Source organism: Thermobia domestica, chromosome 9, assembly GCF_964235325.1.
Source record: "Thermobia domestica chromosome 9, izTheDome1.hap1.1, whole genome shotgun sequence".
NCBI lineage: Eukaryota > Metazoa > Arthropoda > Insecta > Zygentoma > Lepismatidae > Thermobia > Thermobia domestica.
Window position 1 is genome coordinate 139,053,152 of NC_137462.1, and position 144,179 is coordinate 139,197,330.

Here is a 144,179-nt window from a genome sequence, read left to right on the forward strand (position 1 = left end):
CTTAGATGTGTTTTTTAGAAAATTACGTATTATAGTGTGTGTTCAGCAAGTTGAAAGGATTAATCAAATATCTGGATTAATTGCAGAAATAATTAGGGCACCATACCGACATGCGAGAATCATCAATTGTACAGCATGTGGTTTAAAAACATGTGGTGTAAAGCGTAAGGTATCAGGTGCTTAGCTCGTGGTAAAAATAATCATTACTCCCGATGCTCATTACAACAAAAAAACTTTCTCTAGTTCACCGAATTAATTGAAGACCCTGAACCCAATCTTTGGAGAATTTGCTTCATTAATCATTTTCAGAATCAACGATGCATATTGCTGGTTGCCCTCAGGAAGTTAAAGGATGACGCGAAGTGTAAGTAACAAAATAAGATACTGCTGAGATGGAATTTTAATAATTTGGAAAGATCTGGCTCAAAGCTGCGATAGATAAATGATACAGTCACATGGTTTAGGAGATAGATGATTAGAATTTTGATATCTGATAAGTACGGAAAAAATAACGTAGTGTTGAATGTGCTTTGAGTTTATTCTAGTTACTCCAGCGATTACCTACCCAAAGAGAGAAAAATTGATTTTCGTATCATAAGGGTACAGTCATGTTATTTTCATTAGTGATTTGCCTACCGTTTAAGGGCCTAAAGATGGCATTAGGATCAAGTCATCGTCAGGAGGGTGATGAAAGACAAACACTACGAGAATAAGAGTGTTCAACTCAATAAATAATCTCACAAAAAAGCAGAGTGTGAATATTGTAGAATTGGATTGTATAGGCACGTTTTCCGGTACCAAGTAATTTTGTAGTATAGAGAAAGATGAAAGTTTGTGGTTGGGGAGATATGGTGGTCTGTTTGTAGAGAAACCACGCATTGGTAGCAAAATGAATAATAGTATAATTGACGTGGTTCAAATATAGATAACTGTCGGAAGGACAACAATTAAATATCGTAAGGTGCAAGAATGTTATCAAGACATAATTGGTGAGTTATATTAAGGAATACATGTGTAATAGAGAATTAGTCAACGGTATCGTAATTGGAAGCACACCTAATCATTTTCAATATATATCATTATGTTTTTATTGAACCAACAATAACTTTTCTTTATTATTTTGATTTGAAGGGTCATCCCCTATAGTTTGTTGGTGTTTATTGGCATTAACATCTATATCGCACTAAATATCATAAAGGTATCCAAGCATACGTGATAAGGAATGCCCTCACACTTAGGAGTTGTATGGCGAGGTATAATTATGAATTATTGCAATCTTACTGGAATAACAATATTCAGCAGTCAGATAGTAGAACATGAACAAGAGAACAAGAAATATGTGGTAAGCAATACTATACCTCGTCTATGACAAACGGAGCAACATGCACCTGCATTTGAAAAAGACTGCATGATTAGTTTTTAGAATGGCTGGTTCTCCCACTGGAAAATTGGTGCGCGAACAAGACATGCTGCCATACATTATGTTTGTAGAGACAATGTATATACAAAAGAGAACTGCGTAGCAAAGATTGAGTAGTGACCTGCATAACGTGATTACATCAAGGGACAACAGTCATCTCGTCCGTACTGCCATAATGCACCGTATAACTTCGTTCTTAGTGTTAGCTCGACACTAAAGCATGGTATCAGGTGCGAACTTATCTGCGTTGATGGCTGATGGCGTCTTGAAACGCAAACTTCGCATTAGACGCTATCACGCTGAGTACAATCTACCAATGCGATTGTCGATCGTCACATCAGATGAACTACAAACGTGACGAAGTGAAACAGCCACTGGGACAAATCTCAATCTCGGATATTACGCAATAAGAACAACCTCATTATACAAGTCTGGCTTTCGATTATACAAGCTGAGAATTGGGCCTACAGAGATGTTATAATGTTATACACTTATCAAAACCTTGCTGTATGAAAGATTGTGATTCCTGTTTTACATATAATAACATAGAGCAATGGAATTTTGATGGTTAAAAAATAAATGTAAACCATGGAAAGAAATTTTCAAAAGATCGGATGTCACGCTACCGAGAATCAATTGACGACTTTTGAAGAAATGACAACTTTTAAAATGACCTCGGTAGTGCATTAGTTGACCTTATCCGGTTCAAGATTGGTATATGATTTATTTCTCGTTATACCTTTGTTCCAATATGACTCAAATTTCATCTCATCGTAAAATGGGCCAGAGTACAGCGCTGATCACGTAATCTCTTACATACTGAAGTCGAGTAAGCGAGGAATCTGACCTTCAGCCTGTCCGTAGACTTTGCTTGTCTATTTCAAATGACCTGTGTATCTTTACTTCTTAGGTATCACTTTAATGTCACTAGTGTACTCTATATACATAAATAAAGAAACTTTTATGCTATATAATGTAGATACTTACATTTCCACCGGGAAGATGTAATTATCCCAGCATATTTCTGCAATGAAATAAAGAAGATTCTTACCTGAAAATAGACAAAGAAAAATATAATTAATATATTTTCAATAATATAAATAACATTACTCTTTACAGTGCATCAGACTACAAAAATTAAAGCTTATGGACGGGTATTAGAAGACAGACAATTGCAACTAAAATCAGAGAAAAATTAAATTCCGGGGCTCTAGGTGCTGAGTTGTCGAGTGCCCACCTCTAGTGCGAGGACCCCTGATTCGATCCCAGCTCTCATCAACTGGACCTCGTGGTGAAAGAACACCGTCAGTGAGGGTTTTCAGAGGTCTCTCGTTTACTCCCACTTTTCCATTCCATCACTTCGTTCTTTATCATCATCTTACTCCCACTTATCCATTTCATCACTTCGTTCTTTATCACCATCATCTTCTTCTTCCTCCTCCTCAGCCTCAAGGGCAAGCGTGTAACTTTAAACCAAAAATAGACCAAAATGACTTTTTGCTTTATTTTTATAATGTATATAGGCTATTATTTCATGCAATTATATAAAGGTAGCCAAGCAAGTTCTGTCGCTTTTTCACCCACCACTTTCTAACATCGATAGATATGTCACCCAAGACGTACCATCAATACGTCACCCAAGACGTGAAGGATCAATAATAGTCCCCATTAACATCTAAGAGCTTCTGCCAACGTTCTGGAACGCCACGGACTCCATCGCAGTAGAACTTAGTGGTCCGTGAAGCGAACAAGGTATCAAGTGCATTTTGCACCCCTATTAGGGATTTGGACTGGCGTCCTATAAGGCGATTGTCCAAGGAATGGAAAAGGTAATAATCGGACAGTGCAATGTCCTAGGAGTATGGCGGATGCAATAGTGTTTCCCATCCCAGGCGTAGAATGGTGTCCCGGGTCATCCTAGCCACGTGGGACTTAGCGTTGTCCTGTAACAGGAGGATCCGTTTGCGATTCAGAAGTGCTGGCTCCAGAGTTTTGAGTTTTTCTTGAACACGACTCAACTGCTGACAGTATACAGTTACATTGATACTCTGACCAGCTGTTAGCAGTTCCCGCTGCACGCTGCCACGAGCAGTCCACCGACACACATGATGACTTTCTTCTGGTGCAGTGCTGGTTTCGGCTGTTCTGGAACCGGTTCATGAGGCGCCACCCAATGATGACGACGGCATGGAGCTTCGTACAGAACACACGTCTCATCACATGTCAGCACCCTGTCCAGAAGTGCCTCCTTCCTCAGGCGAGACAGCAAAGAAACACAAGTGTCTGCTCGCGTTGCCTTTTGGCCCGGAGTCAAATCGTGTGAGACCCCACGGCCAAACTTGTAGTATTTCCCAAGTTGATGAAGGTGCTGCCGAGTGGTTTCTCCACTCACACTGAATTGTAGATCCAGTTCCTCACATGTCTAGCCACTTTTCGCCTCAATTGGTGCCTGAAAATCATTTTGTACACTTGTTGGTTTTAGGCACGTAATCCGTCTTCGTGTGCTTCGTCACCGTCCTTAAACTTGTTAAAACAACGCTGCTCTGTCCACGTAGTCACGACGCCCTCACCAAAGGTCTGGCGCTGCAGCGGTGTGTGACCCTCGTTTGAAATCGTACAGCATACACACCCTTATGACGCTCTGCGGAGGTTCCATGTTTACTCTGTCTTTACGCAAGTTCATGGTGTAACTGAACCGTCACAACCAGATAGTACGTTAGATATACCCACACCAAGAACTAACCTTCGCCTTATCTCCATTCTCATTGAACTCACGGTGTGAGGGCCAATGAAATACAGATCTCCAGGAAAAGCGACAGAACTTTTTTTGTTACCTTTATACTACTTCATTTGATAGTTTATTGCTTCCACACATATCACTTAAACTCACTTACATGAGATTTTATTCGAATTAAACTATTACCCGAACATTTGTTTAAGAATTGTTATGTATGTTAGGAAATCACTGGATATATATCCATCAACACTCGATACTCTTCGTATACATAATACAACGCTTTCTCTCTCATGAGCATTTCGAGTATACAATCAAATCTGGATAAATGGAACATGAGTAAGCGAGAAACATGTATTAGTGGAAATCTTATACTTCAACATCACCTCTTAAGTGGGATATGGGATATTTTAACCTGCTAAATAAGCATCTTAATATGTGAAACATCTCTGTAAGTGTGATTAAGTTGGCGGTTCCTTGCAATTCCATTTATCCAAGTTTGACATTATTTTAAAAATTCGAATAATATTTTCTAAATATCCATATCAAATCAGCTTTGAACTGATTAACTCCTTCGTAGCTGTACGAATAACCCAGGCGCGTCCGGAACAGGAGACACGTGTTCGATTCTAGGTGCAATATGATGTGGTTCGAATCCAATGTTAAGCTCGAAGTCTCCTATAACCCAGTTGACGTAGGAAAACTAAACGTAAAATGAACAACTAACGACCTAAGGTAAAGTAAATTAGTCAATACACTCATCTATCATTTTTACGGACCTCGATGTAATGGGTTTAGAAAACAACTGACCAAATCTAGAGCAGATTATTCAGTTTTAAGAGCCACATTCCTCTGTGGACGTAAATATTTGTCATTGCAGGCTTAGTGTCGGGAATGATGGACAATCTTCAACATCCGATCGATATCACCCCTTTTGTCCATCAAAACGAAAGTAGAGTGGATTTATTGTTTTATTACTAATGTTTCAGATAAGGGAAAGAGTTATTTTACACTGATATACTAATAATAGAAGACAACCAAGAATTTCGGAACGGAAAAACATTGACCTGTTTGGACTGAAGAAAACTCTGGGAGAAAATTCAATCAGGATGGTTATTTGCAGGGTTGGGATTGCCTGATACAAGATAAAGAAATCTGACTGTTCATTCTCAACGTAATACACTCTGGTTATTACTAACACTCTAATCAATAAATGTTAAAGGTGCTTCTTCTTGACCAAGTGATTAATGCATTTAAGCTTCTGCTTGTGTGTTGCCAAATTTGATCCTAGTTTGGAGTGTATAGAAACTCAAGTATTTCACCAAGTTCTTAGGAAGAAACAAGTTCTTTCTTGTATGACGTTTGTGCTGAAAATAAAACAAAAAATTCATTGCTTAAGTTTAATGTCAGTCGAGAACGATGGACTGAAATTAATACAATATTGAATTTATATGTGTATTCTTTGGAGCTTTTCCGTAATCACTGCGTGGGGTTAAAGTCAGTGAACAATAAGGGAAAAATGTATCCAAATAAACGAAAAATATACAGGCTCTTTCAAAACAACAAAGAACAACGTTTGGAAGGTGATTCCTGACAGCAATTTAAGACGAAAAGCATAGACTAATCTGGGTGCACAAATGCTTCCTTTTGGAGTTATAGACTGCCGAAAATATGAAAAGAAATGAAGTTTAAAGATCCATAGCTCCAAAACTATGGGACATATTGTAGGCGGGTCAAGACTTCACTTAGGAACTAACATGTGCGCTATCCAAAAATTCATGTTTCAGAATTCTAAGGTACTCGCGCAACAATTTTAATAGATGGAGTTTGACTACGGGTATGTAATCTGAAATAGTGATATTGCTGAAGTACCACAGGATTCTGAAACACAGATATTTGGATAGGGGCATATTAGTTCCTGAGTGAAGTCTTGACCCGACTACGGTAGGTACCATAGTTTTGAAGCTATGGACCTTTAAAGTTAATTTTTGCATGCTTTCGGCTGCCTTTAACTTCGAAAGGAAGCATTTGTGCACCCAGGCTGGTTTATACTTTTTGTTTTATCTTGGTGTCAGGAATCACGTCCCAAAAGTTGTCGATGTTGTTTTGGAACATCCTGTATTAAAAGGATTTCCAACTTTACGAGACAAAATTAGTTGAGGACAAGGTGAAGAAAATCTCCAATAATAAATTTCTTCTCGCTCGCTACCTACTACACACGCGCGCTACTAAGTCATTACTATTATTAGAAAAAAATACAGAGGCGATGTGACGTATCATGAGTCCTTCAAAGGAATTGAAATACATTTTCAATAAATTCGTATATACCGTAGGAGTATTGTGAGTACTTTCTGTTTGAAAATACTACTATTGTGAATTACCCAGGCAAATAAACAAAAAGATTAAACTAAAAATAATTCAATATTTGTTACCTTCTACTTTATGTTCTTTCATACATCAAATATAACTTCTACAGACTTATCAAACTGTCCTCTTCCCCCTTTCAAAGTTTGTATTTATTTTAAAATATATTTAAAAGAAGCCATTATCAATTATACTACTCAGTGCAATTTTTTCTCTGTTAAAAAATTTTAAAAGAAAAAGACTACGTATTTCTCTGTCTATATCTTTCTCTACTTCTTTTTCTTTTAGGATGGCTTTTTCTATTTAAATTTAACCATGGGCAAAATACAAATCTCATTAAACGAAGAGTTTTCTTTCAGCAAAATAAGGACGAGGCAGAAAGAGGTCGATTTATAAAGGAGTAACAACAAGACAGAAATGTAAAGTTAAAAAAAAAAAAAATAGGGTGGAGTACAATATATAGGTTGGTTGTTATAAGGTTGAGTGGAAAGAAGGTGGAGAAGCTTTGGAAAAACTAATAACATCGATTCTACAGTAAACAGTCAGTCATTCTTAGCTGAAGTGGAAGGAGGAGATGAAAAGAAATACTGAAGAAGGAAATCAATGATAAACGTAAACAAGGAAAACATTGGGGGTACTTCTGGAAACCTGGTTACGGGATTGTTGGCAAACTAATTGAAAAAAATGTATATTTCCTTCAGTCGGTAATAGGCTATGTTTTTAATGGAACTCATTAAACTGTAACTTGTGGATGGCTCCGAAAAAAATACAGAGTAGGCTATCTATAAATGCATAGTGTACTTTCATCAATCAACAGTCAATAGTGCATAGTTTTGAACATGCGTAACTTTTTATCATTATCCCTGTTGAGAACCTGCACCATTTTGGTCTTCTACCTATAGAATTATATGATGCGCTATTATTTTCAATCGAAAGTGATTTGGAATTTTAGTCGTTTACTTACTGATCTCTTTCTTCAAACTTATTTAAGAGGGCATGGTAGTTCAGTAAAAGAGCGCACACGCTAACTTTTGGTGTGAGGATTTCGCAGTTTCATCCGGTACTGGTGCTCAAGAGGCGAGAACTTTTTTTTCTCTCTTCTCGATTCTCGTGAGTAGCACTATAGTTCACCCAAATCTTAAATCTCAAACATTGTTTTAGTATTATATGATTTACAGCATAAAAGCTATAAACTGATAAAGTGATTGTACGAACACAATGTACAGCATTTATCAATATGATTTAAATGTTGTTATATCATATTTTCTTCGTAGATTTCTCATATGCGGGAGAATACTAACAACTTCTAGATGGGAATAAGCTTTCAAAAATTAGGTCATGTACAGTAGATTTAAAAAAAACAAAAACAAATGAAGAACATTTTCAAGCGAGAAGAGTCCAGAAAGGTGTTGTGTAGTTTCATAGTCTAGACCCGAAAATAATCAGATACAAATGAATTTTTTATAAAGCTACGCGAAAACACACACTCTTTCAATCGTAAAGCAAATAATCAAAATGGAGTCAGTTATATCAAAGTAATGACTGACCATACACACAATTATGATACACACTAAGCATAAACACACTATCAACCGTCAAGGAAATCCATGTTCTAAGCTCCAAAGAATATTGTTAAATTCTCTTAAAACTTGCATCACACCATTGAGAAAATATATATTTTTTTAAATAAGAGCAGAATCCTTCAAACTGACGCATCTACGTCAAAGATATGACATATTCAAGTCAGTTAATTAAACTTTTCACACTGCATTTGTTGACATGTTTCATGCTCTAACCCTCAAGATTATCATTACATCATGATGAATTTTATATTGTATCTCCGGAGAAGTATAGTATCTTCGAACAGAAAAATAAATCAAAATCCGTGCTCACGTTAAGTATATATAAACAGGTCGAGTTGAGAACCTCCCCATTTTTTGGAAGTACGAAAGCGGATCATGTTAGACTGTGTCTACCTTTCACAGGGTAGCGCATCCAAATCACTTATGACGCATGTCGTAAAATTCGTCTATTGGCATTGTCCTTGAAAAGTTGAGTATCAGATTCAAAATTAATCAATGGTTCTTAGTTCCAATACCCATCACATGACCCTATAAATACTTTTTATTTTAATTTACCTCAGAATTTGTGTGCATTTTTAGAAAAATTTTAAAAGTTATTAACGGGTCTAAATTAAGTTAATTTATTAACTTAACTTATAACCTTTCCTTTCTTCATAACATTAACTTCAAACTTATAACTTAGTGTTCGTGAAAATTGAAACACCAGAAAATATAATATCAGCACAATGAACCTGATCCATATCACTGGCATTTTATATGGCTTTGCAACAATTAATATATCAGAACTGTACATATCTAAATGATGAAACAGTGTGGTGTGACGCATTCATTTACTGAAAATAAAATCTTTATTTAACATCATCAAAGCAAACATGTGTTGGGTATGTTCCTGAGGAATCGTCTCGCACCTCAACTCGTCAGTGTTTGCTGGAAAACCGTGACCAACAAGCAACTTGCCAACCATGCGCGACATACATGGCAATTGTGCAAAACACGGAAGCAGTGGTACCGGTAGTTTCTCGAACCCTTCTTGCTGGTTGCACGGAATACCGGGTTAGATTCCCGGTGGAAGAGCTTCAAAAATATATTATAGTGTAGAATGTAATATGGGTCTTTCGTAATTTGTCTTTAACTGAAGGTCCCCATCTCATATCTCGTAGTTTTGTTGCTGAAGGACATGCCGAAATTCAACCCAATCAACCGTCTCTTCTCGGAGTAGCCTTTCACGTTTCTGAATATATTGGGTCTATGCGTAAGTTCGTGCGGTTCTTACATATTATTTTTATTCTGTAGTTCTGTTAATTCAAATACAAACACAACAAAGACATAACATTAAAATATTATTTCGAGTGTAAAAATACATTGCACTCAGTGATATACTCACCTCCACTACCTATGGCCTTCTTCCAACATTCAGATAGCAGTTCAATGCCTCGCCTGTAGAACTGTTTTCGTCTTGATTGGAAGAAATCTGTTAGCTATTGATCAAGAGAAGCTTTTCCGTGTTGTTCTTTCAGAAATTGCTTCATTCCCGTACACTGCACTGCAATTGCTTCATTCCCGCAGATTGTTCTCGCAGCTTCTGCTGCACTAGATCCATGGTTGAACTCGAAGAGTAAAATGTGACGGAAATGATCTTTTCTCAACTTGAGATTCCATATTAGTTTGTCCGAAATATATACAATAATACGTTCACAACCAAGAAAACTTGTGTTTCACAACACACAAACTAAAAACTAACGTAAAACAACTGAATAACAATTGCTTCACTCCGCATTGTTGCCAGTCCAAACGAAAACAGCACGAACTTACGCATCGACCAAATAAATGGTCGGGTATTTTCTTGATGATACGTAGTATTTGGAGTTAAGCAAAAGAAAGGAGTGACTTCGGCCTTTGGGGCATCACTAGAACACTAGTCGCTGGCGAGGTTTTAATCAGCGCATAGCAGATGAAGTCGTGTTTTGTTTCCAGTGGCTACAAACATCTTCACACTTTCCATTCGGTTGCTATAACGTTGAAAAAGCACGTTACTTGACAGTTCTTACTAAAAAGCACATAGTGCATATGTGCTCAGTACTGAATAACAAGTTGGAATAGGACTCATCTCAAAAGTTTCTAGTTCTGGATTAATTGAAACCAACATAAATAATGCGTGACGCCGGTCAAATACGCAGCAGACACCGTCGAGTTATTAACGCAAGACAACAATTAAATATGGGCTTAAATAACATTATCTAAACAATATTTACTAATTATCTGAATTATTATTATTATCCATTATTGGAAGATTTATTTAAATTAAATTTAGTTAATACTAAAGTACTTATTCCAAATAAGGTTTCCTAATTATTAGGATAATTATTTCAATATTACTATTCACTATTCAAATAATATATTTACTTATTACTCAAATAGTTATTCAAATAATGCTTACTCATTACTAAAATTACTATTCAAATAATGCTTACTCATTACTCAAATAACTATTCAAATAATGTTTACTCATTACTCAAATAACTATTCAAAGAATATTTACTCACTACTCAAATAACAATTAAAGTAACATTTACCTATTAATAAAGTTACATTTAAATAATATTTAAACAATATTTGAATAATTAGTAAAACAATATTTGCCCATTACTCAAATAGGTATTCAACTAACATTACACAATATTCGAATAACTATATTCCAATAATATTTACTAGTTTCTCAACTAGTTACTCAAATAGTATTTATACAATATTCAAACAAGTACTTAAATAAAAGATAAAAAAGGAGTGAACAGAAAAGTAGAATGTTGCAACTTTAAATCTGGAATGCGCTGAGTTAAAAGAAAGAACATAAAATATAACTAATCCTATAATGGAATACAGATAAAATAGTTTTTACTAGTGATTTTCACTCCTCTGGATTCTATGTGTTTTTAAAGATTCTATATTTTGCCACTAGCATTGCATATAATAAACAAAATAAAAAGAATCGGCAATATGATTCAATACTTTTGTAACGTTCAGCGTAATGTAAACACACACGCGCACATCCTATGTTTGTGTATATTCTGAGTTTGCATAGGCCAAATAAATATTTGGATTATAAATTGATTCAATTTCGCGGACGAAATATCCCAACGTTATTTGGAAATATATCAAGCAGGGAATTTCAATCTCTGTTGTTTCTCAATTGGAATTTTGCTTTATAACCGATTATGAGATATGATTTGAAGGTTATAAATCTTATTCACCATTGACAGATACCTATTTGTTAATACCATAAGTCACAAATAAAGGAAATTCTTTGCATGAACAAATTACGTTTTATATATATCTATATCTATCTCTCTCTCTCTCTCTCTCTCTATATATATATATATATATATATATATATATATATATATATATATATATATATATTGTAATTTAATATCCACGAATAATATGTATGTTTACCTAGAATGTCACGTTTTGCTTTGAAGAGTAAGAGAACAAAAATAAGAAAATAACACAAGAATTTACAGAAATTACGTTGCAATAGAACTTATGTCTAAAATATTCTAACATAAATGTTCTAGATAAAACGTACATATTCAGATATCAACTTTGTTTGATCCTTTTGTTTGTTTTGTAAAGTATACGAGTGTGTATATATATGGGACATGGAACTACAGTTTTTAAGGTGGAATCCGAACGACATAATTATTCCAAATTTTTATGATCTCCCATAGGTTGTTGAACCCTGGACCTCTTGTATAAAAGACGCACAAACTAGCTAAAATGAAACAGCGGGAGAAACGATGAGATATCAGCTTTGACTCATATCAGAATTTGAAGAAACTTACTGTTTTTCGTACTCAACAAAAAATGCTTTAGGTCGTTTAAATAAAATTGAAATATAATTAATCAATTAGATTGAGTGATAATGTTTAACAAACCAAATCAACCTGCTGACATCCTTGCTGGTCTAGTGTTTAGGGTGCACCTTGGTCCTCGAAGTTCGAGGTTTGATTTCCAGTGGGAAGGAATTGAATGCTGAAGAAAAAGCCATATAAAACAAATGCTTAAAATAACGTTACACGTAAATTAAAATAACATGCTAATAAAATTTTATTTTTATTACAGTTTTAACGGAAAAAAGAAACATCTAACGAAGCTAAATATTCTTTGTAATGTATCAACAGAGTAATCGCAACTAACGTAAGTTAATAAAAACATAATGGTAACTGGTAGCATTTCCTTTCTTCTTAGTCATAAGTTAAAATTTAGAACTTTTCAGTTTTCTTTTGCTGTTATGATTAGGACATAATTTAGTAACTTCCCACATTAGGAATACCTTTTGAAACAGGAGACTCTCTATCAACAAAAGGTCAATACTCTTGTGTTCTGTGCAAAAACAGAAGTTGTGTTCCTAATGTTCGTGTGGTTCTTACCTTACATTAGCTTTTAGGTTCATTTTTCATATAGTCGATATGCTAATAATTAAGTCAATACAGTCATATAGTCTTCTTCAAACAACAAACTACTCAACTGCAAAGGTATTGCATTCGATTGATATTAGCATGAAAATGTAGTTGAGTTAGCTTCAAAGAACATACTTTTCAAACGAAATGTCGTTAAGGATTAACAAAAAAAAAACTACTGTAATAACTTTATTTTTAACAACTAATTCAAGACCTCGGGTGTAAAAGGTGATAACCCACATTTCATGAAAATTTTAGTTCTGTGAATGAACAAGGCGACAAACCACTTCTCCGTCTGTTCAAGGTGAGAGATCTTTGATTTTCGTATGTAGTTGGCAGGAAAAGGCACGGTGACATGCCACTTTGTCGAAGCTTACGCACGTAAAAGGTGACAACCCGTAGTGAAACATGGCGTCGTGCGCAAGGCAGCATGCTGTTCTATCAAATGAAATTGCCGATATGGCGGACATTTTAAGTGACATTAGTGGCGTGAATGATCCAGACGATGTGGATTATGTTCCTGAGATGGAAGCGGAATCATCAGCATCATCTGAAGCGAATTCAGAAAGTATTATTGCAAATCTTATAGAATGTGGATTATCACAGTTTACATGCACGAACTGTGTTGGTTATATCCTTGTACGTGCAGAATATGTAGCTAGCATACGCCTCAGTTATTGGCATATAAAGATCATTAAATTTTTGTTATTTTAAATCGAGTAACAAACATTAGCTATGAACGTACGTGTAGATACATAATGAAAATACTTTGTTGTATTCTATATTTTATAATTTCTTTGCAATGTAGAATTTCTCATAGTAGAATGTGCTGGGGTATGCCAAGGATTATACGTAGAATAAGGCAAGTGGTATGTTCAGTAACTACGCATATCTGACGTTATTTTGTTTTAGCTTTCAACTTTTGGTATGTTCCCCTTTGGTCCCTCTGTAATGTGTAGATCTCAAATCCAGCCTACGAAACGAAAAATATGAAGCAATGACGTCATTTAAACACCATAGGAGGAAGCCGTCTTGCGGTTGAAACTACGCGGGCTATTAAATCGACTTGCTGTTTACTTTTTAAAGAATCACGTCAGCTATTTGTAGGACTTGATTTGATTACTACATGACGAACGCGTTTTATTTCACACTTGCAATCAATGATTTTTGTTCTTGTGGGGGTAAGAGAGGAGAAAGTGAGACAGGGGAACAGAACAAAGGTAATAAGTGTCAGAATGATCTTAAGAAGCAACATGTGAGATGGATATGGTTGTCTGAAACTTTTCTTCCCCTCCAACTAGGTTATGCTTCTCTGTTGACAAGGAAATAGAATGAGAGAGGTAGAAAAGGGTCTCTTTCTGAGAGCTGAACATCCTTTTTGCGTGGGCAAAAAAAAATGCTTGCTTGCTTGTTTGTAGAAACGATTCAGTTTCAGTACAAGAATGATTATTGCAACGTGTAAAGTACATGCAGTTGTGTTTGGTACAATAGGATTACATTTATTGTACTGTTTCCGAGTTAGGAACTCTCATTGGGGTCACTCCAAAATGAAATTTGTAACTATTTCTATCTTACTTTCTCTACATTTTTACAAGATACGGGATATAGTATTCTTGATATCTGATAAGGTATGGTTATGAAAATACGGTATGATTCATTATTTTGTACGTTAATACTGTTTCAGCTTTGAATGTTATTTTATAAAATGGAAGTATTGTAAAAAAAAAAAAAAAAAAAAGTTGGAAAATAAAACTACGCCAATTTTTGCTAAATATATTTTTAACCCTTGCGGTGCGAGGTCGGTACGTTGAGCTCACAACCATTTGAATTGCGAGTTGTGCTTTTGTGCTTCAGCAACAAAAATACTAATGATAATAATAATATGTTTGTGAGAATGAATGTTAAGAACAGAATCCTACTTCAATTTTATCGAATGACTATTGGTTCACTGATGGTTTTCTAGGGTTTCCCTCAGTCTAGTCAGTCAAATGATGGGTTTATACACACAAAACTAGGCACTGACTGACTAACCTCCCCTCTCCTATCCCGGGCTGTGGCAGAGATGCTTAAACGCCTCAAATAGAATTCAAATTCAAATGAGAGATGTTAATCATAAACGTAATTGTTTATGATTGATTGCTTTTCTCAATAGCTGCAAAGTCCCTATCTGACGGCATAGTTTGTCCAACAACAGGGAAGTAATGTTGTATGGTATTAAACCTTCCGCTACTCAAAAGATGCAGTCAAAAGACACAAGTACCCAGTTTTTGTTTTCTCCACAGCAATTGTCCGAGAACACTGTTAGTGTTTCTCCACGTAAGTCAGTTTTTTCAAAGAAACGATGAAGACAACTTGCTATTTCTTCAGACCCTCGACCTGTAACAGATTCATCCCATAGGAAGCATTATCCTTGTTCTTTGCCGCAATCATGAATATTAAAATTGTACGTAAACATTTTTATAAAAAATTTCGAGTCTTCTTGACGCAATTCGAAAACCAACCAAATATGAAAGTGGAAGCCCTTACAAACTGAGTGAAGTCGCAAGAATGAAATATGAGAAGTATCATCCATATAATTTGGCAGTGTCAACTTCTCATGCACCAGATTCCAACGATTTTGTAAACATCAGTCTCGAAAAGCGAGATAGACATCAAATTGACTTGTCATCTATTTCACTTGTGAGAAAGTATACTTCGAAAATTCCACTCCATAAAATAAAATATGATGATGTCATGTCATGTCTGAAATGGATTCCTCCAGCGTACCATGACTTCTATCTACAACAAAGGTTTTCCCAGGAAGTACGTTCAGATGAACAGTCTGAGGACTCTACTGATGAATAGAACTGTCGGGACTACATACTTACGACAATTAATGTAATGGGTAGTGATAGTGGATTTCAGATAAAAGTACCTACGTAGATCTACAAGTAACTACAAGAAATTAGTGCGGGTTGCGTAGTGTAAAGGGAGTAAACTATTCCAGTTGCTACTGTTTTAATGTCTGATATATTGTTATAGTGATTTCATTTCGTTAAAGTGTTCGTAAGAAATTTTACAGAGTGAAATGCAGAGGTCTCAAACTCGTTTTTTCTCCCGATGATATATTTTATATTAATAGACTCGGGTGTATTAACGATTTTATTGACTATTGTAATCCATCAAGTGCTGGATTTGAAATATTGTGAGTTACACAGCCTAACTTGCTTCTTCATACTGCGATAGGTAGTTTTAGTAGGGGAGTTAGATGATTTGGTAGTGGGTAAACTTAAGCAGCATATAAAGTACCTCATGCCGCAGGTTTAAACTAAATATCCAGCTGAGCTCCTCCGTGGCTAAGCGGTTAGCGTACGCGCCTTTGGCGTGGGAGACCCGGGTTCGATTCCCGGCGGGAGCTCATGTGGTTCGGATTCCACGTTAATCAGTAGGTCCACGTCTCATATAGCCTCGCTGCTGAACGGGACGTTAAACCCAAAATCAACTCAACTCAAATATCCAGCTACAAGTACAAATGCAAATGTGCTTATAGTACTAATTTGAAGTGAAAATTTGTCAGATTTTGTATATCAGAGTAGTGTTATAATTGCGTATAGAATATGAAAGGTATCTCTGTGCCACTAGTTCTAGATTAAGGATTTCTAATTAGCATTTTGTTAAATGTAATTTTTCAGTCAAAAGCTAGCCATTGCTTTGCCATCAACGTATTTACGAAACAATGTAATAAGTGCTATTCTTAATACTATATTTTCGTTGGACACATCAAGTAAATGCCGAGATGGACCTTCAAATAGATCGAAGCTGATTCCTTCCTCCTCTCTATCCCGATCTGTGTCACAGGTACTTACAAGCGTTAAATAAAAATTCGAATTGAAACATCAATAGAAGTACTTTTCTTATAAAAGATAATAACTAACAATGCATATGCACGTAAATGGTGATAACCATCAATAAGTACAAACAAACTATTTTAATTTTATTTTTGTATAATCTGTAATTCGAATGCTAAATAGACAAAAATTTAGAATCAGCAGAAGAGATACATGTTCTTGAGGAAGCTGTAAACTGAAAACTTTCTTGCAGCAGATTAAATACATGCAATGCTCTTAAACATTCAATTCCATTTTTCCAAAAATAAGGAAACTGTGGGTTATCGCCTTATACAGCCGAGGTCTAGAATTATCAATCATTGTGATTTTATTCAAATCATTTACAGTTAGTTTTAGTTTATTTCCTTTCTTATTTAACTTATGTTGATCTCATTATTCACTTTTTAATTCAATTTGTGACCACCATTACATGCTGCGCTAGTGGTTCACAAAGGTAAATGCATATTCCCTAGCAAATAAACACAAGCATAACTAGATTTTTCATAATCCATTTAATGCGTGTTTTCCTCGAACATTTCCCATTTCGTTTTGTAATTTATATACAATATTTATGTCCGCATTTTCCCCATAATTCCATCTAGAGATCATCAGAATCCGTCCTATCATGAGATGTCCACGAACTGTGTGATAAAACAATATTAAACCGATATTTATTACTTGAGAACATTGTGTAATGGCTTACGTTGACAAACGTTCTTCATTGTGTTCGTATAACCACTTTATCTATTTATAGTTTTTATCGTATTAATCATGAAACACTAAACCAGTTTAAAAGATCTAAAACCTCGATCAACTAGTATTTATTAAGTGATTACTAAAACTGCTCGTTCTTCTCTCTATTCTCGTCTTGACTAAAATTGGAAAATGTACTTCTTGTGTTATTCTCGAGAAGGGACCAGAAATGGCTTGTGTCGTGGATAACATTAAGCCAAGTTTCCGATTCGCAGATTGCAATAATTCTCGCAAAACATTTTAAGTCTTTCTCTTAACTGTTTACTGAAGGGACCACTATATAGAGTTTTATTCTATCTAAATACTTCTTTCACGATTTATATCTGTACATTAAAAGATAAAGACAAAAGGTATATTCTTTAAAAAAGAAATAAAATATTGTCGTTTTTATTCTGATCTGCGAAGTTATCGTAATTTTAAATTTTACAGTCAGGAACACTTCCATCTTTGGTACGAATGGTCCTGTTTTGGTACCCAATGGAGACACTTGGTCGGTAAAAGCTTTACTCAAATACCATTTCAGCTATCTGAGTGAGGTTTTCCTGGGTTTTCCTCATTTACACTAAATAAATAGTATAGTTCCTAACATACAGGTCCGATCCCGGCCGCTTCCTTCCATCTCCAATTCTTTCCTCCTTCCGTTTGTTTGAGTACAAATCGACGGGGGACGTCATCCTTCATAGATGTGAAGAGTCCAGAAATCTAAATGTTAATCCCAGTCCTTTAAATTTTACATATACAATTTATGGAATTTCATTGTCGTAAGACATGATTTACACCTGTGTTATAATCACATCACAATGTAATGAAAGTTAATATAATACGGTAATTTAAGAAATATTCTCAATTTTATAAACATAACTTTACTACTGTAATAACAATTCCGTATAATGTAATACATTTCAATTGGGCTTTTCTTTACTTACATTTTAAGTCTTCAGATAAAATTCACGAATTTAATCTTTAAAAAAAACTCAATTATAGTGTTTTCTTAAAGTAAATAGTTTAATGGAGGGAAACACTAAAAAAATCAGAAATTATAGAGTAAACGATTTTCACTTAACGTAACAGTAAATTCTTGGGAAGGTACCTACAACAATTCTCGATGTCAATGAACTCGAAAATCGAACTACACTGCACACATAAGAGAAGTTAGAAGTTCAACTGCACTTAGCGATCCCGCATTGTTTCGAGGCACGGTATGTCGTATTTCTACTGTATATAATTTTCCTTATTGTATGTTGAAGTCAAGAAAAGATATAAATCTTATACGAAAAAAGGAGTAAGATAAATTGTCACATGCAGTAATGAAAGCAATGACAGAAACTAATTGAGATACTATAAAGATAAACTTTTGCCAGGTCAGTATTTCTTTATATATATATATATATATATATACATATAATGAGAGAGTTTTTCTTAGTATCATCAAATATACATTCTGTTGTTTTATTCATTCTGATATATTCCATATTTTTTCTTACGTGTCTATATATATATATATATATATATATATATATATATATATATATATATATATATATATATATATGTGTGTGTGTGTGTGTGTGTGTGTGTGTGAAGTCCATAAACTGCAGATGAAATCTAGATACAGCTCACTTGAGAGGTTTATTTAAAAAAAAAAAAAAATCTGGCATGGAGCAGAAATTCCGCTTCTCTCTTCGAGTTTGTTTCGGGAAAAGGGTAGAAGTAAAATACCCTTCAGTATATTATCTTTGATGGCGGTAGTAGTGGGGTGTGTTATTAGATTTCCAAGTGAAGAGAAACAGAGTGAGGGAAAGGCAGTGTCAAGGGAAGGAACCAACTGTTCAATAGAACATTGTGGTAAATGGTCTACTTTAGCTGGTTCGAAGGAAGCTTGACGGATAAAGCGATAGCACATTATCATAAAGCAAGCAGGCAAAGATTTATATAACTAAGCAAGCAGGATAAAAGCGGAAACAAACACTTTCAACATCTTCTGTTATTTAAATGAGAATATATATATATATATATATATATATATATATATATATATATATATATATATATATATATATATATATATATATATATATATATATATATATGTTCAGAAAAATAGTATATTCTGGAATTTTCGAGGTGAATATAAATACACACTGAATATACCAAGTCACCAAATTACACATAATGAAATACCACAATTTTTTGTACATGATCATAGTAAAGAATCGTTAATTTCGTAGTTTTGGGTCCATATTGCTTGTCTGTAGGCTAAAAGGAGATGGGTGATTCATGAAATTGAGTGATTATTATATAATTGGTAGAATGAGAATGTGGGAAAAGCGGAAAAACCCATAGAAGATGCGCGGACACGAAGTTATCCAACATAAACACACAAGGCTTGGATCGAACTACGGCCCCTCTCACACAGAGATGACCGCTTTACAATTGAATTACTGTACTCCTTTTATAACAAAGATATATTGGTTCTGATGATCAAATTTTCCTTGAAATACCAAACGGGATAGTTCACTAAAAGTTATATCGTAAATAATACAGTATATGCTGTGGATGAAAAGTATCCATTATTTGAGAAATAATGCGCGATCACCTTAAAGCTATTCTCAAAAGTCTTTTTAAATAATTTGACTTACGACTGATCAATTCACAAGGGTGTGACTCAATAGTGCTAAGTCATACAAGAATTCTAACACGAACTGGTTATGACATATTCGAATATTAGTGGGGTCGTAGGGGCTCAGTAGTAGAGTGTTCATCTGAAGGTTCCCTGGTTCGATCTCAGCTCGCTCCAAGTGAACTTTGTGGTGGACAAACGCCGTGTGCGTGGGTATTCTCGGAGTTTTCCCGTTCTTCTTCCTACTTTCTTCATTCCACCATTTGATTCATTTCTCATCATCACCGTCTCTTTTATCCAAGCCGGTATAATTATTGGACGTAAAACTGAAATATTTCATTTAATTTTTCGAATATTCGCTTGGCTTGATTGGAGATTAGTTAGAACAGAGAAGAAATCTATTCCAAAAGTTTACCGAATAGTTTATTCCAAAGTTAATATGGCACTTTGAAATAAAAAAAAGGTATAACTGATTCATTTCTAAAATTACACCACTTGTTCCTTTGTTTGTGGACGTTTATTGTTCCTTTTCAGCACCGAGGTTATGTGAGATGTGGATCTACAATTTAAGGTAGATTTTAGACCACTCTATTGTGTTCAATGACATCCTACCGTTAATCGAACCCGAGACCTCGTGCATCTATGGCACGCGCGACAGCCGCTAGACCACATGGGATGGTTTTTATTTCATTATTAATTATTGTCAGTTGAAATGGTTTCACAGTTATATCTGGAACTATCGTAATAAATGAGTTGCTTACTACTCCCTAATAGTAATGGATTTTGCTAAATTAACATGTTTTTCATGTAAAGAAATTTATTTTGCTAGTTGTCAATACTTGAAAAATCTCCTACATTTAAACATTAACAATATAAAATCAGCATTTCTTTCTTGAACCATTATAATTAGAAGAAAATCCACTAACTTGCCATCACTGAGCCCCACAGTGACAATAATTTCCTTGTTGTGGCTTCTGAGAATATTTTTTCCCAATATTTTTCTATTATGTCGATCAAGAGTGGTGTTTACTTTACCAGTAGTGTTAACAATACCAATCCACATTAAACTTAACATGAGGATGACATTGGTTTGCTTATTACGTATGTAAAAGCTATTCTTGTATAGGCCTTTCATTTCCGTTTTATTGATATTGGAAATTCAAGTTTAGACTTAGTCAAACTTCCTCAAATGACTTCACTAATATAATAGGCTATAATAAGTAAACGTTAATTTGAGTAAATTTCCCTGTTTTGTCACAAAACATTTTTTTATTAAAGTATAATTATTAAATTAGGTTTAACTTTTTTTAAATATATATTAATTTAATTAGAAACAACAAGAATTTTAATTTTCAAGAAGTTAGAGGTATTCAAATAGATCTGAAAATAATACCACGAATATTAAGTTATTAAAATTTTCCGTTTATTTCAAAGAAAAATAGAGTACTCTCCCATATAAATCAATAGACTGCAAAAACAGAGATGGTAGAAGTATTCTACACCCTTAAGTTTTTTAAGTACAATTCGAAAAAACAGACGAAGAAAGAAGGAAAAGAAAGTGAGTAGCACAGGGAGTAGTGATAAAAGAAAAGCTAAGAAACAATGAAAAATATGTCAAACGTCTCGAAAATGTTGAAGTAAAAAGGCGCTATACAGCCAGTCAGACAATAACAAACAGGTTCAGAATAATAATAATAAAAAAGACTGACCTGGCCTAGACCCTCCAGATGTTAGACAGTGCAGTCACGTTTTCCGGAAGAGGGAAGATTACACACATGATGACAGCTAAAATAGGGACAACGTAAGAGACATGAAAAACACCACTTTTACTCCTCGAGACATGTCCACGCAACGATTTTATCAAGGGTTATTTTAGGGATAGCCTCTCACTTTGCAGTGAAAGAAAAGAAGACTTTCAGTTTCTTTTACTTTTCAAACACTGGACAAGTGTCCACTCATATAATGTAGCGTTACTTTTTCCAATGCTTTTACTATGTTATGTTATTTCCCTGTTTGTTAGTTTCAAGTCTAGCAGCTAAACTTTCAGACACTTGCTTACTAACTAGAGTTCTAAAATTTTCTGCACATACTTTTCGTAAATCCGATGACAAAACCATTTTTGTTCTACCTTAGGATTTTTCAAGCTGGGGGTTAATATGGGAGATGTAAAAGATAAACGTAATTAGATCTAGTAGCGAAAAAATATTTTTTAAAGATCATTTTAAAATTATACTAATTTCCATGTTTATGTGCATTATTAAATATAGTAAAGAATATTAAACAAATAAAGAATGGATTTTAAAACAAACAACACTAGTTAACAAAGGTTTTGTTACATAAAAGAAAATACCTGTTCTAAAAGGAACTTTTTGCGCTGAATTCGAATATGCACTCGGTTTTTCTCCATCACGTACTATTTTCCCGTAACAGAGGGATTTTCGGGAAAATCCCTCAAAAATTTCCCTTTTCGTTTATTTTACACCCCAAGATCTTGTCCCCTTCGATATACTAACATAGAAATTATACCTAAATATACTTTGATTCATATTTAACAAACCCTCCAAGTTTCGTAATAATCGCTTTATTCTTTCTAGAGAAATAAGTATGTTTGTATGTATACTGTGTGTACTGTTTATTGCACCTTATAGTAAAGCTTTCAGATCTCTTAAGTTGAGGTAAAACGTTTTGCTTTATTACCACAAACACATATATAAAATATAATACAATATAATTTACAAATGTGACAATTTACAATAAACAATAATACAAATGTACCAAAAGGTCATGAAAAGACAATCAAAACTATCACAATATATGAAACTTCCATTGGGTTACAAAAACGTACACTACTTCCTTCTTTTGTAAGAAATGTTGCATTCTCTAACAAGACCCCAACAATAGTCCCCCATCATTGAAGGATCCCATCGTCCCTGGTACCTTTTCTCCATTGCCATTATATCTTGGTGGAATCTTTCCCCCTGTTCGTCGCTGAGAGCACCTAGGTTAGCAGGAAAGAAGCTGAGGTGGGAGTGCAAAAAGTGGATTTTTAAAGACATCCTACAACCCAACTCTTTGTATTTCTGTATCATGTCCTGTACGATTTCTGTGTAACTCTCAGCTTTGTTATTGCCCAGAAAGTTGCGCACAACACACTTAAATGCTGTCCAGGCAGCTAGCTCAGCACTGTTTAACTTGCTGTCAAAGCTATCATCAAGCATTAATTTCCTAATTTGGGGACCAATAAACACTCCCGCTGAAATCTTAGCATCACTCAGGTTAGGGAACTTATCTCGCAAATACTTGAAACCTTCACCAGATGTGTCCATGGCTTTGACAAAGTTTTTCATAAGTCCTAACTTGATATGAAGTGGCGGTAGTAATATCTTATTAGGATCTACCAAAGGAGCGTATTTGACGTTGCATTCTCCAGGTACGTAATTCACTCTAGGTTCCCATTCCTTTAATTCATAATGTTTGTCATCAGCTCGGCTATCCCATAAACATAAAAAACATTGGTACTTCGTGTAACCGCACTGCAGTCCTAATAAAATACCAACTACCTTGAGATCACAACATATTTGCCAACAATGGTCCTTGTAATTTATAAGATTTAGCAAAGTTGACATGGTGTCATAGGATTACTTAATCTTCACTGAGTGCGCAAGTGGTATAGAAGGTTTTTTATTTCCATTATGTAAAAGGACACCTTTAAGGCTGACCTTTGACGCGTCGATAAATAACCTCCATTCTTTTGGAATGTAAGGAATTCCTAGCTCCGCCATCAACCCATTTATATCCGTACATACGCACACATTATCTTGCATTGAGAAATAGCTTGAAAATTGAACATGCCTTTTCCTGTACACTGATATGTTCGTTTCTGCATCCAATAAGTTCCACTGCTGGAGCCTTGATCCCAGAAGTTCCGCCTCTTGTTTTGTCAGGTGCAAATCACGGACTAGGTCATTAAGTTCACATTGGCGGATGAAATGTGGCTCGCGAACACAGTCAGGGATGAACGTTGAATCCTTGGATGTACAAGTCGATGTCAATGGTTCATCAAGGTCATGATCATCATCAGAGTCTTTTGGCCATATCTCTTCCCAGTTGGTAGGGGGCTCGGGAAGTGGAAGTTCATCCCCGTGCGGAATAGGTCTAATTGCGGATTTAACGTTGGGATAACTTAGTGTGTATTTGCTTTTTTTAGAATGTCCCTTAACTACTGTGAGACAAAAATAACAATCATCCAGATGGTTGGTGGGTTCTCTCCACACCATTGGTACAGCAAATTTCATGAACCTCCATTTCCCTTTGGCCCATGCAAGTAAAGTGACGTAGCACGACGCACAAATTATGTTGGGTGCCCAAGTTTTGTCCTGATCTCCCACATGACATCCGAAATATATATAATATGCTAGTTTCACCGATGGCGTAATGGATCTACACTGTCCTTTGACTACAAACTGGCCACACACATAACAAAAACTATTTGGTGAGTTAACACACGAACGCCGTCCTCTTGACGCCATTGTACTGATCACAAACTAAACTTCTGGTCTTAGTTGGGTATAATGCCGTTAAGATCAAACATGAAAGCACTATTATCAGCAAAGACAACTTTGAAAGTGAAGTAGTGTTAAACCACACGTCAATATAAAAATGTACAAAACTCCCTCACCAGGTGTCAAGAACAGAAGAAAGAAAGAAATGCGCGGGGGGAGGGGGGAAACGATACCGTAGTGGAAAATTCAGACTGCATTAGTTCATTGTTGTCAACAATGAGTCTGTATTCCATTCTTTCTTTGTTTTGCATTCTGTTACATTTGATAACAAATATTGATAACCATTTCATGAACAAAACGAAAAAACTTGGAGAATTGTATATATATGAATTAAGATATACATATACTGTACGTTTAAAAAAAAATATACGTTGGAAGTACATTCTATTTTTATACACGTTTCTAATTTACAGAGAGCAATACAAGTGTGTTGTTGACTATTGTGAATATTCATTTTTATGTCTGTGTTTGTAGTAATAAAGCAAATCGTTTTTACCCCAACTCAGGAGATCTGAAAGCATTACTATCAGGTGCAATAAACAGTGCACACAGTATACATACAAATATATTTATTTCTCTAGAAAGAACAAAGCGATTTTTACGAAACTTTTAGGGTTTATTAAATATAAATCAAGGTATACTTAGGTATAATTTCTATGTTACTAAATGTAAGGGGACAGGAGCTAGGGGAATAAAATATCTGAAAAAGGGAAATTTTTGAGGGAATTTCCCGAAAATCCCTCTGTTACGGGAAAACTGTACGTGATGGAGAGAAACCGAGTGCATATTCGAATTCAGCGCAAAAAGTTCCTTTAAGATCAGGTGATTTTTCTCATGTAACAAACAAAAAGTTTAAATTTGTTAACTAGTGTAATTGGGAAAATGAAATATTTGAGTTTTACGTCCCACGCTTATGCCGGTTAGGCTAAAGGAGACGGTGATTATGAGAGATGAGTGAAATGGTGGAATGAAGAAAGTGGGAGGAAACGGTAGAACCCCGAGAAAACCCACGAGCACGGTGTTTGTCCACCACAAAGTTCACTTGGCGGGGGCTGGGATCGAACCCGGGACCCCAAGCACCAGAGGTGAACGCTCTACCACTGAGCCACCGCGCCCCTCTAGTGTAATTGGAGTAAAAGAGGAATAAAGTTATCGAAAAACTGCAATTGAAGTACAATTGAAAATGAATGGCTAATGTGAAACTTCAGCCTATTGTTTTCACCTCTGGTGCATAGGATTCTGGGTTCGATCCCAGCTCGCACAAAGTGAACTTTGTGGTGGACAAACACCGTGTGCGTGGGTTTTCTCGGGGTTCTCCCGTTTCCTCCTACTTTCTTCATTCTACCATTCCATTCATTTCCCATTATAACCGTCTTCTTTAGCCTAGTGGGCATAAGTGTGAGACGTAAAACTTAAATATTTCATTCGAATTCATTTCCGCCTAATGTTATTTCACTATGATTATCAAATGATAACCAGAATTAATCTAAGAGCTTAATATACCAGCCGAAAATTTTGTTGTGAGAGTCGCAGGCAAGAGAATGTGATAAAGAGAAATTGTAAAATTAACTTTACAAATACGAATATATGGTATTTGTGTCGAGTATTTGCGTAAGAAATTCAAATTATTAAGCATTAACTCAATACGTGACACAAGATCTCCGAGCTCTTTTCGGATCTCCATGTAGCTCCTTTAAAAATGAAGTTGGTAACTATCGCTTTCCAGAAATGTTCTTTTACTCTTTCGTATACAACGTTCTTGTGTACTGTGTCTGCAAATTATTAGCGTGGCTAAATATATTTTTATATAGTTGTATATTTATCCTTTTGCAAACAGTTTCAGTGAACATTGTAAGCATGCACGCACACAAGAACTTATTTCCGGGTTGTCCAAATTCAATATGAATATAAATTATATTCAATGTTTTAAAAATCACCTCACAACTTTGGATTAAATTTAGAGAAAAGTCGATATTCCCGGGAGGGCAGACCCCCAGAACCCCCTCCTGTGTACCTTCTGGCTTGAAGTATTGTAAACTGTTCATAGAAATATACATATTATCACGCACACAGAAATCATGTAATATTTTCAAGATAACGAAGCTAGAAGTACATAATTTGATTGCAGGGTATTAAATAAAGGCTAAAACCTAACTGACAATTGTACAAATCTTCTAAAAACATTTTTATAAAATACACTAACAAGAAAGAGTTTTTTTCAGTGCGGTTAAATGAAAGAAATTACATTAAAACTAAAAACATTGGGTGCGATTTAATATATAAATGACGCTTCTATTATTGACTATTATATGGTAGGTCTGTAGTTATGAACATATAATAAGCACATTGCAATAAGCATGGAATCCATTTGTTATAGATAGATTATAGCAACACATTTTCCTAATACACATAAAGACTTTTATCCTCAACTTTATGCAAGAGCGTTGAATGCTTTTAGTCTAGTTCCACTTATTTCATTTATCATATCAATACAATAATCATTTTAGTGCATTTTATAAAATAGTTGTTTATAAAACTTGTTTTCTCGGTGATTTACTTTAAACCTCGATCGAAAAAATATAGTTAACTTTTATAACCACAAGTAAACATAAATAATACTTTTTTTCACCCACCTTTTCCACAATGACGTGGGAAACAAAATTTGTTTGAATGTGGCATGCACAGATAAAAGTAAACATGTTGATTAAGTCCCTTCATTACACTCCCAGAGTCATAAACAATAAATGGTCTAAAAGATGCAGTGCATCGGGAAACCTTCCTTCGCAGACACCACACCCGTTTTTTTAAGCATTTATGACTTTCTGAATACTTAAAATTCTCTGTTAGTCATTTTGTGTGAGACATTTGTACTTTTTTTTTTTAAGTTTTATATTAGCAGCATGCTTGGTTTCATCTCCCTGCCTTATTATTGAAATGTTCAAAACGTAAACAGTACTTTACACTCTCGGCTTGTTAGGTAGAAAGAACACATTGCAAATTAGTTGTAAACTTAGGTAAAATCAATACTGTTACTAATTAGAACCCACACTTCTAAGTATGGCCCTGCATACAATCTTACATATAGTCGGTTTAGGCTGGGCTCTTGAATGCAGAAGCAACAGATTCACTTAAACGTCAGCGAAACCGAACAAATATATTATTATGCTAATTATCAAAATTTTGTGTTGAAATTAAAGATCTAGTAGGCTGACTTTATTTGATTTAATGGTGTTACCTGTTCATGGCTCTCTGAATGAGAACACCAGACATTGCTGCAGCAAGTGACCCTAAGAAGAATTGGGCCCACTTGTAGGATGAACTGGAGAACCATATATATAAATCAATTCAAGAAGAATTGTTGTTGTTTTGACTTCTGACAAGAAGATCAAAATGAAGATGGTTTTACCTTTTAAAAAAAACTTCATGATTAGGACACCTACCAATATCCATTTTGCATTGTAAGATTCAAGAAAAAGTAAATAAATTGCAAGGCAGTGAAAACTGCTAGAAAGTAAGAAAAGTAAGTTACCTAATAGGAAGCTATTGGATAAATGAACAGGTCGTTCAATATTATATCTTATAGCCTAGGAAGCTATATTTGTTTAATAAAGTCATAATTTCTATTTACTCATGAAACATATTCACCATTAATGAACGGTTTTACAACATATTTGTTCCCTCAATTCCATGTTATCAATATCAGGTTGTCTAAAAAGAATTGAGTTTTTGGGAGTCAAAATTGAGAATATATTTATTGTTATTATGATGAAACCAGAGATGTGCCATTTTACTCAATGACTTTCCGCCATTTCTCCGTCAACAATATAATTCGCTATAAAAATTCTATGGTTTCTGCTCAAAAAAGTACGACACAGGCATCTCTTAGAACTAATGTAGCACCATTCAAGGAGTTCTGCAGCAACCGAAATAAATGATAGTTTGAAGGCGCTTAAATCAAGGGTATACTGTAAATACATTAAGATCTCTTAACAAAGCTTTCTCAATCTTTGGAGGGTCGTTAAACATATGAGTGATCTGCCATTGTCGGCGTGGTATACGACACTTTCTGTTGACTAGTCCGGCCACTTCTTTTCAATTTCTACGTGCACTGACGCTAACTATCAACAATGCAGGTGCGAATAATCCATATGCTAGACCTTTGGTGAGGGTATCGTGACTAGGCGGACACTGCAGCCATGATTTAACAAGTTTAAGGACGGTGGCGAAACACTCGAAGAACGGAAGAACAACACATGTACTAAATGAAGATCTTCAGGCAGCAATTGAGACAAAAAGTGGCCAGACATGTGCGGAAATCGAACTTTAATTCAGTGTTATTGGAAAAACTATTTGGCATCACCTCCATCAACTTGGGACGTACTAAAAGTTAGGTTGATGGGTCTCACAGATGATTTGATTCCGAGCCAGAAGGCAACGCGAGCAGACACCTGTTCCTTTGCTGTCTCGTCTGAGGTAGGAGCCATTTCCAGACAGGGTGTTGACATGTGATGAGAAGTGGGTCCACATTCGTGTTCGATGCTCCACGGCGCCGTCATATTTGGTTTGCATCCCATAAACCGTTTCCAAAACAGCCGAAATCAGCACTGCACAGAAGAATGTCCTCCTGTGTGTTTGGTGGACTGCTCGAGACATTGTGCATTGGGAACCACTACCAGCTGTTCAGAGCATCAATGCAACTGTATACTGGCCGCAGCTAAGTCGTGTTAAAGAAAAACTCAAAATTCTCGAACCAGCACTTCTGAATCGCAAAAGAGTCCTCTTGTTACAGGACAACGCTAAGCCCCACGTGGCTAGGATGACCCGGGGCACCATTTTATGCCTTGGATGGGAAACACTATGTCATCCTCCATACTCCTCGGACATTTCACAGTCAGATTATGACCTGTTCCATTCCTTGGTCAATCGCCTTAGAGGATGTCAGTCCAAATCCCTAGTAGAGGTGCAAAATGCACTTGATACCTTGTTAGCTTCACGGCCCCCCAAGTTCTATGGAGATGGAATTCATGGCCTTCCAGAATATTGTCAGAAGGTCATCGATTCTGATGGGGACTATTTTTGATCTTGGAGGTATGTCTTAGGTCACATATCGATGTTCGAAGGTAATGGGTGGGAAAGCGACAGAAGTTTCTTGGTGACCTTTATATATTTTGGGTCTTTCGTATCCGTTTAAGTATGTAACGACATATGTAATGAAACAAAGGTTCCCAATTTTTTTACCTGGCTCCCCTCTCCGTAAACCTTGATACTCTCTTCCGTCCAAAATATTGATCATTCATGGTCTTTGTCCTGATCCTTTTCTGCGGATTTTTAATGCAGCGTTGAATTGTCAAATCTTATGTAACACGAATAATAATAATAATAATAATAATAATAATAATAATAATAATAATAATAATAATAATAATAATAATAATAATAATAATAATAATAATAATAATAATAATAATAATAATAATAAACGTTATAGTTTCTTATAAAATTTCTCTTAAGCGATTTACCTCGACTCACCTGAAACTCAGGTTACGTAAAAGTTTATCGAATGCATTAATAACGTAAGTCGGGGAGTAAATGTAGTTAAAATTCATCGAGAGCAAAATACTCAAAACCGTATCGCATTAAGAATCTTGTCTAACTTCAAAGTAAGAACAATATAGCTTACTGACGCAAAAATATATAATTTTACTTGCAAGTACGGTACATATTAAAATAACTTGCATTGTACGTTCCTTTCCTGTTTGTCTGTAAAAATACAGTAAATACTGTAGAAGAAATAATTCGGGAAATTTATACAGTACTTATCATCGTCGATATTTTATGGAAGTTTTCAATCTAATTTTACATTGGAGAAGTAATAATGTAGAATAAATAAATCGGAAAGTTTATATAGTACAGTATAGAACTTTTATGGAAGTTTTCAATATTATTTTAGATTGGTCGACTGAAAACAAATTAATCTATTCCAAGATCCAAAACGGGAGTGACTGGTAATCTTGCTAATGCATGTCGCACAATAACGCAATTAATCGAAAATAGAAACTAATGTTTACTTTTATCGTACTTCTCTCCGCTAAGTTTCTAGCCGTCCAACACAACTTCCCATGTAGAAAAAACAAGATGTACTAGTACTAAAGAAATCCTATTCTTACAGGAAAAGAACAACATTCATATGTTTCTTTAGGCTAAACATTGCAGAGAAAAGCATCATCATAGGACGTTTGGTTTTCCCCTTAAGCGTACATGTATGCGAACGTATAAGCAGCAGCAACATACACATATATGTACAGTACATCTCATTCCTGGTTGTTGACGCTGTGTTACCATTTTGCGCGAGGACGCACATTCCCACCGGGTCGATTTACCACCTCGACGAATCTTCGATCTCTATAGCGATCGATGGGAAGCGATGACAATAATTCGCGGCTCGCAACAGAGTGATGATTTAGGAGAAAAAAAGTGGATGAATAGGGGGATGAGGAGGGGGGTGAAAGAAAGAAAAAGTTTACCCCCTGAACCGATGATGTCATGCGGCAAAAAATAATGAAAAAGTATATAACTTGTCGATATTGAAACCACTAGCATGGAACAGTGGGAATCGATAATTTTGTTATATATTAATTCTCACAAAAAATTCTCCCTCTCTTTCACTCATTTTTCGTCCCTTCTCTTTTCAACCACGCTTTCTCTGTCTCTTTTTCCCTTGCTCTTTCCCTCTCTATGCTACCACCCAAACCTCATTTCATTTCAATACCACACATCAACTGAAAATGATTTAATGTCCAAAAAACTATATCCCATACGAAAAATATCTCGTACTACTACATATAGCTATTTTTTTTAATATTGTGGAGTGGATGGGCAACGGAAAATACAATACTGCCCGGAAGCATTAACTCTGAATGCCACAAGCTGTTTTCAAAGTCAGAGGGAAACATCACGTCCATATGATTATCTGTATATGGAGTGGTGTATATTTTCAAGAGAATGTTTGTAATAAAAAATATGCAGAATAACTATCTGGCAAAACTCTCCATAATGTCTCATATATCTACAATAGGCAAGCGCGTATTAAATTAAAATTTTATAAACATTCTCATCAGTACCTTTGGGCTCTAACGAAGACTTTACATTAGCATTAACGGAAGTATAATCCACTTGGTCTAGTTGCTCTGAGCTTGTAGATGTATAATCTGAAAGAATATTAATGGTCAGGAAGGCAAGAGCAGGTTTCTGAAAGATTATATATCTTATGAGCTGAAAGAAGTAATGAGACAGAATTGTTCAAATTATACCGAGCTGAAACCAATTCCGTGATTACTTATACAAAGGCGCCGTGTACAACCGTGACATAAATCTCGATTGGCAAAAAAGTGTTCTTAGCAAAAAAGAGAAGAAAACAGAACAATTATTCTAAAGTTCCTACAATATTGTAACAAGGTTGGCCAACGTATGGGCCGTGATCTACTAGTCGACCGGCAAGTTATGAGAGATAGTCCGAGGTGGTCTGTGTTATACTTTCTTTAACAATCGATTATGATTCCCTAGCGGTTTATTAAACAAATGAAGTGGATAAACAGTGGTTTCTGAGATGGAAAGTAGCCCTCAGACCTAAAAAGGTAGGCTATCCCTGATTTTAATGATACATGTTACTAAATATATATTGATTCGATTGATATGGCCGTTTTTAAAACACTTTTGTGTTGAGACCTACTCTCTGGTTTAATGGCTAGCGGACGCTCCTCTGGTGCACAGAGTACTGGGTTCGATTATTGGTAGGAGAGTCTTCAAATTTAGACATAGTATTAAGTTGTTTCGTATTCCACTTACAACTCATATAGTGTCGCTGCCAAAAAGGAACAATAACTCTAACAAAACATTAATGCGGATAACTGTAAGATCAAGTAGCAAATTATGTAGAAGTAAGCGTGATAGTGATTACACAATTTTTTCTCGAAATTTAAAATAACGAATCGGATATTTCCAACAACGATTTTGAAGTAATACATCAGGTGTGTTAAAAGTAGCTGTACATGCTATATGACCATTAGATAGAGATTAAGAGTACGCTAGGTTTAAGAGTGATGTATCAGTTACGGAGTATCAAGCATACACTGTCGTCAAGCGAAGTGGCTTTGGTAAGTCGAAATACACAAGTGCGTTACTCTTTCAAGGCATGTTAAAGATGTTCATGCATGTGGATGGAAGAAATTGTTGTTTTCTATGTCCAGTACATAAAGCAAAGTGTAATGTGAATTACCATGTTGTATCTATCTACTTGTATTTTCTTAACAGTGACAAACATAGCTTGTACGATTTAAAAATACGTATTAAGCAACTATTTAGACAAAACCAACCTATTCTGCTACTAAAATAAGCATTCCATAAGTTTACGTCTTATACTTGTGAAAAATATTTTTCTGCTTCCTTCTGAATTAAATTGAACTTTTAATGACGTTATATTAGTGATTTCTTCATCAGGTGTAGATGAAATGACCCTTCCCTTTTTTCAAAATCAATTTACGTTGCTTATAAATTTAATGGACCATATTCAGAAACAGTTTCATGTATGATTTGCTTAGCGCATGATTATAGTTTATATTTTCAAAAGAATGTTTGTGATATTTATCTGAGTTTTTATCAAAACAAACAAGTCACTGCTTTTCCACACGATTTTCTAAATACAGTATGAGAAACAAGCTAAGACAGAATGGTGTTTAATATTCTCTTACCTTTTTTTCTTTATTGCTAATGTGTTTGTACAACACTTGCTGAACGGTTGTGGCTTGTTCTATGGATATAGGCGTCAGCAGTGGATAACGTAATCAAAACATTTCTTTATACATGAATTATGATAACGCGTTAGACCAGTCATGTGCACGCGCTGGCGCTCTGAATTCTTATATATGGTGCGCTTAACCAGTTATTAAAACTGCATTAATTATATAATCTCTGAAACGGAATTGAAAATTCTTCCTAGATAACTGATGTCAACCTTGAACATTTCGTCCACCTTCGAACATTCAGTGTACGACCAACCAATGGGAGGCCAGTTCAGGACATGAAGGGTCAAGTTTCACACTAAAATGGTAAATACAAAGATTTTTCTTCTTTTCTTAGTAAGTAGTCATTATAACAATTTTGGTTATCCTTATAACAGTGATGTTATAATACGATGAACAACTTTCACTATCAAATATGGCTATTCACTCTTGTAAAAATGTTATACATTGTCTCGTACAGTCCTTGATGCCAGGAAGTCCACTATGATTATCCCGCCCTTTCTTCCAACTTGCACATGCTTGCATTACATAAATCTTTAGTTCGAGGCTAATCACCCGTCAAACTCTTTCCTACATATGGCTCAATATTACTTAAATTTGATTATTACGCATTAAAATTTAATATCACACAATCTAATTTATCAGTAAATTAAATCATTCTAAATTCCAATTTATTTCAAAGAGAACAGAAATATTATTTATTTATTTATTTATTTATTTATTTATTCGTCTATTAGTGATGATTTGTTTTACATCACTAAGTCAAGCTTCAACAATTATCGCAGATCACTTAAACACATGCATACATTGTTTCAAAACACATTAATACATGAAAGTATGAATTATTACCGAAGAAAAGGATTTTAACCCACATAAGATAAAATATATTACTTCAGTAAAGAAAATAGTTAAACATTGCAAAACAGAAGATAAAGTACAAAGGAGATCTATGTAGAAAGTCTACAATCTAAAAAAAAAGTAACCTGAATTAAATACTATATATAGTGATAGCTAAAAATATAAATATATAAGCAGTGGAAATTCCTGAACAAACGTTGGTTATAAGATGTCTCTTCGCTCGAAGTAATTAATAATCTGGTTTGATGAAGATATCTCCTACACTATCTATATTTTTACCTTTTTCTAAGGGAAGTGGATTCACATATTTTTTTAATGGCAACTGTTGAAACATTATGCATTGCCTGAGGTAAAGTGATCCAAAGGCGGGTAGTATTTATTCTGAAGAATTTGAAGTATGAATCAAAGTTATAATTGGACATGAAGAACCACAAATTATCTCGTAAACTTAAGCCTCTATTGTGAAAGTCCGATAAATAAAAGAATCTACGTGATAGATACGATGGTTCTGACATAATAATAATTTTGTACATAAGAGTTAGACTATGTCATTGTTTTTTTCCTACTAGAGCTAGCCATAACAGTTTTGTAAATGAAATGATACAAGTATGAGATATTCACTGTTATTTACATTGAACATAAACCAAATAAAAGTATTTTGCACTCTTTCCAAGTGTATTTATCGAAGATCCGAATAGGCTGAGTCGCAATAGTCAAGATTAGGAATGATAAATGCTTTGACGAGTTTGATCTTCAGAGATATGTCTAAGAAACCTTTTAGCCCTTTTGCGTATGGGAGACATCAAATGCTCTTTTACAAACTCCATTTATTTGATCTGACCACAATAAATTTTCATGTATAACTCCAAAAGCTTTTGATAGTTGTTGAGAATGGAATAACAGTATTGGACAATTTCATATTTAGGAGTTGAAAGGTACTAATAGAAGAAGGAATTCTTCGAAACCACTTAGGATGAACTGTGATTTTGTTACATTTAATTATAATTCGTGATTTTTCTTAAAACGTCATTTATTTTCTTAATCGCATTCTAGATTTCTTTTTGGGATCGATCGCGTAATATCTTGGTAAACATGTCAAAATTTTAGGAAGATAATTAATGAAAGGAACAAATAGAAGGTGACCTAGCACGCTACCTTTCGTTAGTTCAATGTAGATACAACCCAACGTAGATATATGATTCTGATCAATCCTTACATTTTGTTTATGTTGGTGGAGGTAAGAGTGAAACCAGTTTATTACTGATTCTGAGAAATTAAATAAGGACAATTTATGAAGCAATATGTCGTAATAAATTGTTTGAAACGTATTACTACAGTCACGTATGGCAAAGACTATCAATCTTCTCATATCAATATCCGATCATTTATGATCTGCTACGGGGTCACTAATCTTGTGCATGTGACATGGTTACTTCGAAAACCAAACTGATACACATCCAATTGTTTGTTGTTAAGTATTCTCGAATTTGATCAATAACAATGTATTTTAAAAGAAACTATAGAAAGCATAATAAGTTATGAAACAAAGATAACGTTAACATTTAACATCGTTAAGACGATAGAGATAATCAGTCTTAATATTAGGAGAGCCCGTAGGTGGGATTCTTCTCTGGAACTAAAAAAAAAAAAAAAAAAAAAAAAAATCCCGGAGCCATATCTCCTCCCATATTAAGTTTTTGGTAGTATTATGTTCTCTACTTAAGTATATTAAAGTTATTTCCCGTAGAAAATATTCTCAAATTATTACTAATGATAATTTAATGTTGGCAAAGCAACCTGGAAAACAATTTTAGTACACTACTCAAATATATAACCTTAATTATGAATAACAACTTGGACATCTATTGCTGTAATCAGTTTAGTATATAGAATAGAAAATTACGATGCAAGTTAAACTAACTTATAATCACCCCGAAACAAAGAAGTAATGCAAGGGATTTTCCATTATCTTCATTTTAAAAATGCATTCCTTCGACTAGCTGAAAATTTCGGACGCAGACTCCTGCGTCTACTCGATCAACGGTCTCACACCTCACATTTCACCCTTTGCATCCGTTCTTCTAGTGGCATGAATACATTTATAGCATTATTCTTCACGAAAAACTTAAACCCCTTTTCACCTTAGAATATGCATTTTGATATAAATGAAAAGATAAAAACTCATCTCGTTTCAAGATAAAATCTCATATAGATTATCTGTCATGTACTTTGTTGAAAATTTACGTTATAAAAAATCTATTTTGGAGCAAAATTGTACAATTAAATGTAAACCTTCATGCGTAGTTTTCGAGAATATCAAGAATATGTAATAACTAAGAAAAAACATGTTAAAATTTGCATGTACTTAGCGTAACGTACAAACTTTATGTTTTCTTTTTCCGATCTCAACATTGATAATTGATCGTAATTCACTTGTGCTCTAAGCCCTCCATGTTAACCGATAGATCACGTCTCCTGAGAACAAGGGCAGATAGGTAGATTACTTTCGGAACAGCTGTGAGCACTTGTACGTGCACCTCTGAATCCAGTTTCACAGCAGACGTTTCTACAACAGCGCGAAAACAATTTTCTAACAGCTCACACATACTGAAAACAGTCCTTTCACTGTGCGCAACTCATTACTCCCCTTCCATGTTCGGCTCGCTGAGTAGCTTGGCGCCAAAAGTAATAGCTGTTCCGAAAGAGAAAAAATCCTCACGGATAGTTTCCGAGAGAAATGATTCCTTTTAATGACGTTAAAGATTTATGTCGTTTATTGCTAGTCTGACCAAGTTGACAGTTTCGAGCTGCTGGAATAGATCATTTACTAACGTCCTATATATGAAAAATATATGTATCGTTATTCTAATAGTGACGCCCTTACTACTTGTATGAGAGATAAATTATAGTAGTGACATTTTTACTTGGAAATTATCTTTGTATATATATTATGTTTAGGAACGATTTTATTGCTTGTGATGGTGTAATCAAAATGTAGTAAAGATTGTATTTTAATAACGTATTTTCCACTTCCTTGTTCTGTTTTTGTATGGATCTTACATTAATTGTCCATGACACGATCTTTCACTCCCAAATGATAGTTTTGGATCCGCCACTGACATTAGTCTGTACGCATTTTAAGCAGTCTGTACTCAATTGTTTGATCATGCACTAGGAGAATACGAATATAGAATGTCTAAGGGTACCATTTAAAGGGACAAAAACTCTTTTTTTATGTTGACAGTATATAATAAAACTACTCAGCTTTAAGCACATTATCATGTGCACAGATCATTTTGCTTTTTATGTGGTACCGTACCCATCACAACTATGTCACCATTTTCTCCCTAACATTTTCATTGTAATGTTGAGAAACAAAAATAAAATAACAATACCAAATGTAAGATTCCCCGAAAACAAATAGGTTAAATAATTGTGAGACAAATATACACCTTCCAGTTAGTTTGTTTTATTCGTTATTGAGAATGCTTTACGACTGAACACTTCTGTAGCCTGCATTCAGTAACGAAACAAACCCTCTCACCTTCATCTTTAATAATAATAATAATAATAATAATAATAATAATAATAATAATAATAATAATAATAATAATAATAATAATAATAATAATAATAATATAATAATAATAAAACTAATATATTTATGGGTGCCTATTTGTCTGGCTGGCTGTCATTAGCTTTTCGCACAGAAAACAGTTTCCTAAAGCCATAGAATAAATGCCATTATAAATTTGGTACGCTGATAGATCTTCAATTGATCTAATCATGTAACAAATCTTTTCTTCGATTTTCTTCTCGAATGATTGTGTGTGTGGGGGGGAGGGAAGGTCGAAGTTGGGCATGTGAAAATATATCTGTAAATGTATGCACATTTATGGGTTTGTCAATTGTCTTGCGTGTATGCCATCCCAATACCATCTCTGTTATGCAGGTTTATATAACAGTATAGGATAAATAGCGGGGAATGGAGTAGGGCTCTTTTCTATTCCTGTAAACTGAAGTTCTAAATGAATAGTCGAGGACAACATGGCTGGTTAGAGCTAGTCACAAATAAAAAATCTATATATCTGGAAAATGCAAGCTCTTCATAATCTCATGGTTATAGATTCAGCTAGTCTTTAGACGTGTGTGAAACCAGAAAACTAATTAAAATACGAACATAAATAAAGTGCTGCAAGCTATTGAACATTAGCTCACTTAATAATACTTCTAACCTTTAAATTATACATCCCGTATATTTACATATTTTTGACTTTCTTTTAAATAAATATACCGAAGAATGATGGAAACAAAATTATCATTAAGTCTGCATTGGTTTACGAAAATTAAGGCATTAAATTACCTTTCTAGATATTTTAATAAACAAACAAGGAAATGCGATATCCTCGTTTACGAACCTTTGAGGTAAAAAGAATAAGAAAGGAAAGAAACAATAAAAAATATGAGAAGAATATAAACAATGACGTTAGATTGAGTATTAAATTTCAGAGAGGACTGACTTGGCAATGTTATGAAATTTTCATTTTATATTTTCATCAAGCGCTTTCCTGGAGTGTCTCTGATATTCTCAATACAACGTTGCTGCTTCAAAGATGAGAGAAAATACAATTTATGACATTTTTTTATCTTCTTATTTTCCCACCAGTTGGTCTCTCAGTTTTGTAGTATTTTTATGAGTCTGTTTATAGCATCCTGTCGAGAGATACTTTTTTTTAAAAAACAGGGAGTTTAATAAAATATTTAAAACCTTTAGAGCGATCTTAATTCCTTTGTTTACACTCAAAAAATGTATATATATCGGTATTCGATGTTCCGACTCCAATCCACCAGATGGAATAGAACATAATAATATTAATAATAATATATATAAAACCTGCTGGCATGTACAATCGATAACCTAGTGATGGATTATACTCATCACTTACTGTCTCCCTCCCTCGATTTTTGTCGCTTTTCTCCCCTCTCTACCCCGCACTGTTGCGGCTAAGCAATTTTAAAACATTATTAAACTCTTGGCTTTTTACGGAACGGTGATTTTTTTATTGTGTTGCATTCAATATTATTTTTAAAGCATGATTATAATATGAATAAAACAACTATGATAGGCATTTGAGTGAGGTTTCAAAACTCTCCAATCAGAACATACCTTACATTTATTTATTTATCACTTTTTTTAACTGTTTCAATACTCGGAATGTCTATACATATGTTATGGTTGCCATGGCTTACCAATGTTTGTTATGTTCGCATTTTTATAATGCAGTTCAATATAAACCCAGTGAAATAAGGAAAAAAAGTGTTCCAATATTACAGAAAAAATGTTTCATAGCTAAAGTAATTAGCACATTTCTAATGATAGTCGAATAATCACGATGTAAATCATTTCTAACAACTTCTACATATATAAATGAAATAAAGGACTTAGCATATAAGATTGTATTAATTGTTAATGTGGTTTCAATTGAATATTTGTGTTTGATTCGGTGGTTTGTTTTACACTCCTTAGGTGGACCTTGTGAATGAGAATATTAGGAATTAGAAATCATGTTCTTGGGCTTTCGATATGTATGGTCATTTTGGCCCATCACTTATGAAGGAGAGATTACGACCCTCAGCGAGAAAGAGAAAAATAATGCGTAAGGAAGTAAGAAGCCTGAAACATTCTACGTTAGGTATAATCCCGACATTGTTTGATATGAACGAGCAAACTTCAGGATAAATCTTACTCAGGCCAGTTGGTCTGAAAATGCTTTCATACTTTTCCCATCGAGTATTTTCCACCAGAAATCGAATCCAGGACCGCTCACACTTAAGAGTGGTAATGTTAGCAACTACACTACAAACCAGTGTTTCTTCTAGAAATATTTTTTTTAGGGGACTGTCCCCCTAGAGCTCTGAAAGTGCCCCGCAAAAGAGACCAAAATAATACGTCTATAATATAATAATAATAAATAGAATAGTACCGTGTGAAAATAATTGATTCTTCTCCGACTGGTAAGTGCGCTTTCACACGGAACATATTTTCTGAAAGAAACAATGCTACAAAGGATCACATATGAGAATATGTATAGAGTATGAAGGTTAACGGAAAGTTTCTAACAGCAACTTGCACACGTTTTCTACTTGATAAAGGAAATATGATCAGTGAATAGTGGTGTTGATATATTTAGCTACAGTTACTTCAGGGCGTGTAGTGAAAGGAAATGGGAAAGAAGGGAGAACAAACGGAGGCTCGACCCATCAACGATTTCCTGCCCTCCCAAGTGGAGTTTATCTATTATGTGTATAATAAATTTGTTTATACTTACATGCAGGCGTGAACTCAGAAATTTTTTGTTGGGAGGGGCTGGATCCAATACTAGAAGCCACTGTATCTCTATGTAATATTGAACGTGTATTATTATACATCCGAAAAGACAATAAGTAATTGTAAAAATACTTTCACTTATATTTTCAAACAAAATGATAGAGCAGGATTAGTTTTATAAGAGAATAGATGAAGTATAAGATCAATTTTTCAGGTACATTCTATCATTTTTCCTGTTACACAAATATAGATTTATTGAGAAAGTTTACAAATGTATGTTGAGTTAGGGAGTTTGGTGGTCGTGATATGGTGGACCCTCCGTGGTTGCACCTCTGGTTACAAAAATGAATACTTTTTATATGGAAGGAAATATTTAGAAAAATTAAGCAAGTCTACATTTGAAACAATTAAACCATCTAAAATTAATCATCCACTTAGTACTTTGATTTCCCTAACGAAGCATAATGTTTCCAATTTATTATTATTATATTTCATAATTAGGTCTGAATAAAAATAATAATAATAATAATAATAATAATAATAATAATAATAATAATAATAATAATAATAATAATAGATATATATGCTAGTGTGTGGAAAGTATACTGAGTTATACTTTCATAGTCTGAAAGAATACTTTTAGCTTGCTTGTATTGTGCCAAAGCGTATATACATGAGGAAGTCACGGAGTCTAGTAGAAATAAATGCTAGTTACACCTGGTCCTATATGATCTGGACCTGCAAGGAGAATAATATTCTGGTGATGGGGTAATAGTTATGTCCATAATGAATAATTTGACCACTGACTTGCAGACTAAAGACAAAATAATTTATGGTTGTTTGTTAGTTTTAGTTTAAAGTCTTTTTTTTAACAAGAGACGACGTGGGACGTAATTCTACACTTTTATATTTAATCTAAAATACACATTAAACTCGGAGAATAAACACTGAACATATACCATATAATGTTATCCTATATAATGTTTTATTACAGTGTGTTAAAATCATTTCAAGAATAAGATTTGCACTTCTAGAAACGGTAACATCGATTAAGACATAATAATAGTAGTGATAATAACAATGTTTACATGTTTATTCGTTAGCAAACAGCATACAGCCACTAGTGCCCAAAAAGAAATAAACAAGCGCTAATTACATCTTAAGATTATATTGTAATATATAAATACAAATGAAGTACAAATATTAAAAATAGATTAAAGAATAACAATATGTAAATAAGAAAACAGATAATGACTGACTATGAAGTTGAAAAGAAAGAAAAATGAAAAAAGACTAAAACGATTGTTCCCTAACACTCATAAAAAACAAAAATCGCGTAGTAATACACTACAAAAGATTGCCTTCAGAAATACCAAAAATAAGAAACAGACACATGTATCTGTTCAGAATTAAAAAAAGAGTTCATACGATTGATGAAAAAGTACTATATATATACCTTACTAAATATTTAATTATAAACGGAACAAAATTATTAATGTTTCTATGAGCAATTCTTATAAATGAAAAAAAAGTTCTCCAGAAGAAAATCTGCATACACAATTACTATACATGAAAAATATCAAGTCAAAAAAATCTTTAAATCTTTAAGTTTAACGTCCCACGCTTATGCCGGTTAGGCTAAAGGAGACGGTGATAGTGAGAAATGAGTGAAATGGTGGAATGAAGAAAGTGGGAGGAAACGGGAGAACCCCGAGAAAACCCACGCACACGGTGTTTGTCCACCACAAAGTTTACTTGGCGGAGGCTGGGATCGAACCCGGGACCTCAAGCACCAGAGGTGAACGCTTCAAGTCAAAGAGCCGACATCTGTCAGAGAGAAGGGTAAGATTAAGGTCCGCTTTTATGTCTCACAAGCTCGCCCCTCTTCTTTCTTTAAATTTCCATTTTAGCCAGGTTAGGAATGAATTTTGAACTGATTCAATCGAGGAACTAAAATATCTTGCTTCACTATTTCAAATTACAGTACAATATTCAAGATGAGACCTAATATAACACATACAGAGAATTTTACAGTTGTTAATATTAGTAAAATTTCGACATAACCATTTCAACTTGTTAAATTCTTCCTAGCTTCGGAGATTGCAACCTGAAGATTTTTCTGAAAAAAAAAAACAGTCTTTCATCTAATATTACACCTAAATCTCTAATATGCTTGACAACTTTAGTATATTGATTTCCTATCCTCTATTTTTACATTAAAGGGTTAACTTTCCTCGAAAATTTTATTCCTTGCGTTTTATTAAAGTTCAGGGGTAGAGAAATCTCTTCGGATCATTTCAATATTCTTTTGCAGAGTATCTTAATTTTGGTTGGACTTAATTTAACTGAATTTTGATGTCATTAGCATACAAAAGATACTTGCAAGATAAATCAACACAAAATCATTAATATATAGTAAAATCACTAGAGGACCAACATTAGAACGCTGGGGTACCATGGAGATATTACTATGAATAGCAGAAAATTTCCCTTTATATTTTACCACAAATTTCCTTTCATTTAAATATGAAGTCAATTAATAAATAATATAATTAAGCAAGTTATATCTTTTGAATTTATTCATCAATAAAATAATAATAATAATAATAATAATAATAATAATAATAATAATAATAATAATAATAATAATAATAATAATAATAATAATAATAATAATAATGTTTTAATATATTTAAGTAAAACTTTCACTTCTCGTAAATTTCATTTTATTTAAAATATTTCAATTTCAAAAGCTTCCCTAGACACTTTTGTTACACTTTTACAGCAAAGTTACACACTATTTAATACAAGTTATAATTTCATGTATATTTAAATAAGACTGGATTTCGGAAGTAGAGTACTCAAAAATATTGATGTATAGGCTACTGATGAAAAATTACCTATGTTATAAGTATTTGTTATATGTAAATCTTAGTGGAATTTTAATTTTTATTCAAGTAAAGAAAAGTGGAGAAATAAAGTTACAAAAAAGTAAGACTTCGGTGTTATCGTAAGTTTAGAGTAGAAAAGAAAAGAGAAAGAAGACGAAAGAGATAAAGTAAAAGAAAAGTAAGTGAAGACAATTTTTATAAGCAGAAGGAAAGTTTTCTTTTTTATTTTTTAACTAAAAAAGCGAGAAGAGTCGACAACAAAATCTAGAGTTGAGTACGTGACTTGGGTGACAGAGGAAAGAGTTTGATTGTGCGAGGTTTCACACCGTCTACTAAGTTGACACATGAAAAAGACGAAACGAGAGAGGAGTAGAAAAAAAGATTTTAAAAAAGCAGTTGTTGAAGAAAATAAGACTGAATAGAAAAAGTGTTAATATTCCCAGACCGATTTATTTGAGTAGAATTATAATTACTTAGGAAGTAGCGATGGAAAAGGTGGAAGAAAAGAAAAACAACTTCAAATTTTGGTGACCACTTTCTAGTAAAGACCAGGAATATAAAGTAAATTCTAATCACATATATATTTTCTACATGACAGTTTTCTGAATATAATATTATGTAAAATCAAACACAAGTAAAGAAAAGTGATGTGGGAACAAGATTTTCATTTACATGTGATGTAATACAATTTCCGGTTATATGTGTGTCACTGTTAGCAATAAGTGTGTCATTGTTAGCAGTAAGATGACCAATTGGCATCATCTATCATTTATTATTGGCAAAGAACAATATAATAGATAACATCTAAAATTATTATTAGCAATGAATAGGTACAATCTATCACTTATTATTGACAACGAACAACATAATAAGTATGTACACGAGCAAAAATACATTCATACTTCTTATTTTCATACTTCTTATTTCCTGCAAAGTTAAATAACAAAAAATACCTTTAAAGTTGGTAGGTTGAGAACTACACAAGACGTTCTAGACGTGCTCTAGTTTTTTTTATGAGATATGTAGCTGTAGCAAACAGCAAAAAGTATAAAAATATCCATACCTCTGAACGAATAAAAAAATAGGATAGAAGATACCGTTATGTCCAGGATATGTCCTGATATGTCCAGGAAAAATCAATGTTGATCAAACATCCATTTTATTTTCCAAGTTACAGTATTTTGTAAAATCTCTGAATATTTTACATTATTCGATTCAACGTTACCTTCACTTTCGTAAATTATGAGTTTTAATATTTCTACTAAAACTTTCTGAAAACTGTATCAGGTTGAGATGATTTGACTCTCATCGTTTTCTGCGAGAATATTTTTTTAATCAGCAAAATCATCCTATCTTTTATTTTTAAAATGTATTATTATTATTATTATTATTATTCATTTACACTTTAAAGCTAACAAGAATATTTTCTGATGTAATATTATTGGTTTCCAGTGTATTCGGAAAATGAAAAAAAGCAAAAGAAAAATAAAAAGAAAAAAGAAAGACAATCTAAGAAAGTAAAACCAAGATGTGCATCAATAGAAAACATGCCATATGTTTAAAATATGACAAATAGTCGTAGTTTGTTTACACATAACATGCGTTTGTGCAATTTAATCCCCAAGTAATAATACAAGCATATTTTTATTAGAAGCATATACGATATCAAAAGAATACGGGGCTGTAATATATCATTCACTATCCTTTGCAATATTCTAAGTAATCGAGAACTCTAATTTCGTAAAGAAGAATAAACAAAAATGAACAAAACATAATCAATTATGAATATCGATGAATGTGTCTGATAATATTTCAATAGGAGATATCTCCACTCTTTCTTTCTTTCGGTTAATATGTGCATGGTCCTTGAATCTCATCTGCAGACGGAAAACTTTGAGCAAAGAGAAGTCATGATACAACTTGCAAGAACAAATTAAAAGTATTATGTTGACTACAGTGGTTTTGAACTCACGATCCAAGGCTTTCTAGACCACTGCTTATAACACCTCGACTATTCTTTCACTACTGCCGAAGTCTCCTAACTCGAGCGTTATATTCATCAAATGATAGGAGGAGAGAACGGGAACTGAAAAATAAGTTTGAATTAAAAAGAAAAAATCTAAATGGAGCGCCATGTATGATAATATAATACATTACTATTTGTCACAAAGACTTTTGTCGCGAGTCTACATTGTTTAGCCCTTCCTGGAATCAAAGGCGCAAAACTATCAACGTTTGGAGGGACGGGTAAGACCGTTCCCATTATCTTCTTTATTTGTTCAAGTGACGTCCAAAATATTTATGAAGTTGAAAAAAATGTTATGGAGGTTCAGGGAACAGGAGTTGTCTTCAACGTTTTGAAGATTTGACGCTTATTCTGGGGGACATCATTTTCACCACACTTTCCTTTGTGGCAACCGGACAAAAATTATAACATTTCTCTCTCAAAATACATTTCAAAGTGAAGTATTGGCGGACAGTCCCCCAATTTCAAGATACGTGTCCCCCTCAAACCCCGGGATTTGCGCGAGTGCCTGGAATCGATGTTATGAATTATGGCGGACATAGATCCTTGATCAGGTAATGGCGACTCTTTTGGAACCAAATGCAGAGTGTGATAATTACATCTGTCATATATGTAGTTTGATGTGGAGACGAAACAAAATTCTAACCCAAAGGTTTAAGAACAACTCAAATTAATTATATGAACTATGCCAAAGATTATTTACTTATACCATCATAAAACATATACGAAAGACCTTTAGAAACGAAGAAAAATAACGTAGAGCTTTGTAAGTAGAAGAAAATAAAATAAACGTGAACACACTAAAAACAAATCACTTACCGTGTAGTTGTCAAGGTCATCGACTCGTCATCTGAAGGTCCTTGGATCGGATTTTCCCACCTTGTCTGCTAGGCTACGGATGGGGGCGTTACAGGATCCACGGAGGACAAGTACTTTTTTACTTTAGAATTTTTTGTGACGATTGATAGGCGATTACACACGTTTTATTATCTTCAGATATTTGATTATTCAGATGTTTTAATATTTGAACAATCAAACCTTCAGGAATAATAATAGTAATAATAGTAATTATCTCGCAGAAGATTAAACGTCAGGAGCTTATTGTCATTCAGGTCATACTATTACAAGCTGAAACGTGACATTTGATTAGAATATTTTAGTTTTGTTCAGTGTTGCCCACAAGAAGAGTTATTTCTCATCTCGTTTCTCAAACAAAACAATATCGAGACGAGCATTAATATTTTACATTCGAGAAGGGACAATGCTAACTCAAATTATCGTCTCACCTTAGAGGTGACAATCGGGACGAAACAAAACGTATCATAACATTTCTCGTCTTATTTCGATTCTCGAGATAGTATACAGTGTATGTCCATTCTTTAAATAACAATTGCTCTGTAGACAGAATCTTATGAGCTAGTTGAATTTATTATGGTCTGTGTAGGTATTTTTACTGGCGTAGCTTTTATCACTACTTCTATATATCTTAAAATATAGTTTCTTATTTATCTTATTTTTCAGTGACATTTAGTTATTTTTATTACAGTTATTTTTCTTAAAACGTACAGCAGAATACTTTTCACATGAAACTTTAGTGGAACACTTTCGATAAAAATTTTGGTAGTTGCAGAGGAGTGTCCTGGAGGTCCGGATTCCCTCCTCGAAATCCCGAATTTTCTGTAAGTTTTGTCTAATTTTACGGCAACTTTAAAATTTTAAAATTACTATTACTATTATTATTATTATTATTATTATTATTATTATTATTATTATTATTATTATTATTATTATTATTATTATTATTATTATTATTATTACTGAAGTTTTGTGAATTTAATGTTTCACACTGTTCCAAAAAGGTTAAGCATTTTTTATGGTTGTTTTATTCTTAGCTTGCTCAGATCTGGAGCTTGTGTCCGTCTACCTATCCCAGTTCCCGCCTACTGAGACTTGTTCTCGAAAATGCCGTGTAAGTAGGTTTTTTCGCGGCTCTCTTGCCTCCCACGTTCTTTATTCCACTATTTCTTTCATTCTCATCATCAATGTCTCCTTTAGTTTAGCCGGCATAACCATGGAATGATAAACTTAAAACATAACATCTTTACGGCTCTTGTGAGTTCAGTAGCCCTACTTTTTAGATGAAAATTGACTAGAAACGTTTTATTAAACATTTAGCTAGTTGTTGGGATGTACACAGGGGATATGTTCTGGCGGTCCAATCCTCCTTCATAAATGAGTATAACGAGGTATAATAGAGACAAATTACAAAGATATTTTCGGAGAATCAGAAAAAAAATGGTCTTTGGCACCAGGTTCCACTTAAGGTTTCGAATTATTCTTAAGACCATTTTCTTCTTCATATCCTTGCGTGTTTGCATGTCTTTTTTCTAATTTAAATTTCAAGTCTCTGAGCTATAGTATTATATCATGACCGAAATCAGACGTACACAGAGGATATGTCTTTATGGTCCAGATACTTCTCTCCAAACCTGACTATTTTGTAACTTTAGAATAATGTTAGGTTTGATTTTACAGATTTAAATGCAATCTGTTCTCATACGGAATTTAATATCTATATCTATATCTATATCTATATTATTATTATTATTATTATTATTATTATTATTATTATTATTATTATTATTATTATTATTATTATTATTATTATTATTATTATTATTATTATTACTGAAGATTTGAGACCCCAATATTGCATCCTATTCCAATGCAAATAAGCATACTCAGGTTAAGAGGAAAAAGGAAAAGAAATTGACTTGGACCTTTCCAAAGATGAATTGCCTTCTAAGAGATACTTTGGAAGAATTATTGTTCGGAAGGAAAAGAGGGGAAAAAAGAAGGTATCAGCTCCTGGACAATTTGAAGATTGAAACATCGGATACCTTAACAGAAACTAAGTAGAATTTGTCTTCTTCACGATACATAATAATTACCTTCCTTTAGGAAAAAGACTTCGGATTATGTATGCGTTATATTGATATTTTAACAAAATATACATACGAAATTAAAAGAGAATAGTTCTTATTTACAAATTTTAATTGAAAGTATAGATGGAACGTGTTGAAAATGGTGAACGAAAATATTATTCTTATTTCTAGCATAAGTAGTAATAATGGAAGAAGTTCGGTACAATTACAAGGAAACAGTAACGTTTCAGATACATTTATGACTCATACTAGGGCTTAAGAATGACCCTTATGTATTCATGAATTATTTGCTAAACACGCTACTTTCTCAGGAAATGCGAATCAAAGTTGTAGATGTATAAAGTCATGTTGTTAGTATTTGCCCTGTGAAGAAAGTCGTTTCAACTCTAACGTGTAAAACCAAGAGATATTGAGTATTTTTCGTGTTATTATAAATCTGAAGTATCAATATTATATTATAAGTGGTAAAATTTCCTTAATTTGCTCGGCAAGAATCGATCCAGAACCTCTAAATTACGAAACGAATGCTCACTCCATTACCCTAAGATCGCGCTGTTAACTAAGAGACAAAAAACACTCGTGTATGTAGCAAATTGCACACGTTAAAGATTACATTCTGATTTCAGTCATGATAAAATACTATAACCCAGAGAATTGAAATTTAAATTACAAAACGAGAAAGACATATAAACACGCAAGGACATGAAGGAGAAAATAGTTTTAAGAGTAATTTGAACCCTTAAGTGGAATCTGGAGCAACAGACTAATTTATTTTTGATTCACCGAAAATATCTCTGTAACTTGTCTCTGCTATACCTGGTTATACTCTTTTTAGAAAGAAGGATTTGGGCCGCCAGGACATATCTCCTGTCTACGTATCAACAACTAACTAAATATTTGACAAAATGTTTCCAGGCAATTTTCATTTAAAAAGATGGGCTACTGAACTCACAAGAGCCCTAAGAAAATTTATGTTTTTAAGTTTTACGTTCCATGGTTATGCCGGCTAAACTAAAGGAGACGTTGATGATGAGAATTAAAAGAAATAGTTTAATAAAGAATGTGGGAGGAAACTAGAATCCCGAGAAAACCTACCTACACGGCATTTGTCGAGCACAAGTCCAAAGGATTGTAAACAATAAGGCAATATCGCAACCATGAAAAAAACTGAATAGTGCGGCAGGAATAATGATTGTCTCTAACAACTTTGCACAAATGCTATGAAAATTAAAATAATACTTAACGTAGACACAGAGACCAGCTGCAACATTGAGAAATTAGCTCCATGGCAATGCAATGAATATTTTGATAATCAATTATCAAAGTTGTCAACAGTTCAATATCAATGCGAAATTAGAGTTACCACCATAGAGTAAAACTAGGGTGAAGAATATAGAATAAAAGTAAATTTTAGAAAGAAAGAGCCTTGGCGATGGAAAGGAAGCGGTCGTTATCAAATATATATCATCATCATCATCATCATCATCATAGGTATTCTGCCTTTATTGGCAGGTCACTTGCCGCAGCTGAGAAGCTTCCATGTTCCACGGTCCTCCGCTAACCTCTTCGTCTTCGCGTATGATATTTCTGTTTTTATATAATCCATTAATTGTAGTCTCCTTCGCCCCCTCCCTCTCTTTCCCGACACCATACCCTCTAGGACGTCCCTCATGATACAATCTCTTCTTAGGCAATGTCCCAACCAGTTTCTCTTCCTCTTCCTAATAATATCTAAAAGTGTTCTTTTCTCACCCACCATTTCTAACACTCTCTCATTCGATTTGCGCTCGACCCAACCAATTCTTTCCATTCTTCTCCACACCCACATTTCGAAGGCTTCCAGTCGACTTTAATCACCTTTACGTAATGTCCACGTTTCCGCCCCATACAGTACAACACTCCACACGAAGCATTTTATGAGTCTTTTTCTCAACTCTTTCTTCAAGGTCCCACAAAACAGACTTTTCTTCCTCCTAAAGGCTTCTTTCGCCATTCCTATCCTTGCTTTTATTTCACGTTCACACTTCATGTTGTTACTAAGAATACTACCCAGATATCGAAAACTATTCACTTGTTCTATTTTCTTCCCTCCTACTTTTATATTTGACACAGACCCCTTCGTTCCAATCACCATGGCTTTTGTCTTTCTAACATTTATTTTCATCCCATATTCTTCAAAGCCCTTTCTCATTTTTTCTAACATTTTATTGATTTTGTTTTCAGATTCTCCAACAAGCGCCATATCAGCTGTAAATCTTATGCATCTAATCATTCTACCTCCTACCGAAATACCATCATCATCATGTAAACTCTTTTTCACTATCTCTTCTAGATAGATATTAAATAGTGTTGGCGTGAGGCAGCATCCTTGTCGAACTCCCCTTCCAATTGCACTCTCTTCCGTCAGTTCTTCCCCTATCCTAGCACTTGCTTGTTGATTCATGTATAAGTTTCTTATAAGTCTTCTATCTTTCCATTCCAACCCTATCTTCGTTAGAACTCCCAACAACAATTCCCAATTCACGCGGTCAAAAGCCTTTTCTAGATCATTAAATATAACATTCACCTCTTTCCCTTTTTCTATAAATCTTTCACCGATCGCCCTTAATAATCCAATTGCATCTCTTGTGCCATTGCCTCTTCTGAACCCGAACTGCTCCTCCTCAACTTCTTTATTTGTTCTTTCATATAATCTTCTGTTCAGTATTTGGAGCAGAATTTTAGCTTATGAGATATGAGACTAATAGTTCTATAATCCTCACATCTCTTTGGGTTTGATTTCTTAGCCATCGGTATCATGATCGTTTTCAGAAAGTCTTTTGGCCATTCTCCTGTTTCATATATTTCATTGCATAGTCGCCACAATTCTTTCTTTCCCTTGTCTCCTATATTTTTAATGAATTCGATTGGTATGTTATCTATTCCGGTTGCCTTTCCATTCCTAATCTCGGATATAGCCTTTCCAAACTCATCCCTAAGAATACTAAATCCTTTATCATCCTCGCCTACTTCATTTTCTACTTCAACATTTAGGCTACACGGTCTATATCTACTCTCATATAAGTCTTCAATGTATTCTTTTCAACTTCCTATGACCTCATTTCTCTCAGTGACTACCTTCCCATTCTTATTTTCTACTGCCATCGTAATACCTCCTTGTTTCTTCCGAAATTCCATAGATTTCACCTCCTTGTACATTTCCTCATATTTCCCAACTCTTTCTAATTCTTCTATGTCCTCGCATTTTCTTTTGTAAAACTCTTCCCTCGCCCTGTCTGTTTCTCTTCGTAATTCATTATTTAACTTTCTGTACATCTTTCTGCCTTCTTCTGTATCAACATGTTTCCACATCTTCCTCTCCCTCATTTTCTGTAACATCTGCTCTGTATATAAGTAGGAGGGCAGAAAATAGAACAAATGAACAGATTTTGATCCCTGGGAAGTATTATAAGTGACGATATGAAATTCAAACGTGAATAAAAACAAGGATAGTAATTATTAATAGGAAGAAAAGTATATTTTGTGCGTGCATGAATTAAGAGTTTAGATAAAAACTCTTAAAATGCACATTGGGTAGTATTGTACTAAATGGGCGGAAACATGTACATTACACAAAGCAATGAAAATCAACTAGAAACTATCAAAATGTGAGTGTAGAGAAGAATTGAGAGAATAAACTGTGTAGAAAAGAAAACGAATGAGCAGAAAGGAGAAAAGAACAGTTCTAGTTGTAATTGAAAAGAGGAAAAGAAATTGGTTGGGATATTGGCTGAGTAGGAACTGTATCATGAGAGAAGTGCTAGATGGACACTATCAAAACAGACAAAAAAAAGTGGAAACAAGAAAGTTAGCTGAGGATCTTGAAGCCCAGTTTATTCCTAGGGCAAGGAAAAAACAGAACACTTCTAGGAAAAAAGTGAATGTCTGGTAACTAAAGAAGCGAGAGCTCGGAAAAACAGTCTTTGAAAAGAAACTGTTCTTTTCTATAGTTTTCTGCCTAGAAAATGTTGGTCTTTTTAATGTTTCAAATTTAGTGAAGAAATAATGATACTACTACTTTACTTTTAGGATTATAACACAAGAATACATTTAATTACTGCATTCTGAAGAAAAAAACATGAGAGGTTCAGTCATGAAGAATAATACAGTCACTTGATGAGAAAGTAAATAAGGGCAAATCAGTAAACATAATTAAATTTCTAATTCGAATGAATTGTTTGTGGAAACTATTAAAGTAATGTTCTAGGACAGTAATGTTTTAGTAAAAATTTAATAATTTTACCAATAAGTATCCTAGTTAGACCTAGTGGAACACATTTGTCATTTGTAATTTATGAATAAACTTAAGTTAGAAAAAATTTTGGGGGTTAAACGTATTTTATGCCGTAGGGTAAGCGGAACAAATCTATCTATCTATCTATATACATACTATTTATTGAAACCATTAAGAATTCGAGCAGGAGAAGGTTAAATGTTATACTCAAGATTCCCACTCCAAATATATTGACATAATATAAGACTAAAGAAAGAATAAATTATGTATACCATGTATTTTTGCAACTCTTAAATAAACATCATACCTAATATGGCTGTTTATAGCGTTAATTATGTAAATGGAACTTACATTGTGTTTTAATAGAATATCTTACGTTCACAGTAAAGTGTTTCTCGAAAATAACGAGATATGAGCCAAATTTTCCATCAAAACAAAAAAATAATGAGTTTGTGTCTCTTTCTTGGTTTACGATATTTTCTTCTTATCTCCCAGTTTAAGTTTAGGCAATAGGTAAACAACACATATGAAGATGTGCATTTTCATTCACTTCGTCGAGTTGTTAAGCAACGAACATGACTATTCTGATATGTTCGGTTCCGTAACTTACACCTTCTGAACTTCAGTGAAATGCCAGTTAGAAAAGCTGTAAAGGTAGGCCGACCCGGCTGAATATAGAACCTATAATTAAGTATTGAATGTTGTAAAGAGTATTTTGCTTATTTGTAGAGTCCATTATAGGAAAACAAAGATGATACTTGAATAAAAAAAATCATCAAAAGTAAAACAATATAACGAAAATTTCGGTTTTTCGAAATCCGTCCTTTTATGAGAGAAAACTCCATCCCCCACAAAAATAGCTTTTTTTTTTTTTTTTTTTTTTGCATTTCTACTAGAGATGCTAAGTCATACAAAAAAAAACTTCCTGAACCAAGTGTTAAGTAGGTGGAAAAATTCTCTTGAAATGATTCAGTCGTTTTGTGTTTAAAAAATGCGACACACACAGAAAAGATTTCATCTGTATTTAGATATATAAATTATTTTTTTAATGTGATGGAGAGCATACTGAAAGTTTAGTTACAAGGCTTTAGTTACAATTAGTTTCGTTTCGCAGAGTCCAAATACTACTTTTTTTTATAACACAATATAATTATTGCTTTGAAAATTCATTGTTATTTCACATATATGTGATAAAGCTTCGTTTCAAACCGTACCGCTAGCTGTTTAGCCTAAAGCATTTCCAATACTTTCGGTCGACACAACCAATCTAACAACTCTGGAAATCTGTCCTTTCCGTCCTTTAATCCAGTTACATGACACTGTCCATCAATTTTATTGATGCAATCCATGTACAACATGAGACTCTACTACGTCATATTGCAATCACATGTATAATACATATGGATCCCCTCCTTTCTACTCATATCGCTCTTCTTCCTACCTGTATGTACGAACGTGAAACAAATATCAAAACTTTTCTATTTTGTTATTATTTGTAGAGGATGGAGAACAAGATACAAACATCGCGATTTTCCCTCCATATCAAAGCAAAGTGCAATGCATAACAGTACAATACAGCAATGTATTAACTTTACGTGAGTGAATAGTCTATCGATCTAAACGTATGAACGGCGTAGATTTGTTCCACGGATTTGATACTTTCATAAAATGGATTCGTCCTGGGGGTTTAGAAAGAAAACACGAAATAATAAAGGAAAAAGCTGGAGAATAATAATTACAAGTATAGATTTATTAAAAATAAAAAATAGTGAAGGTTTTTTTATTTTTTATTTCCGTAGTACCATAATCATTCGTTTAGATTTCATTGGACCTCGTAATTTTCAAATCAATAACTGTCCCACGTGGTATACGAAAGTGTTTCGATATTAATTTGATCTATTAATTGCGATGGAAAATATTATTTAATTAAAGTAAAAACAAACTATACGTTTAAATTAGTAATTTAAATCTATTTGATCATTCTCTTAAAGCAATGTTTGAAACAAAAAAAAAAAAAACAAATAACAACAAGAGAGTAATGTTTAAAAATTGCGACAGTTTTATTTTCTCTCCTCCTTCAGTCCAACCTCATTTAAAAAGTGCTAGTGCATATACGTGCAATATATTTGACTTTTACATATGAAGAATGAATTTTATTTGTAAATTTTCCAATTGTAAATTATGAAAATGATCATTTCAAACACTTTCCTTCGTCGGGGATGGGAAATGAGGACATGTGGTTACTACCACGAATCTGATATTAAGATGAAATTATCTAGTTATACTCCTTTTAGCATATTGGAAAACTCGGCTTTAATTTCCTATGCAAGTTAATGTAATTCAGGTCTCATATTAAGCTGCAGATAGGCGTGTTACAGTATATCATCAAAGATGGAAAGGGACGTTATAGTCACCAGTAACCAATTGTCTTAGCATATCTGCCCTATCTTGTATACTTCATATTAATGAAATAAACCAAACTGTATGTTAATGAAATAAATCGAAGACATTACAATAATATTGTATTTCTATTATGAACGTGTTACTAAGATACAAGAAAAGTTGTTCTTGGAAACCCAAAATCTACACTACTATCTCCATTATCGAAGCTTCGACTATCGCGATTGTTGATTTATCGTGATTTATGATTTTATATCAAAATTTCAATTATTACACTCCAAATTGAAATTATCGCGACCATGAGATATATTTCCTATTACATATGCAACCAAAGTTACAATTCGTTGGAATCTGCACTCTCCATGAGGCACTCTCATGCCGCTCCGTTTTTATTATCTAATAGCACCTGCTTACCACTCATTACTAGTTGGTCGCCTTTCCTGAAGTACATGTGGATAATTATTTACTCTTATGTACTACTTAAATCAGGTTATTTGAAAAATATTGAGCTTTAGCAGATTGAAATCGATAATATACGTATTGTGATTCGAAAATAATATTATGAAACCCCTGCAAAACATTTGTATACCTTTCTGTTATTTTCCCGCCAATACCATACCCTCATCACTTTAGAACTCTTCTGGTTTCTGGTAAAAAAAAAAGTTATGACATGTATTTCTCACAGGTATCATTTGTAAGTAGCTTAGCAACATTCAGAGTTCTGCTGAAATAGAAACAAATAATTGTCTTATAGTGTCAGACTTGGGCTATAGGTAGATGAATTTAAAAGTCCGAGCTAATTTCTTTCCTTTTCTGATGGGTCGTTAAAGATGTTTGTGGTCTGACTTTGTGAGCTTGGTATTCGATATCCTATCTATTTGCCAGCTCTCGCCGTTTCTTGTGATTTGCTAAGTACGCTCTAGGTAATTCTCGATAGCATAAGCCGAGTCTATGTTCTGCCCGACGACAGCAGCTCGTGATGCATGATGCTCTCCAATGCCACCAAACACACCACATAACATTCCTGGGGAGTTAGTGTGGGCTTTATCACAGACTGTAAAGCTTCTCTTCGTGTAAACCACGACATTTTTTCTCACATTGTTGCTCACTTTTCATCACACGCGATTAGCCTTTTCAGAAATGTCTCGAGTTCTTTACGTTTTAGTAGAGATTATTCGCTGATAGCAATTCGATAGCATAAGCTTTCTGAGTCAACTCATTAAAAGCTTAGAAAAGATTCTGCCTCAGAAATTCCACAATCGACGTCGAGTTTTAGAGCTTTAGGGGGGATTTATCTATAGATGTTGCTGACAGGTCCTTATACAATATCAAACATGACCGATGAGAACAAAATTATGTAAAAATCATGTTCCACAAAATTCATACACTCAAATGTCACACAAGTTTGTAGTTATATTGCCTTCACCCTTACCTGCGCTACGGTTCATTGAGTGAAGGAGAGGCTGAGAGGTTCCATCAAAATATAAAAAATAATGGAATCAAGGTATCATAGTCAATGGAACGTGTTCATGATAGAAAACTACTGTTGAAAACTAGTGCGAGATAATCCGTGTGAAGAACTCGAGCACAACTCGAGAACAAACTTACATTTCTAAACATTTCTGAATTCAGAGAATCTCATATAATTATCCATTAAATAAACAACAGTAAGAGTAATGAGCAAATAAATTAGTTTACTGTCAGCTGTCAAACAAAATGTGTGTATTTTTGTGCATTTACGGTAAAGTATGTATTACATTGTAAACAGAAAGATATATTTAAATAAAACATAATGGATCCAACTGGCTAAGTCACCTGTTATCTGCATTAATAAAACTGAATATAATCTTGTTTCTGATCGAATCACGGTCGAACTGCTGTACCAGTTGAAAATAATTTTAAAAATCAATGGTGCCTACCTTGAATTGATTTTTTTATCGTATCACATTAATGAAATAGCATATAGTAAAGGGGGTAGCGCCGGCTGAAGTTCAAAAATATAAGAAAAACAGAATTTTTCACCCCACAACAATGGATCCAATAGTATTATAAAGTTGTACATTTTAATATGATCCATTTTTCTTGTTACAGGTCATAAAATACTCGTATACTCCATTGCTTCAACACAAACCATACAGCGAGGATACTCAGAAACTTATGAAACAAAACCAGGCACGCTGTGTCCAGCGACAAACAGAGCACCAATGGAAGAATAGATCACAGGGAAGTGATTAGATGAAAAGGGAAATGAGTGAACATAGACTATTTAGTACTTGAATCAAACCGGGCTCTCATCTTTCATTTAAATTGGAATATGTCTCCTAAAGAAAGGGGAGAGATGATATATACTATTTGTAATATTTCTTATAAACTTATTTCCCTTTTGCAAAGAATGGTGTTCAGCTCGGCTACATTATATTGAAGTTTCACAAAGGAACAACAGCTATGAAGTACGAAGAAACTCCATTAAGTTTTTTTTCTAAAAAAAAAAAAGAAAGAAATCAAAGCAGCAAAACTTATAACACAGCATTTTTGTTCGTCTCATCAAACAACAGTCATTCACAGAGACCAAAGCTTAAAAAGTGAATACACTCTTTTACATTCGATTCGGTACCGCACTTATGATGGAATTCCTTTAAATGGATTTCAAAATAACGCGTGCGGTAGCTGCAAATAGGATATTGTAACTTCAATTGGATTTAAAGAATTAAAAATGTTCTTTTTCTTCTTTTTGTATGTCTTTGTAGTTTTATTAGACAGTGAGGCTGCATATAAAGAGAAAAAGAGAGAGAAAGAAAGGAAGAAAGAGAAAGTTGAATAGAAAACTGGCTTCTATGATGTTGTATAGCTTCTACTTGCCTTTTGCAATACACTGTTTTATTTTGTTCTAGATACTCTGTTAACTTGCTTTCCAGAAATGGCTTTAGAAATTGGTAAAATCTAAAAACCATAAATTCAATCATTCCTTATCGCACAGGAGATGTTTCTCCACGTAAAACTTAGTTAATTCTCTCATCTGTGGGATGACTGCGGAGAAATTGTGGAATGTTGGTGGGAGAAGAGACTGAGAGACAGAGAGAGAGAAAAGACACAACTGGAAAGAGACACACTCACACAGAGAAAAGGGACGACTTTCACAGTGAGGAGGAGGAATATGACTCGCTGGTGGTGCTTCAGTTCTCTTAATGGACTTATATAACTCCATCGTAATATTGAAGACGCAAAAATAACTCATCACTACCAGCGGTAGGTACACTTTGATAGCAAAAGAGGATACCATAAAATACAAGTACAGAGTTTACTGAAGTTGCAGTAATTTATCTATCAAGAGAATGAATAAATTATATTCAAAGGCATACAAAGATGATTTATTCGATATGTTCAAAGACAAGAGCTACAACATATGTAATTCAATAAGAGAAAGTCTTTACCTTTCAAAATGTATTTTTACATTTATGTCAATAGAGTGCTACAAGCTTTTCGCTGAATTAACATCTAAATGCTGTAGGACTTTAAACTACATATACTCGAGAATTCCAGGACAGATTAACTTTCTCAGGACATCCGTTTCATGTTCTTTTAAAGGATTATTTTTTTTACAGTAAAATCTGTTATATAGAATTCTTATTGAGCGAAAACTCACATTTAACACAAATACTGTAAGAATCCATACAAACTAAATCCATTGTAAGAATTCATAAAGATAGTGGAATTTAACCTACATTAAGTAAATGCATAGCCTACATTGTACAACAAGGTAGCAACTCTGGTAATCCTGCACACTTATGTATGGATCTTCTTTGATCAGCCGATTTCTGCTGATCGTGCTGAGCCTCCTAGATTTGATGACCCTAACAACAGTAGAAATTATATAGCTCCTCGTCATAAAGTTTTCGCCATTCCACATTCCCGTTCCTCAGAATATTGTCTTCAAAAACTTCCATTCTACGTTCTTCCCTCAAAGTAAGAGATCATGTTTGGCAACCATGCAGAACAACAGGCATAGTTATCGTTTTATATACTTTAAGCTTCAAATTATTCAAAAGGATTTGCGACGACAAAAGATTTTGAGCTGAATAATAACGCGAATTCCTTGTTTTTAGTTAATATTTAATTTCTTCGTGAATATAATTTTGGTCTGTTAATATTGATAGTTTATTGGATATTTTAAAATATCCACTTTACCGAAAGTATTATTTGATATTTTCAGGCACCCGTAATTTGCAATGTTATGATACCGACGAATTTCTTGTATTTACTTCCATGTCCCTAAGACTTCTGAATTTCTTTCTATTGTTCTCCTATCATCCCATTTTTCATCAGTATACGCCGAACCTAGTGAATACTATTCAGCTCTAGGCCCTGGTTGTTATCTTTGGTTTTCCTTATAGCGTACTTCAGGACAAATTTGAATAATAATGGCAACAGCGCATCTTCTTGTTTCAAGACATTCTCGAAGTGAAAGCTCGTTAGCAAGAATTTTCCCACCCGGACTTTACTTTCGGATTCATTTAAATATATCTTAATTAATCTAATTAGATTTCTTGGTATACCAAATTCTGTAAGAATGTTGTACAATGTTTCTCTCCTAACCGAGTTGTAAGCCTTTCTAAAACTGATAAACATTTGATAAGCTGGAGTATTGTATTCCCGTTTCTTTTTGAATATTTGTCGAATAATATGTGTTTCATATTTTGATAATAATAATAATAATAATAATAATAATAATAATAATAATAATAATAATAATAATAATAATAATAATAATAATATCAGCAACTCCCAGTCCTTTTTCTTTTCACATATTTTTCTTTCATGCTAGGACTAATATCAAGAACGTTGAAACACATTTTAAATTATTTTAAATAAAAATCTTAAATGCCAAATTTCATTTCCCTAATATTAGAGGATTCAGAGATACAGCCATAATTTTCTCATCTTAATGTTGTCTCTTAAAATAACGATGTTAATTTATCTAACGATGTCAAATATGATGTTATTTGACTTCAACAGGAAAACAGTGAATCATTATAACTGTTCTACAACCGATGTGCAGGAATATCAGACTTAATCTGGAAAAACATAAAAAGTGCTTGGTCAAACTATTATTTGTTATTCTTGCATTTTCACAAACTTCATCTTGCTTAGAGAACTGTTTCAACATAGTATTTGATATTCTACAGTCTTTAGATCACTGAGCTAACCCAAATCTTCCATTTTCTTGTTTACGAAATGTCTTTAATCCTTTGTTGAGTCTCCTAAAATCTAGGTGTCCAATCCTTTATCACTTTTTTTCATGCCATAGTTACCATGATATTTAATTCCTAAAACTTGTTAAATTGTAATCCCATCCCTTTTTTTCTTGACCATCTCATTTTCTTCCCTTCTAGGTTAAATAAACGCCTAAATACGTGTCTAATTACTTTTAATGAGAAGTACATATATCAAATGTCATGTTTCTAAACTTCACGTGTTCCGAGATATAGACAATATAATATAATTAAGTCAACCCTATTTCTTCACTTCTGTGAGTCAATATTACAAAAAAGTATTTCCTTAGTGGCACCTTACAATAGAAATCCTATGTACTCGCCAAATTTCAAGTTTTTAACTTAAACGGTTTGGTCTACATATTGACCAGTAAGTTACCCACTCACTCAAGACTTCCTTTACACATTGAGCAACACAAGTCGTCAAGTTAGTTCTGCGGAGACTTCTTTCCTTTAGGGAGTCATAAACGGATAACATTATTTTAAAAATTCAGCCTAATATATCATTCTATTTCAACAGAGATAGTACATATAAAATTTTCATAACTGTCACAATGATACACTGATGATCAGTTTCACTTTAATTTTAATTACTCTTTAACTATTCTGCATATAAGTTCTAAAGCATGAATACAGTCATGTCTCTTTCTACTCGTTTGGATAGTTCGAAAACTTATGTCGTCCTATAAATGGGATCGCAGGATAAATACAGTACAGATTGTGTGCTAAATACATGAATTATGATATTTTTAAAAAAGTTTCGAAGAGATAAAACTGTAACGTTTATATGTTTACAAATTCAACACTTCTAAATAAATATTACATTGTTTATAATACATATAATGTAAAGTATTATATTATTCGAATACTTCTGACTTATTCAACGTTTAAAGTTTGTCAGGAGAGCTACCGCAGCTATTATTGTAAAGCCTTCCACAATAGCATCTTAAAAGCACTACGTATTCTGTTCAAATATCAGAAGCCAGCTTTCCTAAACTTAAAAAGATTAAAAAAAAAGCGGTGAGACTTTTGGGGTTAGGGATCTGTCAGAGGTTGTCATTTAAATTTGTTGGAATTTTTACAAGAACTTAATGCGGAGTCTTCGAAGGCTTTCGGGTGGATGTGGAGCATTGGAGACTGACAGGGATTTGTCCCTTGTTGCATTATAATACGCTTCACTATTGAGCTTGCAATAGAGGAAAGTTAGCCCTGGGACGAGGGGTCCTAGATCCCCAGTTTTTTGAGTGAGAAAAGAAATTTAAGTTTTTATTTATTGTATCTTGTTAGAAGTTTATAGTGAACTCATTTCTGTCATAGTCTGGGTTCCGGCCGCCCCCCCAGTGTTTATCTTCTATATCCGCTACTGGCTTGCAAATCATTTATTTTAAATCAATCATTTATTATAACTATACACTTCAATTTCAGTACACAATCTTAGTGTTGTCACATTACCTACTCTGGTTTGATTTATTTTTAATTTCCAGATGAGATAAATAAAATAAAAAATATGGTATAGAAATTGTCTTAACACCATAATAAGCTCAGTTAAAAAAAACAGCAGAGTTTTAAGAAGAAAAAATAAGCATCATCCTCTGAGTGTACAAGAAGAAAAAGAAATTTTGTCTATTTTCAGACAGATGATAGGATGGAGTAGGAGTACTTATAAACGAATTCTTTAGCTGAGATGCCTTTGTCCTTTTCATCTCTTCTCCTATAGCTAGTTATTGTGTGTTTGGAATCTCTTTTCTTGCGTTCTCGCTCTTTGTAATCAATCATAGCGGAGTTCTCTGCGGGGTGCTTTGCTCACAGCCAGTTTGCTTTGAGAAAATAAGGAGAACGGCGGTCGAACGAACGCAAAATCAATAAAAGGGAGCGTTCCTCCTTTTTTTATTTTAACGTCTGTTCATATTCTTGTATTAATTACTTCAACCTTCATTTTCTCCTTATCTTTTTGTTGGTCTTTCACGCCTCCGAGGGAAGTGAATACAGCAAAGAGGGATGAAACTTATTTATTGTAAAGGAAACTCATGTATCCAAATGCATGTAAAGAAAGAAGAAGTGAATAATAATGACGGACTAAGCTACATAACAAAAACGTGTAATCTAATCTACATATAGTGCCGTAAAATTGGAAGTATGAGGTTCACTAATAGCGAAATGACTGTTACTAATAGGAGAAAACAGGTAGTTGGTTGGATTATAATTGAGAGCTCCTATCACCATTCAGGCTATATGAGTCGTATGGGCCCAGGACCGGATTAAGACCCTTTAAGGCCTTAAGCACTTTCAAGATTTCGGTACCATCAGGGTGAATCTCTAAAGTGACCCCAAGTTGAAGCTTATAAACTAATTGACAGATATAGCTGAAATTTTGTACCAAGCAAATTTCGGGATTGGTAAAAAGCTCCACATACTCGATAACATCACCAGATTAATATTGTTGCCATCTCAATATAAAGTTTTTCAAATAGCAGCAAGTCATTTTATTATATATTTCAAATTTGTATGTACAACATAAGTTAAAATACCATACTTTTTATTCAGTGTTGCTATCTAAGGATACTATATTACCACAAATATGCTAATTTTGGAGGACTCATCAATTTTTGTCAAAAGCTTGACGATGCCCAAGCGGAAGGCATTCAATCGAATGGGTACATTCAATTTTCAACGAGAATTTGGGCATGAGAAGAGTGTCCGCAAAAATATTAACAAACTTTATCATAAGAAAATAAGTAAAAAATCGCAATAATAGTAATACATAATAGGAAGAATGTAAAACAAAAATCTCTGTGTACACTAGCTATTTCACTCTCAAAAATTAAAATAAGAAATGTATTAGAGTGTGCATTATCTTCCTAAATGTAATATGACTTTTATTTAGTCTCGAAACGTTCTCAGAGGTCAGAGTATACTGGACATTCTGCAAGAATGTTCCGAATACTCAGTGAAACGATACAATTTTCACAATACAGACGGTTACCACCACACACACTAAATAGAAATGACTGAGTTAAGGTTGTCCAACACGAAAGAATGTCAGTTCCACTTCATCATTGTGTTACAATTAGGAGAGAATAATAGATACGATACCTTTCTGTCGCATTTTTATCGACAAACTACTGATGGGAATTTACCCTCGAGATTCTCATTTTGTTTATCTGTGTGTCATTATCGATTGATACTTACATCCTTCATCTTTTGTATGCTATTGTTATAATTAAACAAAAGTAAAATTTAGGAGTTAACCATAATTTTTATCTATAGTGTTTCTCATTATGCACACTGCAAATAGTCATCCTTTTTTCTGCTTGATGGAGGGCGGATCCAGAGGGAGAATCGGGGCAATCGCACCCCCAGAAAGGGAAACTTTCTTATTTTATATATAAATAAAACCCATTCTAGAGTTTGGAACTCTTAAAAGTAGCTTTAAGTAGCAGTATTACAACCCTCTCCTAAGAAGTCCGTCCTGGATCCACCACTGGCTTGATATAAGTATATTTCAATATCAATTTCATCTTCATACTTATTGTTATTGTTGTTATTATATTTTGCAATGTGATACCTTATTGAATTTTAATAGTATGTGTAGTTATAGTCACAGCTAGTAGAAAATGTACTAATAAGCTGTTCGTAAGGAAACAAAAATCGTTTATGAGAGCCAATTTGCTTGATTTTGCCTTTATGTGATTATAAATGGTTTTTAAAAAAAGTCAAAGAAAAAATAAAATTAATTTCAGATACTATCATGGAAAAACATAGTAATAAATTTGCTACAGTGTGTGCAATCAGTTAGGATATTACAGTAATGAGGTGGGTAATTAATGTTAGTTGTTTTAGTAATTTGAATGTGCTGACATGGTTTTAATTATTTTTTTTAAATTTTGCTTTCGTATTCTATTTTATACATTCCTCACATGCTATATATATATATATATATATATATATATATATATATATATATATATATATATATATATATATATATATATATATATATATATATATATATATATATATATATATATATATATATATATATATATATATTAAACAAGTTTAATAAATACATAACAGACGAGATTTTGAGGGACATGCCCCCATTTGTTCCCTATGGCTACATCCCTGGCTTACTGGGTAGCGTTTTAGTCTTTTCTATGGGAAATCTGAATTTATTTTGCGGTGTCGCATCAAACTGAGTCTACAACTCCATAAAGCGGTACTGAAAGTATAGGTTAATCAATCTACCAATGTATCAATCCGAACCCCGGAGCTTCTAAGTATCAATAGGTATATTTTGACAGTTAATCCGTCATTCAAAAAATATTTAAAAGTATAAGCTATTGAAAAATGCTATAATTGCTGAGGTGCTAAAATACTAACATATATATGTGAAAAAAACGTTAATATTGCAATAATTTTACATGAATAGAACCAAACAAAAAATAATAAATAAATAAATATATCTATTACGTTTAAATTTGTTTTTAAATGATAGAGTTGCTAATACGTCGAATAATATGCTTCAGTGAACATGAAAGAGGTAACAGTCCTAGCTCTTCCTTGGTGTTATGAATAACACCTAGCTACCTTTAAAAAAGTATATATATATTTATATATATATATATATATATATGGAGGATTAATTTATTGAAGGCAATTAACTCTCAGTGCTAAAGCTGTTAGAAAATATAAAACTGAATAATATACCATTTTAAAAGTTGTAATGATTTCAATGCTTTTCTCCGGAGACATTCCACTATGATTTATCTTGTAATTAGATTTTATTTCGCAGCAAAACCATACAGCTAATTTTAAACTAATTATTAATTATAATTTGTTTTCTAATGATATTAAACATTAGGTATACGATGAATATTTGGTGTTTTCTCTCTACTGCTGTGTGAGTAGTGTTGTTTTGTTTTTAACCTATTGCTAAGCGTTTTAGAATATTACATAAATTCTTACAGAATTCCAGTCAAGATAATTAATAACAGATTTCTTTTAGAAAAGGAAAATAACATAAAAAACAGAGCACAAGAAACGCATATAGGTTCAGTGGCGGTGATAAAACGCACACAGACATTGCATGTTCTTGCTTTTTAAGTGGCATAATAATTTATTGACGGTAATTTGCTCTCAACACATCTAATCTCAACTGAGGTGCAAAAAGAAAATATGAATATCTGTCAAATAAGTATATATGCAACTGTTTTTGATTCTGGCATTACTACACCGACTAGTGTGGAGAATATGAGAATTAAGTTAGACAAAATTATAGTTTTGTAGAAAGAGACAACGAAATCTGAAAGACATTACGGTAGAGGGCAGAAGTAGTACATACAAATAATGCATGGTGTAAATCAGTGACAACAACATTAGAAAAATACGTAAAAGAATCTATGATACACAGAGAAAATATTTTATTCCGAAATATATTATAGATTATTCGAAGTGGAGACACAAAATTGATAGTAGTAATAACATCAATAACAACATATTCATGACGAAGGAGTCGTGGCCACTATCGCATGGTCTGACCTCTATGGACTCCTGATCCAAAAAATAAAACATTTATGTGGTTTCATGGTACATGAAGGATGGAAACGTAAGATGATAGAAGCCAGATTGTTCTAAAATTATTACAGTACTATCATAATAACTCCGGTCACTTCTCTGCACTTGTTGCAAGCATTTAGGAGCAACTGCGTGCCAAAATGAGGGATGTAATGGTTCGTGTATGGGAGTATACGACGTATGCCGTGTAATCATCTAATATGTTCATAGTCTAGAGTACACTGACCTTAAATTTCCAAAAGAATGAGCGTATATTAAGGGTGGGTATACTCTTATTTTTAAAACGATCGAAAGTATACCCACCAAAAACTTTAGCATTACACAACTGGCTGTAATTGCATGACGCGGTTGATAAAAGTAAATTTTAATAAGGATGTTTTGTTGTCTAGACTTCTAATGACATGATCATTTGTAAGAATGTACCTTGGATTTTCATGTGAGTGTGGAGGTGGTCTAATATCATCACCGTGGGCTTTCTCGAGGTTCTCCCATTTACTTCCGCTTCAACATTCCATGACTTTAATTGGACATTAGTAACTCGCATTTATCATCGACTTCTTTAGTCTTAGTTCAGTTATCGTGGGACATTAAACCAGAAGATTCATTTCATTTTTCATTTTACGTTTTAGGATTTCGTTTTTCCATTATATAATTGTTACAGCAATAACACATCCCATTCCTGAGTGTGGCAGGTCAACTTTCAAATCGTTATTGAGAACGTTTATTTTTTATTGCAGTTATGTATTCAAGCAGATGGCAATGTTTTGGAACAAGTTTAAAACTGGATAATCTTACCTGTGATACGCGAAGGTACTCCCTGAAACAAGCAACCCAAATGGAACAGTAAAATACTAGGTTCACGACACTGTTTCTGGGTAGCGCTTAAAGTAGTTTAATTATTTCGACTAATTCTAGGCCAATTTAATGTATTTTTTAAAGGGAATCCGAATCTGCAATTTAAAAGTTAAGGTTCTCGTTTAAGATTGCAAAGTTGACCACCCTATCTCAGGGGTTGCGTTAAGGATGTGCGTCGTAGGTCAAACTAATGCAATTTTTTCTGGAGAATCTGAGTCTCAAATAAAAACAATTGGTTACCAAATTAGGATTTAAAAATTGATCTTCTGCCCCAGGAATGTGGGTTCATCAAGATCACTCTAATGTGTGTATTTTCTTTTGGAGAATTTGAATATATAATATATAGATACAAGACGTTCCTGAGGATTTCAAAGTTGCCCTTTGTTCCATCCTGAAGGGGCGGTAAGAGATAGTCGAGTTTAGTATCATTGAATAATCCTCGTCGAGACGAACAAATTTCATTGATATTGTTTGATATTTTTTGTAGTTTTTGAGATATTCCTGTGGATGGATTAAGATGAATTATCATGTATAATAATGAAGTACACGTACTTCTGAGTAATGCAATAATTTTATTTATTAACTACTTACAGTTCGAAGGAGAGAATTGCAGCTAAAAACTCAACATGGAACTCAACTCAACGAAACAAAATACATTTTATCGAAAGTATTGCAAAAAATAAAACTCCCATATATCTATCAGAAGATGACAAATTTGATCTACTATTTTGTTTTATTTTCTCAATATTTTTGAATTGTTTTCAGTAAATTCTTATGGAATATTAGCAGTTTTGTGACGAAAATAATGCAAATTAATGGATTAATTGAGTTATTACATTTTTAGAGTTCCTCAAAATGTATGCTTCGACTGTGGCAATAATGAACTCATTTATGCAAAAATAAGCAAAAATAACAATGTTGAAAATATCTTTAAGCATAAATAAAGTAATAATTGGTTTGCTGATTCGGAGTTTACCCGCCTTTTCAACACCAAGGCTCTACGAAACATGAACCTACAATCTAAGGTGGAATACGAACAACCGAAATTTATTCAAACTTTAATGTATTTCCGTCAGAAATCGAATTTGGGATACCGTGTTTCAAAGACATATTCGATAACTAATAGACCAGCGATGAGGATTATACAACATTGAGCTACTACCGATTAATACAATAATTTTACTTAAGAATAATCAATATTTCGGAAACGAGAATTGAAACAGACATTCAACATGGCGTTAAAGTAATATTTTTCATTTCGCTGCTATTAATGAAACATAATATTTTGTACAATAAGCATATATGCACCATCAGACGGCGACATAATTAACCCATTATTTTACTTTGTTTTTTCTAATAAGGACATCTTTGCAGTAAATGTTTGTTAGATTCTTCCATTGTGAGGAAAAGAATATAATTTTAAATGGGTGAATTATGCTACCACCTAATACTTCTTGCATGTTTCTTTTGTAGTGTTTTGTTCAAAATGTACATTGTTGTCAAAACATGCACATTGTTTAGCTGCATGCTTGACAACTATGATACAATTATTGGTACATTATTTTACTTTGCTTTCTTCAATTTTGGAAACTTTTCACTAAATTATTATTGAATTTTTAGCACTTTTGTTAATGCAAACAAAGTAAAATAATGGAATTAATTACAAGTATGTATGAATCCTTTGTGACGCTTTGTACAAAATGCTTGCTATTGTTTCATTGCATAAATAAACAGTAATTTAGCTACATGTTCAATTTCTCTGATGTAAGTTTCTCGAACGCATTGATAGCAACTAAGTAAAATTATTGTATTAATTGGCAATAGCTCATCATTTCACATTTGACTAAGAGTAATTTTTTTACATTTACGTTTTTGCTTACTTCTATCTTAGTATAAATGTCTCAATGGACGATAAATTTTTCTTTAATATTTTTTCATCCTCATTGACTACTTGGTCTTTGTATCCTGTAAATGCAATACATGTGTTGTTTGTATTGAAATAGTCTACATTCATTGTAAATGAATATAATTTTTGCTTACCATAAAACAAAGTAACAAAACATTTTAACTGTTGGTACTGTTATTCCACTCTACCAGAGAAAGCTTTTATGAGTGACTCAATTCAATTAGATATTTGTCATGTTCTCTCTATTCCTTTTTTCTAAAGTACTCTTTTCATACTTCTTTGATTTGTCATTTTTACTTCTTTCCGTCCAAACTTCTACATGAATGATTTTCCATTGTTTGTTATATTTTCCTTTGTGAATATCTTTTTCTGAAAGCACATTATTTTTAAAATATTCATTCTCTAACATTGTTTATGATTTCGTCTATATTTTCATGTCTGTTGAAAGCTAGTATTGTTTCCCCATTCTATTCTTTCTTCTATTATGATTTTTACATGTATTACAGTACTTTATTTACTCTGCTTGTGTCAGCATTATTCTTCTGTTTTGGTTTTGTTATTTAGTAACTAATTGAGTTTCGTCTGTGCTTCTGTGGTTATGATTTATTTATATTTTAGTCAATTTTGATCTGATGTTTCCTTGTTGCATTTTCGTTCAACTATAACACAGTAAATTCTTTCAACTTGAGTCTGTTGAACTTTTAAATATATAATGTCAAAGTGCTTCCAATAATAAATAATTATCTAATTAAACTGGTATCACAGTTATTTGCCATATAACAATATAGGCGGAAACAAATCAATTTTATGTGCTTCTACCGAATATGAACAGGAAAAATCTTCATTTTTTTCAGCTTATTGTAAATTATTAAAACCTATTTCATACTGGAATATTTGTAACGAAAAACAGGAATTTCAAGAAAATTGTATACATAAATCTGGTACTAGAATTCTTGTGTCTTGATTTGTTCGTTACAATTTTCTTAAAATGCCATCAACTATTTTAATTGATTGTATTTTAATTTATTCGTCACACTTGGCCTAAAATACTTTCAGCTATCTTCTAAATAAGATCTCAAACTTAGTTAAATTTAAATGAAATTTATTAAATTCCTCAACAAAAATTCCTCTTTTTATTGTTTTGGGTTTCGTGCCTACAAACAAGAAATTCCCAGAGGTTTCAAGTTTTCTTCTAAAACTGATCCAAAATGTTTTGTAAACATCCATTAAAACTACTCGCTGAGTAAAACAATGCGTTTATGGTAAAAATTAATAACATGTAACAGTTTCGTCAACTATCCACTTGGCTTCATCAGACACTATCAGTTTCACTATCAAGATAGTGTCTGATGAAGCCAAGTGAATAGTCGACGAAACTGTTACACGTTATTAAATTATACAATAAAGGTATTGTTTTGATCAGCGAGTAGTTTTAATCGGATGTAAGTCTACTAAAGCAAAGTTTGTACATGGAAAATAATAAACATCGAGTTAATTGGTCAGACGAAAAGCATAAGGGTAAGGGACATATATTATAAGGTTGAAACATGATATCGTAAGTGGAAACACTAACTTCTGAACCATATAAGAATATTACGAGGGTAAAATTGTTAGTATTTTAAAAATAAATGTCGTAGAGAAACTCATCGAATATATGTGTTGTACCTTCTTTCGTTTATAATAGATAGCTATTGACATACACACGGTGTTACGAAGTCCTCCAGCATCTATCTAAAGGAACTATTTTGATGAAAGCTTTATCTTCTTCTTTCTCTAGCTTATAACATGTGATTGTCTAAGTAACTAAGAAAAAGCATTATCAGCTGATGTAACATAAAAAATGATAACAAGTAAGCTTCGCTGTTATATTGTATGTTATCACTTTATTGTTCATTGAGTCTGACCAATGGAAATTGGTTAAGAGAGCATTTTACCGTAAACACCTTGTATTTTAGGTTCTAACTGTTACCTTCCATTTCAGTGTTAGACTGTAGCGCAAGCTGATGTCCAAACAGAACCCAATAATTCCGATGGATTTAAATTTATTACATTCTTAGGATATCGCTAAAGTTCTCCTGGTTGGAGCCCCCTTAAGGTAATAGCATACTCTATACTGATTATCACCCCAAATTTAAAGATCACCATAAACGATCGCACGAAATCTGCAATACCCACAGACATCCGTATAAGGAGTAATCTAGTACGTCGTCTCACGGAAACACTGATTTGTACTTTACTCTTTACTCATAGCAGGCGAAAACGTTCATCAACAATAAAGCCAGAGACGTGCATTACTTATATTTGGCACAAGGATAGTATCCGATATCTAAGTACAAAAAGCTCCGATTCAGCTTCATATCATCAAAAATACTCCCGTTAAATTATTATGCATTGTGACAAAATTTACATACTATAATTTATCCAGCCAAACTATAATTTACTGGGGATGATTAACATCATAAGGAACGCCAATAGTCTTTTCTTAATTAATTATAGTTTGAGGTGATAATGTAGAACTATGTTCATGTATTTATGTCAAAACTTATGTGAAAACAGGAAAATATAATTAGTAGAGAGAAAGATGTAGAGAGGCGGCAAAAAAAAAAAAAAAAAAAACAGCTGAGCGATTCAGTTGTTTCTCTTATACTGTTAAATCTCAATAGTTTATATATACGCATCATGGTGAATCATCCTTTATTTATCTAATTTCTTTAAACTGTCCTCAATTAGTGCTGAATCACTTGCAATGTTTCAATTTTCGTGGATTGGACGTTAAAAATTTAGGAATTACCTAAATGAGATTGAACTTGAATTAATACGGGTTGAGATGATTTTGAGTTTAACGTCCCTTTCAGCAGCGAGGCTATATGAGACGTGGACCTACTGATTAACGTGGAATCCGAACCACATGAGCTCCCGCCGGGAATCGAACCCGGATCTCCCACGTCAAAGACGCGTTGAATGAATACGAGTATAAATTATCCCATAGTAGAGGTCTGCAAGGAGTCGGACTCGGGCCTGCAAAGTATATCACTTCGGGCCCGTGAAGGGCTCGGGTCGTAAATGTTTAAATTTATATTTACGATCATATTTTTATACAACTATATTTCTCGGGCATTTTCGGGCATAACTTTGTAAATATACAAGGATATATATTGCCATTCTTTCTGAAGAACTTTTAAAGCACAACTGCAAAACTAAATCTTTAATTGATGTAAATAAAAACACAGTTTTGCGTTAATTATTAAGTTTCTATAATTCGACCTCATTTGATTACCACACGAGTTCGGGCCTGGCTCGTGTCTAATTGCTAAAACATGTTTCGGACTCAGGTCGGGCCTCATATTCTAAACTCACTGGCCGGGCCGGGCCCGGACTAAAAATTCTGGGCCGTGCAGTCCTCTACCTCATAGTAGTTTGAAAATCAGTCTCTGGTTTTGTATGTCTTTTACCAGATATCCGCGGATTTATGAAATGTATAAAAACACTACTATTAGCACACACAAATACTATAATTCTTAACACTATTCAGATGAATAAAAAGGTGAAAAATTTACCATAAACAGAATTGCTGGTAGTTATTGGTTATTAAACAGACCTCTATTTACCATACGAAAAATTTTAACTAGTGTTCAATAAAACGTGTTATTTACAAAAACAAATATAACATTACTGATACGTTTGTTATCTTTCCAGTTTTATATTTCAGAAGCGTTTAGTGTTTACCTGCAGGAAAGTGTAATCAATATCTTTTGATATTTTAATATCAACTGCGAAGAGGAAAAATGTTAGTCCCTATAAAAGATTCAGATAAATAACATTTATTACAGTACAAACGAGTATCGTTTCTCATTGTGTAACTTGAATAGACGATCTGTCTTTTCTATAACCACGCGAATCAATTCATTACGTAATTTAAATTGAGTATATTCTTTTCAAAGAATAGTCCCTTGATACCTCAAAAAAACTTCAAGATATATATATCGAATATGAAACTGTTTTTTTCTGATAAGCTCTATCTAAAAATATGGAAAGAACTAAGTACCGAAAAATGAGGAAATGTTAAGTATTGAATGTACTTTTTGTTGCTAAAGTTACAAATGATGTTTGGCTTTACATTTTTCCCTTATTGTATACAAAAATTCTGAACGTACATTTTAAAAGAATATATGATTCCTGATTTGAGCCCTTTACAGGGATCGCCTATTTGGAGTCATTTCCCAGACTGGCATGCCGGACAGATGAAATGAATGTCTGTACCACCGCAGGTTTCATGTGCCCAAAGATTGCAGCGCATATTATTTTCTCCGTTGTTTCTCATTGAGGTCCTGAGAGATGAAATGGCCACAGAAGAGGCATTCAGCGTCAGCGTCACCTATATCTTGTGTGTTAATATTAATACATTCACTGGAACAGTTGCAGAGGAAAATTCAAGCAGCAACGATTCGTGAGGAAGTAAAGAAGGGAACTTATCATCGCTGTTATCGTAAAAAAAAAAAAAAAAAAAGTAACCTATACTCGTGGCAGTGCCACTGAAACAAATTAAACACCTTAAAAAAAAGAATAAACTCTGTCATACAATGATTCATTTATATAATTTTGGAAATCACACTAGAGCTAGGTACACGTATGCTTACAGGAAAAAGTTTCTTAGACTTAACGTAGCACATGACACTTGTAATGCTTTATGTCCAATATTTCTCCCTATCCTCTAAGTTGTAAACAAATACCTCCTTTACATTACATACACATATATCAAACTTCGATGTTCTTATGCTACAAACATGAACGTAGTCCTCCTTTTGTTCCTAAATGTGTTTTAAATTTCCACAAAATTTGTTCTTCAAGTGACACCTTACTCCTGTAGGGTAGGCCCCGCATGGGGTATCATGTTAAAGCATAAGCGTTCATCTCTTTCGAACAGAGAAACAAAACAATGCAATACATTGAAATATTCAGATTTTAGACCGCACGTCTTCGTAACGAGAAACATCCAATAGCAAAACAATCAGAAATTAAACACTTACCTTATTATCTCAGCTCATTTATAAGCTGGAGATAACAAAAAAAGCTACACACTTGCTTCGCACACAAAATATATCCTAGTTCTTCTTTCAATTGATTAATATTGCAAATGATGTCGGAAAAGCGGGCACACCTCATGACACAACAGTTTCACTGCATGTCTCAAGGTTCCAGCACTTATTTTCTGTATCAGATTGGGATATCATATCAGGCATGGGTCTCATAGTTGGTACACTTACTATATATATATAAATCGGGTGATCTAAAAAATGGCACGCACGGGCAAGAGAGCGCTATTCTTTAAGTCAAACTAAAGCAAAAATGCTATATAAGTTATATCGTCCAGGGTCTCCTTCAGCCGTTATGGGGAATCAAAACTTTTACTATGTAATAACCTCCTAGAATAACCTGGAACCATTAACATTGCTCTACAAATCCAACAAGCAGTTACATCGATAGTTACGTCAATAAACGGTGTTGGTGTCAACGCCTATCGACTTTAACAGCTATCTGGGAAGGATTGATGTAAGTATTTGATAGATTGGTAGACCTTTTCTATGATTCTATATCTACGCCTTTCCACATAGTGCAGTTCGTGTTTCCAGACAAGGACTCGAAAAGTCTACAAGTATATACAATTTTCGCTTTATTTTGACTTGTAGAATGGTCCTCTGTAGTCCGTAGGTGCCATTTTGAGAGCACTAGATATATATTTGAATATTGGCATGAACATCCACTTTTAACTTCAAATTCAACCCTTAACACTTAATAATAGTACAAATAATGTATGGTATGTTTGATGTTTCTTGCTTCAATTAACATAAACATTTGGACAATTTCAATGACGTTTTAGATTGATTGCAAGTTTCTTTTCAAGTTCAGAAGATGAATTCCTGTAGAACACACTAAAAGGATCTTCAGAGACATATCTAAACAAGAACCACAAGAGTCGTATATCCTACGATAATTGCTTTCTCTAAAAATGTTTCTTGTATCAGTAAATAATTCATTTATAAATCTCACCAAATGAAAACGAAGTGATAAAAACAGTTTACGTGTGTGGGTGTATAGAACAACACCACAATAAATGTATGAAGACGAACAATAGATGTTGACTGGGTATTCTGATGTAAAGTGACAACTATTAACCAAACTCTCATTCCTTTTTTTTAACAAATCATTCATAGGGTGAAGTGTTGATAAAAAGCACACACACTTCAGCATCATCATGAACAACAATAATATTCAAATCAAACAACACAACACGTACGTACTTAAAATTGGATAGCTGATGGGGGTTTTAGCTTTCAAAGGCAAACATTAAATTCGCAAACATCAACTACAGCAAAGAGGACTTGGTAACACTAAAAAGTCAAAAAGGGAATGAAATACATGAAACATTCAGTACATTTGCTTTTGAACGAAAGGAAAAAAAGCTGGTATGTCAAGAGAGATTGATCTTGCAGTTGAAGCATGAAATCTCAATTCATATGGCGCTTGTTGTAATGGTTGTTTATATTTCGGATCTCGGCTTTGCCATAACAAGTTTAATGGCATACGGAACAGAGCGACGTACAGACAAAGAGATACTGACAGAAATAAATAGAGAGACAGAGAGGGAGAGAGAATTGTTGTGACGAAGCAAGCAAATTAGGGACAAAACACAGCAAACAGGCCTAGATATTTAGTATCTCGCCTACTCCCTATCTTTGATAATATGCACCCATACATATATCCTAAAGTAAAACAACAGTTACAGTACTGTTACCATCTGATAGGCCCTTTACACTGCATTGCATCCAACATTGTCCGTACGTACAATCTGAGCTGGTAATCAGTGTCATCGGCGGAGGCTCTCGACCACAACAACTATAACTGTAGTCCATAACCAATAAACACTTCTATTACGGCGCGATGGCTATACGCCATTCACTGATTCAATACACTGGGTGTCAGTATAACCTATCGGCCATGTGTGTTAAATACAAGACATTCGCTGCTAAATTTCGTGAAATCAATGTTCTCAACAATATTGTACAGTTGGATCCTCTGTGAAGACCACAAATTAATATGTTTGTAAATGAGGACTCTTTAGTTGTATATTCATCTCCCAGTCTATTGTTTCTAACTAGTAAGTACACAAATATTTGGCTCTCCGTCGTAAGAGTGGTCTATAGCTTGATTTATCCCTGTAATGGAACATTTTAAAACAAGCGTGAGTTTTCAATGTTTGACACCTTAAATACATGAGCTGTTTGAAGCTAGACTAAACTAACCACAGTTTCGTGCTTAGGGAAATTTACCCTAATGGAAACAGTGGAAAATTGACACGACAAATATTGTATATAAAAATGGTTTGCTTTTGTTATTTTATATCCAAGTGAAACAGAGAAACAAATGTAATAATTACACTTAATAATATTGTTTTTAATAATATTGTATTGAGCTGTCTGAAACTAGAGTACACTAAGTACATCTGCGCCGATTGCTGAAATTAAGTATGAAATAATTTGCCTTTTGCTCATTTCACAACCGAATTTTATGCCACAAACAAACTAAGTGTAGAAATTGATGTCCAATCCATTTCCAAAAATATCAATTCATATCAAGTAGTCACTCTTTCCATAAGACTCGATTTCCCATAATACGTAGAAAGAAAGTCGTTTAAATTTTTAGAACGATTCAATAAATGTAACAAAATTAAATTTTTCAGTTTAACGACCAGTGACCCTTTAAGATAAGGAAGACGATGATTAAGGTAAATCAATGATGATTGAAGAATTGGTGGGATGGAAAAGTGGGAGGAAACTAGAGTAACCCGAGAAGACCCACGGACACGATGTTGTCTACCTCAAACTTACTTGGTCGAGGATCGAACCATGGACCACACACACCAGATGTAAACGTTTTACCATTGAGCTACTTTGCCCCCCGATAGTCAATAAAGAAGGTCACAGAAACATTTATCAGCTGATAAAATTTTGTAAAGGGCAGAGCGCATTCTGTTACAAAAATGTTGCGTTACCTAATAAAACAGAAAATGAGTAACTATGGCATAAATATGGATTTAGGACTTCTTGGACAGGTTATATTTATGAATGTAATATTGATTAGAATAAAACTATATTTTAGTATATTTTTTATAGGTTACGAGATGTTTTAACACATAATTAACTACAAATTATAGAATTAACAAAGTATCTAAAACCATAAAAATCTCAGTATCCGATAAAATTGGACATGGTACGATTTGGAAACAAGCTGTTAAGATCTCATTAAAGTGAACAAATGAAATGCAAATCCTCATGCATAGTTTTAGAGAATATCGAGGAAAATTAGATTGTCTGTAAACTTAAAAACTGACCTAAAAGTTAATAAACATAACAATAGCACTTATCAAGATGAAACTATTACTGATATTCTGGATTTTAAAGCCGACTTTCAAGAAAGCACGATGGGACAATAAACGTTAATTATGAGTTGCTTCAGCATCAATTCTTATGTGCAGTTTTCGATTTAAAAAAAAAAAAAAAAAACGAATGTTCATGTCGCTAAAAATTGCTGTTCTTGCCAACAGTAATCGATAGATCAGTTTTTTCTTACTTACAAACTTATGCTATGTATATCGCAAACCTTATAGAACGGCTATGTCTATCCATCTCAATGCAAATCCGTCTGTCGACAGGTATCAGAACAAAAACGGTAAGAGATACCGAGAAGTTGCTCTCGGCGATCGATTCAGTGTTCCAAGAATAGACTCCATATCCTTCGTTAACTCTCTATCCGAACTGGAAGTAGTAGAAATCAACCATTTCAGGTTTTAACCTATAAACTACGGGATATTTTGATTTCAAAACACCCTTTTTCTTGTCTTAACTACGGATATTTCGATTTCGAAATGGTACTACAATAACTTTTGTTACACGTTTTGTTTCATGTGTCTTCGATAAATAGGAGTGAAGAAATGGACTTCTTTGTAAACCCTTACGAAAACGATTTAAATGTAGTTTAATGGTTAAACGTAAATTACCTCCATAGTTTAAAGGTTGAAGAATTTACCACCGTAGTTTAAAGGTTAAAGTTGATCGCCATAGAAGAAAAAGCAGTAATAGGTAGGAACACCTGTTTTTTTCGGAATTGATTCAATGTTTTAAAAAAACGTACATGACTTTCGTAAAATTTTACCAAAAACGGAAACGGGTGAAATTTACTAGCAGTTCCGGTTTCAATATTGATTTACATAGAGCAATAACGGTAAATATCGAGAAATTATTTTCTGCAATCAATTCAGCGTCCGAAAAATAAATTTCATATCCTCCTTTAATTCTCTATTCAAACCAGAAAGGATAGAAATAAACCGTATAAAACCGATTTATTATATTGAATCAGTGTCTAAATAAGCTAAACCGTAAACACCCGTAACTCTCTACCAAAACTGAAACTAGTTGAAATTTAAGACTACTTCCGGTTTCAATATTAATTTACAAGTAAAAACAGTATGATATACCAAGAAACATTTTTTCGTCCTCAAAATAATATTTGTCTTCTTCGTTAACCATCTGTTCAAAGTTAAAAGTGACAGAAATCAACCGTTTCTAATTTTTATATTGAAACCTAAAGGACAAAAACGGTAATACAAAGATATAGTAGAGGCAATATACGGTTTGACCTGGAAATAATTGCAACACAAATGGTTTTTTCTCTATCACTTCCAAATAGCGTTGCTAATAATATATTCAAAATCCGCTTTCGTAATGCTTGGGGAAAGTCCGCCATCTTGGATTCAATATGGCGGCCACACCGAGACATCGACTCACACTTAAATGACAAAATCTACTCACAGATTTAAGCTGAAAACTTTGTTCCTGCGCCATTTTCAAGATAATAGCATACCTTAAGGGATGCAAGTTTGCATGCCTCTATATACCACCGCCATATTGAAAAAATGGCGGCGATTATTAAAAATTAGTTTTTTGTTCAATTGGCAATAATGTTTTATTGGCAGATAACTCATAAACTAACAGAGATATGTAGAAATTTCTTGAAGTAAACGTAAAAGCTCATGATCTTAGCTTTCCAACGAGGGTACTTATGTTCGTCTATCTTACAAAGTAACGGAGCTAGTCGAATTTATGTGGCACTGGGTGTGCGATTTTCGATAATATGACTTTTTTCTCAGGTTCCTGCTAGAAGCTAAGTAGACGCAGTATACGGATTGACCAGTAAATAATTGCAACACAAATAATTTTTTAACCAGGATGTGTAACAAGGTGTATTTAGCTACATATTAAAAATCTTCTACACACCTCCTTGGGGAAAGTCCTCCGAAATTTCGTTGAAATATGACTTCTGAGATTTCGTTCAGATGTCGCTACAGATCGCGATAATCCATCATTGAAATGAAAGAAGATGTGAAAAATTCCTCAAAATTACGATATATCTTCAGTCCTTGTTATGGTTAACGCTACATGTCTATTTGAAAGGCAAGAATTAAAACAGTGTAGCAACATCTTCACTGAAAAAATTGTCCTCGTCTTTACAAAGTTTACACCGTTTTCCACATTATCACAAGTTTCTTCCAGGCAATTGTCACTAATTTATATTAGTAATAGATCACGTTTCTGGCATGAATACTTCATGTCTCTATTGTTTTCATGTATGTGTATATATAATGGATAACAATTAACACAGTGTAGCTATCTAATTATTAAAATGAATGATCATCTTCATAAAATTCTAGAATTTCTTTACACATTGCACAAGTTTCTCTCACATAATGCCCATATTCAATGTACAAACTATATCTACTTTGCACCGCATACGTGTATGTTCATACCTTATATGCATATTCAATACATAAAAACTACATTAATAACTAAAAATAATAATTTTCATTTTCAAAAACTTCAGTTTTGTCTCACATTATCAAAATATTTAACCAGAAAATGGTCACAAATTGATGTACAAAACTGTCCATACTCCTTGCATCAACACACCATACTGACATAGTTTTCTGCGGATATGTATATTCAGTAAATGGCAAATAAGCAGCACACCAACCAGCATAGAGATATTTCATTGAAGAGGATGAGTAGGGATGCAGCTGATACAAAAAAAAAAAAAAAAAAAAACTTGATTTCTTAACATTATGTCAGCCGTTTCGAACTGAAGAGGAACTTATTAATATTACGAACGGTTTAACTGCCCAAGATCGTGTCAATGTTGATAAAGCAAAATGTGTTGGACAAAATATTTTACTGAAAATGAAGGAAAATTCGTCAGACTCATTCATATTTTCGAAGAAGGATAAAGCCATTACAATGGCAGACAAAAATCCATACATACGAGTACCGGATCAATCAGTATGGAACATAACAAGCTTTTTCAATGATTAGCAATTGTTGCTATGAGAGGAAACATGAATCTAGAAGACGTTTTCTCCTATGAGCTTTGTTCTGTTCCAAGAACTTTATTTGAAGATTATGAGAATCTACGACCAGCAAATAAATCATCACTGGCTAATGCTTTATGGAAAATGACAAGTTCATCTTCAAATACACCAACGTCTTGTAATTATGTGATTGACGGTGGGTGGTTGCTCCACCAGGTCAATTGGCCAGTGAATCATACATTCAAAACAGTATTTCAGTCCTACGTTTCTTACATGAAGACACACTTCAGTGACACTTCAGTTATTTTCGATGGTTACATTAGTGGTCCATCGATAAAGGATTGCACACACCTAAGGAGAACTAGAGGTTTGAGCGCTCCTGAAGTGCTCCTTTCTCCAGAAATGAAACTTTCTATGAAAAGGGACAGACTAATTCGAAAATTGGGTTTGGAGCTTTCTGCTGTTGGATTTCAAGTTTTGTATTCAGACAGGGATGCTGACACACTGATAGTGAACACAGCTATTCAAGAATCACGAAACCAAGATACTTGTGTTGTTGGAAATGATACTGATCTGCTCATTCTTCTCCTAAGTCTATCACCGTCAAACACGAACGCTTTGTTTTATAAAACAGAAACTAGGCTTTGGGACATTAAATCTACGAAAACAGACCTTGGCGAACTCTGTAACAATCTTCTATGTATCCATGCATTTCTTGGTTGTGATACAACATCATGATTTTTTGGAAAAGGAAAACAAGTGGCGTTACAACTAGCTAATTCCGATGAGGTCTTTCAGAAATCCATTTCTATTTTTAATTCTAAAAATGCCTTTAAAGAAGAAATTATTCGTGCTGGAGAACAGGCAACAGCAAGACTGTACAAATGCAAGGAAGATGAATCTCTTGTTGCTTTAAGAATAAGAATGTTTTCTAGCAAAATCAGTACAGCAACAGATTTTGTACGACAAGAAAACCTTCCCCCTACTCCTGATGCACTTAAATATCATTCTCTGCGTGTTTACTACCAAATCATGGAATGGAAGAGTCTATCCTCTCAAATGCGACCAGAAGATTGGGGATGGCGACTACATAAGGGAATGTATTTTCCAGTGATGATGGACAGGAAACCTGCTCCTGATAATATACTGGAAATCATACATTGTAATTGTCATGGAAATTGTATAAGCATGAAGTGTTCTTGCAAGTAGTATGGTCTGCTTTGTACATCATTTTGTGGACAGTGTCTGGGACAAACTTGTGATAATGTAGAAAGGGAATCAGAACATTCTGACAATGAAGACGACTTGTTTTAGTAATTAGATTGGTGTGCTGCTTATTTGCCATTTACTAAATATACATATCCGCAGAAAACTATGTCAGTATGGTGTGTTGATGCAAGGAGTATGGACAGTTTTGTACATCAATTTGTGACCATTTTCTGGTTAAATATTTTGATAATGTGAGACAAAACTGAAGTTTTTGAAAATGAAAATTATTATTTTTAGTTATTAATGTAGTTTTTATGTATTGAATATGCATATAAGGTATGAACATACACGTATGCGGTGCAAAGTAGATATAGTTTGTACATTGAATATGGGCATTATGTGAGAGAAACTTGTGCAATGTGTAAAGAAATTCTAGAATTTTATGAAGATGATCATTCATTTTAATAATTAGATAGCTACACTGTGTTAATTGTTATCCATTATATATACACATACATGAAAACAATAGAGACATGAAGTATTCATGCCAGAAACGTGATCTATTACTAATATAAATTAGTGACAATTGCCTGGAAGAAACTTGTGATAATGTGGAAAACGGTGTAAACTTTGTAAAGACGAGGACAATTTTTTCAGTGAAGATGTTGCTACACTGTTTTAATTCTTGCCTTTCAAATAGACATGTAGCGTTAACCATAACAAGGACTGAAGATATATCGTAATTTTGAGGAATTTTTCACATCTTCTTTCATTTCAATGATGGATTATCGCGATCTGTAGCGACATCTGAACGAAATCTCAGAAGTCATATTTCAACGAAATTTCGGAGGACTTTCCCCAAGGAGGTGTGTAGAAGATTTTTAATATGTAGCTAAATACACCTTGTTACACATCCTGGTTAAAAAATTATTTGTGTTGCAATTATTTACTGGTCAATCCGTATACTGCGTCTACTTAGCTTCTAGCAGGAACCTGAGAAAAAAGTCATATTATCGAAAATCGCACACCCAGTGCCACATAAATTTGACTAGCTCCATTACTTTGTAAGATAGACGAACATAAGTACCCTCGTTGGAAAGCTAAGATCATGAGCTTTTACGTTTACTTCAAGAAATTTCTACATATCTCTGTTAGTTTATGAGTTATCTGCCAATAAAACATTATTGCCAATTGAACAAAAAACTAATTTTTAATAATCGCCGCCATTTTTCAATATGGCGGTGGTACATAGAGGCATGCAAACTTGCATCCCTTAAGGTATGCTATTATCTTGAAAATGGCGTAGGAACAAAGTTTTCAGCTTAAATCTGTGAGTAGATTTTGTCATTTAAGTGTGAGTCGATGTCTCGGTGTGGCCGCCATATTGAATCCAAGATGGCGGACTTTCCCCAAGCATTACGAAAGCGGATTTTGAATATATTATTAGCAACGCTATTTGGAAGTGATAGAGAAAAAACCATTTGTGTTGCAATTATTTCCAGGTTAGGCCTTTTTTTCTCGTTTGTTTCTTCTACTAATAATAACGCATGTTTTTTAAAAATGATTTAGCGTTTTAAGAAAAGATTCAATCTTCTACTGCATCTCTATACTAAAACAGCAAGTGGTAGAAATTTACTATTTAACTGGTTTCAACTTACACTATCTCCCTATTGCAGCGTACTCGCTTGTATTGTACTGGAACAGGTTGTATATTTGAGGTGCCTAGTATCAATATTCGCCACATCCATATCGTTAAGTTTCGAGTAATCTCGCAAAACGTGCATTGAAGATCTATATACACGTGTACAAAGTTCCATATTTGAACTAGTTTCTTTTTAGTATGAAATATTAAGCTTTTAAACAAAATTCTGTTTCCATGGAATTCCTTTAGGTCAAACATATAGCAAGCGATATATAACTCAATTTCCGTAAAAAAATGGATTTGGTGGCTTTTGATACTATACGCCTCATTTTATGTACCGCATACATAATAGTACATTGATAGGTATAGTGGATTGTATCAATTGTTATTCGTCTTTTGTATGTACACATACTGATAACAACGATCATATACTCCGAGGTAATAGTGAGGGAGAATGCATCGTCGCTCTACTTCTTAACATATTACAATGGGCAAAAATAGGGATGGCGTAACGTCTCTCTACCTTTCAAAGATCCAGTTTTATCCCTGCGTATACTTGTTTACCGTTATTCACATTCCTGCAATACATTACTTAAAAGATGATAAGGTTTGAATTTAATACAATTACATCTCAATAATAAATAAAATAAAATGATCACAATAAGCAAGTGCTGATTGTAGTACAGAGGAGTCAACGATAAAAAATTAATTATTCTGGTGTGCAGGCAAACGTATGACATTTTTGGGCAGGTAAGATTCCAGGTTTCTCTTTAAACGTCAGCAAAAGCAATATAAGATTAATTCTCTCGAAAATCACGTGAAACACCTGAGTGTACATGTGCTTAAACTATAATTTATCACTGTTTACACGTGGAAGTCATTTATGAGCTCACAAATTCAAACACACAAGTTAGTAAACTCGTGTATAGATTCAGTTATGTTTCAACTTTCTACGTAATAACCACCTTCACAAAAGCACCGCTTATTTTTACCTCATTTTTTTTGCTACGGAGAAGAGAGGAAATTTTTTTAATATATACGTATTTAATTATATACATATATATATTTCAGAAAAGAGTTCATATAACCTTCTAACTAATACTTTCTTGGTGAATACAACCAACAGCAGGATTAACCGCACACGCAGCTGCCACCGAAACTAGTACTTAATTAGACGTTGTCAAGGAATTTCTGTACGCTAGCAACGAACAAGAGACGGCGAGACAGAATCTGAAACCGTCACTAGCATCTGACACGAGATTTAATGATGATATCACAGGGAGCCACTTGTTTATTTTTCATACACTACCAGAAGAAAAAAATATAAAAAGTAATATTGTTGCATTGCTTGGATCTAAAAAAAAAAAGTAGAGGACAGCACTGGATTTTATACTTAATTGCAATTTTCCCATAGAAAGTAGTGTTGCTCTTTGGTATATCAATAAACAATTTATGAAGACTGGGTTTATGTGTGAAAATAATAAATATTATGCTTCAGAAATGCCATTTTCCTATTATGAAAATAATAGAAAATGGGAAATTTAGTTTCAGTGGAAACATGAACAACTGCAAAAGCAAAATACACGCAACTGGTCACTATAAAATTTCCATTCGATTAATGCTTCTAAGGAATAACTTAAATAGTTATCTTCTGATACAAGAGGCACAGATTTAAATATAAATTTCGAAGGGAAGGGTTTAGTACATGTTTTTCGTTGTCAGTTATCCAAACAAATACATCCACATCCTAGGGGCACAAACTACATTTTGGGACGCTGGGCTCCCAGAATAGGGATCACTGCATTATGGGCAACCTGATGGTTGACTTAACACACGGTCAAATTATTAGTAACTTGTCTTCCGAAAAGAATATAAGTAAATTGAATCACTGATTGGAAAAATGGAATAAGTGCATCAGACCTAAGTTTTCAAAAACGCTAAAAAACCTTCCCGAAGCGTTGTTTCTATTTGTTGCAAAAAGTGTATAATTGATTACTTGTAGCAAAAGAACTAAGAAACACTAAGACAAGAAGAAGAATCTTGTATTGCAGCACTGCAATTGGTTAGATAAGCTTAAAAACGGAAAAAATATTCCCTTTTTCCAATCAATTACAGTTGGACGCAATTGTAATTGTGTGTAGGGTGTGTAATGTGCAGTTTATGATAGAAAGCTATGAAAATGTACATGCTGAATACAATGTTGTATGTTAATCTTAGATATATGTATCCGAACTATCACGAATGTTAGGCTTCTAACACTTTTATTGTCACCGTTCGTTTTTTTTTTTTTTTTTTTTTACAACACATGTTATTCGTACAGCAAGAAAAGTAATACAATAAACAGCTGAACAAAATACGTAGCAAAATACGTTGTCACAATAGAATGGCTTTACATAGGGTCCTATCCGTGTGCCTCTTCGTCTTCTACAGTTTCTTGGTCAGTGGTTTTCCATGAACAAATCATCCTATAAAACTGTATTGGTCAGGTATGTATTTAATGATTTGTGAAGAATCGTTGATCTTTTTCTGATTGATAGCGATTAATCGTATGCCTTTGACGTTTGCAGTGGAACGTTTGTGACATTATTTTTGAGTAATCGAAAAATATCAGTTCTTAGTCCATTGATAAACTTATGATCTTGCACATAACCTGGAGATTCTGCTTTGTAAACAGTGTCTCTATTTACTTGGAATTTCACTGTTTTGTCCACAATGCTACCTAAAGATTTCTTGTAAAACGGTTGCCATCCATGTTTAAAATCTAAGATTTCTTCATTCACAACTTCGTAAACCTGAAATGGAGAATTAGTATTTCTTGCATTCGCAATCATGCGGTTATACTGTGCTGGTAAATAAATACGATTGTGTCGTTTGAGTTCTGGTTTGATTACAGCAAAATTTCGGTCACATCGTAAAAACTGTGACCTCTGACAGGCAAATATTGCTGTAGAGTGCTGAACCGTTATGACACGATCAGGCTGAAAAGCGTTCATGTCATTGAACGATTGCAGTTTTGACCACCACTCGTATCACTGAAAACACGTAAATCAGTAACTGATTGGGGCAAAAAGTTCTCTATAGATTGTGCAATGCGAAAAGAAGGCAAAGTATCGTAATGACAGCACAGGGCTCTGGTGGTTGTCTACTTACACACAGTCTCACAGTTGTGGTGTTGTCCTGTAATCACTGGAAGAAGGGAATAAGAAACGTAGTTATTCCCTTTTTCTAATCAGCGAGAGATTTTGTCTTCTACATTGGTCATATAGAGTTGCCCAAACATTCCTATTTTCTACTCAACGATGTAACTATCTTAAAGGAACACATCAGCTATCTCAGGTTAAAATCGCAAAAAATTGTACTTATTCCCCTTTTCCAATCAGAGGTTCAATTGATGGATTGCTTTCTGAGCAAAGATCATGCATATTCATGAGCAAATGAAAGCTCTGCCCGCTGATATAATTGCTAACACGTGCACCTTTGGTACATGAGGTACCAGGTACGTTAATCTGTAGGCCCACGTCTCATATGGTTTCGGTGCTCAAAAGAGATTATAAATTTCAATCAACCAAACTAAAAATGAATTGAAATCTTTAAGTTTTACGTACAACGATTATGTTGGCTAAACTAAAGGAGACGGTGATGATGAGAAATGAATGATATGGTGGAATGAGAAGAGTGGGAGAAAACGGGAGAACCCTAAGGAAATCCACGCACACGATGTTTGTCCACCACAAAGTTCATTTGGCGCCAGCTGGGATCAAATGAAGGACTCCATGCACCCGAGGTGTACGCTCTACCACCGAGCCACCGCGGCAAAGGATAATGCAGTGCACATTAAAGTGAAGATGTCCATTCAGATCGGATTTGCAATTTCCTGAGCACCAAACTGATCAACTAGGACCATTTGAGTATCCTTTAAAATCCTGATTTTTATCTATAGTGTCACTTAAAAGCGATGGTACTCAGTGATATGGGAATTGTTGTATCATGCTGTGCTCAACTAGCACTGAACATCATTCAGTGTGTAATGAGAGACTACAAATAACGCCTTCAACTTTGTGTTTCCCTGGACCCTTCTCTAATGTTCGGATTGTGAAACACTCTATACCATAAATCTTTGTTTCCCTAACACAGCTTCTTAAAAACGGATGTAGTCCAAAGATTGGAGCTCGCGCTTCAGAATCGGAAAGTATTAGGCCAAAATACGGTAACTTGACATCCTGATCAAGGGAATTCCAGGCATAGGCGTCTCTGGCATGTAAAAATGAGAGGAATTAGTACAAGAAAGAATGCTTGCATACCTCAACTAAATTTTCGTTAAAATCGTGAGCTACTTGACTTAACGGGTTAGAGTTTCTACCTCTACCAGTATAATTAATCATACCTTCCATCACTGGACAGTCACTTACTACATAAGTTTCTGTATAGTGAATGTCGAGGTCCTTTATGCCTATTGTATAGTTTCTGTCTTTGTTGAACTTCATTTCTCAATTCAAAGTTCAACTTTACACACATTATTTTACATTTTTCAGTGCTTCGTTTCCGTAGTTTTGTAATCCATTTTTCTTTGCTGTGCTACCTTCATGATACCCTACCTCTACTCGTGATGTTCGAAATATTCCTACAACTAGTTTGTTCCTGTATCTACTTTCTCTAAACTGATATATTTTTCCTTTCTACTTCAGACAAATCTATTTTCTTCCCATTTTTAAATTGTTGAATATCCAACTTGTCTCCTGTTCCTCTCTCTCTCCCTCTCTCTCTCTCTCTCTCTCTCTCTCTCTCTCTCTATATATATATATATATATATATATATATATATTAGTGGGATTCCACCTGTCATCTCAGGATTATGATCTGACAACTTTTGCATTTTTTAAACCATTGTGTTCATTGTCTTTGTCTTGATATAGTAATTATATGCTTTAGTACTATCCATTAATTGTAGTCTATTTTCTCTTGTTTTGCTCCGATCATACCACAGTATTCAGAAGACATTCCTTCTCGGAGGACAAATTTAAAACAAATATATACACAGTTTAATATTACTACTTAAGACCAAATATGACATTCATGTTTTCCTCCTTTATTTTCTTCTTCAGCCATCTTTCATTTTTGTTTTTACACAGAATTTTCGCTGTACGCGTCCTCCCTGTCGCCCCGCCAGAGAATCCCGTGATTCCAGATATTGTCTATTTCGGCTGGTGAATGTTGAGGCTACCTCTAAATACAGCTCCAGCACCTTTAAATGCAGCTGATTTCCCCAGTGTTGTTACTGTGATTGTTATTGGTTCCAAGTGAATCTCCACAAGCTGTATCTGGAGGACAGTTAAATAAACAAAGACTAACTAGGGAAGTTCTAGAAGTGGTACGCGGGAATCTGCATGTGTTATATATCGTTGAAAATATTACACTGAGTATACGTCACATGTGAAATATCTCGCTTGAATGGGAGTAGTAATGGGGCGACTTGGCCTCACTTTTTGGCCCCTGGGTCCCTGCCTCAGGACCCATGGTCCCTGGCCGGGGTCAATGACCTAGGGGTACATAGGACCACCCCCTCTAAATTTTGGCAGGGGTACCATGGCCCACCCCCTAAATTTTGGCAGGGGTACATAGGACCACCCCCTTAAATTTTGGAAATTGCCAAATCTAAAAATTTGGTATGGTAGCCTAGGACTATAGTATGTACCTCTATTAGTATTGGGTGTCTATGTCGTTCCCTTTCATGGGTAAAAAATTGCCAAAAAGTCAAATTTCGGGGGGTTTTGACCTAATTTATCCCCTTGGATGAGGTGTTATTACCCTATATGGTTATATGGGCGTATACAGGGGTCCATTCCCTTTCATAAGACATGGGTATATTAATGCACCCCTTGAAAAATTTGGGAGGGGTACCTTGGCCCACCCCTTAAATTTTGGAAATTGCCAAATCTAAAAATTTGGTATGGTAGCCTAGGACCACAGTATGTACCTCTATCAGTATTGGGGGTCAATGTCGTTCCCTTTCATGGGTAAAAAAATTGCCTAAAATTCACATTTCGGAGGTTTTTGACCTAATTTATCCCCTTGGATGAGGTGTTATTACCCTATATGGTTATATGGGCGTATACAGGGGTTCATTACCTATCATAAGACATGGGTATATTAATGCACCCCTTGAAATTTTTGGGAGAGGTACCTTGGCCCACCCCTTCAATTTTGGAAATTGCCCAATTTCAACATTGGGTATTATAGTACAGGACCCTAATATGTATTATGATAAATTTGGGTGGTCCACCTCATTCCCTTTTAGGGGTAAAAAATTGAGAAAAAGTCAAATTTCGGGGGTTTTTGACCTAATTTATCCCCTTGGATGAGGTGTTATTACCCTATATAGTTATATGGGCGTATACAGGGGTCCATTACCTTTCATAAGACATGGGTATATTAATGCACCCCTTGAAAAATTTGGGAGGGGTACCATGGCCCACCCCTTAAATTTTGGAAATTGGCCAATTTAAACATTTGGTATTATAGCACAGGACCCTAATATGTATCGTGATAAATTTGGATGGTCCACCTCGTTTCCTTCTAGGGGTACAAAATTGCCAATATATAAACGTAAGCAATACGTTATACCACGTGTTTGGTTTTTGATCGACTTTATCCCCTTTGATGAGGTGTTATTATCCTATATAGTTATATGGTCATGTATAGGGGTCCATTACCTTTCATAAGATATGGGTATATTTGTGCACTCCTTTAAAAATTTGGGAGGGGTACTTTGGCCCACCCCTTTAATTTTGGATATTGCCCCTTTTACATGTTTGTTATTATAGTATAGAACCCTAATATATATTACTATAAATTTGGGTGGTTCACCACGTTTCCTTTGATGGGTACGAAATTGCCAAATTTTAGTACAACCACGTGTTTGGTTTTGGCTCAATTTATCCCCTTGGATGAGGTCCTATTACCTTATATGGTTATATGATCATGTATAGGGGTCCATTCCATATCCCCTTAAATTTTGGAAATTTTCCAATTTAAGCATTCGGTATCATAGTACATGACCTCAACATGTATCATGATAAATTTGGGTGATCCATCTTGTTCCCTTTCATGGGTAAAAATTACTAAAATATAAACATAAGCAATATGTTGTACCATGCGTTTGGTTTTTGGCGCAATTTCTTCCCTTTGATGGGGTTCTATTACCTTATATGGTTATATGGTCATGTATATGGCTTCATTTCCTATCATAAGACATGGGTACATTGACGCACCCCTTGAAAAATTTGGGAGGGGTATTTTGGCTCATCCAGTCGGTTTTAGAAATTGTTTTAATATAAGCATTTGGTATCATAGTACAGGACTTCAATATGTACCACTATAAATTTGGATGGTCCACATCGTTCCCTTTCATGGGTAAAGAACTACCAAAAATCGAATTTCGGAGGTTATTGACACCTATTTAGCACGTTATATGGTTTATTACCTTTATATGTTTATGTTCCCTTTTAAATTTGGGAATTATCAAATAACAAAATTCGGTAAACGTTTTCTAGGACCCATTGGTGTTCCTCTTATGGCCAAATATTCAAAATTTAGATGTTATTGACCGGTTTTATTATTGAATAAGTACAGGATTTATTACTTTTTTTTCATAAGACACAGGTGTATTTGTGTACCAATCTTAAATTTTGGGAGGGGGTACATTTCTTATTGTCGTATCAATAATTGGTAATTGGATAGTATATCATTCATTGGGTAAATCATTGTCAAATATGAGTATGATCACGTGATCAGTTATTAACCTATGATGGGATTAGGAGTCCAGGACATTGGTACATTAAAACTTTGTAGTATAATTTAAGAATTGTCAAATGAAATTACGTCATTGGTTTTGATTATTCACGCCAAATATAAACGTAAGCAAGACGTTGTACCACGTGATTGTCCTTGATGAGGTAGTGTACAGGGATTCATTTCCTTTGTTGTGGTACTTCTTAAGTTTGAGTACACACACTTCTAGAAAACAGTTAGTTCTACTCAGGTAAACAATTGACGGACATTATTGACCTTATTGAACATATAATAATATGATTAACTCTAACACTTAGGTATATCAGGAGGAGTATTCTTTAAATTTGGGAATGGTGATAAACAGAATTTTAACATAAGGCGCGAAATTAGAAACAATACATTGAACTTTAGTCACAGCTCATAGTCTAAGATCATTGGTGGTGATTGATTTGAAATCTGATAGCTATCCTTATTGAATCTTATGACTCATAGACGAAAGGCAATACATGCTACAACACTGGCAAAGTTATTGTTAATGCAATTTGATTGGTTGATCACTATCTTTCCTGCAATCTGATTGGTTGATCACTATCTTTCGTGCAATCTGATTGGCTGATGATTTTCAAATCTTTGCTGTATTCAGTTTTAAGTTTTGTTTAACATTTAAAAATCTTGGTTTCGTTCAACATTTTGCACTCAATGATAAATATGATCAAAACCGTTTATTTGTTAATCGAATAGTTAAAAACCGGATAAAGTTTGACGGTTAACCGTGAAACGTAAAAATTTTTTAGTTTGAAATTTTTTTTTGCTTGAAACATTTTGTTTGAAAATTCTTGCTTTCAAATTTTTTGTTTGAATTTTTTTGTGTGAGAATTTTGTTTGAAATTTTTTTTGATAACTTTTGTTTCAAAATTTTTTGTTTAAAATTTTTTTGTTTGAAATTTTTTTCGTTTCCAAATTTTTTTTTCAAAATTTTTTCGTTTGAAAATTTTTGTTTGAAATTTTTTTCGTTTGAAATTTTTTGTTTGCAAATTTTTGTTCGAAAATTTTGTTTAAAATTTTTTGTTTAAAATTTTTCGTTTCCAAAATTTTTTGTTTGAAATTTTTTGTTTCAAAATTTTGTTTGAAATTTTTTTCGCTTCAAAATTTTGTTTGATTTTTTTTTGGTTTGAAATTTTTTGTTTGAATTTTTTTTTTCGTTTCAAAATTTTGTTTCAAAGATTTTTGTTTGAAAGTTTGAGTTGACATTTTTAAAAGTTTGTGCACTTATTAGTAAAGAACTGGAACTGTTTAGAACAAAAACCTTTGACAACATTGTGGTGCAATAGTACACGTCAGAACCTGGGGTTGTACTTGAAATGAAAAAACACAATTCATTGAAATGGATCATTTTATTACACTCCACATACATCCATACCAGATAGTGGTTCTGGATATTGTCGATACAATGTATTTTGAACTTCTTGCACTAGTTTGTCTTTAGCGTATAATTTTAATTCCAGTTGAAGGCTTTTAAGATCTATTGCAATATCAATTGATGGAAACTCAATGTCCATTTGATCACAAATAAATTGTTTATCAATACAGGTATGCACTAGCCGGAACTGTTTAGAACAAAAACATCTGGCAACGTTGTTTATCATGGTGCAATAGTACACGTCAGAACATAATAATGCAACGTCATCAGTTTTGCATCATATATAAGTATCGTTCGAGTTAGTATTCATGATAACATCATCATGGCTACTTGTCTGCAGTTTCTAAACACGCGTGATGTGATGAAATCATTTACCAAGATTACTGATTTACAACAGAATGTACCTTATAGAATCTTAGCTAGCCAAATGATCCCTACAAAGTTTGGATTAAGAATCGTAGTGAAGCTTGAAAATGATAAGAATATAATTTTACCAGCAAGATATTTACCCATGGAAGCATCAAAACAAGAAGAACTGCTGCGTTTCTTAAATTCTGGATCTGTATCTTTATGTTACAAAGGATTCTTGGGTCGAAGTCATCAACTTGAATTTAGTACACAGCCAGATTCGTCAGCAATTGTGATGAAATCATGAATTCAAACGTCAGCACATTTCTTTCCAATGACGTCAGCTGTAGTTGTATGAATGTGGTTGGTCGGCATGACGTCAGCAACTGTGATGAAATCATGAATTCAAACATCAGCACATTCCTTACCAATGACGTCAGCAATAACTATAAACCAGCAAATACAGTGTCATCCCACGAAATCATTTGAGCAAGTGCTTTTCAGAAGGAAAGATGTGTACTTCTAACGATAAAGAGTTCATCTTCGCAAGCTATTATCCAATAAATATATTTCAAACAAAACATGTGATGATTGGTATCAGTGCTAGAACATTTGAACCTGTGATTCGATTGGGCAAAGCAGAACAATTTGGTGTACAACTGACCTGTGAAGAATGGCAAATATTATGTTCACGAATCGACCAAATGAACGATTATTTTCATGATGAGCTAAATGTGACCATAGTCAAATCATTAGGCTCAAATCATGAAGTGGTGCTGCGTACAGTCCTCGAAGAGAAGATGGTGCTGTTACGTAAAAAGAGTACATTTCATGTCCCTCGCAATATGGTGTATCTAACACAAACGGAATGGAACAAATTCATCAGCGTATTTCAGTGTGTGAAACATGCAGTGGAAGTGTGCAACAAAACTAGTATATTCCTGAAAAAGTACTATTTTGAAAAATGTGTTATGCATATTGTACAACATGTATCTAGATATTGTGATGGTTGTCAACATCGTTCGTGGGTGCATACCTGTATTGATAAACAGTTTATTTGTGAACAAATGGACATTGAGTTTCCATCAATTGATATTGCATTAGACCTTAAAAGACTTCAACTGGAATTAAAATTATATGCTAAAGACAAACTAGTGCAAGAAGTTCAAAATACATTGTATCGACAATATCCAGAACCACTATCTGGTATGGATGTATGTGGAGTGTAATAAAATGATCCATTTCAATGAATTGTGTTTTTTCATTTCAAGTACAACCCCAGGTTCTGACGTGTACTATTGCACCACAATGTTGTCAAAGGTTTTTGCTCTAAACAGTTCCGGTTCTTTACTAATAGGTGCACAAACTTTTAAAAATGTCAACTCAAACTTTCAAACAAAAATCTTTGAAACAAAATTTTGAAACGAAAAAAAAAATTCAAACAAAAAATTTCAAACCAAAAAAAATTCAAACAAAATTTGAAGCGAAAAAATTTCAAACCAAATTTTGAAACAAAAAATTTCAAACAAAAAATTTGGAAACGAAAAATTTTAAACAAAAAATTTTAAACAAAATTTTCGAACAAAAATTTTCAAACAAAAAATTTCAAACGAAAAAATTTTCAAACAAAAAATTTCAAACGAAAAAATCTCAAACAAAATTTTGAAACAAAAAAATTTGGAAACGAAAAAATTTTCAAACAAAAAAATTTCAAGCAAAAAAATTTCAAACTAAAAAAAATTTTACGTTTCACGGTCAACCGTCAAACTTTATCCGGTTTTTAACTATTCGATTAACAAATAAATGGTTTTGATCATATTTATCAGTGAGTGCAAAATGTTGAACGAAACCAAGATTTTTAAATGTTAAACAAAACTTAAAACTGAATACAGCAAAGATTTGAAAATCATCAGCCAATCAGATTGCACGAAAGATAGTGATCAACCAATCAGATTGCATTAACAATAACTTTGCCAGTGTTGTAGCATGTATTGCCTTTCGTCTATGAGTCATAAGATTCAATAAGGATAGCTATCAGATTTCAAATCAATCACCACCAATGATCTTAGACTATGAGCTGTGACTAAAGTTCAATGTATTGTTTCTAATTTCGCGCCTTATGTTAAAATTCTGTTTATCACCATTCCCAAATTTAAAGAATACTTCTCCTGATATACCTAAGTGTTAGAGTTAATCATATTATTATATGTTCAATAAGGTCAATAATGTCCGTCAATTGTTTACCTGATTAGAACCAACTGTTTTCTAGAAGTGTGTGTACTCAAACTTAAGAAGTACCACAACAAAGGAAATGAATCCCTGTACACTACCTCATCAAGGACAATCACGTGGTACAACGTCTTGCTTACGTTTATATTTGGCGTGAATAATCAAAACCAATGACGTAATTTCATTTGACAATTCTTAAATTATACTACAAAGTTTTAATGTACCAATGTCCTGGACTCCATATCCCATCATAGGTTAATAACTGATCACGTGATCATACTCATATTTGACAATGATTTACCCAATGAATGATATACTATCCAATTACCAATTATTGATACGACAATAAGAAATGTACCCCCTCCCAAAATTTAAGATTGGTACACAAATACACCTGTGTCTTATGAAAAAAAAGTAATAAATCCTGTACTTATTTAATAATAAAACCGGTCAATAACATTTAAATTTTGAATATTTGGCCATAAGAGGAACACCAATGGGTCCTAGAAAACGTTTACCGAATTTTGTTATTTGATAATTCCCAAATTTAAAAGGGAACATAAACATATAAAGGTAATAAACCATATAACGTGCTAAATAGGTGTCAATAACCTCCGAAATTCGATTTTTGGTAGTTCTTTACCCATGAAAGGGAACGATGTGGACCATCCAAATTTATAGTGGTACATATTGAAGTCCTGTACTATGATACCAAATGCTTATATTAAAACAATTTCTAAAACCGACTGGATGAGCCAAAATACCCCTCCCAAATTTTTTAAGGGGTGCGTCAATGTACCCATGTCTTATGATAGGAAATGAACCCATATACATGACCATATAACCATATAAGGTAATAGAACCCCATCAAAGGGAAGAAATTGGGCCAAAAACCAAACGCATGGTACAACATATTGCTTATGTTTATATTTTAGTAATTTTTACCCATGAAAGGGAACAAGATGGATCACCCAAATTTATCATGATACATGTTGAGGTCATGTACTATGATACCGAATGCTTAAATTGGAAAATTTCCAAAATTTAAGGGGATATGGAATGGACCCCTATACATGATCATATAACCATATAAGGTAATAGGACCTCATCCAAGGGGATAAATTGAGCCAAAACCAAACACGTGGTTGTACTAAAATTTGGCAATTTCGTACCCATCAAAGGAAACGTGGTAAACCACCCAAATTTATAGTAATATATATTAGGGTTCTATACTATAATACCAAACATGTAAAAAGGGGCAATTTCCAAAATTAAAGGGGTGGGCCAAAGTACCCCTCCCAAATTTTTAAAGGAGTGCACAAATGTACCTATGTCTTATGATAGGGAATAGACCCCTATACATAACCATATAACCATATAAGGTAATAGAACCTCATCCAAGGGGATAACTTAGGTAAAACCAAACACGTGGTACAACGTATTGCTTACGTTTATATTTTGGCAATTTGTACCCCTAAAAGGGAACGATGTGGACCACCCAAATTTATCATAATACATGTTAGGGTCCAGTACTATAATACCAAATATATAAAATGAGCAATTTCTAAAATTTAAGGGGTGGGCCAAAGTACCCCTCCCAAATTTTTAAAGGAGTGCACAAATGTACTTATGTCTTATGATAGGGAATAGACCCCTATACATAACCATATAACCATATAAGGTAATAGAACCTCATCCAAGAGGATAAATTGGGCCAAAAGACCAAACACGTGGTACAACGTATTGCTTACGTTTATATTTTGACAATTTTGTACCCCTAGAAGGAAACGAGGTGGACCATCCAAATTTATCATAATACATGTTAGGATCCGGTACTATAATACCAAATGTTTAAATTGGGCAATTTCCAAAATTTAAGGGGTGGGCCAAGGTACCCTTCCCAAATTTTTCAAGGGGTGCATTAATATACCCATGTCTTATGAAAGGGAATGGACCCCTGTATACGCCCATATAACCATATAGGGTAAGAACACCTCATCCAAGGGGATAAATTAGGTCAAAACCCCCCGAAATTTGACTTTTTGGCAATTTTTTACCCCTAAAAGGGAATGAGGTGGACCACCCAAATTTATCATAATACATATTAGGGTCCTGTACTATAATACCCAATGTTGAAATTGGGCAATTTCCAAAATTGAAGGGGTGGGCCAAGGTACCCCTCCCAAAAATTTCAAGGGGTGCATTAATATACCCATGTCTTATGATAGGTAATGAACCCCTGTATACGCCCATATAACCATATAGGGTAATAACACCTCATCCAAGGGGATAAATTAGGTCAAAAACCTCCGAAATGTGAATTTTAGGCAATTTTTTTACCCATGAAAGGGAACGACATTGACCCCCAATACTGATAGAGGTACATACTGTGGTCCTAGGCTACCATACCAAATTTTTAGATTTGGCAATTTCCAAAATTTAAGGGGTGGGCCAAGGTACCCCTCCCAAATTTTTCAAGGGGTGCATTAATATACCCATGTCTTATGAAAGGGAATGGACCCCTGTATACGCCCATATAACCATATAGGGTAATAACACCTCATCCAAGGGGATAAATTAGGTCAAAACCCCCCGAAATTTGACTTTTTGGCAATTTTTTACCCATGAAAGGGAACGACATAGACACCCAATACTAATAGAGGTACATACTATAGTCCTAGGCTACCATACCAAATTTTTAGATTTGGCAATTTCCAAAATTTAAGGGGGTGGTCCTATGTGCCCCTGCCAAAATTTAGGGGGTGGGCCATGGTACCCCTGCCAAAATTTAGAGGGGGTGGTCCTATGTACCCCTAGGTCATTGACCCCGGCCAGGGACCATGGGTCCTGAGGCAGGGACCCAGGGGCCAAAAAGTGAGGCCAAGTCGCCCCATTACTACTATGGGGCCTGTAGGGGGCGTGACGAACATTTGAAGTTCAGAACAAAGCACGCTCAGAAATACCAGAAAACGTGTACAAAATAAGAAGCTATGATGTAATTGTTTTGTGACATGGTATATATAGGTTTAAAAGGTAGCTGAATACGAATCTGACATCAAATGTTTATAAATCAAAATGGCGGATCTATCATGGCGACATAAATTACAAAAAAAAAAAAAAAAAACTATGGATCTGAAATTAAGTATGTAGTGATATTCGACGTCGCTATGTATGAATCGGACACCAAAAGTATAAAATTCACAATGACGGATCCAATGTGGAGGACGAAAAGTGCAAAAAATATATACAGAAGGGAAATATTTTATTACACATATAGTAGAAAAATACCTATAGTAGATAACGGGGCAAGTAGGGACAGGTAATGTTTTACAATAAACAGGGAGCATGTTTTGCTATACAATCATGCCAGAATTGAGGCACGGAATGCAGGACATGATTTGTGACGCACATGAAAGTTTTATGATATGAACAGATTGCAATCATAGACAATAATTATTTTACTACCAACTCCCTCCCTCGCCTCCGAAGAGATACGCGGGGTTCGAGATGTGTTATATATTGTTAAAGAGCTGGCACCGAGAACACTTTACATCTGTAACATCTCGCTTGAGTGGCACCTGTAGGGTACGTTGCGATTATTTGCAGATCTCATCTGAAGATGCGAACAATGACAGTGAAAAGTGCGTCGTTGGAGCTTGAAACATCGTTGAGCTTCCGTAACTGTCTTTCCGGTCTCACATTATGTCCATGTAAGCAATATGTATGACAAATATCCATCCTCATGAGTAGGAATGGTACCATCAAGACTAAGATGTGCTTTTCCAAATCGACACGAGATCGAGACGGAGTCCAGGCTCGTCTCGATACACATACGTCCATTCTGTATTGTTGTACTTTTTGTTCGTCATATTGGATCTGTCATATTGCATTTTGTACTTTTAAATTTGGAAAATGAAATGAAATCTTTGAGTTTTACGTCCCACGTTTATGCCGGTTAGGCTGAAGGAGACGGTGATTAAGAGAAATGAATGAAATGGTGGAATGAAGAAAGTGGGAGAACCGCGAGAAAACCCACGAGCACAGTGTTTGTCCACCACAAAGTCCACCTCGGCGCGACTAGGATCGAACCAGGGACCCCAAGCACAGGAGGTAAACGCTCTGCCACTGAGCCACCGTGCCCCCTTTTAAAATTGGATTCGCATTCCGCAACCATGAAATCCTCTACCTACCCGCTTTCAGTTCCATAGCAGTGTTTTGCATATTTTCCGCCATATTGGATCCTCCATTTTGAATTTTGCACTTTTGGTATTAGATTCATATATAGCATGTCAAATGTTTCTATATACCCAATTTCAGATTCATAGCTTTTTTTTTTTTTTTTTTTTGTAATTTGTGTCCGTCATGTTGGATCCGCCATTTTTATTTGTAAACATATTTTTATGTCAGATTCGTATTTAGCTACCTTTTCAACCTATATATACCAGGTCACAAAACAATTACATCATAGCTTCCTATTTTATACACGTTTTCTGGTATTTCGAAGCGAGCCTGGTTCTGATCTTTAAATGGCCGCCACGCCCCCTACAGGCCCCATTCAAGCCAGATATTTCACATATGAAGTGTACTCGGTGTGACCTTTCCAACGATATATAAAACATGCAGATCCCCGCGTACCACTTCTACTACTTCCCCAGGTAGCTTATTTTCAATGATCTAACTTGAAATGACATTTAAATATCCTTGAACTTTGATGTGTCTTAGAATTTCAACAAACACACTGGAAAAGAAAACGCGATATATTACTATCTCTTGCTTAACAAAAGCCCTTTTAATATTGTTGAAAAGAACAAATAGGAATTGAAAATGCTAGTCCATTTCTGTTGTTTTCCCACCGCCTGTTGCTATTGCATGGTAACGTACGTTGACTAACGACAAACTAATTGAACTCAGCTCGTTAGAGGGAAGTGAGATGGACAACTGAAATTGCTTTCTGTAACGCTAGAGTGCATCAGTGTTTTCCACCAATTGGAGAATGCATTACAGTCAATTTTATAGAGGTTTTAGCAGTCAACTGCAGCCATAAAACTCGCCTTTAAACGCTCGAACGTAAGAGGCTATATAAAAAGAGAAAAGCTAGCAAAAAAAAAAAAAACTCAACACAGAAGGAGGGCGGCTAATTAAGTAATGCTATTTGAACAAGAAAACAAATTTACAACCCCTTTTAAAATTTATGCACAAGAGAAAACTTTAAAAACTTGAAGATAGGTATAGAAAAAAGAAGTAACGTAAATGTGTTTCCAAAAATCCTTGTAAGTGCTGCTTCTAGGGGAAATATAAAATAGTTCGTAGGTAGTTTGTGTCTGTTTATAATTTATTAACGTAACGTACAAACAATTTTGAGAGTTTTTGTTCGAATGTTTGTTAAGTACAAAAGCAGAGTTTAGAAAAATTTGTAAAGAACTATCTTCTGAAAAGATCTCTCATTCTAAGTAGTTCTGATATCATGTCTTCAATAAAATTATTTTATAGCATAAGTTTGATTGAATCCTGAGATAATTTCAATGAAATTATGTCGAAGTTGCTGTTTGTCACCGAAAAAACTTCTAATGTTTGCTTTTTACACCCATACGAAACACTGGTTTAATAAAGACGAAATCTTCCGGTCCGTTTCACTACTCGACATTTTATATTAGGTTTTGTATTTCCAGTCGGGGATCTCTCATATAACGGAGTCTCGGGTAAGTAACATACCCCATCAAAAAATCTTCGAAGCTCTTCCCTCTAGGTAAATTTTTGGCCATAACGTGTTTTTCCTGTCTTTATGGTATTGTACAGTCTTTTAGGTAGGTAAAGTAAGTGATTTAGAAAGTTTTTACTTATTTCTTTTTCTGGACAAAAAAATTTAAATAACTAATTTGCTTTCTGATCTCGGCCACGGTTGAATTGTATGACGGAGACCGGAAATGTATGCTAGCCATACAATTGCGGAAAGACCTCTCTGTCATTCAATGACATGATGGCAATAAAATTATGTTTCAGCTGTTGACTTAATTAATACTAAAAGTAATGAAAAATTTTCCACCGTCTTTTCGATGAAATTACTATCTTAAGTATCAAAGATGACCCTACAGGTATCAGGGACTTTTAAGTCCTTACAAACCTATAAACCACTTTGACAATACGTCATGCATAATGTAGTTGTCCTCTCACTAGTTGGTAAATGTGATGGCGAATATGATAGAAGTTTGTTGCAGAAGTTTGTTTCGGTATGATTGTAACAAATTCGATTTCTAGGTAGCTGCACGTGTGAACACATTTCAGAGGACATCTGTTGTGTGCGGGCATACCCTTCCGAAAATTACGGCATTTTGGAAAGTTACGGCATTTATGCTTTCGGACATTGATTATATCATAGTTTTACGAAATAAATAAACAGTGAATGATAAAACGTTTCCATGTGTCAAAGAAAGGAATCAACGACGTGTTAACTTGCAAAAGAAATTTTCACTGTTGCTATGCCTTACATTACTGGTCGTTGTAGAATATCTGAGGCACAGGTGTATCCAGTGAAACATGAAAACCCGTCGTCTAAAAGAATAATTTCACGGATAGTACGAGATTTACATGTGGTAAAGAAGTTTAAGACTCGATCGTATGTGCTTTTTCCTTCCCATGTTATGAAGAAGATGAACAATCGAATGATCTATGAATGTCATCTTGTAGCGAACAGGTCGTAGTTCGTAGCGACTGTGGACGAAGCATAAACGTATCGTTAAGAACGCGATAAAAAAAATAAGTGATTCTTGTCTTCTATCATCCCTGTGATTTTAGAGATCGTTCTTACTATGTGAATGCGTGGAACATTTTTCATGTGAATTGTGGTTGTTAAAGGTTACTGACTTACTGCTATAGTTGTGAACCTGAACTATAAACAAGAAGGCTTAAATCAATACAGTTCATTACCATGTGTACATTTAGAGCCACTAGTGCCATTCTGATATTAAATTTCTGTATGACAGCGATATATCTTGTGTTGTCATTCACAACGATAAGGTTATTAAGTCATATGGTGAGGTCATCAGTGATGTACGTGGAGCGGATAACACGCGAAACAGGAATTCATGCAATCCCTTTTTAAAATTCCGCTAAACAGCTCCCAAGGAGTGCCGTGCGTTCCTATTGTTAAGATGAAAGGTGGATCGCAGACAGTCGGGCTTATTCGATTGTATTTGGAAAGTTTGTGAAAAGAAATAGAATAGATTTGATGAAACTGTGTTCCAAAGCAGTCTCGATCAGTGAAAACTGAGATGCAGGGTGATAGTTAATAGGCAGGTTATAGAGCAAATCCAGGTGACGTCATGAAATATCTTAACGTGGTGACGATGTCAAAGTCGTCATATTTTGTGAAGATACATTTTTTTAAAGATTATAGGGGTTTTGTTTAAAATTTAGTAGTACACAAATAAAAATAATTGAATTATATTGGCGTTACCTGTAAAATTAACTTTTGCATTAGGAAATGTCAGTTATATGAGCTATTATTGAAATTTTAACTAAACCTTACTGCTTACAGCCAGCATTTACTGTAAAATTGATTTTCGTGTTGGAAAATTATAATTTTACTGCACAAATTTATTGAAACTGTTTAAAGTGACCAAACGAACTAGCATTCGTAACTATGCGTTTTGTGTTTTGTATAATTGGATGCTTAATAGCCTTTGACCCAAGAAACTTGGAATGATTCTTTTCTTTTTAAACTGAATAATGTGTAAACCGCTCACTTGAAGCTTGTAGAATAAAAGGCTAGTCGATTTCGTTATTGAATTTTGCTAATGAGTTGGAAAGATATTTACATTAGCACTGTAAGTTAGTTTCTTTTGTGTGTCTAATTCATCACTAGTGTTCATCTTAGTTTTTACTGGACCATAGTTCAATTGGTGTTCTGTATTTGAATTTGTGCATTTATTGCATGTATCAATGCACGATTTGACTATTTTTTGTCTCTGTTTCTTGTTCTGATTCCTCGATGTTATGGATAATATTTATTGCTTATTTTCTTACGTTCTTTTTACTTTGGGTTTTAACTAACTTGTCAAATCTGCACAACACTTTTCTGTTAATTTTATCGAATAATGCCTTATTATGACAATACGGTCAACCATGAGTATAATTTGAATCATTGTAGATGTCAATGTTTTGTTTCAAATAATAACTCAATTTTTCAATCTGTTCGAATCATAGAATATCGAAAAAATTTAGAAGGCTCAGCCAGAGATAGTTGATCATGTATGAAAACACGATATAAAATATAAATTCTCGAGCAAAGCAATTAATTATATTATTTTTTTTCTTTTGGAAGAATTAATTGATTTATAATTTGATTAAATGTAGCGACAACCGTAAACAGAAATTTGTATTAAAATATCAGTTATTTTTTATCATGGAATGTTCTTTTTTTCTGGTGTGCGCAAAACAGAATTCGTTTGTTAAAACTTCGTGATCAAGAAAATTAACGTTTATGTGATTATTTCAGTATTTATTAAACAAATTCATTGAAATTATTTAAGTAATCTTTAGCAAGTAGTAGCGCCACTTGTACACCACGTGAAGAAGTTTGGTTTGTATGGCGTGACATTTTTTCATTTAATATTGAAACCGGAAGTAGTAGATTTTTTACCAATTAAAGTTTTAGTACAGAGATCAAAGTAGAAATGCTATCTATTACCGTTTTTTACTCTAGGACGATCAACGTTGAAACCAGAAGTTGCTTATTTCTCCCAATTTTGATTTTAGGAAAATATTAAGAGAAAAGATATTGCCTATCCCTGGAATGGTAAATTGATTCCGTAAATCTATTCTTGCTATCTACTATCGTTTTTATTCTAAATTGATCAACGTTAAAACTGGACGTGGTTGATTTCTTCCGCTTTTGACTTGAATAGAGGATTAGGAGAGAATTTGGTATCTATTCTTAGAACGTTTAATCGATTACTAAAAGGAAAAGACCTCTCGCTATCTTATTGTTCTTACTCTATGTAGTTCAACATTGAAACAGGAAGCTGTGATGAGTTTCTATTACATTTGGTACTACTAGAGAGTAAGGAGATGAAAAAAAATTCTTGGGATTGATTGCGGAAAATCGCTTCTTGCTACATGTTACCGTTTTAATTCTGTAGCTATCAATATTGAAACTTGATATGGAAAATTCCTACCACTTCCGGTGTGTTGCGTGTAGTAACTTTACCACTTATAAAAGTAAGATATTACCTAGGTAGAATATGTAACCTGGAGGTTATGCAAACCCGCCCGAACCATCGGTTTATTATAGCGGCTTTTGTGGAGAAATTTTGAACTTGATACTTTCGAATACGCGTCTTACGAACGGTGAAGCCATTAGAAGCAAAGTGTGAAAATGGGACACACATATGACTGGAAGTTCTACGATCTTTGCCGTTATACCAAATAATATATAGAGGATGTTCGGGTATTATGGAATACCACTTTTGTTTCGCTTGTAACTCAGTTAATATTTGCACATTGAAACAAAAAGGAAAACAAGTATACGCCTTACATATTTGGCTTCATTTATGCGTATTTTGATAAAGAAATATAGTTACAGGGTGGGCAAATTTTATAATGTGTAAAGAAACCACTTTGGAGGGTAATATAAAATAGTCGGGTAATATAGAATACAAATGCTACGTAGAAAAGAAATGAGTTTTCTGTTGAACATACAATGAATACAGTGACAATATATGAAAATTCTGAATGCCAAGCCATAACTGGATGTGATTACTTGAAAAACTCATAAATATATTCCTCTGCTTCAGATGGGCACAGTCATTGTGTGCTCACATTAAACATAATGAACGCTGGACCCATGCTCGCTCCTTGTATCATCAGAAAATTTGCTGTAATAAAAAATACACTTAGCATTGTTCTCATCATAAATATATTTTAATTGTCCAATACCGGTAGATATTTTTATAATCAGAATATCATACGAAATACGAAATACCATGCTTTTCTTGCGGGCATTCCGTATTGACCTCCACGCCATCTTGGAAACGAAAGAGCTGTTAAACTCATTCGAAGGCGTATAGGATAATGGCGCTTATCAAAGTGCCACTCTATATATTAAACGTCATAGTAAATAAAGAATTGTTATTCTATTACATTTCAATAGGAAAATACAGATTGTGAAACACTTACCTGCAAAAATTTTCAAGAATAAGAAATCGAATTTTCACGTCTACCAACACAACGAATGGCATAATCACAAGGAAACTGACTGTAGGGCATCATGAGAACGTGAGGTAGTAGTTCTTTCCTCTCCGCTTGGAAGAACACATCACAGGCGAGATAATGAGGTATTCCATATTATCCGACTATTCCATAATACTCAAACTTCCTCTAATTTTAAGACGATTTTTGAAGTATATATTGTTCTCCAGTTAATCAAGGTTTATAAATTCCAAGAAGTGTGGTTATTCATAAGTGTTTCTTATGCAATAGCAAATGTTAATTACATAGACGTGCGTTATAATTTCCATTAGAGAGGTGAATGCAATCTGATATAATTATTATTGTGAGTGAGTGTTACATTTTGTATTGTACGAGTATTATCTTACCGTGTCAAATACATTTGGTATATATATATATATATATATATATATATATATATATATATATATATATATATATATATATATATATATGTATATATATATATATATATATATATATATATATATATATATATATATATATATATATATATATATATATATATATACATATTTGGATTTACGTTTTATTAAAATTCTATTCAGACGCAAATGTTCTTTGAATCAATAATTGTAAAATTATTCGTTGAATCGTTGTTGCTCTTGGAAATAGTTCATTTAACTCTTTTTGATGCTGATGCTTAATTGTAATGCTTAATTGATTAATTGAAGAGAGTTACGTCCTACTTTGTGATTTTTGTTCAGATAAAGTTCTCATATGTCAAAGTTTTCGAATTTATTGTTATAAAATATTGAAAATATCTATAATATGGTTTTCATTTATAGAGTCCTAGAATACCTGATAATATATATTATTAGAATAGAGATACTTCTATCTGACTCGCGTAGTAAGTTCGTAGAACTAAGGCTATTTCTTAATCAGTTATTGCATAGTTGCTATTTTTATATAAGAATTAATTTCCAATGTATTTTTCACTTAAGCATTAAAGTTTAATGTCTAGTCTCATAATATTCTTTACTTGTCCTGGTTTAAACAACCAGCGGCCCATGACGGAGCTTCCTAACATCACGTTACAGGTTTTGAATATCATCACCAGCAACGAACTCAATTCCTAACCCTTTACATCCCGGGCGCGGGAGACCCGGTTTCGATTCCCGGCGGGAGCTCATGTGGTTCGGATTCCACGTTAATCAGTAGGTCCACGTCTCACATAGCCTCGCTGCTGAAAGGGACGCTAAACTGAAATTCAACTCAACTTTACATCCCGGCGAAAATTTCATCCTGATCCATGACGTTGTTCTCGAGATTTATTTTGTCTTTCAGACAGACGGACACACAGACAAAATAAAAGAATTTTGGTAAACCAGACTCCCTAATAAATAAGCCCCTTAATTTATTTTGAATTATATTTTCAAGATTATGATTATGAACAGTGTTCACTAATTTATAATAGCTACACAGAGGGTAGAACAAAGCGAAAAGGCATACAGTTGTTTTGTTGAATTTTCGTTCCACCCCCTCTGACGTCATAGTTCGCTGAATGTGCCTAAGTCATATAGACCTATTTTCTGATTATTTATTATATTTTGTGCGTTCTGCTTCTTGTTTCATGTATTTGTGCCTGAGCCACGAATATGTGAAACAAAGTATATGAAATTCCTTTATTTTTCTAAAAATTGGCAATGAACTAATAGCATTACCTTGCGGAAAGGCTTGGAAATTAATAGGTTAAATAAAATATTTTCAAGTTTTCGGTTCAGGTATATTATAATAGCCAGCTACACTTTTCTTTGTTATATGTTGATGTAAGAAAAGGGGCAAATCATTCACATTATTATTATTATTTGCGGCCCCCGTTTAGTTATCACTGAGTTAGACGTTTAATAGAAAGTTCTTAATTTTCCTTACAAATTTCTAATTAAATAAATCTCTATATACTCTATACTTTTATTCACAACTTTTTATTCATTAATTTGAGAATTGAAGCCTATACTTAACTCTCCAATAAAAGATAAAAGTTAACAATTGGTGACGATATAATAATAAGTTGACGTGCAAAGACGTGATAAGGGCAGATGTCACATCATCTAAAATGTGTAGTGTTATATTCATTATTTGCTTCCACTCCTTTGAAGCTAAGTTTACTTGTTGCAATGCACGGCGAGCTTGATCTGAATGACAGATGACTGTGTGTTGGCATTAACAAGTTGTTGCTACCTGTTGACATATCAGAGAACGAGCACCAGCATCGATTACAACTGATCGATAACGCCTGTTGAGCTCTGATTCCCACTCCCCTCTCTCTCTCTCACTAATAGCATGGAAGGTATATACTCAGGAGCTTTGCTAATTATGTATGTATAGTATGTAACATTCGCTTTCGCTAAATCAATTGGGCCCATTATGATGTTTTTACTATTGTACCTAGGTATATATAGATACATGAAAACATTAGGACAAAACAATGATGATTTTTTTTTTAAAATATACGTTTTGTAAATGTTATGTGAAAGGGAAGTTACATTTATGTAAGTTATTTTTGAAAAAATTTCCATTTCGTTGGGTTAAAAATCTGCGTTCCTGTTTCGAGACTGGTGCAGTGATCTGACATACTAGCAACACATATTACTACTATTCATTGTATATGCATTTCTTGTATGTTGCTGTGCTGGATATATTCATGGTTAACATAGCATATTCTAGTAGTTGAAGAAAAGAATATTATGTGTTTTCTAGAAGATAAGTCTGGCTCATAATTATAACTAACAAGCCTTAAGTATAGTGTTTACTTTTCCCTCCGTTACAAACCGGGGTCTTTTTGATTAGAGATAGCTTCTGCTATCTATAAAACTGCCGTAATCTTCTGAATATCTACTGTAGTTTCGATTAGTGCATTTTATATTTGCATTTAAAAATTAGGAAATTATGAATTGTGATTATCAGATCTTTCAAATATACTTTAATAGCTATTAATTACGAAATGAAAATATCCATATTTTGTACTGGAAAATGTACACGCTACTTTTAGCACCATAAAAATTAGTTTTCGATTTTCTCGGAAACTGCACATAAGAATTTACCGTCAAGAATGTTGTATTATTCAGCTTGATCTATTGGCTGATATACCGTATTTACTCGCGTAATTTTCGCACTTTTTTTAGACGAAAAAAGTTGTTTTGAAACAAGGGTGCATAAATTATGCGGAAAAAAGAATTAGCCACATCAGTGAACATCATCTAATATTTTCCCCAGTCAAAATAACACGAAAATACCGGTACACATTTTCTTTGTAGCAAGAATTGACAACAAACAACTAATTCTAAATTTGTAGAAAAATAACATTAAAAAATTGATTAAGAAGTCGTGTGGTTTCTTACCTTACAACAATGGCTTTGCTGCGTTGCCAATTGTTCATTAGCTACCGTAATTGATTCCTGGAAAAATGCTGTTTCACAAAAAGTTTCCGCGTGCGCAAATCACGCGAGGAAAATAAAATATACAGAAAATGCCCTTCAAAATTGGGATGCGAAAATTATGCGAGGGCGAAAATTACGCGCGTATTTACGGTATATCTGATATTTGGAAAATATTTTGATTCTGGAAATTAAAATGAACGGAACTTAATATTTAAGAGTCAGTGATAATCTTAGGACATTTCTCCATAGTATACACTGTCGTGTTGGAAGCGTCATAACAAAGAACTTGTCTAATATCTAATATCAGTCTCATGTATTATATCAGTCTCATATCAAAGTAATGTCTAATATCAGTTTCATCTGAATAAGTGGAAACTGATATTAAACATTGCCACCCCACCACCTACCATTGTCCTATTCACAAGAAGGGGATGTTTAAAATATTTTATTTATTAGTTAAATGGATGGTATACATGTTGGTCATGACAAGTGCGGCAGCATGTTAGAAAGGCGTGATTATTGGATTTCTTCAAGGACAGTCGTTTTTATCTCTGTTTCATATAAAGCAAACAATGATTAAGTTTGATATGGGAAACGATGGATATTGATATAATCCTTGCCAATTACAACAAGTCAACCGGACAAGGTGAAGTAGAAAAGATCAAACTCTCAAGACATCTTTGATGATTTTTCGACACCTTTGCTAGATCAGAAGAGGCTCGTGATGGTGCTCCGATGTCTAATCACTATCGTCGACGTAACTGATGTTAAAACCACATTTATAGTCAAGTATTTGCTTCAGAACTAGTGTAAATTTCAAACCATTCCTTTCGGTTTTCTTTTTAGCGAACTATCTAACCTAATGCACTTGTTTAAATTATTTCTAAAACCTGGTTACATTATCTAAATACTAAAAAATGGCTTGTGTTGTTGTACATTAGAATCAAATTTAAGGTAAAAAAAAGAAACATTACAATTCTATTGCAATTAAAGCGAATGAGTTTGCCAGAGATTTGAAAAGAAAATTGAATGATGTAGAATATGGTGTTCCAGTTGATAATTGATACTTCTGTTACTGCTAAGAAAATATCAGTAGGTAGTCTTTAAGCAAACGTGTTATTCTAAGATGAGTCAAGAATTTTCAATTTTCCTCAAACGTGTTTGAGATAATCACGTTGAATGTGTTATTTCAGATATGACAATCAAAGTTTATATTATCGATTTATCTGCGATACGAACGAAACATTAAGAAAGGATATTGCCTACTACATCCTATCCGTTTCCATGATCATAGAAATGAAAAAAGTGAAAAACCAGGAAATAGAAGATAATGAGAATGAGGAAGTTGAATGGAAAAGCAAAGCTGAAAAACAATGTAAACTGTATCTATTTGGTGCACTGTAGCTGCTTCACAAGTTAAATCTGTATGCCCCATTATGTTGATCGGTGTATAAAGCATATAAATATGTTTTGACTGTTACACGTGCGCAAGTAACTTATGAACAAATGTTCTGACTATGAAAATAACCAAAAGTCGCTTGGGTTCTTTGCTTGGAAAAGAGCTTTTGGAAGAATGTCTTGCTTTAGAAAGATTATCTATATTTGATTACGACAAGAGATTGACGATCATTTATTTAGCTCCAAAGAATTAAGTAAATATTTGAAGCTATGAGAAACTTATATACTGAAAACAAAACAAGCACAAAAGAAACGTTATTGACATCCATGCAACATTGTTAATTGCAAGAAACTATTAATATTAGGCTAGAGTTTTGATTGGTATATGCATATAATTTACAGTTCATTTTAATTTATTTCAAATAAAATCAGATTTATGAGGAAAGAAACTTATAATATGAGATAAAATCTTAAATATATTAAGCATCTTGCACACGAGCGGCCTTAGTGTCCCAAATCTCAGAGTGCGTGAGTCACAGCGATTTAGGTTTAATGACATTTGACAACTCACAGTTAAAGCTAGTAAATGTGTCCAAAAGTAATGTAATTCTTTTAATTACACGTAAGGTGTTGCACCAGGAACATGAGTAAACTTTCCGCAACATTGCATTACGTTTTACACATTTATTTCGATAAAGGAGCAAATGCTGCGCAGGCCATGAAAATTTTGAGATATTATGAACACCAACAGTCCAAAAATAGTTCAGTCGTTTCTGTTCTTGAAATTTTAATGTCTAAGATGCTCCTCATAGTGTGCGACCAATCACAGAAAGAAATGGGTGATATTTTGGCAAAAGTCAAGCAAAGACTGGCCTGTAATCAGTCATAGCACCACCAATGATGGAAACACCCTTCACCATAGTGTTAAATCATTTGGAGAACGCTCGCTTCAGAAAGTAACTATTTTGGGTGCCAAATGATTTAACACAAAATTATTTACTTGAACGCATTTCTATCTTCGAATCTCCATTGAAACGTGAGCAACAAGGGAAAGAGTTCGTGGTCGAAGCTAGGACAGTTCCAATTATATGTTTCAAAATCTACACCAATGATCAACAAGGTTATGTTGTGCGTTTGTTGGGGTCGGTAGGGCGTCGTATATCGCGAGTTGCTGCTACTGTGCAGAACGATAGAACCTGACTTGTAAACTGTCAACAGTTAGCTGGACTGCACCTGGCAATTCAAAAGACAGCCTAACCTGGTCAACAGAATGGGTGTCGTACATCATACTGACAACGCAAGGAAGCATATATCTTTAAGGACTGATCAGAAATTGAGAGAACTTGGATGATAGGTTTAAATTTATCCACCGCATAGGCCGGACCTGGAGGTGTCTAGATTATCATTTGCTTAGATCTTTGCAGAACACCCATGAATGATGATAGGTTAGTTTCAAAAGAGACTTGTGAAAATATCGTGTCAATATTTTGACAAGAACCACAGAAATTAAATAGCAACGATAAATTTATTCTCAATTTTGACATTTAAAGGCTCAACACTTTTAGACATCTTAATATTACTAGAAGTGTCTTATTTTTTTTTTTTATTTTTTTTTCAAAGTTAAGGTTTAGATTGGATTACTAGTTAACAAAAGTCCGTACTAATGGTACTAATTTCTGAGCTTTTTAAAATGTACGAATCTCTTTTTTAGCGTAATTTCATTAAATAAACAACTAATATCACCAAAGACAGTGTTGTGAGTGTTAACAATGAAAAATGATCATGTTAATTATACACAGTATACCTATGTGTTAAATGCTTTTCTTTAATTTAGAATGGTTCAAACCGTGACTTCAAATCTTGCAACACTAGCTTAACAAAATTTTCAATGTCCTACAATTATTAAATTATCATGGCAATATAAGCCGAGAAACAATACAATATTCAATTGTTACTTTCTTATCTGTTTATGTGTCTATAAATTAAGATCTCTTGTTTGATTGATAAGCTTTTCGTATGAAAGCGGAATTATCTATAGAGCGTCCCACTCTTAGATTGCAGTACAGAGTAAATGGAGCGCGCTGTTGCCATATTTCTTCCGCCGTATGTTTTCTTTCGAAGAAAGAACAAGAAAGACAGAAAGAGTGATGAGTGTAAATAAATCCTTCTTAAATTCATATATTTTCAACTCTTTTGTCATTCCAATCGCGCAAATTCATTTAGAACGGCGAATTGGAGGGTACGAAATAACAGTCTAACAATTGTGTTAGAAGTTTTTTTTTTAATGATGGTTTATAAATCGTTGCAATAAAATCTTGATGGAAGCAATATGAAATCGAGAGAACATATGAAACGAATAGAAAACATATGGTTGAAATAAATGGCAGGCTAAACAGTTCCACACACAAATTTCCTGTACCGATTGTGCGGCAAACTAAGGAATAGCAATGGGTAAGATACTGCTACTGAATTTGGATAAGAGTGAAAACTGGACTAGGGTGATAGTGATAAGTGACGAGAAAATGTGACGTACGAGAACGCTCATTCGTCTGCGTAAGCAAAATATCCGCTAATCCAATTCCGTTTGCTAAACAAGTTACATAATAAAGTATATTGTGAAGGCGGCTTCTCCCCACTTCCGATGTTTTAAAACTGTATAATGAAGGACGTGCTAGAGGGTATGGTGGCAGGAAAAAGAGGGAGGGGACGAAAAGAGACTACAATTACTGGACGATATCAAAATAGAAAAATCATACGTGAAGACGAAGCGGTTAACCGAAGACCGTGGATCGTGGAAGCTTCTGATTTGCAGCAAGTGGCCTGCCAATAAAATATGATGATGATGATTATGACAAATGCAATGGTGAATAGGAACTGAACCTCCCTAGTTTCTGTACTCACTTCTGACACCTCTATCAGTCTGGAAACAGAAGAAGAATGAAAAGAAACCCCATTATATTCGTTCTAAACAAATGCGCAAGTTGTGACTTTAAATCACGTATAGTGACAGCCAACAAGATACAGATCTTTACACCCCCATCTAATCTGAAAAATAAAAAAGTTTCTCACTAGTCAACTTTTTAGATATTGCATTGGAATAGTATATGCACTTTCTCTTACATTTTATTTTTTATTTTAAAATTCACGAAGTTTTTTTTGAATGCAAACTTTTCCAACATTGGCACCAAATATGGTATTAATAGCTGTATAAGTTTCATCGTTGTATCTCTTAGAGTTCCGAACTTATGACGTGATAAATTTAACGCGACCTTAGAATTTGCCATTAGCAAGATTTCATTCTTTCAATTTATTTCAATACTTGAAAATTCTTCTTGATGTGAGAAAAACAGATTATTTAATAGAGAATACAATGTTCTACAATAATTTATTCATACCTAGTAAAAGAAACAATTTCTAAAATTCAGGCTAAGTTTGGCAACAATGGGCATAAGGAAAAGCATTGTCATTTACTCCTGTACTGCAATCTAAGGGTGGGACGCTCTATAGTACACAGAAACTAACATTCACAAGATCGAACAAAATTTCAAATTTTCAAGATTATTCATATCACATTTGGGAAATTTGCTTTAAAAAAGTTTTCTATATTAAAAAAAACAAATAACAGAAATTGTAATAAAAAGGCAGGTACAAAAAGTAAAATACATTTTTTTAAAGTTGCTTTGCTCTGAAAAATTGTCATGTCCCGGATTTGATTTCTGGAAAAAGAGGGGTCTTGGTCAAAATAGTGTAAAAAGTTTTTTTTTCTTCAGGTCAGCCATCCTGAGTGAGGTTTTCCTAACCTTTCTTCATTCACATCAGCAAAATGCTGGGATGGTACCTCAGAAAATAGCCCCAGGCCGATTCCTTCCTTCTTCATTTCTATTAGCTAACTAACTAACTCTATGGCCTATGGAACCCAGAGGTTCAATGCCCCGTTCACAAAAGCTCTCCATTGACTTCTATCCTTAGCTAACTGCATCCAGTTTCTACTTTGTATTCCAACCTCTGCGAGATCCATCTTAATATTGTCCTCCCATCTGCGCCTAGGTCTTCCTAATGGTCGTTTTCCGATTGGTCTTCCAGTCAAGACTTTGAAAGCGTTTCTACTTTCTTCCATTCTAGCTACATGACCTGCCCACCTAAGCCTCTTAGGCTTGACGACCCTAACCATGTTGGGTAAACCATATAAATTATGTAATTTCTCGTTATGAAGTTTTCGCCATTCCCCATTCTCGTTCTTCTTGGATCCGAATATTCGTCTCAGGATCTTGTTCTCAAATACTTTCAGTCTATGTTCTTCCCTCAGACTAAGTGGCCATGTTTCGCAACATACAGAACAACAGGCATGATTATCGTTTTGTATATTTTAAGCTTCAAATTCTTCGACAGAATTCGCGACGACATGAGATTTTGAACCGAATAGTAACATGAATTTCCTGCTTTTAGTCGACATTTACCTCCTAAATTCTCCTAGTAGTGTGATAGCCGATGGACGTCATTCCTCATACGCGAGACGGGATGAAAACCCAGAAATCTAATTCCTAGTTCCTAAACCTTTAAAAAAAAGGTATATAATTTAAACAAATCGTACTAAAATTTAATGTGTATATATATATATATATATATATATATATATATATATATATATATATATATATATATATATATATATATATATATTAAAAGATCTCTATGAATCTTCTGAAAAGAAGCTTGGGGAGCGATCTTATATAGAATCACTTGATTTGCATGAGAATTGAAGAATGTGTGAGCTGATTTTGGTATATGCTTTACTTTTAAGTCATGTAAAACAGACACTTTTAAAAAGTAATTTTGTTGAAAACTAATTTTCTTTTTACTTCTTAATACGATTTTTTCTTTTATTTGATACCTTTTTTTGAGAAAAGAAAATATATGTTAATAAACCTTCATAATTGAAGAGCTCATTTTCAAAACGTATCTTGTACATTTTTCATTCCAAATTCAGGTAAGGGTTAAACTAGGAATCCTTTCTTAATTTTAGCTGTAATTACTGTGATTTGATTTCGAAATCCTTAAGAAAGATACTTTCATATTTTCTATGGATCTTGAAACCAAAGAACAGCAAAATTTAATAAATAAATCATAATTTAGTCACTGTTTGAATTGTGAATAAAAAGCTTACAAGAAACATTTTGAAAATGAACCCTACAAATAATTTGTAAGTTATATTATTTATACCTTAAGAGAGAAACTCATATTTGATAAAAATATATAAACAATTTCAAATAAAATTTTTAACTTACTAATACAATGGGATGAAAATAAATGTTACAAAGACAAAAACCATGATGATGATTGGAACGAAGAGGTCTGTGTCAAATATAAAAGTGGGAGGGGAGCAACTAGAACAAGTGAATAGTTTTCGATATATGAATAGTATTCTTAGTAATGACATGAAGTGAGAACGTGAAATAAAAGTAAGGATAGGAATGGCGAAAGAAGCATTTAGGAGGAAGTAAAGTCTGTTTTGTGGGACCTTGAATAAAGAGTTGAGAAAAAGACTCATAAAATGCTTCGTGTGGAGTGTTGTACTGTATGGGGCGGAAACATGGACATTACGTAAAAGTAATGAAAAACGACTGGAAGCATTCGAAATGTGGGTGTGGAGAAGGGTGGAAAGAATTAGTTGGGTCGAGCGGAAAACGAATGAGTGGGTGTTAGAAATGGTGGGGGAGAAAAGAACACTTTTAGATATTGTTAAGAAGAGGAAGAGAAACTGGTTGGGACATTGCCTAAGAAGGAATTGTATCATGTCCTAGAGGGTATTGTGGCGGGAAAGAGAGGCAGAGGGCGAAGGAGACTACAATTAATGGATGATATAAAAGCAGAAAGATCATGCGTCAAGACGAAGAGGTTAGAGGAGGACCGTGGAGCGTGGAAGTTTCTCAGCTGTTCCAAGTGATCTGAGAGGAAGGGCAGAATACCTATGACGATGATGAATACAATGGGATCTGCATTGTAATCTATCAGCGCCGCCAACCCGCCCCTGCACATGACCTTTTGCTCTCATGCTTATCATTTTGTTCAGTCCAATATGTTCTATGGTTTTTATACGCCTTATCTCCAGAAATTTATTTCCCATTAAAGCTAATTCTATACAAGATTTTTTTAATAAGCTCATTTTATAGAATCATTGATAGAAACCTCTCCCAGCAGCTTTACATTTATAAGTTTGTAGGTGAATATCATTACATATAGTGGCCCCACGCTAACGCTCTCGCCTTTGGTGCAAGTAGTCCCGAGTTCGATTCATGATGGGGACATTCGTTCGAAAAAAAGTGGAAAAGCTTTTAAAGGCCAGCCATCCGAAGTAAGGCTTTCCTAGATTTTCCTCAATCACACTAGACAAATGTAAGGATGGTACTAACATACAAATCCCAGGCCTCTTCATTCCTCAATCTTTCTACCTTCCCTTTCCATAAGTAGTATGGTTGGCGATTGACGTTATCCTTCATACATGACACGCAAACAAGGCTATGGCCCGAAAGCCCAGAAATCTAAATCCTAATAATTATATGAAGACTATACATTTGTAACAGTCCTTCTTACTTAATACAGATGCTATATTATTATTATTATTATTATTATTATTATTATTATTATTATTATTATTATTATTATTATTATTATTATTATTATTATTATTATTATTATTATTATTATTATTAAGTGAATATTTGATTAGACTAACTTTTCTTTCTAAATAGGGGATTACGTTTATAAACAACAGCATTTAGTGCTCATAAGATATATGAATCATGGTGACGAACATATCTTGTCACTGTTAATCAAATTTCAACGCTCATCAGAGCCAAGAGCTGTAAAACTCCTAGCTGTAAAACTACGTACATCTGCTGTATTCATGTATGTACTTATGGATATAATCTAATATATAACGAGCTGAATTACCCAACAATTCCCATCTAATTATCATCATAACAATTCAAGTAACAGCGAGTACAGGTGCCTTTAACTTGTAAAATCCCTGTTGACGATAAGAATTTATGGTTACGCAAGATTGAAAGTGGTTATTCGTATCTTCATTTTGATTTTCTATTGCCAGCGATGATTGGACTAATATTACATCATGCTTTTTGCCTAACGATTCTCTCTCTCTCTCTCCGCAGGAATCTCATAAAAAGGGGAGTAGGGTAGGGAGAGAATCTTTTGTGCAAGGAAAATTCAGGAAAATAAATCAAAACCGGTCGTTAGACGATAAATCTATTGGCGGAAAAGACCAAACTTAATATTCAAGGGTTGCAAACTCCTTGTGAACCAATTCAATAACTGAAAGACTTGCCCCCATTACAGCAAGAAATGCGTGCTTTTTTTTTTTTTATTCTGAATTTGAGAAAAGGTAGCACAGAAATTAGAGTTCTTTAGGTTTAATATTTCAAAATAGTTTTGTGTCCATTGCCGTAGTAAAATTAAGAGTGAAAACCAGTCAGAAGTAAAAGAATCTAATGTACGTGAATAAATTTAAGTCTGTAATATTTTAATAATTTCATACACGAAATCAATATAAATAGCTCATGTTTTACAAATTCCGCAGTATTATAAGGAAAGATTTATCCAAAGATGAGATTTACAACAGTTGATAAATCTTATCAAACTGAATATAATGATATCTGTATGTATAAATCCTCATGCGCTGTTTTGGAGATATTCGAGAAAAAAGAATTTTTAGAAAAGTATGTCGTGCGTTACGAATAGTAATTATGTTTTTTTTTCTCTTTGGTTACAGATTATTCTTTTATTCCTTGGAACAGATTGTTTGGTTATTATTGTACTGTAATATATATATATATATATATATATATATATATATATATATATATATATATATATATATACTATTATCCAGATCGTATATATTGTTGTCTGTCTTCTCCTAATATTGGTACGCATGCTTGTAACAGTGACGCACTCAGTTGACAATCTTTAAAAAAACATCATGCCTCAGTATTCTATTTTAGTTTTTCGTTAAATGTTGTGGAATGTATATAATATGTGTGAATATTATGTTATGGAAGATATTTCACCAGATGTTAAGTAATAACCAGCAGCGTATGTCATTAAAATGTTCTTGATCAGGAAAATAAATAAATAACTGATAAAATTATTCTTTGCAGCTAACTTTAACTCATCCCAGATAGTAATAAATAAGTCGGAGATGTTCTCCGCTTTGTCCACCTAATCATTCTACTAGATCTACTAATACCACATATCCCCTACGAGAAGGTATAACCCGACTGAATACATTTATTTTGACGGGGGGAGTCCTTATTTTAGTAGCAAACCTATCTTACAGAACACTGTATATCGTCGCATGACAACTAGAGGAACTTAACTCCAAAAATGCGGTTTTCGTTCTCTTCATGTTTGGACATAATTTTGAAAACCCTACTTCATGTAAATGGAACATAACGCCATCTGTTCTCCTTGTCGATCATGTGTTGTAATGTAACTCAATTACCATCTTATTAAAAGCAGATCTCTCCAAGAAAATAATATTTTTGTCCTCTCGCCTGTAAACCTATGAAAATGGAGTTAATGTTCCTTTGGTTCTCATGCAACGATATATACATATATGAACAAGATAGAACTTCGCTGCAGATAAGCAAGTAAACGGAAGGCATGGATAATTCTAAGTTTGTGTATGTGTGTGTGTGTGTGTGTGTGTGTGTGTGTGTGTGTGTGAGAGAGAGAGAGAGAGAGAGAGAGAGAGAGAAAGCTCATTGGGTAGGATAAAGTAACTTAGAGTATAAGGCGGGATCTTATGAAAGTGGTAAAATAATGGCTTTCTTCTTTTTTAAAAAAACCTTTCATTATCATACTTTTCACTTGTCACTTATAAGTATTAATCGAACCAAATCATGCTTCAGGATAAAGGTATAGAATTTTGTTTGTAATATGTGTGACGGATACTGAAACTGGATATACTGTGTTGGAGAAAAATATATTTCTTAATTGATAATTCATTCGTGAATACTGCCCATCAGAATAACTTTTGGCCAGATTAAGAATTAAAACATCTCTATTTGAACATGCTACACAAGAATAATCAACGAAAAACTCTAAAAGCCAATGGAGTGTATCTACGTATAAAAGTATGCAATCATTTAAATATACGCGTTTATAAGTGTTATATAACTTGAATGAAGCGCATATAGCCTTTCTTTGATAGCAAATAAGCGGAAACTCTTTTAACACTTTAAGCCCCAAGCGAATCAGATGTTTTACTTCGGGGTTAGCATTGAGTTGAATTGATCGTAAATTTAGAGTTTCTTTCAGCAGCGAGGCTATACGAAATGTAAACCTACTGATTAACGTGGAATCCGAACCACATGAGCTCCCGTCGGGAATTAAACCCAGATCTGTCATGCCACAGGCGCTTATGCTAACCCCTTAGCCAAGAAGAAGCTCTCCGGAGCTAGCATTGTTCACTGCCGTCTTGAATAACACGTGAAATGTGCATATATAAACTCATATAAGAACAGGTTATCCCCACAATTGATCAAATGTTCATAAAATATATGCAAATGGCACTTAAAGTGTTAAAGAAAGTTTGATCGATTAATTCACTTTGACATACATGTAGAACTAAAGCAAACATCATCTACTAATACTAATATTAATATTGGCCACTGTCAGCAATGATCTCGTTCAAACTGATTTCGACTTGCACCCCTATTTCCTATGAACTCAAAATGGAGTTGTGGGATTGTTGATATAAAACAAAGTGCTATATCAATTGTGTTACGTAATGGTGAAATTGGTGTAACGGGATTTATGGTCTACCCTGTAGTCTCAGAAACATACTGACTTCTCTCTAAACGAAACCAAGCTGAGATTATTGAGAAATAATATTTTATGATTGATATTTTAAACCTTGTTGCTTTTGATCTGAAATTGATTTTTGTAAACGTTAGTACTTTCATCTTCACAAAGAAAGAAAAAAAATATAAAAAAGTTCCCAAGTAAATACTAGAATGCTGACGCAATTTAATACTGCAGTGAAGAGACATGAGAGGTAAGCTATTTTCCCAAAGTAAATACTGCAAAGCTATCTATCTTTCGTATACGTTTGGTGAAGGGCTTCTCGCAAATCATATTTTATTTTCAGAAAAAAAATCATGTTGAACTAACAGCAAGAGTTTTCTGAAGTGTTTATTTCTTTTGATTTAAAAAAAATATATCGTTTGACTGGAAATTGTGAAAAGGTTACTAAAAGAAGGCGTATTTCAATCAGTTTCCCTAAGGGGTTTCTCGAATTACATTCCACTTGTATATTGAGTAACTTTTGTTTTTCGTTTATTTGATTATTCACGTTTATTAAATGCACTTAATTTTGGATTTAGTGAACTTTGATTGTATATGAATGTAAATCATCAATAATAAAATACACTTAAAATTAATTCCAATTTATTTTGTGGTGAATCTCCATTTTCAAGCTCGCGATTGTTCAACTTTTGAGAAAAAAATACAATTAAAAATTTTGTTCTTAAAACACGTTGAGTCATAAAGTTGTTCCAATCATCTTACATATAAATCTGTACATTTGTATGTTTTTCCGCTATACCAATCTACTCACTTAACTTAGCATACTTCTAGGTAACTGCAGGGAGGTGATAGTAGGTTTTTAAGATTAGAGCTATACTAATATATATTAAGCTGAAGCCATACCGTTCTCTTGATAGATTTTCAGTTAAATGCAGGGAAGAGACCGTAGGCTATTTAGAATTAGGGTTTTTATGTAGAGCCGAAACCATTCCGCTTAGCTTGACATACCCATAGGTAACAACCAGGAAGAGATCTTAGAATATTTAGAACATGTTAACGTTATTTATTTATTCCCGGTCCGCATTTTCAAACGCGATAGCCCTACTTTGTATTATGTATATATGGCCACTCAACTTTTATTGGGTGAAATGCGGTCAATACGTTAGCTACCACAGACATTATATTTTGTTTTCTAAAGCCCAGTTTGCTATTATTTTTAGTTTGATTGCCTAATATCCCAAAATATTTGAATCAAAATTTTCCATCTTTATACACCACCTTCAATCATTACGATGTCGACAAGAAAAAAATTTACTCTTTTTTCCATCAATTCCCAATCACATACATACATTAAGAGCACATTTTTGTGACACTTTATCACAATTACTATCTTGCATATGATGGATATCTCAATCATCATCATCGTCATTATCCTACGATTATTCCCTACAGCTATCTGAAAATATGCCAAATCAACTCTGTGGCTTCAGCGATACATCAATTCTAATACTCAATAGCAAAAATATATACTTTACTGACCAAAAATTTGTTCTAAATAGCCAATGGTCTTCCCTGGAGTTAACTGAAAAAAATTTCACTCTTCAAGTTCTTGCTACTTAATAACGGCATTAGTAATCTCACTATTTTCGGCTTTCCCGTAATTCTTATGTTGAGTAACACAATACTGATAGGATATGACTTCATAACAAGATGTATTAAGTCATTTACATGATTCAGTCCTATAAACCAAATCAAATAAAATAACTAAAATATAAAAATAAGTAAAAGGTTTTCTTAAATTAATGCATGTTATATATTGAATTACTACTGAAACATTTACTTATGAAATAGGAACAAATTCATAATAGACGTTTTTAGAAAACTTCATTCCAAAACACACTATTCTAAGACTGTACTACATTTTGAGAAGTTTTTATGAGAACTGGCCAATGTCACATTGTACGTTTATATTTATGTATTACAAATTATATTTATTCAAGAAATATGAGGAGAAAATAGTTTACGGGACCATCAAAGTGTGAACTGCTTTTTTATGAATTTTCATTTAAAAAATGGCTTCATCGTGTACTAACATTGTTAATGAAACATTTATTTATGGAATATAAACATAATCATTTGAATCACTGTTTGTTCTAGAAAATAGATCGAAAAAAACAGCCCCAAATATACTTCCCCTTATGAATTCCCCCCCAAATTTCCTACCTACAATGTGCAATATTGTAGGATTGTTACAAAATTATAACTTATGAAACATAAACAATTTTTTTTAGAACTATTTTCGAGAAAATGGCACTTTTGAAAATTTTCATCCTTTTCTGAACAACCTGTATTTTGGGGAATGGGAAGAAAACTAATCATGGATAATCTTAAAAAAAAAAAAACTTAAATATAAAATTTGGTCCGGATACATTGAATGGTTTGACGTATTGCTATGTCCCGTGGACACCCTACTCCAAAAAGAATAAGCGCATTTATTATGACTGTTTTGAGCTAAAACATTTTCTAACGTCCAAGTTCAACTTCGGTTATCTTCGGAAACAGTAAACCAGAGATGCCAGATTCCCCCCATTCTAAACTTTGCAATCGGAGAAAGATGTGGAGACGTGTTCTTTTAACTGTAATAAGATGTGTTGAAATGTTATTACGTGTAGAAAAAAGTATCATTTACTGAAATACATAATAATATCTGCATATACATAATAATATTTCGTGTGAGCATTTTTTGGTATTCTCGCCTAGTTCCATACCTAAAGGAACGTTTGCAACGAAAGAAAAGACAGCAAACAGTTTTCGATCCATAGTAGAATAAAAAAGACAAAGCAGAAAAACATTTGCAACGGATTTGAAATACTGTGACCAAAATATATTGTGACACCAGACAATGTGACCGTAAGAGTGTTTTACAGTTTTGGGCAGTAACTCGGCATTACCTCCCAAGTTCTACTAGTAATGTAGCGTAGGAAATATAGTCTAAGAATTGCTTTCAGTTTTTGGAAATGGGGTTATAGGTGAATTGCGAACCAAATACCACTCCAAGATTTGTTGCATAAAGGGCTGGTTCTAAGGATACGACCGCCTGCTGTCACGTAAAGAATTTCAAAATTTCTGTGTAGTTTAGAGAATTTCAAGAGAGAAAAAGAAGGGCTGGTGTTTTATCAGTATTAACAGTTAATTTCCATTTTTGCACCAAATAAAAAAGTAGTTTAGGGTTATTTATAAGTTTCTGCTGAAGGATTGTTGTCCCAAGCGACAAAAAGGTAGTGTCATCTGTGTATTGAAAGACGTACACTGGGAGGTGGGTGAGACATTTCGGCAGCGTATAATATGTACAGTAATGGGCTAAGAACAAAATCCTGAGGTACATTGCATGAGGAAAAATGGGCATTGAGGCTAAGGTAACAAGTGGGCACGCGATGGAGCAGTAGTTTGAGTAGTAAGCTATAATGCTATATTTTATCTACAACTTTTCCCAAATTCATAACGACTAGGCAGGATAGAATGTTCTCATCGAGTTGATTTGTGATGACTGTACTTAAGTGGTGCAATTAGTCACTGATAGAAAATTTGAGCCAAAATCCTGCTTCATGTATTGGTAATATATCATATGTCCTAAGATGTGCATGAAGTCGATTTACTAGGATCCTTTCGAGTAGTTTGCTAAAGACAGAAGTTAACTATATCAACCGATAAACTGACATCGTAATATATGATTTATGGAACATGCAGTCTTTAGAAACCTTCCAGTGTAATGGGTAATACCTAGATGTGACGATGACAACACCAAGCACATTGCCTTCGTTAGGTAAGAGAAATAACTAGCAACTGACAATAAGAAAATGTATTAGCTGTTATTTTTTCTATGAGCAAAACTTCATGATATATATTTGACATTCATACACAGTAACGAAGAACGTATTATGTTTCTTGTAACCCTTTACGAATGTACTTTTATGAGCATATGAATTTTACGACAATCTTTGAATGAATAGAAGCCTTTCATCTGTTGTTCCTAAGTAGACTGTTTCCATACCCACGTAAATGTTAAACATTTCACACAAAGCTTCGCTCATAGCAAAACAGTAACAAATAATACAAGTTTTCGCTGTCAGTTGCTATATATTTCTGATATTCTTTAAAGAAACGTTAGCCTTGATATTGAAATAACATGCTAGCTTTGGTAGACAAATTGACTTGTTTTATCACTATCATTTTTGCTGTGTAGTGTATTGGATTATTACATTATCTTAGCAATGAAATGATTCTTACAAGTGTTCTGATTCCTATACAAATTCCTTCCAAACGGATACCACATAGACATAACTATATCCAAGAACAGAGGAAAAATTTTTTGACATATAACAGAACTGAGTTTTGCTTCACATTAGGAAACTATGGTAAATATCCAAACTATAGGAGTGACCAGAAGTGATAGATTCTGAATAATTTGACCAGAAATTGTAGACTTATCAGCTCTGGTTTCAATAGACAGATAAAAGAGGAAATGGTACCTACTCTTCGGATACTGAATTTATGCCAAAGCAAAATCAGTGTTACAATGTACAACACCTGAAAGAGTTTGTTTTATCAGTGTACACAACATGAAAATTGAAGCTCGATATTTTAATTTTCTCTTACCATACAGTCCCCACTAAAAAGACTTTAGTATGATGAATAAATTATTGAAAATACAAAATATTGAAATAGAAAATAATTTATTTTCATGTTAGTTACTACAGACAAATTAGTATTTTGCATCCTGAGCGTTATACTAACCTGCTAATCTCAACTGCACTGCGGGTAGAGTATCAACTAAGTTTCATATCTATAATTACTTCCATATTAATACACATGGAGGCGAATTTTGATTGTCCGTATATATCTTGAGACAACTGGATAGATCACATCCATCAACGAACTCCTCACTTTTAACTCTGCAAAATTGATGAAGATCCATGAAGTAGCTCTTGAGATTTCGTCCCCCGACGGACAGAGTAAATGCATAAAGGATTTTTTGTGATAAACTAAATTGAGCAAAAACAATTTCCCACTATCTCTTTTAATTTTTGTTCTTAAAAAAATCCAATATTAAAGCCTACAGAGCTCTATTTCTTCTAGTTTAACCGATATTAAACCAATACTTGGGACAACAAATTCACATCAAAGATACAATGTTTAGCTATCTATTACCCTTTTGCCCTATTTAAATTAATATTGAAACTAGAAATTTTAATAAATTCAAGATGAAGATATCATTACTCTTGTTTCACATCCGCATAACACTCGTCCCACAAAGATAGTAAACTTTACCCTTGTAATAAATAGCACCACAATCAATCTATCACCAAGATCTCAATCACCAAATAGGTAGTTTTCACAATTTTATTTCCATGTTTTTTAATTGTAATTTACAAAGACTGGATATAGTTCATCTCTCGATTATTCATACCGTGAATTAGCAATCTTGATTACTTTATTAAGAAGGTTATTGAGTATTTGATGTCTCACTTAAATATGTCATAGTTTACTTGTAACTCACCTAGAGAAAAAAGTTTGTCGTCCTTTCTGGTCATAGAAAAGTGGCAAATTCAAGTCTCAGTGGAAACACATGTCCTTTTTCGAAACCCCATTTAATTTGTAAGTATCGGAGTGCTTCAGAACTTCAGCTACGTAAGTATGCATTGCAGTAAAGAACTCTTGAAGCAAATTCCATTCATATTCATCACACTTAAAATATCCGAGGCATTGGGGGCCCTTCATGGAAGTTAGATTGGTTTTACAAAATACTCTATAGTCAAATCGAACACAACTTAATTAACAATTGTATATAGTCTTCTGAAGTTGTACCAAAATTCTTCAATTAGGTATGCAGATACAAAATTTAAATTATCAAAAATGCGACTTCCTTCAGGAGCTCATACTACTACTACTACTACTACTACTGCTACTACTACTACTACTAATAATAATAATAACAATAATAATACGTTTTTGTTAGTTTTTACTGCTATAGTTCAATTTATAGCATAAAAGTATTGCATAATACTATGTAATTAATCTACCATTCAATTCGATTTGAAACCGTTGCACTAAAAAACCTGCTATGAAATTCATAAGGAAATAACAAAAACCAATAACTGAGTGTGAAATTTAATAATTTCTATCAGGAGAAGATAGAATTTCTTTTTAAAGAAACAAGTAAGCAAAAAATTAAATATTACATGTTCTGTACAGGGAAAAACGTTAATGAAATGAAATTAGAACTGAAAACCTTCATTGATTGAATGTTAAAATAGGATTGGAAAAAACGAATCGGAATTAATAGAAGGAAACCAAATTTAAAGATAATAAACCGTTTTTGTATACATACCAAATGATATACCACGTATTTGCATTGTATTTACGACCTGTATGAATTTCCCTCCTGGGGAATAACAATGATAGAGTCTATAGGATTCAATCGAATTGGAGAGAGGAATTCGATAGTAAAACAACATGGGTGAGGTTGGGGGATGAATCAAATTGATTCGCAGCTCCAGGTGTGGTCATATTTAATGAACAAGAGGCTCAGGTGGATGAAAATGAATCAGCGTTTTTTAAATTCTTTTTTATTCGATCCAATCACTCACTACCGACATTCATTTGAGCGTTATATTTGCGTTCTTGGGAATTTCGTATGTGTGGTATTCTTTTTTATTTTTCGTTCGTTTTTCCAATAATCATTCACATTTCACAGATTCCTTCCCTTTATGACATGCCCACTTACACATACACAATAATATTCAAATATACCAAAAATTATCTATTTAAACAACATTCATTAGATTTTAAATTATGTGTTATATTGAAGATATAGCCAATATTTCATCACTCCAGTTCCACTATATGATCTGAGCGGCATAGTACCTACCTCAAAAGAGTAGTGTAGCTAATCAGGAATCGTGTTGTGATTATCCTTCTCGTTGATATAATAGTTAGTGCACGAGCCTTTAATAAACGGGATACCGAATTCGATTTCCGGTGGAAGAACGTTGCTGGTGATCGCATTAGGTTATTTTGTATTTATAGAATTTTCGCGGGGGCGGTGGTTAAGTGAGACCCGATATTTGATTTACTTTACCCGCAAGAGTAGAAATTATGTTTTAAAATACTCAATAAACACGAACATCATATAGTGTTAAAGCCAAATGATATTTATCAAAATTATCATAGAACATAAATGTATTCTTATATGATGTGGTACATTCTCTCTTTCTCCATTGATTTTAAATCGAAATATTGAGAATGATACTGACGTCTCAAAAATTATACACCATATTCTGTAAAATTAATACTTTTACTAGAAATATCTTACATTGCATTGTTTTTAATGTGAGGGGGAATAATCCATACAATATTAGGGCCTAAATTCACAGTTCGTTCTCGGCTGTTATTCCCAAACACAGGGAATTAACGAAAAGAACCAAAGAAAATCAAAACTGAATGAGTTTTATACGAGTTATTGTGAAAGATTTTAAAAAAGTCGCGGGTATAATATAGTCTTTTAGTCACAGTAAATGATTGTGATGCCTTAGAGAAAACCGTCTATATTACACCAAAATCAAATAGTCGTGACGGATGTTAATGTTAAACAATTGTTTTTTTTTAATTGGTTTAGTAATCAATATCACATGATGAGGCTGTATTCACCACTCATTCGTGACCGACTGATTTTAATCTCAAGCACTGGAAAATTAAGGAAAAGAGTCGAAAAAATGTACAATACAGAAGTAAATTGTATCAAAACCGAACCGATTTTAGAAACTTAATCGGGAAGAATAGAGGAGGATGGATAGGAGGTTAAATCCAATTCATTAATCTTTACGGATTTTAGATCTCTGTAAAGGGGATGGTTGGAAAGACTCAAATAAAATGTACGGCATAATGACGCCAAAATTAAACATTTTGTATAAAAAATTAATGTGGAACATATTCTAAAATGGAAGGTAAGGGAATTTACACTTTCATTTTTGGCAGATTTTAACGATATGTTGTGGGTACATTTCCAATGCTATAAACAAAATATAGGACAATATTTAGTTTTGCAATAATTGGTCTTTTTCTACGTGGTTTATATTTGGAAACTGTCCTGCCCGAATGTGTATAAACTTGCAGCATTTGGTGGATTTTAGTCCTATATTGCAACCCAAACAATAGAGTTATTTCTGCAAATGGATGGAATTTACATACTAGGTATCATCAAAATCGGATAATTTATACAGAAGTTATCGTGGACTAAACGGATGATTAGATGAACGGACACATAAAAGCCAATTGCGCAGAATAGTAGCAGTTTCCTAAACCCCGTCTCAATTATCGTAGCCCTTTGGCACAGGAGATGTGAGTTATATATCTAGAAGAGAAGGGTAGGTATTGTATCTCGAATTCCACGCTAAAGTAAAGCCTATGACTCACATTACCTCCGTACTAAAAAGGAATGTTAAGCTCTAAATCAAACAACCGTTAAGAAACACAATGCGTGAGAAGCAGATAGTGAAATAAAGCTAGTCGAAGGACGAGAGAAACTTTTCCGAGAAAGTTCATAAGTAAAATGGTATGTACCTCAATCTCATACTTGCTAGGACAGACATGCAGAACCTTCATGTTATAGGTGAACGGTCATAAGGCCGTCAACACGAGCTTACCAGCTATCGAACCGGGTACTCATCCACTCAACTATGGTACTTCGAGAAAGCAACAAAGTTTCTACTGCCACTATGACGATATAATTGTAGTAAAGATGCGAACAGCTGTACCACATAACTACATAAGGAAAAGTTCCTTGGATAATGGTACACGTACACGTATCATATGGGTTCTTTGCTCAAGAGGTACTTTAAATTTTAAATTAATCACCAAATAAGAACTAGCTCACAAATTTCAAATCTTATTTGTTAGTTGCAATAAAAGCCAAGAATAAGGACAAATCATTTAGTTGGATCGAAAAATAACATCAAAACTCTAACATCAATATCATAATATCACATATTATCTACAAGATAAAGGGAGATTAAGTTCCATTTGAATATTTGTCTTAATATTACGATATCGTTTAAATAACAGCTGTTCAGCTACAATACAATTCTAAAACATATATTCGTTTGATCCCATTTTTAGTGTTAGATAGCATTCAACAGTAAAACGGAAGTGTTTGCTACTTCATGTGTAAAATATTGTGTGTATCAGAAGGAACTTTCATGAGTACGCAGAAAAGGGTGATTTGATTTTTTACATTTTATGCAGTATGAACAACGGCATAAAATAAGAAGCACAGTTGGCATAACATGCTTCTTTTCATCCCTGAAAAGGCAAGAAAACATCACAGACGCAAAAAGAGATACGCATTATGTATGGTGAGGATGCTGTTGACGATTCAACGAGACGTAAACAGTTAAAAAGTCGCGTGAAAACAATTTTAACGTTAGTGCTGCACCATGTTTAAGGCGACCGTCCGTGAACAAAATATTGGATCTAATTCAAAGTGATCGGCATAGATCAACTCGAGAGCGGAGAAATTGTTGAAAACAACAGGTAAACAGTGTCAGAGCGCCTGCGTCAACTTGGAATTACCAGAAAGTCATTTCGAGTGAAATACACGAATTTCTGCTTGCGATTCTCTATTGAAACAGAACGAAATAAATCTTTTTAAAGGAATAGTTATAAATAATGAAAAGTGGATTGCGTGTAGCAATCCTAACAGTTTGCCAAGACGAAAGCCAGGACCCTTTAACCAGGACGAAAGCCAGTTTACATCCAAGAAAGGTTGTGCTTTGAATTTGGTGGGACTTGAAGGGAACCGTTTATGACGGAATGTTACCTGCAAACCACACCATTAATTCGAAGAAATACTGTTCATGCCAGTGAATTAAAGCAAGCAATCGTCGAAAAGCGCATTAAATTAGCCAACAGAAAGAGTGTTGTGTTTTATCAAGGCAATACTGAGTCTGGCTACCTGACAAAAGCTGTTACAACTTGTCTGGGATGTTTTGATTCACCCCCGTACTATCCGGATTCCAATTCACGTCTTTCGATTTTGATAATTTGAAAATTGCATAAATTGTAAAACTGTATTTCCTGGAAAGATCTGAAAAGTCACGTGGTTCAGTTTTTCAGTCAGAAGTCTCAGACTTCTATGAGCACGGGATTATGCAACTACTAGAGAGATGGAGAAAGGTCATCAAACAGAATATTACATACTTTGTTGATTGAATATTATGTTTAAATAAGCAGCTGTTTCTTCAACTCGTCGGAAGTTGAGGATCTGACTTCTGAGTCAAACCACTATATTATATTTGGATAGCACTCACATTACTTCTAGTGTATTTTCTTCAACCGTTTCTCTAGATTGCATACTTCTCAATATGAGTTACCATATTTTTTCTCCACATTTTAGGCGTTATATAACAATGAATAAGTACAGAACCCACAGGAGTCGATAGGAGCGACTGCATTACTAAAACGCAGGTGCTTAGTATATCCACTTAGTTGCTTATCTTATATATACAGATGCGATGTGTGATACTATATGCGATGTGTGATAGGCTAGACGAATATATGTTAATTCGACATGTTCACCTCATTTTGTTCTTACTTTGCTTAATCCAATGGTGTCACAGTTGATCTCTCACCTCCTGGAGTCTTGTTTCTGATGAAAGAAACCATTGCTATACGCAGATATTGTCAATTTGAAATAGCAACTCGTCCGTAACATTGGATATTCTTAACATTCTTTATCAGTATGTGATTCTGAAAGTTGCTTTGCCTAGTTAGAATGTGACTTCCGGAGAATGAGGGTCTTCAGCTTATATATCACCATAATTGGTGGAAGAAGTTTGGCGTAAAATCATCGGCTATTCAAGCATGATGATGGCGACAGCGATGATGACCCTATCTGAACTTTATCATTGGTGAAAACTTGTAGTTTTATCATGGAAAAAACGTTTGCACTTTGTACCACTAGGAGGCACTTATAGTACGTTTAATGGCTGATCCGGTAGGTTCCACACGTTTACGAGAGATTCTTAGTCTGCATGTGTCTTTCCGATTAGATATCATTCACCGTTTGTATGCTATTCAGAAGAAGGAGAGGAAGTATTCTATGAAGAAATTAGAGAATATAATAACAGAAAAAATAACTACATTAAAATTACCAGGAAAAACTACAATTCCAAAATAGCATAAAAAGGAACAAACAAAAATAGTAAAAAAAAATATGATATTGCAAACGAGAAAAGCATGAAACTTTTAGTAGAATTCGCTGAAGCTGAGATTGTCACGAATTCCTTCTTTTAGGAAAAGGCTCATAAATTAATGCACATGGTATGAACGAAGATTGGGTGAGATTTTCATCAGTATGGATTGTCAATTGTTGTCTTGATTTTGATGTAAAATTTACAAATTTACTTTCGGTATTTGGAGACTGCCTTCTTTGTCCAGGTGAACACCTCCACTCCAAAAGACATGTCTGAATCCAATAGTGTATTGAAACGTCCCAGACGTTTATTCGTAGTGACTTCTTCGATTGTTTTCATGTCCTGTATACGGATACAGTAACGACGCCACATGCAGGGCAAGGAGGCAGAGTCTAACCCTGTCTCCCCCGACTAATCTCTAGAAATGATATAATGTAAGTCAAATAATACAAAAAAAAAAAACTTTTTGGTATTCAAACATAGATTCCCCCAAGAAATGTCTGTCTCCCTGCTTGCCCCCATCATCATGGTACGGATAGTATAGCTAGTATGCACAAATAATACCACCGCGTGTAGGAAATATTTCAATAAATATAGTTAACATGTGTACTTACCACATGCACTTCTTTTCATGTTCCTTATTTTTTTAAGATTTAAAAGAACTCTCATCAATTGGCGAGATAGATAGTACGTCAAATATGCCAAAGAATACGTTACCTGTGGAAGACAAAAGAGAAAATGTTAATATACTGTAGTTTTGCACAATAGTTATTTTATAATAGAGAAACGTTATATTGAAATTATCTAATTAGAATCTCTATCAATGTATAAAAAACATGGCAGTGTAATTTCTTTCTCTAGAGTAATTTGAACTATTTATAAGAGAATATTTAAATCGTTTCTGAAGTCTTTTCATGTAGAGACATCTGTATTAGAAATGGCTAACTCTATAACTGAGTCATCTAAAAATGAGTTGAAACTATGTTCTATCACTGAAATGTACACAGTTCTAACGTTTCAATATCCTACTACCGGAATTCACGAAGAGCTTAAGGAAGACAACTTAGAGTGAATTACGTATCCCTTTTACCATCATTAAATCCCTAGTCATTAGGAATGTAACGACTCCATCGCCCACTTCTTAGGAGTTGCAATAGCCACTGGTCCTCTAGGTTAGGGATTGAAAGCTCATTATCCTTTCCGTAAAACTCTTGCTGTGGATCATCGCCAAGATCACTGTCTGCTACAGAGAAATGATGTTATTGTGTAATATGATGATTCGGATGAAGTCAACCTGAGTTTCTATTGTGACTTGGCTAAGATTATGGGCTCCGATTAAGTTTATGAACCGGATTTCCATTTTTAAATTATTTTGACCTAGCAATGATTCTTGGATCTAATTTTGGATGCCCTGCGAATTTTGACGGCGAAGTGAACCTTTTTGGTGCCTAATCTTATTGAATGGAGTGGTCCTTGAAAACGGAAGTTAGGAATGCGGCATGCTAGACCTCCAAAAAAGTTTGGATTCTAATTTGTGCCAATGATATAGTGGTCTCCTTAGAATACTCATCAGTCGAAGATAAAAGAGACCCGAAGTAGTTGTTGGAATACCGGGCACGTACCTTACCACTTCCATCCAGGTGAGCAGTGTTTCCAGATTCAAGCTATTCGTGTTTTCTTTCGACTTCTGCAACATCTACATCTCACTTTTACATCGTTTGATCTAGATCACATATATCGTAAATTTCCACATCCAGTTATTCTGGTGGGGGATTCTACTTCTTGAATTGTGGACTTCCCCTCGTATTGAGCCGCCAGCTAGATAATTTGGAACTTTCTTCGACATTTGACATTTTATCTCACTAAATGATGACAGTTTAACTCATTTTACCCCTGACGCAGGAATGTATTCGCACCTGGATTTTTCTGTCTGCAGCTCGACTTGCAGTTAATCTTCAGTGGCATTTCTACCACGATTTGTGTGGCTGTGATCGCTTTCCGATCATTCTCACTGGGCTACCTGCTTCACAATTTACTCATTTGCTTCCACTGTGAACAATGAGGACAGTTTTCTCGCCTCTTTGCCTTTATACCTCGCAAATTACTATTGATGAAGCTTGCTTCTGAGGTCTTTCATGCAAGTATGATATCTGCTTCTAATGAATTTTATTGTTAGATGGGGCTCCTCGAAAACGTGCTGTTCCTCTGTAGTCGGAATAAATATGTCAAGCTATTCTTGCGTGACGTTGAGCACTCCGTTGCTTTAATCATGCTCCAACTTCTTACAATTTGGCACAGTTACGTCGTATTCACGTAGCACGCCGTTTTCACTTCGTCGTGACATGTAGCTGACGCGACTATGTATCCAGTTTAATTACAGGTAGTTCAATGAGTGATTTTTATCCAAAGTTCGTCGCTTTCGTGGCTATTTAACTTCCATTAATATTTCTGCACTCCTTGTGAAAGGAAAACTGGTCACTTGAGAAAAAAGGAATTACCAATGAATGAAGAAGCATGTTGCTGCAGTTTTTGGTACGATTAATTATTCGCCTGACTTCGTACAAGTTAAGGTAGAGCAGAATGTGACTGTTACATTCTACGTCACTAAATATGATGATTACAACTTGCTTTTTACTGCTATTCAAATTACCTCTGCTCTCACTAGCATTAAAATGCTACACCTGGATCAAACTCTAACATTATGCTATGCTTCGTAATCTTCCTGCCACTGGTAAACAACATCTTTTGGACCCCTATAATCATGTCTGGATTGAAGGATCCTTTCCTGCTGCTTCGTGAAGCTTATATTCTTCCTATCCTGAAATGTAGGAAATCGGCTATGTCCAGCTCAATATATAAGCCAATTGCCTTAACCAGTTGTTTATGCAAGTTATTATGCACAATGATCAACGCACACTTAGTATGGCATTTAGAAACTAACTACTTGCTTTCCAATTATCAATGTTATTTTCAAAATTTTCTTTCCACTACTCTTCATCTTGTACTGCAATTCAGAATGTTTTTTGCCATCACCAACATCTGATAGCTGTCTTTGATCTTCTGAAGGCTTATGACAAAACTTGAAGTTATGGAATTCTAATACAGTTACTTCTTTCGGAAAAACAAGGCCATATAGTGCTCCTTCTTCACTATTTTCTTAAAGACCGGTACTATCGCGTCCGATACGTTCCACACTATCTTGGATCCACGCTCTTGGGATTTTCGTGTTGTTTCTAAGTAATTACAACTAACTCTGAGCTGGCTTTCGCGTTGGCCAAATGGATTGGCTTTCTCCATAGATAAGACTAACTGTGTCCACTCTTTCACTTACGTAACTGCACATATCACCCAGATTTTTATCTGGGTGAAGCATCTCTAAGTCATACACGCTCGTCTTTCCTTACATAAAAAGGTTTCTCGGCCTTCAGTTTGATCACGGCTATCTTGGGAAGTCTACCTACGAGAGTTATAATATTGCTGTCTATGGGCACTTAATCTTCTGAAAGTGTAGTTCCATATTTCTCGGGTTGATCGATTGTCCTTCTACGACTGTATCGTTCTCTAATTCGCTCAAAGTTGACTAACAAAACATTGTTTATGGATCCACCAGACTTAACGCGTTGCGTCAATTGAACACTGTACATCAATTTCGGCATACGTTTGGCGGTTGATGCATTCCGTCCCAGATCTATTCCTACCTGGTGCATTGAAGAGCACGAATGATCTCGAATGCAGCGCTGATGCTCTACTTTCTTGCACAACTAAAATCATGCCTTCACCATCCTCCATTTTTGCACACGAAGCTGAATATCAAGCACTACCCACCGCTACTAGGCCTTTTGGAATTCGTGCTCTGGAACTTCTGAATGATCTTACCGGTAAAGGTCCCCATTTTTGTCAGTTGGGGTTTCTACCTACACCCCCATGAAAGATACTTCGTCCAGATATTTCTTTCCATCCGGCCGAATAGTGACTTACAGAAAGGTCAAAAGCGAGAAATATGCAACTTCAACTAGAATCTTTTTGTTCTATGTTCAATTTATGAATGTAGTGAAATAATAAAATGAGAAGAGATATTTAAATCAAAAACGCACACATAACAATTGACAATTGTATTTCATACTATATTTACAATAAAAATAATAAATGTTTATGTATTACCGTCATTAAAACTTAAATAACCAACTCTTCGTGAGCTCCAATAAGCGATATTCAAATTCTGTTTTTATTTATTTATTTTATTTATTTATTTTTTTTGCAATATGTATCTATTAAAATCAAAATAATTATGTAGTTTCATGTACCGTATTTTACTGTATTATACACCAGGTAACGTTTCGATTAATTTTTACTGTTGTGTGCAACTGTGACACTTCATTAATAAAATATATTGTTACATCTAAGTAATGCTTAAATTTGGCTTTGCGGATTTGAGTTTTAAATTTAGCGTCCTGCAGTGAGGTTATATGACACAAGAACCTACAGCTTAATGTTAAGAGCCGAATCGCATGAGTTCCTGCAGAGATTTAAACATTTTTTTGTGTGTGTGTTCTTGTACTTTGTGCACTTATGCAATACTAAGTTTATGAAGAACGGGGCATCTGGTGCAGTTGGCGGGTGCATACATACACACATACACATACACACCATCATGCAAGATTATTTCTCACAGCGTACTCTTACTCATCTCCAAGGTAGCTGGATTACAAGACCACCAGGTCCGTATCCAAGGGGGACCTAAGGGCGCCGGCCCCCCCAAATTTTTATTGCCACTCCTAAAATTTTCACGGTAAGCTTTCAAATGAACTATAATATGGTGATGAACTATAATATTGTTGGATCGGCCCCCCTACATTTTTGGGCTGGCTAGGCCTGAGGACCACCCAATAGACCTGGTTGAGGGTCATGATAGACCAGGGGGTGAGTGGTCCCTGGTTCGATACGAGAGTATGTGAGTATGAGTAGACAACATTCTATCAGTAGATTTGCCGTTTTCTCCCTCACTTTCTTTCCACAAAATCTTTCAATATTACACCCTTTTTATTAATTATCTTTCTTCTTAAGCTTATAAGAAATATCTGGACGGTAAGACTGCAAGATTCAACATTATTTTTGGCTACCGGTCTTCGCAATAGCATACTATATAGCCCTTAAAAAGAGCATGATATGACAGAATATCTGTTACGTGTTTCTTTCCACAAACGATCTGGTGTATCTACATGAATTCCTCAAAAGTACTCGAGGAAACCAAAACCCAACACGCTCCTGAATCACGCTATGATGCTTTCCTCTAGTTCACAGCAGCAACACTTAACTCATTGTTTTATATTCTCATGATTTCTATGCAATTTATTTTGTTTAGATTTCATTGTATTTCATCATGCAACATCAAAGATTATGTTTCTCTTCTCACTTTTACAGATAAAAATATAAATTGATTGACGAAACTGTTAAGAGTGAGAGTGGCTGGTAATTGGAGTGTATTTCATGCAAACTGTTTAATGTATGTTTGTAATTAATTATCGTGTATTTATCTGAACAACTGTGATACAAAAAGATATTAGAAATACAGACCATTTTTTTTTTCAAAATTAGATTATACCTACCAACCATTTTAATTACGTTATTGTTCAAATCACATTACTGAAACAATAGAAACAATTGTAAACTCAAATATATAAAACAGAAATAAACAAATATAAAAATATATTCTACATATTGATAAATAAAATAAACGAAATTTCGATGGAGATTTGGTATATGTATTATAGTGTAAATTAGTAAACTCTGATTAATAATTGATTGGTGTTTCATATTGCTTTTCATGTCGATGTTAAATGAGATATAGATGGAACTTCATATTGAGAGGTGAATCTTGCTTTCCTGCTCCACAAGTGAAAGGACTAACAATTTGGCCACAAGAGACTTGTTAGTAAAATGTATTCAAAAAATGTATTCAAGTATTCAAGTTATTTTGAGTTTCCTTTCTGTAATATGTGATAATGATTTTTTATATGAATTGATGGATCATAAGTCGAAATAGCTAGTAGACACCCTATATACCCAGCAAAATTGTGACTAACAAAGGACAAAGTGATTTCTCACTACATCATTTTTACTTTCCTAAGTATTGTCGGGTCCCACAGGTGACTAAATTCTATTTGCTCTGTTTATTATCGGCGAAACTACATATAACTTTAATATTTATGACTTCAATGGAAAGATGAAGTAAATATAGCCCAAAAAAATTATCGTGGATCAGTGACAGTGTGCTCACTTCTGGTTTAATCCCAAATAATGTGTGATTTTGTGGTAGACTACGTCATGTCAAGTTTTCTTGAGGTTTCTATGTATCCATCCTTTCTCTTCGTTTATTACTGTTTCCATTGCTATCTGCTTTATTTTGTGCTGTACAATTTGATCACTACGTTGTTCAATTGAATTGAATTGAACTGTATTGCGTTCAATGATCATTTACATTGGATGATTGCTGACAACACAACATTGCTGCACGTCTTGCAAATAAGAACACATACAAAACACTGAACTGCTGAACAAGACTGCACTATTCATAAAAATAATACATACTTTACAGGTTACGTTTCGATCTTCTAACCAAGATCCTCATCAGACATACACTCTGATGAGGATCTTGGTTAAGAGATCGAAATGTAACATGTAAAGTATTTATTTTTATGAATAGTACAGGCTTTTTCAGCAGTTCAATGTTTTATTTCTGGCTCATTGCCATGTGGTATAGAACACGTCAAGGATGTGATTATACAAATATACATTCATATTATACTAAAAAACATAACTACTTTTACAATATTTCCTAGATTATAGAAAAGATGATAAAATATTGTCGTTTCCTTATACAGAAGGTACAGATTTGTTTTTGCAAAATAGAAAAATACAATATGCACAAAAATTACATTTACGACTTAGCAGACCCTAGATCAATTTGCAAGTATTCTTCCACACTATAAAGGCAGTGATTTAGCAACAGAGTACGTATTGGATTTTTGAAACTTTCATGTTTGGTAAGAGACTTAATTTGACTAGCCAATGAATTAAAGAGTTGCACACCTTTGTATGCAATTGTTTTCGAAAATAAAGTTGTATTATGAAGAGGAACTTGGAGATGTGACTTCGTTCTCATATTATATCCATGTTTATCTGAGTTCTTTTCGTACGGTTCTTTCTTGTAGACCAAAAGCAATGTTTCGTATATATAGTATGAAGGGAGTGGAAGAATATTTAGATCTTGGAATAGAGTTCTTCAAGAAGTATAATATGAAATATTGGTGATTATTCTTATCACTTTCTTTTGGAGTATAAAAACTTTCTTAAATTCAGTAAATGGACCCCAGATAAGAAAATAGACCCCTATTTCATATCTGCTTTTACTGTGGAACAGTGCATGGTAAGCTGTTAGTACAGGTTTTCTGCTTAAAATGAGAACAAATGACCTTATTAAGAAAATTACAGAGGATAATTCATGGAAAATTTTCGAATGTGTTGAGACCAAGATATAACCAAATATAACCAGGATGTTTTGTCGGGGTTTACAAATAGTTTGTTGTTTCTAAACCAGGAAACTATCTGTGACATACTGTTATCTATTTTCTTTTGGATTTTGATTGGTTCTCATTTTATAATGACGTTTGTATCGCCTGCGTATAAAATAAATTAAGTCTCTCTACGGTGGTCTGGCATATCATTTATGTAGAGAAGAAATAGTATAGAACCTAAAATTGATCCTTGTGGTACACCTACGTTGATGTATTCAGTTTTTGATTTGTGCTTACTCATATATTTCGAGTCTTGGTTTAAGCGGGATACTTCTACAATTTGTATTCTGTTCGAGAGATAGGATTGTATGCACGATAAGGAATACTCCTTATATTGTATCTATACAACTTATTTAATAAAATCTTGTAGTCCATGCAGTCAAATACTTTAGTCAAGTCACAGAAGACACCGAAAGCAGAATATTTTGTATCCATGGGGTGTATAACGTACGTAACGAAATTGTAGATAGCAGTTGATTTATCTTTTAAAAAACATTTTGAGATGAGGAAATAATATTATTACATTTTAAATGTTGATGTAATTTTAAAAGGAAAAAACGTTTTCAAATATCTTAGAGAACACTGACGTAAGAGAAATTGGTCAGTAGTGTTCCACTTTATCCCTGCTTATCTTCTTGTGTAATGGTTTAATGATTGATTATTTCAATTTCCTGTACCATTTCTAAAAGATACGTTGATGATACAGGCAAGTGGAGAAGCTACTATTTCCGTTCCCCTTTTCAAGACAAGACTAGGAATGTCGTCGATACCAATGGAATTTTTATTGTTTAACTTTGAAATAACAGATGCAACTCCCTTTCAAGTAACTGGTATTAGGAACATAGAATTTAGGGTCATAGGTATAGATCTTAGTTGTGGGCTGTATTTTGGAAGAGTTGTCTGATTGAGGAGCATTTCCAAAAGTGAATTAAAGTAATCATTGAAATAATCCGCAATCCTAATTGGATATTTAAAATTTCGTTTGAATTATCTATATGTAATTTTATGTTTTCCTGATTTTGTTCATGTTTGTTGCTCTCCTGGTTTATTATTTCCCACATGGCTCTACTTTTACTTAGGACTTAAGTATCATTGAACCGTAATAGTTTCGTTTCCTTTGGCGTATTACTTTTCTGTATATTTCCTTATATCGTTTGTAAAGATCTTTAACACAGTTATCATTTGTCTTTTTATACTTGACGTGTAGTTCCTTTAGGGTTCTACTACTTACGATAATACAAGTGGTAATCCACAACTTTTTTGTCTTGCTTATTTTTAAAAAAAATGTTAGGGAATGAAATTCAAATATCAATTTAAACTTTGAAATTAATGTGTTGTACTTTTCATCAACAGGTAGATTCAGCAAAAGACCAATCTTTTTCACACAACAACTGAAGAAAATTATGTTGATTATTTAGATTATTTAGATTCAGTTCTTGTGTTGATAATACACCATAGAAGTTACATCAGCAATGGGTGTGTGCTTTCAAACAAGGCGGTGTATAATATCACTCATCTCTACCTGAGGGGTACAGTGACTGAATGATAAAGCTCTCACTTTTGATATGAGACGTCCCTGGTTCGATCCAAGGCCATATACAATTGTGATAGATAGCAACGTGTTCATGAGTTATCTCGTATCCCTCCACATTCTCATTCTACTAATTATTTGATAATTGCCCACTTTCTTTAATCATCCAATCTCATTATCCAACTGAACATAACCGTGAGATATAAAACTGAAAGATTTAACTTCCATTGCGAGTTGTTAATGATAACTGCGCCGAAAATATTTTGAGTTCCGCTCCCGGAGCCTAAATAAACATTTAATCAGATGTGCTTCGAGAACGAAACAGTCAGAAACACATTTTTAACATACCGGTTCTATTCACGAAACCGAAGAGAAAAACTTCATCAACTTTTGTGATGAAGAGAACAGAAATACATTTTTAGATCAGTAGTCAACGTCGTTAGCTCACGATCATTACAAGTTTCAAACAAGATTAAATAACTGTGGAATGGTAACTAGAGAAAACCACCTACAGCGGATTTGTTAACAAACTTTATTTCTCGTTTCACTGCAATTTTCGCTTTCAATTCAATATCGGATTCGATTCCAGGACCAAAACCGATTTTCTCGGATCATTCGTTTCAATTCTTAATCCGAAACTTCTTTTTATCAGAAATTCTCTTTGATTCTGTGTCAAAAATGATTTCCCTTTTTCTTAAAGAGGATAATTGGTTTCAATTGGACAAAACCCAGTATAGAACCTATCCTTGCTCAGAGATTCTGTTTAACTTAACCACCGTTTATTTCATTTCCATTATACATTTACTACCACATCTGTGATATTAACACAAGTACTTTCCTCCTTCTTATTAAAAGTTAGATTAAATATGTGCAAGTTTTTCACTTTGCAAAAATTCTAGAATTAGCGATTAAGGAAAAAATGTACAGAGTATATACATATATACATGGAGCATCTATTAAGATTAAACTGATACTGAAGCATATACTCATAAAATTATGATGTCAGAAAGAGACGTTTGGTGAGATGTAACCCAAAATTATATTGTAAAGTTCTGCCTACACAGGTATATGTAGAGCATAGATAGAGCAAATTGTACTCCTTAATTGTTTCCTCCCACTACCAATTTTTATTACAAAATCCTCTTTTTTATAAACAATATATATTACAAAAATCACTATGATGTAAAATCCTCTAATATTTTGGTAAAATATGGTATCCCAAAGCCTATGTCGAGCAGCCTAGAAAAGGATCTCCGCGGAGCTTCGAGCAAGCTAAGTGACGTGAATTTAGGATCCCTAATGCTCCACACAAGCAGAGGGGAGTTTGAAGCCACAAAGCTACACGCAAGATGGGGTTTATTAATTCCACAGAGTTCAAAGCAAACTAAATGGTCAGAAAAGAAGGCCTACAGTTCCGGGCAAACTAAAGTTTTTCGTTTAGGTTAATCTCAAATTCCCAGGCAAGCTGAGAGAGTGGAGGTGACCAGCCGAAGACTGGCGGTGGCGCTAGTGGTCCTTTGCTATCACATGACCAGTGATGTTGCTGGTGTTCCTGTCGTCTGCCACCGAAATAAGTCGTAGTAGAACGCACCTGGTTAATATTTTGTAAACATAAGCACGTGCAAATTGTTAATAAACAGAGCCATGTACGGGATATTATAATATTCAACTCTTAAACTTTTATATTTGTTTAACTATAATATTCTACAAATCCAAGGTTATACATCAATCCATAGATCACATCAACTTGAACAAAATGACACACTTGATGGTAGATTTTCACGCAGTTGTCGAGATTATCAAGGAAAGCTAATTTTTGATAATGCTAATCCATTGTCATTCATTGCAAATCTGATGCAGTTAATATCTTTTTTATTATGCTGGAATGTGTTATTTATTTGTTTGTTTTCAGATTTAGTGATGTCATTTGGCCTTTAGTGAAACAATCACTCTCTAACCTTAAGTGTGATATACGTACATTTGCACTTTTGAATCATTTGACTGATGAGAAACATGACTATCTACTTTTATTAAAGAGTCTCCCCCAAGCAAAACCTAAAAACTAAGATATTGACCAGATTGTGTTTAAGTGCTGTCTCATTTTTTCTGACAGTAACGCATATTCAATTTATAATGAACAGTTTAATTATTATAGTTATACTGGAATAATCAAACTATAACACTTTTCCGTACAATAATAATAATTTATTAATTATGTATGTTTAATATAATACCCTACCTAAGCATGTAGCAATCCATAAACGCAAGATTTGTACATCTTTCGGATATTAAGAATAATTTTACATTTCACGAGATTTGTGAGCTAAATTAGTAAACTCACAAGAACAGTTATTTTGTCGATTAACTGTTGGCAACGTTTACTGTTTCATATTTCCACATAAATCCCCAGATGAGAAGGCAATCACGCTCTTCTTCACTCCATTAGCTTAATGGAACATGCAATGAATAAAAAACACATAGGATTTATGCACGCCGAGATTTGTGAACAAACAATTGGTTTAGTAATAAGGGACTTAGTTGAAAATGTAGTCTACGTACTTGGTGTTTCTTCTACTTTGTAACAAATATAGCTTTAATGAATAATTAATTAAATGAACATGACGGTGTTTCATATGTATAGACAGAAGGGAAATGAGTCTACTAAAGAATAACATGTGTAAACTCGAATAAGCTCTGAATTTGTTAGCTTTAACTTGCCACAATGGAGTTAAGTTTAACCTACACATTTCTGACATGTATACCTTTACAAGTATACTTGCGCAACAGCAACTAAGTCGTAAGTTATACTTTCCTTTGTAATCAAATAGAGGTGCCGGTGACTGCAATGCACATCTGAATCATTACCGTTTCTTATATGTCTGAATTATTACAACAATGGATATCTATGTATACCTTTGCACTCGTTGAAGATGATTACGATTCTTTATAACATTGATGCCAAACTACGGTCTGCGGAATGTCTCATCAGACCCACAAATAAAAAAAAAAGACGAAAAATGTATGAATTCACTCTTTTTCTAACTCCATCTTTAACATGAATAGCGTAGCTGACCATCATAACATAGCTGAATCCATACTTGACCTTCACCTATGAAATTAGTTTATTTAATCTTTTGATTACCAAATTGTTTCTATAAGAACACAATTGGCAGCTCTCATAGAATTTAGGTACTTTTAAACGTTCGTAACTAAGGCTCTAATTGACTTAGACACATGAATCAAGATGCAAGGTACGCAGAACAGAAGACATATTTGCAGAATATAATATCAATATAATACCAGATACAGTCTTTAAGTACCATCAATGTCCATGTTTATTTTATTTTTGTTTATCGTATGGTTATTTTTAAGGAGTTTGGTTTATCAAATCCCCTTTATATATTAACTCTCTTTTTGTGTGTGTGTGTGTCCCTCCGGTAGAACAAAAAAAATCTCATGAACTAAGCGCGCCTTCATACTAGATCGTGTGAGCTGCTCATGTGAACCTGTAGTGTGAAAGCATTGAATACTTCTGAGCCGCTCAAAAGATTATGATACTAAAATTGTTGCCATGCTAGAGCCGGAAGCTGCAGCCTTATCTTCGCGACAAATTGCAAGGATAAAAGGAAAACAAGATTACAACAATGTAGATTCATCCTATAAATCGATCAAGACTGAAAGAATTTATTTTACAGTATAACGAATATTATATTTTGCCTCAGTTCGTTTTTACTTTTGGAGTATAACTAATATATATATAAAAAATATGACTGCTACTTACTACGATAAGTACATATTTATTACACAATATTTGCAATCATTTAAATGCACTATATTTCAGAATATTTGTTATTTGTTTCACAACGATTCAATACACTTCTCCATAATAACATGGCGTCCTCTTGCAATATCTTATAACATCTACGAAATAAGATTATTCATGACATATTATGTTCTTCTCTTTTTATCGTATAGTGAGATCATAAAGGGCGTTCAAGTACTTTTGACCTACATATTAAATGAAATAAACAACCCCGTTGTTGTAACAATCTGCTTCCTAAACTGAGAAAAGATTAAAGAAAATTTTTCAGTTACTTCAGGATGTCTATATTTTCGTTCAACAAACTATATAATAGTATAAAATGTGTTTCAACAGAGCAACTCCAAAATGAGAAAATTTTCAATATCAAATAGATGTAGTGCGCCTCCACACTTGATCTTGTGAGTCGCTCACGTGTGAAGGGCTCTCATAAGACACTGTATTATTTAATTTCCTGCCAGCAGCCCGCTCAAGCCGGTACTAGCGGGGTAATCTTCATAGCAGCTCAGAACTGCGGCTCATTTGCACCGAAGCGCATGTGTGAAGGCGTACATTTAAGGCAATGTAAAGCTAGCAGCTACAGTTCATGTGAGTGGCTCACAGGATCTAGTGTGAA